Source organism: Hyperolius riggenbachi, chromosome 5 (genome assembly GCF_040937935.1).
Source record: "Hyperolius riggenbachi isolate aHypRig1 chromosome 5, aHypRig1.pri, whole genome shotgun sequence".
Classification (NCBI taxonomy): Eukaryota; Metazoa; Chordata; class Amphibia; order Anura; family Hyperoliidae; genus Hyperolius; species Hyperolius riggenbachi.
Genome location: NC_090650.1, coordinates 30,114,103 through 30,230,284, shown reverse-complemented (window position 1 = coordinate 30,230,284; position 116,182 = coordinate 30,114,103). Strand labels below are relative to the sequence as shown.

The 116,182-nt window shown below is 46.4% G+C and overlaps 1 protein-coding gene across 1 annotated transcript; it reads left to right on the top strand.

The window, feature by feature from the left end:
* Positions 1–22,586: 22,586 nt before the first annotated feature.
* On the top strand, positions 22,587–100,902 carry LOC137519298 (zinc finger protein 271-like). Its single transcript, XM_068238244.1, has 5 exons — positions 22,587–22,657; positions 27,466–27,592; positions 28,723–28,809; positions 30,002–31,166; positions 99,184–100,902. The coding sequence occupies exons 1-5, from the start codon at positions 22,601–22,603 to the stop codon at positions 100,301–100,303; spliced, it is 2,556 nt and encodes an 851-aa protein (XP_068094345.1). The 5' UTR covers positions 22,587–22,600; the 3' UTR covers positions 100,304–100,902.
* The last annotated feature ends 15,280 nt before the right edge of the window (positions 100,903–116,182 follow it).

Here is a 116,182-nt window from a genome sequence, read left to right as displayed (position 1 = left end):
ATTTTGAGCAGTGTTTAGGGTCGTTGTCTTGTTGAAAGATCCAGCCCCGGCGCAGCTTCAGCTTTGTCACTGATTCCTGGACATTGGTCTCCAGAATCTGCTGATACTGAGCGGAATCCATGCGTCCCTCAACTTTGGCAAGATTCCCAGTCCCTGCACTGGCCACACACCCCCACAGCATGATGGAATCACCACCATATTTTACTGTAGGTAGGTGTTTTTCTTGGAATGCTGTTTTTTTTCTCCATGCATGACGCCCCTTGTTATGCCCAAATAACTCAATTTAATCAGTCCACATCACCTTATTCCAAAATGAAGCTGGCTTGTCCAAATATGCTTTAGCGTACCTCAAGCGGCTCTGTTTGTGCTGTGGGCAGAGAAAAGGCTTCTTCAGCATCACTCTCAAATACAGCATCTCCTTGTGTAAAGTGCACCGAATGTTTGAAGGATGCACAGTGACTCCATCTGCTGCAAGATGATGATGTAGGTCTTTGGTGCTGGTCTGTGGGTTGACTGACTGTTCTCACTATTCGTCACTTCTGTCTAATCGAGATTTTTCTTGTTCTGCCACTTCAAGCCTTAACTTGAACTGAGCCTGTGGTCTTCCATTTCCTCAATATGTTTCTAAGTGTGGAAACAGACAGCTGAAATCTGAGACAGCTTTCTGTATCCTTCCCCTAAACCTTGATGGTGAACAATCTTTTTCTTCAGGTCATTTGAGAGTTATTTTGAGACCACCATGTTGCTACTCTTCTGAGTAATTTAAAAGAAGGGAAACTTACAATTGACCCCTTAAATACTCTTCTCATAATTTGATTCACCTGTGTATGTAGGTCAGGGGGTCACTGAGCTTACCAAGCCAATTTGAGTTCCAATAATTAGTTCTAAATATTTTGGAAACAATAAAATGTATGCACCTGTCTGATTTTATTTAAAGAGAGCCAGAGATGAAGCACCCTCATGTATTTTATTACATTTATCAGTGGGAACATGACAGTAAACACCTACCCTGCTTTTAGTTTCATTCTTATCTGCTTAATTAGTCTATTAGCAGCTGTGATAAGAATCCCCGACTGGCTCAATCTAGGTTTGACCTGGAATCATTATAGCTGAGTCACTCTTCTGTGGAGTCTTTTCAAGCCCAAGCCTCCCCCCCTCCTGGCTCAGATTTCCTGCTTTGCATACTGAGAGCTGTGATGACATGGGAGGGGCTGCTCCTGCTGAGAGAGAAGCTCTGAACAGACAAGTGTGGCTGCAATATGATCCCTGTGTGCACTAGATAATGATGATGACTGCAGTTTAATTCCTATGAGCTACACTTCCTACAGGCAGCTGCACATCATACCAAAATGAAAGCACACAGATGAAAGGCAGCAGCCTTTCTCATACAGCCTAGATAGCAGCCTAGTCTCATATAGCCTAGACAGCACATCCAGAACAACTCATAACCCGGAAGCAGAAGGGATATGAGCCGGCGGCCATATTTGATTTTTCCTGGAGCAATAATGGATAAAAAACACTGAAAAAGGCACACCAGAGCGGCGAAATTATCAGGTAGAGCATTTATTCTTTACAAGCGATCGACTGATATGTTTATTTTGTGTGAAACGTTCATCTCTGGTTCCCTTTAACCACTTCACCACTGAGGGGTTTTACCCCCTGACCACCAGAGCAATTTTCACCTTTCAGCGCTCCTTCCATTCATTTGTCTATAACTTTATCGTTACTTATCACAATGAAATGAACTATATCTTGTTTTTTCCGCCACCAATTAGGCTTTCTTTAGATGGGACATTATGCCAAGAATTATTTTATTCTAAATGTGTTTTAATGGGAAAATAGGAAAAATGTGGAAAAAAATTATTTTTCAGTTTTTGGCCATTATAGTTTTTAAATAATGCATGCTACTGTAATTAATACCCATGAAATGTATTTGCCCTTTTGTCCCGGTTATAAAACTGTTTAAATTATGTCCCTATCACAATGTTTGGTGCCAATATTTTATTTGGAAATAAAGGTGCATTTTTTTCAGTTTTGCGTCCATCCCTAATTACAAGCCCATAGTTTATAAAGTAACAGTGTTGTACCCTCCTGACATAAATATTTAAAAAGTTCAGTCCCTAAGGTAACAATTCATGTATTTTTTTAAATTGTACATTTTTTAATTTTTTTTTATTACAAAAAAAAAAAAAAAATGGGGAGTGTGGGAGGTAATGAGTTAATTTTTTGTGTATAACTAATTCATATGTATGTGAAAAATGTTTAGGGTGTAGTTTTACTATTTGGCCACAAGATGGCACCAGTAACTTTTTGTTTAATGCGACCTCCAAGCGTCCTTCCGGACGCTTGGAGGAAGTAGTAGGAGGCTGGGTAAGGTTTTTTTTTCACATTGATCGCGCTGCTTAGCGGAAAAGCAGCGGATCATTGCGGGGCTTAGATCAACGAACGGGAATGGATTTTCCCGTTCATTGATCTCTGGGCGAGCGGCCGGCGGCGTGTTTACTAGCGGGAATGCGCGCTAGAGCGAGCGGGAGCGCGGAAAGTACGGATTTCTCCGTCCCTGGGGGTTAAAGGATGGAAAAAGGGACGGAGAAATTCGTCCGGGCGGGGGTAAAGTGGTTAAACAATTACTTTCTGTAAATGCAATAAACTTCATTTCATGTCTCAAATATCACTGTGCGTCTCCTATATGATATATTTCACTGACTTTTTTTTTGTCGTAACAACCGACGATTTTTACAGGAAAATCATGACGATTAAGGTTGCCCAAACTTTCGCACCCCACTGTATTTTAGCTCTGACATACTTTAATGAACTATGTTATTGAGCAAAAGCAACGAAACAGTAACAACGTAAAATGTGGATTCAAATATAAATTAAAGGTGGGATAACTTAAAAAAAAAAAAGTAATTTACAGGAGAAGGAGTGATACAATTGTTTCTCATCGATCTATTTTCACCTTGTGTGTCCTTTTAATAACTAGGTTGCTGCTCATGTGAGCCCCATGAAAGAGATTTGCCAATATTCGGCAGGATGCTAGCAATTCAGCTATATCTTTTTCACATACTGTAGATAAAAAGTATAACGTCTCTTAAAGTGACAAAATATGAGAAGTACATTTATTTTTCATGTGTTCAGAGCTAACCTTTTGTGTCTTTCTCTCTGCTGCCCCCTGCTGTGGGCTTGCCAGGAAACCATACCAAATGGCTTGTTTGAAGATTATTCACGCTTAGTTGTAAGCTGGGGGATGCTTTCTTCTAGGCAACAGAAAAATACTGTAGTTTTAGGACAAGTCATTTCATGCCAGAAGAAAAAAAAAAATCTCCAATTCCTGAACCTACACATTACAATCTCAAATTGAGAATCACGATTGAGAATCGGTGTACTAGACCAGTGGTTCTTAAACTTTTTTGGGTAAAGGCGCCCTTGATAGCTTTGAAATTTTTTCAAGGCACCCCTCGGCTACCCAAATACCAAAATACCGTTACGACCCTTAATAAGTAGCACCCACTCCAAATAGCTAGTGATGCCTATTAGGCAGCATCCGCGTCTAAGTAGTCAGTGGCCCCCTCCCCCATTATGCAGCCCCCTGAAAGCACAAAAGGATAAAGAGCCAACCTTATAGACCACAAAGACATTTCCCCACATGGGGACTGCAGGGATTAAAGGTTAACTGGCAGGTAATGCAGCTGGTTGCATTACCTGATGGCATTGTACAAAGGATGGGGATGCATGCCGAGGCACCCCTGGGAGGTGCTCAAGGCGCACCAGGATGCCGCGGCACCCAGTTTGAGAACCCCTGTACTAGACTGTTTGTGATTTCCACAGTTCAGCTGTAACACTCTGTATCAAATGTTATAGTATAATAATTAAACATATACTAACCTTGGGGGAGCCATGGAATGCAGTCTTTAAGAGCTGAATGCATCTCATAAAGTTTCAATTACCTGTCTTCTTCCAGTCTATAGAAGTGTCTGTGTTCCTCACCGTAGTTCCACTATCTTCCAGTCTTCTGCTGTCCCTTTCTGCAGCGATCAGTTGCACTCCTGCAAGTGCTGTAATAACAGTGCAGGAGATTTGGGCGCAGCCGGCGCCACCATAGAACGTAATAGGAAATACAGCTATAGCGGCGCACAGGGAGTAACTTTGGCGCCGTCAGAAGACAGAGCTGGAAGTTACTTTTTAAACACTGTAATGTGGCTGCCAGCAATAGCTGGAAGACTAATTACATAATTCCCCACCATCCACATGGACCTGGAGGGGGAATATTAATTAATGCCGCCGGGACTTGTGCAGCAGAAGGATAAGCCGTATACCGGCTGTAACCAGAGCCCAAGTCTCCCGGCACTTTCATACATATGCACACTTCTGTGGCTGGGAGCGTTCTGCGCACACGTGCCGAAGCTACCGACTGGGCTGGATCGCCAGCCGCTATAGGGTGGACAGCAGAAGACTGGATGATAGGGGAACTGTGGCGAGGGACGTGGAGACTTCTAGGGGCTGGAAAAAGCCCCAGGTAAGTTAAACTTTGAGTTGCATTCAGCTCATGTATGCTTTAAAGTGGATCCGAGGTGAACTTTTACTCATTGCATAATTGTATTCCTTTCCTGTTGTTTATAGGGCATTCCTCAAGCCAAATACTTTTTTGTTTTTGTTTCAACCTCCTTAGCGGTAACCCCGTGCTGGACACTGGGTAAGCCGCCTCGGAAGATATCTCAGCCCCTGGTGGGGCGATTTAAATTCTGTAAAGTGCTGTATGCGCAGCTAGCAGTTTGCTAGCCACGCGTACAGCTTGATCGGCGCCGCCGCGCGGCGATCGGCCGCACACAGCGGCGGAAGAGGCCCCCCGTCTGAGCCCTGCACTGCCCGGACCAATCACTCCCGGGCAGCGCAAAGGGCTGGAACGGGTGTGCCTGACATCAGGACGTCGGCTGACGTCCATGACGTCATTCCGATCGTAGCCATGGCGGCAGAAGAAGCCAAACAGGAGATCGCGTTCTATACGCAATCTTCTGTTTGCTGTTGTTGCCGGTGGCGATCGGACTAGAGTAGCCTTTCTCAGCCTTTTTCACCTGGAGGAACCCTGCAAATAACATTTGGATCTCAAGGAACCCCTGCAAACAAATGTTTAATCTTGAGGAACCCCTGCATTTATTTTTCTGGAGGCATGGTCTTTAAAAGTAGGTGAGGCTGTTCATTTCACTACCTCCTATTACACTGCTACTCATTATACTGTGCTCATTATTATTCTGACCCCCAATTTAAGGCTTCTTTTTACAGTACCTCCTATTATAATGTGCTCTATTATACTTCCTCCACGATGGGGGGAATGCAAAGGAACCCTTGCAGAGTCCTCAGGGAACCCTGGCTAAGAAAGACTGGACTAGAGGGACACATGCGCCCTCTAGTGGGGTTTCATGTAGCTATCACTCGGGTAGCTACATGAAACAAAAAAAAAATATTACAAAAAAAGTGTAATGCAACCTCCTTGGCGGAAAAATTGAACCGCCAAGGAGGTTAATACTCTAATTCCCTATAAACTAAACAAGCCATGCCCACAGGTTTTCAGAGAGCCTTGGCAGTAGCAAGGGCTCATGGGAGCTCAGTCTGGGCAGGAGGAGGGGGAGGTGTGACTAGCCATTGATTTCAGAGGCAGGAGGGGGGGGATTACGGTAGGTTTTTTTCACAGGCTGAGTGCTCAAGATGCAGATAAGCCTGCCTCTGTGTAATGTTTACAAACAACATGGCTGCTGTCATTGTATCACAGGAAGAAATAATCGTATTCTATTAAAGCTGTTTGCAGCTAGGGCTCTCTACATGATAGCCGCTGACAAGCGGCATCCCCCCCACCCACTCTGATGGATCAGACTAAGCAGGAAATCCCGTTCAGAATGGGATTTTCTGCAGGGCTTCCCCCGTCGCCATGATGATGGGGCGGGATGACGTTACCGACGTCATGGACGTCGGGACGTCAGAGGGAATCCCGATCCACCCCTAAGCGCTGCCTGGCACTGATTGGCCAGGCTGCGCAAGGGGTCTGGAGGGGGGGGGCGGCGCGGTGGGTAGCGGCGCAGCGGCGATCGGGATATGCACGCAGCTAGCAAAGTGCTAGCTGCATGCAGTGAAAAAAAAATTCTGGAAATCGGCCCAGCGGGGCCAGAGCAATCCTTCTGCGCAGGTTACCCCGAGCTGAGCTCGGGATAACAGGCAAGAAGGTTAAGCTGCAAAAACAGAAAAAAAATCCAAGACATAGTTACAATATTGCGAGTGGCAAAATGTACAATTTGGTATATCCTGAGAAAGAAAACACTGGTGAACTTAACAACGCAAAAAGACCTGGACGTCCATGGCAGACAAAAGTGGTGGATGATCACTGAATCATTTCCATGGTGAAGAGAAACCCCTTCACAACAGCCAACTAAGTAAACAACGCTCTCCAGGGGGTAGGCGTATCGATATCAAAGTCTACCATAAAGAGAAGTCTGCATGAAAGTAATACAGAAGGTGCACTGCAAGCTACTCATAAGCCTCAAGAATAAGCAAGGCTATATTGGACTTTGCTAAAGAACATCTAAAAAAGTTCTCATAAAACATTCTTTGGACAAAGGAAACTGATCAGCCTCTACCATAATGATGGCAAGAAGAAAGTATAAGGGCTCACACTAGAGGCGTTTTTCGCTTTTAAACGCTGGCGTTTCTTTAAAATCTCCCTGAAAGCGCTTACACCATTATTCTCTATGACACAGTTCACATCTGAGTGGTTTGTTTCCGGTACGCTCAGAAAAACGGCGCATGGGCCATTTTTAAGCAGATTGTGCCTCAATGGAAGGTATAGGAAAAACGCAAAACACTCACAAAATTGCTTTGTGCAGCGATTGCGTTCGTGTTTTTAAGAATAAATACATTGTATTTATTCTTTTCCGGATCAAAGAGTTCACTTCCTGACTGACGTCCGGAAGTGTAAAAAATGCAATCGCTTGGCAAAACCACTTAGAAAAGCGGTTCACAAGAAAAAAACAGCGGGCATCGGAAATAAATAAATCGCTGGGAATCGGAAATAAAAATCGCCTCCAAAAAATGCCAAACGCAGACGGACACGCGAACGGAACGCAATGAGAACAAGGCCTGAAGAAGTTGTGGAACAGCTCATTATCCAAAGCATATCACATCACCTGTAAAACACGGTGGAGGCTGTGTCATGGCTTGGGCGTGCATAGCTGCCAGTGGCACTGGGACACTAGTGTATGATGTGACACAGGACAGGAGCAGACAAATGAATTCTGAGGTGTTCAGAGACGTATTGTCAACTCAAATCCTGCTAAATATGGTGAAACTAATTGGGAGGCATTTCATGATACAGACGGACAATGACCAAAAACATACAGCCAAAGCAAAGCGGGAGTTTATTAAAGCAAGTAGGTGGAAAAATCTTTAATGGCCAAGTCAGTCACCTGATTTTAAGGGGGAACTGAAGAGAGAGGTATATGGAGGCTGCCATGTTTATTTCCTTTTAAGCAATACCAGTTGCCTGGCAGCCCTGCTGATCCTCTGTCTCTAATACTATTAGCCATAGCCCCTGAACAAGCATGCAGCAGATCAGGTGTTTCAGACTTTAAAGTCAGATCTGACAAGACTAGCTGCATGCTTGTTTCTGGTGTGATTCAGATACTACTGCAGAGAAATAGACCAGCAGGGTTGCCAGGCAACTGGTATTGATTAAAAGGAAATAAATATGGGCCTCCGTATACCTCTTACTTCAGTTCCCCTTTAAAGGGAAGGTTCAGGGAAACCTGTAAAAAAATAAAAATCCCTATCCACTTACCTGGGGCTTCCTCCAGCCCGTGGCAGGCAGGAGGTGCCCTCGCCGCCGCTCCAGAGGCTTCCGGTCGTCTTCGGTGGCCGACCCGACCTGGCCAGGCCGGCTGCCAGGTCGGGCTCTTCTGCGCTCCAAGGCCCGGAACTTCTGCGTCCCACGCCGGCGCTCTGACGTCATTGGACGTCCTCCAGGCTCTACTGCGCAGGCGCAGAACTACTGCGCATGCGCAGTAGAGCCCGGAGGACGTCCGATGACGTCAGAGCGCCGGCGTGGGACGCAGAAGTTCCGGGCCTTGGAGCGCAGAAGAGCCCGACCTGGCAGCCGGCCTGGCCAGGTCGGGTCGGCCACCGGAGACCACCGGGAGCCTGCGGAGGGTCGGCGAGGGCACCTCTTGCCTGCCACGGGCTGGAGGAAGCCCCAGGTAAGTGGAAATTGATTTTTATTTTTTACCCACCCTCCCTGAACCTTCCCTTTAACCAAATTGAGCATGCATTTCACTTGCTGAAGACTAAACTTTGAACAGAAAGGCCTGCAAACAAACAGGAACTGAAAGCCTCTGCCATAAAGACCTGGCAGAGAATTAAAAGGGGGAAACCCAGCATCTGGCGATGTCTGAGTTCAAGACTTCCAGCTGTCACTGCCAGAAAAGGTTTTTCAAGCAAATATTAGAAATGAACATTTTATTTCCAGTTATTTAATCTGTCCGATTACTTTTGAGCCCCTGAAATAAAGGGATTGTGTTACAAAAATGCTTTAGTTTGTTCACCCCACTGAAAGTCTACACCTTCAACTGCATCTGAGTTGTTTTATTTACAGTTCAATGTGGAAATGTTCAGGACCAAAATTAGAAAAAAAGTTTTCTCTCTGCAGATATTTATGGACCTAACCGTATGAGCTCAGTGGCAGTGTGAAAAAAAAAGGCTTACACCTCCACTATTTTGTTATAGAGGCTAAAGTACTTGCACCCCTACTCTCCAGTTTTGGATGCAGATATACAAACACTATCATGCTCTAATAGTTACACCCCCACTGTCCTGCCCCAGAGGTGGGGGCAGTTATGCCAAAACTGCCCTGCTCTACTAGTTACATCTCCACTGTGCTTCTCTAAGGGGTTGGAGCAGTTATGCCAACACTGCCCTGCTCTAGCAGTTAGGCTTGTTTCACACACCTCGCATCTGTACATGTCCACATGAATGCGGCAGCCAAAATTATCCACTCCTCCCATTGCTCCACCACAGCGGCTCCACCCTGTGAATCCCTCCACTGGCTTCCTATCCACTCCAGAATCAGATTCAAGATACTGTCTGGCCTACAAATCTGTCCACAAAACCTGTCCAACCTACATTTCCAATCTTACCCAGAGGTACACACCTAGCCTCTCACTCCGCTCCCCCAATGAACTTCGCCTGACCGCACCCGCATCACCCAATCCCATGCACGCCTCTAGGACTTCTCAAGAGCTGCTCCAACACTATGGAACTCCCTACCACCCCTCACTAGTGCTCTAAACCCACAGCTGAACTCTGGTCCCCTACCTTTCGTGTCTCTACCTCTCCCTCTAGATTTTAAGCCTTCAGGCAGGGTCCTCCTCCTAATGTCTCCTACCTGTTCATGCACCTCCATTACCGTACACCCATCCTATGGATCTGCGTGAACTCGACTTGCCTAATCTCCATGCTCCCTTCCAGTGACTGACTAAGCATTACCTTGTACTCATACTGTCCTGCTGGTTTTCATGTATTCCTGTATTGTTTTAGTGCTGTATATCGCCCCTAAATATTGTCTGCAACCTTATCTAATGTCCACCGCTGCATAATATGTTGGTGCTTTATAAATACAATAAATAAATGCCCAGTCCTATTGTAATAGATTTCTTTGTGGACTACCAACTAACCAACTGGCACCGCTCCAGTCTGTACTGAACTTGGCTGCTCGTCTGATTCATCTCTCTTCTCGCTCTTCCTCTGCTACTCCTCTCTGCCAAACTCTTCATTGGCTGCCAATTGACATTCCCCCTTCAACCTCTCGCCAAGTTGTACTCCTTACTAGATAACCTAAACACACACTGCCTGTATGTATACTGCATACTTCACCACTCGCCTTCATACTTCTTGTCCCCCATTTCGAATCTCGGCTCTGCCAGTTCAGTAAGCCTGCACCTATTCAGCAGGAGACCTTAGGCAAGTCTCCCTAACACTGCTACTGCCTATAGAGCGCGTCCTAGTGGCTGCAGCTCTGGCGCTTTGAGTCCGCCAGGAGAAAAGCGCTATATAAGTGTTTGTCTTTGTCTTTTAGAGTGTAAGATCGCAAAGGGCTGGGCTCTCTCACCCTTTTTTGTCTTGGAATTTTTTTATTCATTTCGTAGCTTGCACTGTTACACATTTAATTTGTCATGTTACATTTGTCATTCTAGTTACCAACTCCGTGTTTTATACCAGTGTCAATATTTGATGTATATCATTGTCTTACACAGGAGAAGCAATTGCTCACTCCCAGCCAGCAATCTGCCATTTTATATGTAAACAGTCCATCAGCCAATCAAGTGTAATGGTATACACCTGTGTCTGCAGGAATTGTATAAATTCAGCAAAATTCAGGTGAGAGGGTTCAGTCGTACATAATTGTAGACTATGGGCTTAATTCACTAAGACAAATAGCATGCCTTATCGGAGTTAACACGCCTTATCGGAGTGAACATGCCTTATCAGAGTAGCGTAGCGAGTGCTATAAACTTGTGCCTGCTAATTGGCAATGATGAGAGCTCCACTCGTCTTGCCCTGAGCCCCTGCGGGTCCAATCACTTTAAAGGAAATTATCGGCGCACTTTGATTGGTCCAATAGGCTGCCTGTCACTTGACAAGCAGTCTATTGGGCCAATCAAAGTTTGGGATAATGTCCTTTAAAGTGATTGGACCCGCAGGGTCTCAGGGCAAGACGAGTGGAGCTCTCATCATTGACAATTAGCAGGCATAAGTTCATAGCACTCGCTGTGCTACTCTGATAAGGCGTGTTAACTTTAATCATGCGTGTTAACTCTGATAAGGCATGCTATTTGTCTTAGTGAATCAAGCCCTATGTCACTTACAGGGGCCCCCACGTGCAGATATACCCTCTAATTGCCCCCCTCCCTAACCACTTACCTTATTCTGCATACTGGAAACTGTAAGGCTTCTTGCACACTGCAAGCGATTCCGATTCCGATTCCGCTTTTTAATCAGTTTTTACATCAGATTCAGATTCCGATTTGCAGTGTGCAGGGAGAAAACTGCAAATCTGAATCTGAATCGGAAGTGAAAACAGATTAAAAAGCGGAATCTGAATCTGAATCGCTTGCAGTGTGCAAGAGGCCTAAAAAGGAAATTAAAAAAAAAAAACCATGGCAGACGGGGGCCCTGGACTCCCAAATTCCCATGGGACACCAAGAGGGGGGATGCAGGTGAGCCCCGGTACCACACCACCAGGGTATATTAATCATTGCCTGTATCGTGTGCTTCGTTTGTTTTTCCTACTTTGTACAGCACCAAGGAATATGTTGGTGCTTTATAAATCAACTAGTAACCTTAGCCCGTTTAAAAATGGGCTAGGTCTGTCTGCACTCCTCCAGGTGCGCATGCGCACACACGCCGCCCGCACATGCACGCGCGCTGCGCCCCTTCTGGCCCCGTCCTCCCTCCGCTCTACACAGTCTCTGTGTCCCTCTTTACACACACACACACATTTTTATAGAGGATAATAATAATTAGACTATGACGATGGTAGGATTAGGTAGTGAGATCCTCTGAGGACAATCGATGACATGACTTTATACTCTGTAAAGTGATGCAGAAGATAAATATATCATAATAATATGGTAGGACATTAGATTGACAATGGTAGGGATTAGATTGTGAGCTCCTCTGAGGAAAGTCAGTGACATGACTATGTGCTCTGTAAAGTGCTGCAGAAGATTTCAGTGCTATATAAATACATAATTCAGATGCTAGCCAGGGTCTATATGGTAGGAATTCGATAGTGAGCTCCTCTGAGGACAGTCAGTGACATGACTATGTGCTCTGTAAAGTGCTGTAGAAGATGCCAGTACTATATAAATACATAATAATGAGATGGGGCTCTATTCTCAAAGACTTCCCGCATGCGGTAAAGTACATGCGGAAAGTTTGCGACCAAAATACCGTCAAGTTGAAATTCTCAAAATGTTCCGCATGTTTTTTCTGCATGCGGAAAAAGTGTGGTAAAAGTCCGGGATTCATGCGGAAAAATTTCCGCAAAAGTCGGTATTTTCCGCAATAAATGATCAATTTTTAAAAATGTTCAGGCGCATCATTTCGTCGTTAATTAACGATTTTTTTATCACCTACAAGTAGTAGGTGATATATTCCGCATCCCATTGACTTTAATGAAGTCTGGAGGCTTAAGGGCTGTGCTTGCTGGACTTTAACTTTTTTTTTTTTAAACACTTTTTCATGCGACCCCGCTGGTTCCGCATCTTTTTTTCCGCATGCGGAAAATGTTAGAGAATGCTGAAAAAATGCGGAGTTTACCGCTGGCGGAAATATAGCAGTAACATTTTGCGGAAAAGTTTGGTCTTTGAGAATAGAGCCCATTGTAGGGTTTGTGGTAGGAATTAGATTGTGAGCTCCTCTGGGACAGTCACTGACATGTGGAAAATATCAAGTGCTATAGAAGTACCTAATGGCAATACCAGAGAGACTGAAAGGATTGGGGAATACTGAAAGTAAATGTGATTGGGGGTACAATAAAGTACTGGTAGTGGGTAGAGACAGGGTGTTCTTACCTTGTGTATATGTGTGGAGGAGAGGGGAGGACTGTGTGACTGTGTATTATTGAGGTACAGTAGAATTGCAGCAGCAGTAGAGTGGGAGGGGCGGGGCTCCGGCGGTCAGCCCTGCAGGGGACGCGCTGTGATTGGTTGCGACGCGCTGTCTCTGGCGAGTCGGGCTGGCGGAGAAGGAAAGTGGGTGTTGCAGTGATTTTTGGGGCAGACCTTGTTGACTGCGACCCTCAGGTATGTCCCACCTCCACCATGTGACGTCAGTTCCTCTCGCCCGCCATCTTCTGTGTCTGGACTCTCCGCCATGGCTGGAACGGCCGCGGCTCGGGTGAGTGTGCTGCAGCGCACGGTGTGTGTACTCCATGTATTCCCCCAACATGTGTCTCTCTGCCTCCCTAATTGCAGCCTCATATGTCCCCCCCCCGTGTACCCCGAGCGCGCGGTACAGCCCATGTGGCACGTCACCTACACCTCCTGCACTGCAGTATATACCCCCTCTGTACACCTAGCTACGCCCTCAGCACTCTGTATGTACAACCTCTGCAGCCCTCCTGCGCCTCGCAGTATTTCCCTACACCCGCTCTGCTCATCAGCCACATCTCTGTATAACACCCCCCCCCCCCCCATGTACCCTGTGCATCAGCCACATCTCTGTATACCCCCCCTCTATGTACCCTGTGCATCAGCCACATCTCTGTACACACTCTTCCCCTCCCACACCTGAGCTACCATAGAAAAAAATAGGCAACTGCCCCAGAGCCTGTAGGGGCCCCCAAGTTGTCCCTCTCCATGTTAACTGTTGCTCCCCAGGGTCTCTGCAGAGTCTGTTAAGTTGGGAGGTGATTGGGGGAGGGTCAGCAGCCAGCTCAGGGGCCCAGGAGGGAAGTTTGGCTGCAACAAAGGGCCTCTAATGTGCTTTTTGGTTGGGGGGGGGGGGCGTCGGGCAGGCCCCCAGGCTAATTTTGCCCTAGGGCCCAACTGTTAATTGAACCGGCCCTGCCCCCCCCCCCCCTATGTACCCTGTGCATCAGCCACATCTCTGTATAACCCCCCATGTACCCTGTGCATCAGCCACATTTCTGCATAACCCCCCATGTACCCTGTGCACCAGCCATACAATAGTAATAATACAATACAATAACATTTCTATAGCGCTTTTCTCCTATAGGACTCAAAGCGCTTAGGCTCTCTCAGATTCAGTAATTGGTAGTAGGATGAAGTATTCACACAACAAAAGTTATATTTCTGTAAATGCCAAACTGCACAGGTGGGTTTTCAGTCTGGATTTAAACACGCCCAGGAATGGAGCTGTCCTGATCTGTTGAGGTAAGGAGTTCCAAAATGTAGGGGCAGCATGACAGAAGGCTCTGGGACCAAAAGTTTCCAAGTGGACTCTGGGTATGACTAGATTATTAGAACCTGTAGAGTTGAGAATGCGGGGATTGCTACGCAGCTTCAAATTTTTTTTCATATATCCAGGGACCAGATTATTCAGTAATTTAAATGTCAGTAGGCCGATCTTGAATAGGACCCTCCATTCTATAGGTAGCCAGTGAAGGGAGTGCAGGACTGTCGTTATGTTGCAGTGACGAGGTTGGTTGGTTAGCAGTCTGGCAGCAGTATTCTGTATCAACTGTAGGCGGTACAAGTTCTTTTTGGAAGGCCAGTGTTGAGAGCATTGCAGTAATCCAGTTGGGAGGTAATGAAGGCATGAACTAAAGTTGGTAGATCTTCTGGGGGGGATGAGGTGCTTGATTTTTGCGATGTTCTTAAAGTAAACCTTAAGTGAAATAAAAAAATGAGTTTTACTCACCTGGGGCTTCCCTAAGCCCCGTGGAGCTGTCCGGTGCCCTCGCAGCCTCGCGTCGATCCTCCTAGGCCCGACGGCGACCACTTCCTGTTTCGCCGTCAGGACCCGACAGGCTGGGAACGCGAGTGATTCTTCGCGTTCCCAGCCACAATAGCTCCCTCTATGTTCCTATAGCAGCATAGAGGGCTGCATCCTCTATGCTATACGTTTTTAGGTTGAACTTGCTACCCAAGTATCCTCTACAAGATGGCGCCGGACTCGGACGCCACGGCCACAGGGCTCCGGACTTTTTCACTTTTTTTTACATGTAATTCTGGCTCTGCTCACCTCTGAACTCCTCTTCGCGCTGAGGGAGGACGTGGACATGCTGGCTCTGCACCAGCCATCGGGTCGCGGTCCGCAAGAACATCAGCTGTTCGGGACCCACGTGCAGGACCCAGAGAGCACCGCAGCAGACATCAGGAAGCAGGACGGAGCTTGCTGATTTACACTGCTGCGGCCAGACCACCGGCATTGCCACCCGCAACGGCACACCATGGCCCCGCAGCTCGGCACCCGGGATGGCTCCCTGCAGAGAGGCCCCCATCCACCACACATCCCAGCCACAAGGCCGGAGCAGGACTCCATTGGCCGCACTGCCGCCGCCCCTATCAGCTGTTTGAGCATGCCGGGTTCAGCCGATCAGCACGCTCCCCTAGTCCAGACGAGGACCCACTGCTGCCGCCGCCCACGGGATCATCTTGGGAGGCCAGGAGACTTTGGAGTCGGATCGCCGGACAGGTACAACCTCAGTCACCGCCCAGTGAGCTCCACCGCAGGGGTACCTTCCGCCCTCCACCACCGGGTCCCCCCGCTCACAGTGCCACTGAGGTGGCTGCCATCTACCAGCGGCTGCGCTCTGAGGCTCCGGCTCCAGCTCCTTTCACCTCACCGATCAGCCAGGAGACCTGGGTCTGGCCTGTCCACGTGGGCTGCAACTGTTTCTGATGCTGCCCCCCTCCAAGTGGAGCTGGCTGCTGCATCTGGGCATCAGTGTCCTGCCACCTTCCTGCCACCACCAAAGGAAAACCCCCCTGGCCTGTCCATCACTGCTGCCAAGCCGGGGTGGCCCCCGGCCCCACATCCACCACCCAAAGGTGCCCCCGGACGCCCCCTGGCCCCACAGGGCCCCCACTGTCTGCACCCTCATCACCCAGCCATGCGGACTTGAGATCAGGAGCGCCACTCCTCGGGCAACCTGGTCCGAGTGAACTCTGCTGTCCGCCTCCTTCATGATGCCTCTCAGCTTTCTCAGTTTCTTTCCCTCTACTTCCACGGACAATCGGTAGCACCTGTCTTGTTGGGAGCGTGTCGCTGTGTAGCGTCCAGTGCCGAAAATGGCAGCGCTCATATCAGCTCTCAGGCTGCTCCTCCAGTCCCACTCTTTTCTGTCCCTGCTACCAGTGTATGCTTTGCTATGCTTGTATTACGTTAACCTGCCTGGCGTTCTATTAAGATCGCCAGGCAGGCTGCGGGAGGGTTTTTTTTTAATAAAAAAAAAACTATTTCATGCAGCCAACTGAAAGTTGGCTGCATGAAAGCCCACTAGAGGGCGCTCCGGAGGCGTTCTTCCGATCGCCTCCGGCGCCCAGAATAAACAAGGAAGGCCGCAATGAGCGGCCTTCCTTGTTTTGCTTACATCGTCGCCATAGCGACGAGCGGAGTGACGTCATCGACGTCAGCCGACGTCCTGACGTCAGCCGCCTCCGATCCAGCCCTTAGCGCTGGCCGGAACTTTTTGTTCCGGCTACGCTGGGCTCAGGCGGCTAGGGGGGCCCTCTTTCGCCGCTGCTCGCGGCGGATCGCCGCAGAGCGGCGGCGATCAGGCAGCACACGCGGCTGGCAAAGTGCCGGCTGCGTGTGCTGCTTTTTATTTGAGCCAAATCGGCCCAGCAGGGCCTGAGCGGCAGGCTCCGGCGGTACTGGACGAGCTGAGCTCGTCCAGACCGCCCAGCAGGTTAACTGTACGTGTATGCTGTAATGCTCTCTGTTTGCTTTTTACTTTTGCTTTGATTGTTTATATGTATGACCCATGCTTAACTGTATGCGATGCTGCACTCTGCTAATTGTACGCACAAGCTGTAATGTTGTCCTATGTATGCTTGTCCCATGTCTATGTATGTGCCATGCTTAACTGTATGCTATTTCTTGTTTCTTCACCAACGACCCTGTATGCGCCAAAACCAATTCCGGGTACAATCCACTGTTGTACTTGGCGATAATAGATTCTGATTCTGATCCTAAGCAGCTTTTTCTTCATACACCAATGCATGGGTTAACCCCCTTGGCGGTATGAAAAATACCGCCAGGGGGCAGCACAGCATTTTTTTTTTAATTTTTTTTTTTTTTTTTTTTTTTTTTTTTTTTTTTAAATCATGTAGCGAGCCCAGGGCTCGCTACATGATAGCCGCTGCTCAGCGGCATCCCCCCAGCCCCGCCGATCGCCTCCGGCGATAGGCGATCAGGAAATCCCGTTCAAAGAACGGGATTTCCTGGAGGGCTTCCCCCGTCGCCATGGCGACGGGGCGGAATGACGTCTCCGACGTCGGGACGTCATTGGGAGACCCGATCCACCCCTTGGCGCTGCCTGGCACTGATTGGCCAGGTAGCGCAGGGGTCTGGGGGGGCGCGCGCCGCACCGGATAGCGGCGATCGGGCGCGCGGCGGCGATCGGGGTGCTGGCGCAGCTAGCAAAGTGCTAGCTGCGTCCAGCAAAAAAAAAATTATGTAAATCGGCCCAGCAGGGCATGAGCGGCACCCTCCGGCGGCTTACCCCGTGTCACACACGGGGTTACCGCCAAGGAGGTTAAAGGTAGGGTCCAAGGAAATAAAAACATTTTTTTTTTTTTTTTTTACTTACCTGGGGCTTCCTCCAGCCTTTGGCAGCCGTCCTGCGCCCTCGCCGCAGCTCCGCTCCCCGCCAGTGGCCCGGGGTCCCCTCCGGCACAGATGCCTACCTTGCCAGGTTGACATCTACTGCGGCTGCACGAGCACCACTCTTGATTGCGCTGAAGTAGTCTGGAGTGTTCTGTAGATGCTGGTTGGCATCCGTAATGGAGGGGAGCTGCGTCGAGGGCACAGGGTGGCTGCCAGGGGCTGGAGGAAGCCCCGGGTAAGTACATCTATTTTTATTTATTTTTTAAGGTAGAGGCAATAGGTGCCCATAGTCGCGGTATTGATATCCAGACCATTTGATCGTAATGAGGCGCCAATCTACTTTTGGGAACACGGCAGGAAACCTCATAGGCAACAGTTCTCCAATCACAACACGCTTTACAGCAGAGAGTGCCATGATTGGCCAAATAGGTTGTAAAACTACACCCGCACTATCTGAAGCTTAGTTTGAGAGGGTGCTGTCTACCCAATCACATTAGTGGAATTTCTCTAGAAGGTTTCCTGCTGGGTCCTCTAGACTAGAGTAGACTAGCGTCCATAATGATAAAGCTGAAATCTGTTTGTGCTGCACTGGCAGCAATAGAGCCATCCCTGATCAGATTCCAACTGAGAGGGATCTATCTTATGGTCAAATCTGCTGACTATCTGCCAGTGTATAGGCACCTTTAGCGATTTTGTTTCTTTACGACACAGAACTGCAGTTTTAATAATTTTTAAAGAAATCACCCTGCTCTGATTGTATTAAAGATAAGCTATTGACAAGACAAGAGACAAGACAAATAACATTTATATTGCGCTTTTCTCCTTGCAGACTCAAAGCGCCAGAGCAGAGCAGCAGCCACTAGGGCGCGCTCTATTGGCAGTAGCAGTGTAAGGGAGACTTGCCAAAGGTCTCCTACTGAATTAGTGCCATCTTACTGAACAGGCAGAGCCGAGATTCGAACCCTGGTCTCCTGTGTCAGAGGCAGAGCCCTTAACCATTACACCATCAGCCAATTGACTATTGCTGTAGATAGTCAGTAGATAGCAATCTGACAACTAATTCCACAAACCTTTCAGCATTCCTTCCTATGGGCTGATAATACCCAGGGGGTGGGCTGATAATACCCAGGGGGTGGGCTGCAACATTTTGTACACAGTAGCAGAGTTCAGTGGTTAGCACTGTTGCCTTGTAGCGCTGGGTCACCAGTTCGAATCCCAGCCAGAGCACTATCTGCATGGAGTTTGCATGTTCTCCTCATGTGTGTGTTTTTCCTCCGGGCACTCCTGCTTACTCTCACATCCCAAAAACATTGATGTTAGTTGGCTTCACCCTAAATTGGCCCTACACTACGATACATACACTATACGGTACATACAATACATAGACATATGTCTAAGGGCCTGTACACACTGCTGCGCTTGCGCTGCGTTTTTAAAAACGCATGCGTTTTTAAAATCGCAAGGTCGTTTGAACAAGAATGAAAATCGTGATGACTTGTACACACTGGTGCGATGCGGTTTTAGAAAAACGCAATCGCAGTGCCTGCTGCGCGTTTTTCAGAAGTCAGTATCCCAGAAGACTCTGCAATCTCCTGATTCCTGTTGAAATGTAAACTAGAAAAAAAACACAGGATTCTTTAGCCAATCAGCAATTACAAGAAAAACGCAAACGCACAAAAAACGCAGGCAAAAACGCATGCGTTTTTAAAACTACATGCACTTTAAGGGCCCGTTCACACTGCACGCGTTTCCATATGCGTTTTGGAAACGCGTGCGGGGGGGCCGACACGCAGGACATCAGACATTGCATAGAGTGCAATGTCTGATGTTCACACAGCATGCGTTCCGGACCTGTGTGGTCCGGGAACGCATGCTGCGCGCAGATTTTACAAAAACGCGCGGCTGTCCCATTCACTTTTCAGTGATGGGATCAGCCACGCAACGCATACGAACGCGGATGGCGTGCGTTCGTACGCGTTGCGGTCCGCACTTTGTAGTCTGAACGGGCCCTCAAAATGCATGCGCTTGCGATTTTGCTTGCGTTTTTCAGTGTGTACAGGCCCTTAGGCAGGGCTGTGGAGTCGGAGTCGAAACAATTTTGGTTACCTGGAGTTGGTGGTTTCAATGAACTGAAGAGTTGTAGTTGGATGATTTTTTGAACCAAATCCATAGCCTTTGTAAAAATAAGGCAAAGTGGGAGTCGGAGCAATTTTGGGTACGCAGAGTCGGTGGTTTCATATACGTCGGAGTTGGATGATTTTTATACCGACTCCACAGCCCTGGTGCAAGGTACGGATTACATTGTTAGTCCCTCTGAGGGACAGTTAGTGACAAGACAATATACTTTGTACAGCGCTGTGGAAGATGTCGGCGCTATATAAATACTAAATAATAACCCTTGAAGTATTTAAACGCTCCCTCAAAACTCTTTTTCTGACAAGCATGCACTCTACCCTAGGCCATTCCCCCTTCCTCTGACCAAGTTGTATTCCTAGATAACCTAAAAAAAGCACACTGCCTCTAGGTATGAATATTGTAGACTATACCATCTCTTGTCTTCTCCCCTCATTACATTGTAAGATCCCATGGCCAGGGCTCTCACTCTTTTGTCTTGGAGTCTGTTGCACATTTTAGTCCTCATGTTGCATTCTCATTGTAATTACCAATGTTGTATTTGGTAGCAGTGTCTATATTTAGTGTTCCCCATTGTCTGCATTATTATGTACCCCATGTTCGTTTCTTCCTTTGTAAAGTGCCACAGAATATTTTGGAGCTTTATAAATCAATACTAGTTGTGTTCCTGGGATTTTTCACACCTCCAGTTCACAGAAGTACAGGAAACAAAAGGCAGGAGACAGCAGAGGTACATGAAAGGAACCCTGGGCAGGTCTTTCCCAGGCCAGGCTCCTTGCATTCCTCTCAGCAGATTTTGTAGCTAGGCTCAGAATGGCACATGTTATAGGAATGATATAAATTCATATTCTAGTTGTAATTCAGCAGAAATAAACATTCGATCTTAGAGACAGTACAAAAAAAAGCCTCTGGATCCTATCGCGTGTTCCCCCGTCCTCCTGTGTCCCACGGCGGTCTCTCTGCAGCCCACGAAACGCACAGCAGACAATTTGTCAGGCTGTGGAGAATTTACCTTTCCTGGCTCCAGCGGGGGCGCTGTTGCAGCTCGGAAATAGGTGGAAATAGCCGATCTCTGTCAGTCTGCTCTATTGCGCAGGTACAGGAGACTTGCGCCTGCACAGTAGAGCGGACCCGACTGGGATCGGCTATTTTCGCCTATTTCCGAGCTGAGAGCCGATACTGCGCTGGAGCAAGGAAGGTAAATATTTACATCCCCGCCGTTCTGGGAGCTCTAGCGAGAACACCGTGAGACGGAGGACGACGGGGGAAGAAGACGGGGAAAACCTCGATGGGATCCAGAGGAAAATTGGCAGAGAATGTGGAAGGAAAACCACACGTTTCCATTTTTATTCATTATACAGTATAATCTCATTATAATAATTCCTATATTTGTATTGCGCTTTTCTCCTGTTGGACTCGAAGCACTTACGAGGCAGCCACTAGAGCGCGCTCAGTAGGCAGTAGCAGTGCTAGGAAGTCTTGCCCAAGAACGCCTTACTGAATAGGTGCTGGCTTACTAAATGGGAAGAGCCGAGGTTTGAACCCAGGTCTCCTGTGTCAAAACCCTTAACCGATACACTCTCCAGTCACTATGGTAAACGCCAAGAGACCAGGAAAACTGTTTTACTATATCAGAAATGACCCAGAACTCAGGTTTTCTATCTCCCCCCACAATGCTTGATGTAGCATGCTTCTCCAGATTTTGTAACTGGCGCTCATACTACTACTGTGAGCAACATTTCTGCACTATTTTTACTATCCTAACCTGTGATTATTCTATATCCTGTAATTTTACTTCAATAAAGCTGGCATGTTAAGTCAAAAAGAATTGGGGGCCCAGCATGCCCTGGTACATTCTGAATCTGCTGCAAAGGACCAATCCTGTCCTCCCATTGGAGGAATAGTACAAGCACTTGCACATTTGGTGTAACACAATGTTAAGGGCTGCATAGCCAGGCTGGACAAATTGCTTTTACAGTACCCAGGGCTCCTTAAAAAGGCAGCCACCCACTTCCTGTGAGTTGCTCTGATACCTCCGCGGGCAAGACTTTTTCTGTTCACATGAGCCAATCATGAAGCCTCTTCAAAATGCAGCCAATCAGGATAAGCCACTGGCAGCTGTAATGCCAGTGGCTCTCATACCTCTGTGGGCAGGACTTAGCACTCTCCTCTCAACTCTCCTTAGTTTTGCAGCGAGTAGGCCCACTCTGATCTCAACGTAGCCTGTACTGCGCTCCACACGCTATCAGGAGCGTCATAGCTAACAAGGGAAGAGATACCCGGGAGTGCGTACAATCCCGTGGCAGCACTGTCATGATACATTTGCCTGTGATTGTGGAAGTGGTAACACTGTATCCTCTTGTTTATGTTCACATTATTCCTCATTTTCCCCATACTCCTTTGTAGAGTACAGTATACAGCGCCAGGGCCATTCTTCTTGTCTTACTAATGTTATCAGGCATCAACTTGCTTGCATCCAGCCTGAAGAAAGCAGCTGACCATGGGTTTTACACTGACATACATATGACGCATGCACCGCCCACTGTTTATTATATCCAGAGTCAGGGTCATGTAGGGGCCAAAAATCATGTTTACTATAACAAAAGTTTTAATATATCCGAGATTACTATACCAGGCATTGCTCCCATAGACTTATAATGGAGATTTGCCGGGACTCGGACATCAGTTCACTGTACCCGTATTATACTGTACATAGCTCAGACACTCTCCTATTGACTTGAGGAAGCGGGCAGGTCCCATGAAGCGCGTTGACTTTTTATTGGTGTCAAACAATAAAAATCTTAAAGCGGAACTGTCGCGAAAATCTTAAAATTTTAAATACATACAAATAAGAAGTACATTTCTTCCAGAGTAAAACGAGCCATAAATTGCTTTTCTCCGATGTTGCTGTCACTTATGGTAGGTATTAGAAATCTGACATTACCGACAGGTTTTGGGCTAGTCCATCTCTTCATGGGGGATTCTCAGCATGGCCTTTATTCTTTGTAAAGGCATTCCCAGAAAAAGATTTATACAAAGATGCTGGCCAGCCTGCCTGCTCACTGCACACTTTTTTGGCAGTTGGACGGAGCAACTGCCATTCACTAAGTGCTTTAAAAAATGAGAACCCCCAATGAGAATATGGGCTAGTCCAAAACCTGTGGCTTCTGTCATATTTCTTCTATCTACTGTAATGAAAAGATGAAGGAAAGCACAACCCCGATAGTGTTGTAAGATAGGGTGTGCCCAGGCTACTCGATCACCACTCGAGTTTTGAATCCAAGAAGAAGAAAAGCCGGCACCATCCAATGCTCTTTACTATTTATTGAAGGCTGTCATAATAGTACAGATGTACAAGCAGCGACGTTTCGGAGCGATGTCCTAGCTCCTTTATCAAGCCATGACAGCCACACAAACTATGCATTTACATACAGGTTTATATAGTACATCATATCAACCTTTGTTTGTGTGAGGATAATCTGACCTTAAATTTCTGAGTGGTCTCCCCTACATAGAGGAGACCACACGGACACTTCAAAATATAAATGACATACTGTGAGTCACAGTTGTATATACCCCTAATGTCATATCTTTTACCAGATCTGGGATGAGTAAAATAATCAGCCGGCGTGAGACAAGTGACGTGCGCGTCCTGCCTCTATAGGCGGGCGGATTTTCCGCCCGTGTTCTGCCGTCTCCCTGGCAACGTCTATGACGTTGCAGTGTTGCCCTCCCACATACACAGTTCCCCACTAGGTCCGGCGTACCGGTGGGTGGAACCATCGCTGTGCATTGTGGGATTGAGGGCTGTCTTCGGCGCAGTGCGTGGCTAGGTGAACGGACACATTTCAAAGGTGAGCAGATCTTTCTCATTGGTTCTCTCACTATGAAAATAGTTCCCCATCAGGTCCGGCCTAAGTATGCCTGGCAGGGATTGGCTTATGGAATACTAGCCTGTGATTGGTTAAGGTTGATATGATGTACTATATAAACCTGTATGTAAATGCATAGTTTGTGTGGCTGTCATGGCTTGATAAAGGAGCTAGGACATCGCTCCGAAACGTCGCTGCTTGTACATCTGTACTATTATGACAGCCTTCAATAAATAGTAAAGAGCATTGGATGGTGCCGGCTTTTCTTCTTCTTCTATCTACTGTAAGTGACAGCAACATAGGAGAAAAGTAATTTATGGCTCATTTTACTCTGGAAGAAACTTACTTCTTATTTGTATATGTTTACATGTATTTAAAATTGTAAGATTTTCGGGACAGATGTCCTTTAACCTCTTAACATGAGGTGAGATTGTTCCTATTACTTACATTGTATTACAATTGGGTCACCTCCTCCCATCTTGCTATGTCTTCTCTTCCATCCCAGGGGTCAACTTTGACTATCCAGTGGTCCTTTGTTTTGTTTTTTCTGGAGCGCGACCTATGTTGACCTGAGTCACAATAGCGTGGAGACGGTCTTTCTCCACGTGCCTGAAAATGTGGTTGTCTATAGCATGGGTTTTCAATCTTTTCACTAATTGTACCACTTTTATCACCTGAGAATTTTCAAGTACCACCCATGCGCCTGTGCAGTAGGCACACTGACCAAGAGACCTTAGGGGGATCCTATCGCTGGATCCCCTCGAAAGGGGGAAGCCTCTTTAGCATTCAGGGCCTCCCCCCCCACCCCCAGGTCCCCGCTGTGTTGCCCTGCAGAATAGTTCAGAGTCAGGCCTTAGATCAGAAAGTGAACTTTGTGGAGGCAAGATAGAACCAGTGGCAGGCAAACCTCATGTGTACCACCTGGCCAACAGCAAAGTACCACTGGTGGTACGCGTACCACAGGTTGAAAAGCCCTGGTCTATAGCAACCCACGTTTGTGAGTAGTAGTCATTTCTTTACATTTCCTATTTCCCAGAAATACTACACTATCGGCACTGCTCTTTTTGTCTCCTTTTCTTACCGGTTTCTGGGTTTCCAAACCTGAAATTAATCTACCGGACCTCCTAGAATGTGTTTTACTCTTAGTTTGAGGGAATAAGTTGACATGGATACAGAACCAGCAGATAGTCAAAGACTCGAGATAATCGTGCAGTGAGGTAAGGAGCTTGGCGATAGATCTCAGTGTCACCTGAGTTTAGGTGATACTGGAAACCAAGAGCATGTTAATTATCAGGCCATGAGTGTAGATGGATTAGAGAAGAGGTCCAAGAATGGAACCTTGTGGTTTACCAACAAAAAGATGTGGAGAGGGGCCAGGGCATAGTATTGTTGCAGGAACATCCAGACAGGTAAGAAGACATCCAGCAATGAGCGAGGCCTTGATCGCTAGTGATAAGAGGCTCTTGAGAAGCAGAGAATGATCGCCTGTGTCAAAGGCACCAGGAGGACTGCACTCGACTGGGTCTGACAAAGGGGTTAATACAGAGCCATTCAGACAGTTCTGGATAGATGTGCTGTTCCAGCAGCTTGGATGTGAAGGGGAAATGTGAAATGAGTCGGTAGATAGAGGGCTGTAAGGTCCAAAAAAGGTTTTTTTGAGGTTTGTCGATGCGGAGGGTGCAGCTGACTATGTAGCAGTAGTGATTGGACATTGTAGGAGGACAGAGTGCTCAGAGGTTGCAAAGCATCAGCCATGGAGCAGAGATGGTTACAATTTGTGTGTGTGTGTGTGTTCCAGATGTTTAGAGGCAGTGGGGCAATTGGACACTTCCTGTACAAGTTATTGATCAAAACGAAGTTAATGGTGCAGCCGTGCTTTGCTTGTAGCTCGGAACCCAAACTGACTTGAATTTGTGTAAATTCAAATGCAGAAGAATGGCCGATTAAAGGGAAACTCCAGGAGTTTAATGTTTACCACACCTGTGGGTGCAAGATCACTAATCTCCTTGCCAAAGGGTTCTTCCTCTGGTCCTGGTTATCCTCTTCATTCATCGGGGCCCCAAGATGGATGAGGCATTCTGTCCTGCACATCGGCACTGAGATAAAGGGAACCAACTTCATAGGACAGCTATCTAGGGCTGTGGAGTCGAGAAGTCAGGGCAATTTTGCGCACCCGGAGTTGGAGTTGGAGTCGGAGTCGTTGATTTCATAAACTGAGGAGTCGGGTGATTTTAGTACAAAATCCACAACCCTGTTAAGTATTAGACTAAGGAGTCGGAGCCATTTTGGGTACCCGGAGTCGGAGTCGTGGTTTCATAAACGGAGGAGTCTGAGTCGGAAGATTTTTGTACCGACTCCACAGCCCTGCAGCTACCACATTACCAGTGTGAGTAATGGAATTTGTAATGTGGATGACTGTGAAGACTTCACCCTCCCGCTTCCATGAGTGAAAGCAGAATTATAGGTGAAGAGTCCCTGTGAAATAAGTGGGACATTGACCTCTTTCCTCCTTACTAGTTGGTTGACGGTTTTTTTCTTGGAGATGGGCTTCCATGTGTTAGCATTATAGATTGTTTAATGGTCCCCTTGTGGTGTTTTTTCCAGCATCCTGGAGAACTTGCCACAGTTTCCCTGTGGTTTTTGTAGACCTTATTTACTTCTCTTTGTAAGTAATGTCAGACTGGCTCTGTGGAGGCCATGCCTTGTACTGTGAGATCTGAAATCTATGAAGGCCATACCATTTACTATGAAATTGGATCCCAGAGAGGCTTGTACCATCTGTGAAATGAGCTTTACCATGTGTTATGACAGCAGGGCTCTGTGGGGACCATACCATCTTGTGAGATATAGGCTCTGTGGAGCTTGGATCCTTGTGGTATCTGGATTTGTTTGGGCCATACCACTTGTTGTGAATCAGAAGTGTGGGGGGGGGGGGGGGGTGGGGGAGCAGCGCTGTGCAGTGCATATTATGTCACTTAACTGTCCCTCGGTGGAGCTCACGATCTAATCCCTACCATAGTCCTATGTCTATGTATGTATTATGTAGTGTATATATCGTAGTCTAGAGCCAATTTTTAGGGGGAAGCCCTAAATTAGCTTATCTGTATGTTTTTGGGATTTGGAAGGAGGAAACCCACACAGACACAGGAAGAACATACAAACTCCGTACAGACAGTGCCCTGGCTGGGATTCGAACCCAGCGCTGCAAGGCGAGAGTACTCTAACCACTATGACATTGTGCTATATAACCTTCTTTCTTCTTCTATACTTTTATCCTGTGACATCATCTTCAATATACTTCTTTATTCTTACGGCAGTTTCATCTTTAAAGGGCCATTAATGTAAAATACAGGTGTACACATAGAGTACATTTCTCCCAGATTAAAATGTGCTTCAAAGTGTTAAAAAATGGATACTGTACTTTCCTAAGGGGACCTCTGGATCCTGTAGTGGTTTCACCATGTTGTCCGCCAGACCACCGTTGCCGATCGCTAATCACCCCTCCAGATTGAAGATGCGTGCCACGCTTCTCTTCATACGGGAGCTTGGCTGTACTGTCCAGCCGCTCCCGTGCAGTGCGGGCATGCTCACATGGGTGCAGCATGGCCATGAAGAGGAGCGTGGCCCAGATCTTCCTGGAGGTCCCGATGATCAGCGGCAGGAGTGAGGAGGATACGGGACACCTCTACACGATCCTGAGGCTTCCCTCTTCGTAGGCGAGTCTTTGCTTTTTGAACCAAGGTTCTTTTTGGGTGCACTTTAAATTACCTTTGTCCGATGTTCCTTACAGTAGGCGGTATATTTCTGACAGGTTTTAGACTAGTGGACCTCCTCATGGGGGATTTTCGGGGTTTTCTTTATTTTTAAAAGAACTTACTGAATGGCAGTTGTTCAGTCCATGAGCCACAATAGTGTGCCAATGAGTAGGCAGGTTGGCTGGCAGCTTTGCATAAATCCTTTCCAGTGTTTACTGGAATGAAGCACATACTGAGAATCCCCCATGAAAAGATGGACTAGTCTAAAACCTGTCATTTGTACTGGAAGTGACAGACATAGCAGGAAAGTATTGTGTTCTGTAAGAGATACGTGTGGCTCCCATATTAACTGCTGCTCTTTTTTTTGGCAGGACTCCATCTCCTTCAATGATGTTGCCATCTTCTTCTCAGCGGAGGAATGGGAGATGCTGAGTGATCAGCAGAAGCAGCTCTATGAGGATGTGATGGAGGAAAACTATGAACACTTCCTCTTTTTAGGTAATGTTCTGCCTTTGTTCTCTTCCCAGGAATATGCTGGGATATACAGTATATTACACACAGTAGAATCCCTTTTATAGTAAACTAAGAGTCCGGGCAAAGAATTCCCTTTATAGTAAACTCCAGGGGACCGGGCAAAGTAGTCTATGTCAGAAATTATTATAAGCCCATAAAGTACATTATAGTACTGAATCTTAATTCAGTCAATAATTGGGAGTCATTTCTTTCAGTGCTTCAGCAAGTGAGCACAGACAGCGTCTAAGCTACATCAAAATGTGTGCACAGTGCTCAATATGCAGGGATTTGCATGCAATAATCACACAACAGCTTGCACAGGAAGCATGTGTCTTACCAGGTAATGCAGGTGCAGTACTTATAGTTCACTTTTCTGTCCACATTTCTGTGCAGCCTGGATGCTTGTGCATGGCTGCAATGCTTCAGTATCAAGTCACAGGTGACAGGCAATTCCCTCAGTAATTGGGCAGCAGCTCACACAGGAAGCATATGTCTCACTGGCTGGTGGTTTGGAGGTAAACCACAAAGGCCCAGAGTTGTGTGCAGATAGCGAGCAGGCTAAAAGTGGCTGCCAGCCTGACCACAGCCCATGGGTCTCTGACTGACATATGATGCATGCTCCCGCCAACGTTCCACTATAGCCGGATATAGAATACAACGGGCCAAAAAACAGCTTTACTATAACAGAAGCTCTATTTATACCAGGGCTGTGGAGTCGGTACAAAAATCTTCCGACTTCTCAGTTTATGAAACCTCCGACTCCGGGTACCCAAAATGGCTTTGACTCCGACTCCTTAGTCTAATACTTAACAGGGCTGTGGATTTTGTACAAAAATCATCCGACTCCTCAGTTTATGAAATCAACGACTCCAACTCCGGGTACCCAAAATTGCTCCGACTCCCAACTCCACAGCCCTGATTTATACACAGGTTAGTTGTAGCAGGCGTTACTTCTATACACTAATAATGGGGCTTGGCTGGTACAAGGATGCTTTGTTTACTGAATGCTTACTATAGCAGAGTTTACTATAATGAAAAGGTGAAAAAATAAATTTATATATATATATTTGTTCCAATGTCACTTCTATCTAACCTGTGTCTTTCCTCCCACTCAGGAATTAAAGCGCCCATCATCCTGTCCTGGCTGCAGAAAAGGTCCTCTCCGGATCAGAAGACTTCATCTCCCACCAGGGAGTCTACAGGTACGACATTACTGCGGGTGCTGGTGGCTGAGGATTGCTCTGTTGTGTAAAGCGAATGGTGAAACCTGAAATCCATCCCCTCTCCAGGTTTTCAGTCATCTATTAAAGCGAACCTGAGATTGTTGACTAGCCCTTATTTATACTTACCTGGGGGTTCCTCCAGCCCCTGCCTCCTCGGCCCCTCCACTTTCTACTATGATGTTGTGTACTGTAGTAAATGTGACTGTAATGTATTTCCTCTATCTAAAATGGAACCCAAGGTAGGGATTTTAACTTAAAAAACAATAATGCTATCTGATCTGAGGGGTTGGTCAAATCAAGTAGAGGCAATCCCTGCCACTCTGCGCCACTCCTGTGGCCTGCATTGGCTCAGTTTCGTTTTCCTGACCGCTGGGGTCTCTACGCAGGAAACTCCGCTCTGTGTCTGTCTCACAGAGCGGAGTTCAGGGAGGCGGGGAATGGCTGTACAGTGGCAGAGCTACCCAATGACAGCTAGGGAAACATTTTAGGATCTCCACCAGTGGGCGTTTTAAAGTGAACCTAAACCATATTAAATAGTTTCACTTACCTGAGCTTCTACCAGCCCCCGCAGCCATCCTGTGCCCGCGCCAGTCCTCAATGATCCTCTGGTCCCCCGTGGCTTAGTTTCGATTCTGCCAGCAGCCAACTACGCCCTGGCTGTGCCCATCCTCATAAGCGTTTGTCAGCGAGAGCATCCTGCGCAGACGCAGTAAGAGAACACCTCATACAGCACAGGACACTCTCACCGAAGTGAACGTATAAGAGGATGCTCACAGGCGCAGTGGACTGCCGGCAGAATCAAAACGAAGCCACAGAGGCTCGTTGATGACTGGTGCAGGCACAGGACAGCTGTGAGGGGCTGGTAGAAGCCCCAGGTAAGTGAAACTTTTAATATGGTTTAGGTTCACTTTAGCAGAGACTACCTCTCCTTCCTTTCCCTCGAGATTGTCAACATGCTGCACGTCGGCAATTTTGGCATAGCCTGGGGGGCACACAGAGGCATGACATGCAGCAGGGAACATGGCTCTGTGCCTCATCTGATCCCCCCCCCCCCCCCCCCCCACCCCTCCCTGCGCTGCCTTGTGTACACTTTAAGACCTTTGCAAAATAAACTTTGCATATGTAAATATTGGTCACTTTTGCTAACCATTCTGTATTCATGTCGTGGCAGATCCTGTAGCCAATCATGTGACAGAGAAGACTGCGGATGTAGAACAAGCGGACACGCACACAGACGATGCAAGGAAAACTCGTAAAAAATCCTCTAAAGGGGTCCGGCTGAATGGAAATGTGGACGGCATGACATCGTTTCCTCACGGCCGGAACCTGAGACAACGCAAACAGTTCTACTGCTCCCAGTGCGAAAAGTGCTTCAAGCACAACTCCGCTTTAGAAGCTCATCTTCGGGTCCACAATGGAGTCAAACCTCACCAGTGCAGCCTGTGTGATAAATCCTTCAGCTACAAGTCTGCGCTTATCGTGCATCGCCGGAAACACGCCAAGTCCTCTGCCAGTCCAACCCCAGATGCAGAAAATAAAAATCCAGAGGCTTCATCAAGTCCAATGCCCAACACCAGCTCCAGGAGCACAAGTGCTAATGATGTGAGCAATCAGACTGATGCGAATACTGTCTCACACCCCAGCACTTCCAGTTCGGGCCCCAGCAGCCCTACTGTGTCCCCCAGACCCCCTGGCTACCTTCCACAAAAGGAAAGCGAAAAGCCTCTCAAGTGCAATTACTGTGAGAAAAGGTTCAATGACAAGACGATATTAGAAGCCCACCATCGCATTCACACCGGGAAGCAGGCCTACGCGTGCAAATTGTGCAAAGATACTTTCTCCAAACCGTCACTCCTCGCGGCTCACATCAACACCCACACGGAAGGCAAACCTCACCAGTGTGACCAGTGCGACAAGAATTTCAATGACCATTCGCTTCTGCTGGCTCACAAGAGGACCCACACGGGCGAAAAGCCTCACAGGTGCAGCCACTGTACGAAGTGGTTTCCCAACCGTAGCTCCCTGCTGGAGCACGAAGAAACCCACCTGAGGCCAAAGCCGTACAAATGCAAACACTGCGATAAGAGCTTCAACGACAAGACTCTCCTAATGACTCACGAGGGAGTCCACACCGACACCAAGCCCTTCAAGTGTTCTCAGTGCAGCGAGAGCTTCTTCCTGAAGACTCAGCTGGCAGCTCACCAGGCCATGCATGCTCCCGAGAAACCCTTCCCCTGCACCCAGTGCGATCGCAGCTTCAACAAGAAAGAGACGCTCTTGGCTCACATTCGAGTGCACAACATGCAGAGTGTGCAGGCACAGAGACATTTCAAGAAGTGAGAGATGCGATCTGGGATTGACTCATCTTGACTTAAAACTTTGGATAACCAATGCCGGTTCGTACAAACTAATTAGAGCCATGACTCTACGACCATAAATAATGCACTTCGTTATTCCTCTGGCGCTAATCTGCATACTTGCTCTACTTTGAGTCTCCCTTTTTGACAGCAAGCTGTGGCAGTGTTGGAAAACTGCTTTAGGAGAAGCATAGTCCTCTTATATTCAAAAACTGCTTTCCTCCGCAGCGGATGTCCCTATCATCAGTGGAAAGACGTTTCTGCAGCTTTTTTTTAATAGTTGACGAATCACAAGTAGAGGCTGGCTGTGTTTTTTTTTTTTTTTTTTTTTTTTTTTTTTTTTTTTTCCTTTGTGTAGGACCTCTGAGCTCCATCTCAGCCTGAGAACTGGCTATCCTATGTACTGGCAGCGCAGCATTCCACCATTACCTAACTGATTTCAGAGCATAAAGGAATGCCAGAGCTTATTTATCAAGACCGATGCAGAGAGAAGAAAAGGTGGAACAGCTGTCCACAGCCATGAATCAGGTTCCAGAAGATAAAAAAGGAACTACATTTGTTGACTCCGAGCATGTGCTTTACTTTTTGTGCAATTCTCTGCAGCTGTCTTGATAAATAAGTCTCTGTGTGTCTGTAAAACAGGAATGCTTTCATGAAAATGAGAATTCAGGCGCTAGTCTCTCCAACCGAGGAGCTAGAAGGACATTTTTAGGAGTCTAAACCTCCAGAGTTCTAGATCCAACTTTCATTTTTAAGGGCGTACAGGTTCCTGGGATTTGTCCAGCCCTGGTTTTAGGATTATCTGTCTGCTCGTCTTCAAGTAAGACAGATCATTTATTAGGTATTCTCTACATAAATGAGAATGTAGAATTTCACACAGAGCCTCTCTATCATTACACAGCACTTAGTGTGTTGTTTTTTTGTTTTTTTTGACTGTAAGTGAAAAAGTTGTCCTCCTGTAGGAAGATGGGGGGGGACATGTAGGCCGTTTTGGCAGCTGACTACATCTTGGATGGGTGCCTTCCAGAAGAGACTGTTCTTGGCCATTAAATTGTCACTATTTTAGCCTGAGATGCTGTATAGACCTGCAGTTTTGGTTTCCCAAAGTAATCATTAAAGAGAGCCTGAGGTGGGCACAAGAAAAAAAAAAAAAGTAGGCTACCTCATCTATGGGGCTTAGCGGATCAGGTAGCTGTAAAAACTGCTGCTCCATGCCACTCCTGTGGGCCGCATTTGCCCACTTTCACTCTCGTGACCTATATGACACTGAGATGAGATTTATTCTCTCATCCAGCATGCTGGGAGGAGGGGAATCTTTCATCCAAAAATATATTCGTTACCTGCCAGGTGTCATCTCGGACTTCTTCCTCCCATCAGGGTACGTTTCCACTTGTGTGTTGCGATTCCATCGTGGAAAACTCGGCAACGAATCCGCATGTAGGTGTAGATTCGTTCGCATTTCCATGCGGATTTTTACAAGGAATCGCTCGCGGTTTGCGCTATGCGATTTTAACCATGTCAATGCTGGCAAGCATTGACATGGGTTTTTCAGCGGAAACGCCGGGAAAACCGCAAGACTGATATGCTTGTGGTTTTCCTATTAAATTAGCAGCGATTCATGTGCGGCATGCGAATTCTGACGGCTCTGCCGTGCAGATTTTTTTCTGCACAGAATCCCACACAAGTGGAAACAGCCCCATCCACTTGTAGTGGTTATGCGAATCTGCATGCAGAAAACGCATGCAGAAAACGCATGCAGATTCGCTCTAGTGGAAACGGGCCCTCAGAAATTTTTGAGTAACTTGGTTCCAGCTTTTACACATAGACAGGTGATGAGACAGGAGAATGTGATTGATTCCCTGAGCGTCTCGCCCTCACATGATACTTTGCAAGCTCTATAGACCAATTGTAGCAGGGTGAGGCTCAGGAACTCTGGTTATATCTTAGGCCAGGGATGAGGAAAGCCTTCTACTGTAACACCTGTGTGCCTGAATACGTTTTTGAGTATTGCTGATAGAAGCAGTTATTGCAGAGGATAGTTTAGGCCTTGCCCGTCCCTGATGTTTATCCGCTACAGCAGATATATATCCTCGTGTGTTGCTGATAGATGCTCTGCACTGTGCAGATTCTCATTTTTTTTTTTTAATTTTTCTTTAACCATAGCAGCTTGTGTAAAAAAATCATCTAAGTACGCCAGGCAAGGCCGGTTATAGTCAGAAACACAGATTACCAGGTTGATGTTCTGTATTAGTTCTTTTCTTCCACAATGTTAATATAGTCACCTTCTCCTATTGGACATTAAGTGTATTGTTTTAAACAAGGGTATGACCCTGCTTACTGACATTCTATACCTTGAACAGGCCTCCTGACTGGTGGAAAGCAAACAAGCTTCATTTGGCCCAGTGACAGCATTATCATGTAATAAAAAGTTTTGATGCATCGAAGTGCACAAACAGGAGCAAGTCCTTCGATCACTCTGCTGTTCAAACCAATGTGAAAAGAGTAGCTGTTCATTTTAGATCTGGAAACGTCAAAAAAAAAATACAATGAGGTGGATTCACAAAACTAACCAAGCCTTACCCATAGGAAAGCAGAGATCATTTATGAGAAGCTTTGAGAATAAACTTCAAGTATCTATTATGCAGCTTCTATAAGGCATAATGTATACATGTTGAAATGCAAATAATGTATTCCAGAAATGTGTGTTTAACCTACACCCAAATCTTGAAGTGACCCATAAAGAGAAACTGACCAAGAATTGAACTTTATCCCAGTCAGTAGCTGATACTCCCTTTTAAATGAGAAATCTATTCCTTTTCACAAACGGACCATAAGGAGGCGCTGTATGACTGATATTGTGGTGAAACATCTACCACAAGAAACTCTGAGGACCGTGGTACTCCTGGCAGTTTCCTGTCTGTGAACCTTGTTGCATTGTGGGAAATGGCTGTTTACAGCTGTTTACAACTGCCAAAAAAGCATGCAGCAGCTACATCACCTGCCAAACAGTATAATGTCCGAATGTAAATCAGGGATTTAAAAGATTTTACAATGGGCAAATGCTGACTAAATCATTTATACATTATTGTAAAAATGAAGCACTTCTCTTTTATTACACTATTTTCACTGGAGTTCCTCTTTAAGTCAGACTAAAAGTCCCTTTATGTTTTGGAGGGTCATACTGCAGTAACATGCACCATTTCATAGGTTAAAGTGGGCCTGAACTCAGAACTGCCTCTCTGTTCTTAAAGGAAACCTTGAAAGGACTTAAAAAAAAAAAAAAAAAAAGTTTAACTTCCCTGGGGCTTCTGCCAGCTGCCCTGTGCCGTCACAGAATGATCCTCTGGTCCCTGCCTCGGGTAAGTTTCGGTATCTCCGACTTGCAAGAAAACCTCATACTGCGCCTACGTAGTACGCTCCCCACAACGGGAGGGCGGAGGACACGGCCGGCAGGCGCAGTGGCCACGGACTTGTAAATAGGCAACACCAAAACTGAGCCACGGCGAGGGACGGGAGGATCGTTACGAGACCGCGCGGGCACAGGGCAAGTGCAGGGGACTGACAGAAGCCCCAGTGAAACTTTTTTTTTTTAATTTAAAGTCCTGATATGTTTACTTTAAAAGATAAGTAACAGAGTAACAACCTTTAAAAGAAAAACTTTTTTGTTACAGCTGATACAAATCCTGCATTAAATCTGCAGTGTGCCTACTTCTTGCTTTCATGGAAGCAGACAGAGTTAACATCCTGTGTTTACAAATTAGCTGCTTTACTGAGGCAGCTGATTCAGAAGAACAAATTACAATTGTAATTAGTCACAGATGAGGGGGAGTTAGACAGGCTAAACTCTCAATTCATAACTGGTGCATTGCTCTGTTTTCCTTCTGCCCGTTCAAGAGTTCAGGTCCACTTTAGCTCGCAGACTTCTGGCAGGAAGTACCTGCTGCTGAATCTAGCCTAGGTTATGGAAATAGGAAGCTGGAAAGACTGTTCTCACCCTCTCCAATCTGCATGGTGGATTTCACAGACTGCGAATGTGCAGCATTTGTGTTCTCACGCATCTCCCCCCTCACAGTCTACTGGTCCCATAGCTTGTGTGCCTGTATCCAAAACTCCTCGGCTTTAGGTCACGCCAAGGTCTGTATTCAATGAAACTTTATCCCGAGAGATGTTTTCTCGTTTAACGTGCTGAAAGCATTTTCGGTATTTAGCAAGTGAAAAGGGGCTAAAAGGTAGGTAAAGTGGTATTAAAGGACTTAAAGCCAGTGGGTACCGGATTAAAAATTAAAAAGTCAGATACTCACCTAAGGAGAGGGAAGGCTCGGTCCTAATGAGCCTTCCCTCTCCCGGTGCCCTCGGTGCTGCGCTGGCTCCCCCGTTCGCGTCCGCCGCCGCAGGGACTTCGGAGGTCTTCGGGAGCACTCGGGCTTCCGAAGACAGGCCGCTCCATACTACGTACGCGCGAGTGTGTCATAGAGTGCGCGCGCATGCGTAGTATGGAGCGGCCGCGTCATCGGGAGCCCGAGTGCTCCCGAAGGCTTTCAAAAGCTCCCGAAGGCATGCGGAAGTGGCAGTATTTGACCGAACTGGTCGAATACTGCCACGGGGGATCCTGCGTGGGACCGGGCACCGGGAGAGGAAAGCGAAGGCTCATTAGGACCGAGCCTTCCCTCTCCTTAGGTGAGTATCTGACTTTTTCTTTTTTAATCCGGTAAACATTCACTTTAAGAGGAGAACACACACAAAAAAAGTGTGACTTGCCCCATGGCCATTGCAGTCCTCCGTGCAGACTATCAGCGCCTCCCTTGTTACTGTCTAGCGCTCTGGTATCATAATCCAGCCTGTAGCGCAGGCCCCGACACTGCCCAGGGTTGCCCTATCATTTTGCGATTAAAATCGCTGCTTTAAAAATCCTGCACCTGCGCAGTTCTCTTAGCCGCTAGTGCCGCGATTTTAATCGCAAACTGATAGGGTGGGCCTGTACTACAGCTTGGATTATGATAACAGAGCGCCAGACAGTGACAAGGGAGGTGCTGATGGTCTGCAAGGAGGACTTTTTGTGTGTGTGTGTTCGCCTCGTAAGTCCTTTAAATTTGCGCCATCTTCTTTCAAATACATTTTTTCCCTTGCTGAGTTCTGAGAAAGCTACTCATTCATATGGTGAGAAAATATCTGCCAGTAATTTTAGGGAAAAGGTTAATGGAATCCGAGCCAGAGTGTCCAGTGCCCCATGGTGGGTGTGAGGTGGTAAATCCAGTACAGGCTCCTCCCCCTGTCCAGTAGTGTATGTACACAAAACTCCATCCTATCCAGGTAAATTGAGAGGGCCAGAGATTTTTATGTCCTCTTTCGAGCTGTGGTTTTAGATCATTATTTATAGGGTATAAATAAAACAGCTACATGTAGTAAAAGGGTACTGGATTTAAGCCTGGCCACGCTAAGAACTGTCATATTTATAGGGATACATTTGAGGCCCCTTTTACACTTGCCTTGCAAGTGTGCGTTGCGTTGTTTACCTCAGGGTAAAGCAACGACAATGCAAGGTAATGGGGCCTAGCACACTTACCGCGTTGGGCCTGAAGTGCCCAAATGGCCATCGATCCCCGCAAAGTCAACAGCATTTTACCGTAGCACTCCTGGGGCTTCTCCTATCCTCCTCGGCCCCACTGCTGCTGGCCAGGGCCGGTTTTCGCGGCTGCACTCCCTTGTCCCCCAAGTATGGACTGTGCCTGTTTGGAGAGACCCTGCCTTAGGGACATTGGCCTCCTGGATAGATCAGGAAGCCTCTGAGGTAGGTAGGTATCTTTTCATTTTGTGTTTTTTACGGGTGCACTTTAAAGGGGAACTTCAGCCCAAACAAACTTACTGTCATAAAGTTACATTAGGTATGTTAATTAAAATTGGTAATATCTCTTACCTTGTTTTAAAAGAACAGGCAAATGTTTGTAATTTCATGGGGGCAGCCATCATTTTGGTTGAAAGGGGGTGACAGGGAGCAAGAGACACAGTTCCAACTGTCCTGTGTCCTGATCACCCCTCCCAGCTGTGAATGGTAGGCTTCAAATCTCAAATTGAGAAAAAAAATTGCGCCAAAATAGCAGGAGATCAACATCAGAAATCCCAACATGCTTTGCACAGCATCATGGGAAAAATGCCCGGGCAATTTCCTTCTGTGCAGCTAAAAATGAGGCTTGGGGAAAAAAAAAGTTCTGATGCTGTGAAACTGTTAAACACCAAGCCTTTTCAGTGCTGCTGAGTAGATTTTTAGTCCAGAGGTTCACTTTAAGGACTTTCAGATTTAACCAATTTTCCAGTATTCAAGTATTACAGCAACAAGTGAGAGTGGATTCTATAACAGGCACTCTGGAGAGACAGATCTGTGTTAGGGACTCTGCCTTACCTTTTGCTAGTCAGTCTCTGCTTGTGAGATCTGAGTGATGCTGGAATTCTTGAATTCTCTGCTGCTTCTGTGCGGTGGCGCCAGCTATAGGCTGATCCTCTTCATTACACTAAAGATCATAATGGCCAAACGGAGTGACAGTTTCGTTGCATTAGATAACCTTTTGTTTTGCAGAATAGTCAGCTTGTTAACATTTCAGTTTATGGGGATCTGTGAGCCTCTAAGTACAGAAAAATAGAAAACCTGTTCCTCTGTTTTAACAGATTTTTGTAGAAAAATAAAAGTTTAAAACTCTCTATTCAGTGTTGCATCACTAGTCCCAGCAATATATTTTGTTATGTAAAGTATAACTGCCCTCTGCTCCACCTATAATCCCTGAATGACTCCAGTCATACTTGGAAAATATGAGGGTTTGATTGTACAGAAAATATGAATTGATTTTTCAAAGCAGTTTTAGAGGCGCACTCTTTGGGGCATCACTTGCTTATTGGGGGGGGGGGGGACTCTGCGTGGCAGTTGATGAGGGACATTCTGTGCATTGTCAGGCTATTCACATGTGTGACAAACTGTAACCAAAGGTAATAAGAATTACTAATTATTAAGAATTTAAAGAGAAACTCACAAGACAAGACAAATAACATTTATATCGCGCTTTTCTCCTGGCGGACTCAAAGCGCCAGAGCAGCAGCCACTAGGACACGCTCTATAGGCAGTAGCAGTGTTAGGAAGACTTGCCTAAGGTCCCCTACTGAATAGGTGCTGGCTTACTGATCAGGCAGAGCCGAGATTCGAACCCTGGTCTCTTGTGTCAGGCAGAGCCCTTAACCATTACACCATCCAGCCACCTTACACCATCCAGCCACCAACTGTAACCAAGAATTGAACTTCATCCCAATCAGTAGCTGATACCCCCTTTCCCAGATCTCAAATGGATCATCAGGGGGCTCTGTATGGATGATATTGTGTTGAAACCCCTCCCACACTGTGATGTCAGCGCCTCACAGCACTGAGATGCTGACAGCACACTGGGAGCCTTGTTGCATTGTGGGAAATAACAGCTATTTCCAACTGCCAAAAAAAGCAAACAGCATCTCCTTCCACTGCCATCACTTGCCATATGATAAATTTAAGAATGTAAATCAGGACACGGACTAAATCATTTATACATAATTATTGCAAAAATTAAGCACTTTTGTTCATTACATTATTTTCACTGGAGTTCCTTTTTAAGGCTCCTTATGAGTAAACAGGGGGAGTCTTACATCTCCATATGCCCAACTCTGAATTCAAGATTTCTCAATCAATTGGTACAAGGAGTAATCAGGACAATTATTTTTAAAATAATTTATTTTATATATACATAAAGTTGTTAGAACAATAGCAAATTGGATCAAAATTATTGGATAATACAAAATCCCAAGATACATCTTAATATAAGCTTGCAACACAATTTCAGAGCAGAATTAACCACAAGATGTTAATGGCAATGACCAATAAATCGCAAGTAGGCCGCTGGTAGCATAAAAGACCGCTGTTGAGCCTGTGTATGGGGCTTAAGAAATGTAATCGCTCAATCTCTATTTCCCTATCAAGTCATAAGCTTGGACTTCACAATATATATAAAAAAAAGTAGAGAAAAATGAACCCAAAGTTAAGATATTCCCAGTTTGCAATGCCAGGAAGATCAATGTTTAGGGTGACTATACGATATAGAGAATCAACAAATATCCAAGCATAGAACTTAATTGGCTTTAATATAATTGAAATTTATATTTACCAACTATATGGGATCCTGCCGGGCCTATGGTGTCACCCCGATCTCCCTCTCTCTGGAGCCTTTTTAGGTGTGAGTTTGCAGCCGATGCTTGTAGGGTGAGACAGTCTGGCTGTCCTGTTGTTTGAGAGTGTCTTTCAGCGACTGTGTCCCCTAATTTATGCCTCATTTCTATCTAAAACTCAACCCCAGGAATTAACCACCCTGCCATTCTATTAAGATCGCCAGGGTGGATGCGCAGCAGTATTTTTTTTAATCCCCATCGTGTAGCTAGCCTAGCGCTAGCTACATGATGCCCCCCTTCCTGCGCTATCCCCTCCGATCGCTGCCAGCGCACTCGCCCATAAGGAAATCCCGTTCTGAACGGGATTTCCTTGAGGGCTTCCCCCGGCGCCATGGCGACGTCGTGCCATTACCCGGAGTTCCGATCCACCCTGCAGCGCTGCCTGGCACGGGGTCTGGTGGGGGGTGGACCTCTATAGCGGCGCGTAGCGGTGATGATCAGAGTAGACACGCAGCAAGCAAAGTGCTTGCTGCGTGTTTGAAAAAAAAATGAAGCAAATCGGCCCAGCGGGGCCTGAGTGGCGCCCTCCGGCGGTAATGGACGAGCTGAGCTCATCCATACCGCTAAGGAGGTTAACCTCTTTCCAATCAGGAATTGAAGGGTGTATTCTTCAGGTTAAGTGTTACTAGTTAATTTAAATATTCCCTTTTAAATATTAATTTTCTTTGGACCCGCAATGTCCTCCACTACCTGTAAATGGCACTAATGCCTTACATATCATGATTGTGATATCTTCCAGCAGATGGCACTATTCTCTTAAAGAGGAACTGTAACATCAAAATGTCCCCTGGGGGGTACTCACCTCGGGTGGGGGAAGCCTCAGGATCCTAATGAAGCTTCCCACGCCGTCCTCCGTCCCTCGGGGGTCTTGCTGCAGCCCTCCGTACAGCGGCGATGTAAATATTTACCTTCCCGGCTCCTGCGCAGGCGCTCTGGTGGCTGTCGGCTCTGAAGTAGGCGGAAATACCCGATCGTCGTCGGGTCTGCTCTACTGCGCAGGCGCAAGTCTCCGGCGCCTGCGCAGTAGAGCGGACCCGACTGAGATCGGGTATTTCTGTCTAGTTCCGAGCCGAAAGCAGCCACAGCGCCCCCGCTGGAGCCTGCAAAGGTAAATATTGAACTGGCAGTTGGGTCTGTCGCCGGCTGTTCGGAGGGCTGCAGCGAGACCCCCGTGGGACAGAGGATGGCGTGGGAAGCCTCATTAGGATCCGGAGGCTTCCCCCACCCGAGGTGAGTACCCCCAGGGGATCTTTTTGATGTTACAGAGTCTCTTTAAATAACGTGACCTTAAAGTATTACAAAAATAAGAAACTTTGAATGTCCCCCCCCTCCTTTCCCCCCAATCCAAAGTACATATTAATTGGTATCATTTCTGGAACAATACACAGAGTAGGCTTTGTGAATACACAACCAGTCGAAAGTAGCCCCTTCTACCAAATTCAGCTGGTATTTTCCTTGTGTCTGGTCAACAATAAAGTTACTCATTACAGTTTTCTATAAACATGCCGGCTTCTTGGTCTGCAGAAAATCTTAGAACCGTCTTTTATATATGATAAAATATATGGCATATACTGTATATGTATTTCAGCTTTTACCTATCTATATAAAAGAATGAAAATAATGTTTAGCCTATCACTATGGATAAGACATACTATTTATATATTTAGTATTCCCAAAGATGAAAGGATTCATACAAGAAATGTCTTACATCATCTCTATTCATATTCTAACTCCGAGCTGTCTTTAGCCTGCCCTAGACTTAAAGCAGATCCGAGATGAAAAGCTAACTATAACAAGTAACTTGTCTATATATCTTTTCTAAAGTTTAGATAGTTTACACAGCAAATCTAGCTGCAAACAGCTTTAAAAGTTTATGATTATTTATTCCTGTGATACAATGAGGGTAGCCATGTTCTGTTTGTCACAGGCTGAGGGCTGGAGATGCTATCCGCTTGCCTGTGTGTAAATTCAGTTCCCTCTCCTCTTCCCTCCTCCCCTCTGCCTCTGAAATCAATGGCTAGTAACCACCTCCTGCCCAGACGAAGCTCCCATAGGCCCTTGCTACAGTGCCACGGCACTGAAAAAAGCTGTGGGTAAGGCTTGTTTAGTTTATAGGGAATTAGAGCATTAAAACAAAAAAAGTATTTGGCTTGAGGAATGCCCTATAAACTATATGAAAGGAACACAATTATTCAATGAGTAAAAGTTTATCTCGGATCCACTTTAAACAAAGACATTGGGCTTTAAGATTTGTTTAGAGCTTAAAAACAACATTTAACGCAGAATGACTAACTGCAATGAAAAATCAATGCCCCATTCACAGTGCACACGTTGCGTTGGTGACTAGAGCTGCATGTTAAGTGAAAGTACTGCATTATACACGTTATTAGCTGCGTTGGACTGTTTGCACATGCTCAGTAATGACTTGGAAGCATACTTTTCATTGCCTGTATGCGCTACTGTATGCGATGATAATGGGGCATTAACTTACGTTGCGACTTTTTTGGGGCGTTGTAATTTGCGTTGCGACTTTAACGTCGCATCAACAACGCTCTACTGTGAAAGAGGCCTAAAGCTGTTCCAAGGCTGTGTATTAAGCTGTGTAAACATTCTGAATCAGCTGACTGTCAGGCAGATAGAGCTATTCTCTCAAAATTTCACTGATTTAGTCTAGTCCGCATTTCATTGGATAAAATAAAATATCTATGCCTTGTAACCATATAATACCCTCTTTCCCTGAAATTAAGACATCCCCCGAAAGTAAGCCCTAGCAGGAATTTCAAGCATGCTTGAAATGTAAGCCCTACCCCAAAAGTAAGCCCTAGCTGCAGTAAGGAAAATAGTATGGTAACTTGTGTTTCTACTGGAGCCGATGGTCTCACAGGAAGGACCATGACTCCGTCATTGGGGTCAATCAGCTGCTACTCAGCAAGTGCAGTGATTGGTCCAATAACAGAGCCATGGTCCCGTCTACAAAATCATCCGCTTCAATAGAAACACAAGTTGCCATACTTTTTCCTTATACGCTAAAGATCCGGAACCCAGTAAAAGGGGGGGGGGGGTAGGAGAGGACTAGGGGGACAGTGCAACTTGGAGCTAGAGGTAAGTGAAGGATGCAGAGGACACAGGACACCAGGAGAACATAGGGTTACATGGGACACAGGTGTTTAGTGGATAGAGGACACAGGTACAGAGTGGGACATCAGGAGGACACTAAAGGTACAAGGGGGACACGAGCACAAGAGGTGGAGCCAGCAGAGGAAGAGGCGGCACAGTGGGGAAGGCAGGAGGACACACAGCACAGGAACTTGTGTGTTCATAAAAATATAAGACATGCCCTGAAAATTAGCCCTAGCACAACATTTGGAGCAAAAATAATATAAGACTTTATTGTCTTATTTTGAGGGAAACATAGTAGATCATGCATGCATAATACATTATGTATACATTAAATCCAAGAAGGTTATATTATATAAAGAAAAAAATTATATATGCTTTATTATACCTATAATCTCTAATAATTAATTGTTCATCATTTGAAAATTTGCGCTCATTGCGCCTGCTTTGTGTGGCAGCATGTGCTCATGTGAGCCACTCTGTGCAGCAGAGAGAGGCACTCTGTTCTGGGCTCTAGATACAGTGGTTTGCAAAAGTATTCGGCCCCCTTGAAGTTTTCCACATTTTGTCACATTACTGCCACAAACATGAATCAATTTTATTGGAATTCCACGTGAAAGACCAACACAAAGTGGTGTACATGTGAGAAGTGGATCGAAAATACATGATTCCAAACATTTTTTACAAATAAATAACTGCAAAGTGGGGTGTGCGTAATTGTTCAGCCCCCTTTGGTCTGAGTGCAGTCAGTTGCCCATAGACATTGCCTGATGAGTGCTAATGACTAAATAGAGTGCACCTGTGTGTAATCTAATGTCAGTACAAATACAGCTGCTCTGTGAAGGCCTCAGAGGTTGTCTAAGAGAATATTGGGAGCAACAACACAATGAAGTCCAAAGAACACACCAGACTGGTCAGGGTTAAAGGTATTGAGAAATTTAAAGCAGGCTTAGGCTACAAAAAAGATTTCCAAAGCCTTGAACATCCCACGGAGCACTGTTCAAGCGATCATTCAGAAATGGAAGGAGTATGGCATAACTGTAAACCTACCAAGATAAGGCCGTCCACCTAAACACACAGGCCGAACAAGGAGAGCGCTAATCAGAAATGCAGTCAAGAGGCCCATGGTGACTCTGGACGAGCTGCAGAGATCTACAGCTCAGGTGGGGGAATCTGTCCATAGGACAACTATTAGTCGTGCACTGCACAAAGTTGGCCTTTATGGAAGAGTGGCAATAAGAAATCCATTGTTAACAAAAAGCATAAGAAGTCCCGTTTGCAGTTTGCCACAAGCCATGTGGGGGACACAGCAAACGTGGAAAAAGGTGCTCTGGTCAGATGAGACCAAAATTGAACTTTTTGGCCAAAATGCAAAACGCTATGTGTGGAGGAAAACTAACACTGCACATCACTCTGAACACACCATCCCCACTGTCAAATAGGTGGCAGCATCATGCTCTGGGGGTGCTTCTCTTCAGCAGGGACAGGGAAGCTGGTCAGAGTTGATGGGAAGATGGATGGAGCCAAACACAGGGAAATCTTGGAATAAAACCTCTTGGAGTCTGCAAAAGACTTGAGACTGGGGCGGAGGTTTACCTTCCAGCAGGACAACGACCCTAAACATAAAGCCAGGGCAACAATGGAATGGTTTAAAACAAAACATATCCATGTGTTAGAATGGCCCAGTCAAAATCCAGATCTAAATCCAATCGAGAATCTGTGGCAAGATCTGAAAACTGCTGTTCACAAACGCTGTCCATCTAATCTGACTGAGCTGGAGCTGTTTTGCAAAGAAGAATGGGCAAGGATTTCAGTCTCTAGATGTGCAAAGCTGGTAGAGACATACCCTAAAAACAGTGTTCCCCAACCCTGTCCTCAAGGCCCACCAACAGTGCATGTTTTGTAGAAATCTACAGCGATAGGTAATCAGCTCTGCTGAGACCCTAATTACCTCACCTGTGATTGTGTGTGGTTTCCTGCAAAACATGTACTGTTGGTGGGCCTTGAGGACAGGGTTGGGGAACCATGCCCTAAAAGACTGGCAGCTGTAAGAGGTAAAAGGTGGTTCTAAAGTATTGACCCAGGGGGCTGAATAATTACGCACACCCCACTTTGCAGGTTTTTTTTTAAATGTTTGGAATCGTGTATGATTTTCGTTCCACTTCTCATGTGTACACCACTTTGTATTGGTCTTTCACGTGGAATTCCAATAACATTGATTGTTTGTGGCAGTAATATGACAAAATTTGGAAAACATTGGGCTTTAAGATTTGTTTAGAGCTTAAAAACAACATTTAACGCAGAATGACTAACTGCAATGAAAAATCAATGCCCCATTCACAGTGCACACGTTGCGTTGGTGACTAGAGCTGCATGTTAAGTGAAAGTACTGCATTATACACATTATTAGCTGCGTTGGACTGTTTGCACATGCTCAGTAATGACTTGGAAGCATACTTTTCATTGCCTGTATGCGCTACTGTATGCGATGATAATGGGGCATTAACTTACGTTGCAACTTTTTTGGGGCGTTGTAATTTGCGTTGCGACTTTAACGTCGCATCAAAAACGCCCTACTGTGAAAGAGGCCTAAAGCTGTTCCAAGGCTGTGTATTAAGCTGTGTAAACATTCTGAATCAGCTGACTGTCAGGCAGATAGAGCTATTCTCTCAAAATTTCACTGATTTAGTCTAGTCCGCATTTCATTGGATAAAACAAAATAAAATATCTATGCCTTGTAACCATATAATACCCTCTTTCCCTGAAATTAAGACATCCCCCGAAAGTAAGCCCTAGCAGGAATTTCAAGCATGCTTGAAATGTAAGCCCTACCCCAAAAGTAAGCCCTAGCTGCAGTAAGGAAAAAAGTATGGTAACTTGTGTTTCTACTGGAGCCGATGGTCTCACAGGAAGGACCATGACTCCGTCATTGGGGTCAATCAGCTGCTACTCAGCAAGTGCAGTGATTGGTCCAATAACAGAGCCATGGTCCGGTCTACAAAATCATCCGCTTCAATAGAAACACAAGTTGCCGTACTTCTTCCTTATAGGCTAAAGATCAGGAACCCAGTAAAAGGGGGGGGGGGGGTAGGAGAGGACTAGGGGGACATTGGGGACAGCGCAACATGGAGCTAGGGGTAAGTGAAGGATGCAGAGGACACGGGACACCAGGAGAACATATGGTTACATGGGACACAGGAGTTTAGTGGATAGAGGACACAGGTACAGAGTGGGACATCAGGAGGACACTAAAGGTACATGGGGATCACATGGGCACACAAGAATCAGCACAGCGGGGAAGGCAGGAGGACACACAGCACAGGAACTTGTGTGTTCATAAAAATATAAGACATGCCCTGAAAATCAGCCCTAGCACAACATTTGGAGCAAAAATAATATAATACTTTATTGTCTTATTTTGAGGGAAACATAGTAGATCATGCATGCATAATACATTATGTATACATTAAATCCAAGAAGGTTATATTATATAAAGAAAAAAATTATATATGCTTTATTATACCTATAATCTCTAATAATTAATTGTTCATCATTTGAAAATCTGCGCTCATTGCGCCTGCTTTGTGTGGCAGCATGTGCTCATGTGAGCCACTCTGTGCAGCAGAGAGAGGCACTCTGTTCTGGGCTCTAGATACAGTGGTTTGCAAAAGTATTCGGCCCCCTTGAAGTTTTCCACATTTTGTCACATTACTGCCACAAACATGAATCAATTTTATTGGAATTCCACGTGAAAGACCAACACAAAGTGGTGTACATGTGAGAAGTGGATCGAAAATACATGATTCCAAACATTTTTTTTACAAATAAATAACTGCAAAGTGGGGTGTGCGTAATTGTTCAGCCCCCTTTGGTCTGAGTGCAGTCAGTTGCCCATAGACATTGCCTGATGAGTGCTAATGACTAAATAGAGTGCACCTGTGTGTAATCTGTCAGTACAAATACAGCTGCTCTGTGAAGGCCTCAGAGGTTGTTTAAGAGAATATTGGGAGCAACAACACAATGAAGTCCAAAGAACACACCAGACTGGTCAGGGTTAAAGGTATTGAGACATTTAAAGCAGGCTTAGGCTACAAAAAAGATTTCCAAAGCCTTGAACATCCCACGGAGCACTGTTCAAGCGATCATTCAGAAATGGAAGGAGTATGGCACAACTGTAAACCAAGACAAGGCCATCCACCTAAACTCTCAGGCCGAACAAGGAGAGCGCTAATCAGAAATGCAGTCAAGAGGCCCATGGTGACTCTGGACGAGCTGCAGAGATCTACAGCTCAGGTGGGGGAATCTGTCCATAGGACAACTATTAGTCATGCACTGTACAAAGTTGGCCTTTATGGAAGAGTGGCAAGAAGAAAGGCATTGTTAACAGAAAGCATAAGAAGTCCCGTTTGCAGTTTGCCACAAGCCATGTGGGGGACACAGCAAACGTGGAAAAAGGTGCTCTGGTCAGATGAGACCAAAATTGAACTTTTGGGCAAAAATGCAAAACGCTATGTGTGGCGGAAAACTAACGCCGCACATCACTGAACACACCATCCCCACTGTCAAATAATGGTCAGGGGTGCCTTTAGGCATAGGCAGAACAGGCAATTTGCCTGGAGTGCCATTGGTCCTGGGGGCGCCATGTTGTTGGATAAAACCCTGCCCCTGAATGAAGCCTCACCCCTTGACTAAACCTTACCCCTCTATTACTTGCTTCTGCTCCATCTGCTTCGCGTAAGTTGCAGGCAGCTTCCACTGTGTCCCTTTTGTGCCTCCTTCAGTCCCTTGTGCCATGTCTGACCCTCTGTTTGTCCTTCTGTCTCCCTTAATTCCTCCTTCTGTCTCCATGTGCCTCCTGCAGTCTCCCTTTGCCACCTCTCCCTCCTTCTGTGCCTCCTTATGACCCCTTGTGCCTTTCTTTGTCCCCTTGTGCTACCTTGGCCCCCCTTCAGTCCCACTCTGCCTCCTTCTGTCTTCCTTTGTGCCTCATTCTGTCTCCATGTGCCTCTCCAGTCCCCATGAGCCACCTCTGTCCCCTGCACTTTCCTCTGCCTCCTTCTGTGCCTCTTTATGCCTTCTTCTGTCTCCCTGTGGCTCTGTCTGTACCCCTCTGCCTCCTATCTCCTTGTGCCTCCTTACATCCCCCTCTGCCTTCTTCTGCCCCCTTTGTGCCTCCTACTGGCTCCCTGTCCTTCCTTCTGCCCCCTTTTTGCTTTTTTTCTGTCCTCCATTGTGCCTTCTGTCCCCTTTGTGCCTCCTTCTGTCCCCCTGTGCCGCCTCCTTTCCTCTTGTGCCTCCTTTTGTCCCCCTTTGTGCCTCAATCTGTCCCCCATTGTGCCTCCTATTGCCCATCTTTGTGCCTCCTTCTGTCCCCCCTGTGAGCCTCCTTCAGTCCCCCTGTGCCTCCTTCTGTCCTCTTGTGCCTTCTTCTTTCCCCCTGTACCTCCCGCTGCCCCTCTGTGTACCTCCTTCTGTCCTCCTCCTTTCTTCCTTTGTGTCTCATTCTGTCCCCTATTGTGCCTCCTTTTGTCCCCATTGTGCTTCCTTCTTCTTCTTGTGCCTCTTTCTGACCTCCTTTGTGACTTATTCTGACCCTTGTGCCTTTTCTGTCCCACTGTGCCTTCTTATTTCCCCGGGTGCCTTCTTCAGTCCCCCTGTGCATCCTTCTGTTCCCCTTTGTGCCTCATGAAAGTGGAGCCCTGCCTATGTGTATTTCCTGGTGAAATGCTGCTGCATTTACGTGTATTTTTCTGGTGAAATGCTGCTGCAATAAGTGTAATTGCTGGTGAAACGCTGCAGCATTACAATTATTTTCTGGTGAAACACTGCTGCAATATGATTATTTCCTGGTGAACCGCTTCCGCAATACGTGTATTTTTTGGTGAAACGCTGCCGCATTACGATAATTTTCATGTGGGGGTGTGCCATGGGGTGGGGGGTTGATTTGGGGGCACCACAGGTTTTCTCACCTGGGGTGACAAAATGGCTAGAGGCACCCCTGAATGTGGTGGCAGCATCATGCTCTGGGGGTGCTTCTCTTCAGCAGGGACAGGGAAGCTGGTCAGAGTTGATGGGAAGATGGATGGAGCCAAATACAGGGAAATCTTGGAATAAAACCTCTTGGAGTCTGCAAAAGACTTGAGACTGGGGCGGAGGTTCACCTTCCAGCAGGACAACGCCCCTAAACATAAAGCCAGGGCAACAATGGAATGGTTTAAAACAAAACATATCCATGTGTTAGAATGGCCCAGTCAAAATCCAGATCTAAATCCAATCGAGAATCTGTGGCAAGATCTGAAAACTGCTGTTCACAAACGCTGTCCATCTAATCTGACTGAGCTGGAGCTGTTTTGCAAAGAAGAATGGGCAAGGATTTCAGTCTGTAGATGTGAAAGCTGGTAGAGACATACCCTATAAACAGTGTTCCCCAACCCTGTCCTCAAGGCCCACCAACAGCGCATGTTTTGTAGAAATCTACAGAGGTAGGTAATCAGCTCTGCTGAGACCCTAATTACCTCACCTGTGATTGTGTGTGGTTTCCTGCAAAACATGTACTGTTGGTGGGCCTTGAGGACAGGGTTGGGGAACCATGCCCTAAAAGACTGGCAGCTGTAAGAGGTGGTTCTAAAGTATTGACCCAGGGGGCTGAATAATTACGCACACCCCACTTTGCAGGTTTTTTTTTTTTTTTTAAATGTTTGGAATCGTGTATGATTTTCGTTCCACTTCTCATGTGTACACCACTTTGTATTGGTCTTTCACGTGGAATTCCAATAACATTGATTAATGTTTGTGGCAGTAATATGACAAAATTTGGAAAACTTCAAGGGGGCCGAATACTTTTTGCAAACCACTATGCACACTATTTTGCCAGTTGGACTGAGCAACTCCTGTTCAGTAAGTGCTTTTGACCATAAAGAAAATCCTGAGGACACTATTTCTCCAATTTCATACCCTATAGTTTTAATAAAAACACTGCTACTGTACATAAAACCCACACATTTTATTTGCCTATTTGTCCTGGTTATCACAAGATTTTAATTATGTCCCTAGTACAAAGTATGGTGACAATATATTATTTGGAAATGAAGGTGTAATTTTTCTATGGTTTTTTTCCTCCCTAATCTCACGTGCACAGGAGCTCACGTGCACGCGCACATTGGCAGCAGCACTGTTTGACTTATAAAAACGTCCTGGAGCCGTTTAGCGGCTCTAGTCTAGCAGGACATTTTTATAAGTCTGCTTGCCATTAAGTGGTTCAATGTTATTGGGAATGAGCCCCAGACAAAGATAAAAAGGGGAGCTCTTGTTAATGTAGCGATCCACACTTAGCACACCACTATGCTCAGAGCAGTAACAGGTTTCTGTATAGGAGGATCGATTTGGATAAAGTGAAGCCACAAACCAGTAATCTGCTTCCAGAGTTTTAGTTTCACACTTTATTCAAAAAAATATTTTTTTCTTCAAAAAGGTAAAAAAGTTTTTTGTAAACAGCAATAAAAAATATTTCCTGGTACAGACATAGAAAATCAATGTATTGAGCAGATCATAGACATTGGCCTCAATTCACTAAGCTTATCTCCTGTCTTTAATAACTCTTCTAGAGTTGTTACCATGGTGATAAGGCATGTAGTATTCAGGAAACATTTTACCTCAGGCAAGCCTAAAGTTAACTCTTCTGTCTTTAAATTAACTCTCCAATCCTTAAAATAACTCCAGAGTTAAAGACAGGCTGTTAATTAACTGCATGTGAAAATAACTACAGAGGAGGTAAATTAACTACAGAGGAACTACAGAGGAGGTAAATTAACTACAGGAGAGGTAACTTACAGAATGAAGAGGTAAGATAACTCTCTCACGTGTGGAGGTAAGTTTTCTCTTGCTTTATTATCTCTAGCATGATGGCCTCAATTCACTAAGATCATGCTGGAGATAATAAAGCAAGAGAAAACTTACCTCCACACGTGAGAGAGTTATCTTACCTCTTCATTCTTTAAGTTACCTCTCCTGTAGTTAATTTACCTCCTCTGTAGTTAATTTACCTCCTCTGTAGTTAATTTACCTCCTCTGTAGTTATTTTCACACGCAGTTAATTAACAGCCTGTCTTTAACTCTGGAATTATTTTAAGGATTGGAGAGTTAATTTAAAGACAGAAGAGTTAACTTTAGGCTTGCCTGAGGTAAAATGTTTCCTGAATACTACATGCCTTATCACCATGGTAACAACTCTAGAAGAGTTATTAAAGACAGGCGATAAGCTTAGTGAATTGAGGCCATTGAGAGTTATCTTATCTCTTCATTCCTTACGTTACCTCTTCTGTAGTTAATTTACCTCCTCTGTAGTTATTTTCACATGCAGTTAATGAACAGCCTGTCTAACTCTGGAGTTATTTTAAGGATTAAAGAGTTAACTTAAAGACAGAAGAGTTAACTTTAGGTTTGCTGAGGTAAAATGTTTCCTGAATACTACATGCCTTATCACCATGGTAACAACTCTAGAAGAGTTATTAAAGACAGGAGATAAGCTTAGTGAATTGAGGCCACTGTGTGCTTTGTTTGATATGAAAAGTATTTCAGAAATTTTAGTTCAGGCGACGACACTAGTCCGTTTCGGGTTGTTAACCCTTCGTCGGGTCTCTACAAAGCATAAAGAACATCTTTACCTAAGAATATGTACAGTCTAAGGGACCATAAATGAATTTTTTAGCTTAGGGATATCTGTTCCAACCAGACACAGCCCGGCACCTGATTCTCCCTATGCCAGCCATCAGTCAGGTGCTGGGTTGTGTCTGCTTGGAACAGATGTCTATGTCTGTACCACGAAATATTTTTGTTGTTTACAAAAAACTTTTTTACCTTTTTGAAGAAAAAGGATTTTTTTGAATATAATAAAGTGTGAAACTAAAACTCTGGAAGCAGATCCATACAGAAACCTGTCATTAAGTGGTTAACAGATAAAAATAGAGAATTGATTTTTGATTTTATGCCTAACCGTTACTATTTAAACTGGAAGTAGTGTGAATAGAAAATCACAACAGGATTAAAAAAAAAATCAAACTTTCTCAGTTTTCAGCCATTATGGTTTTAAAATAAAATGTGCTAGGATATATAAAACCCACACGTTTTATTTGCCCATTTGTCCCGGTTATTAAAATGTTTAAATTGTGTCCCTACTAGTACAATGTATGGAGACAATATTTTCTTTGGAAATAAAGGTGTATTTTTTTCCGTTTTGTGTTTCTTTATACTATATCAATAATTACAAGCCCTGATTTGCAAAAATAATAGTGATATACCCCTATGACATGCATATTAAAACAAATGCTAAGTCCCTAATGTAACTATATATATTTTTAATAACAAGTGTTTTATTTTGGTAACTATAATTGAGGAAGAAATAAGTGGTTAAAATCAATGGAGGAATGTTGTATTTATTTATTTTAACATATGTTTGTGTACGTGTGTGTAATTTTATTGTTTTTGGCCACTAGATCTTCCCACACTATTCTGTGTACTGAACAGTACATAGGAAGTAGTGTAAAGCTGTGTATTATTATTATTATTGATTTATAAAGCGCCAACATATTCCGTGGCGCTGTACAGAGTAAGAAACAAACATGGGGTACATAATAATACAGACAATGGTGTACACCAATATACAAGATACATAATTAGTGACAAAATACAAAGGATGATACAAAATACAAATTATAGAATTGGTAATGACAGTGATAAAATGAACATGAAGAATAAAATGTATAATGGTTACCAAGACACTTTACCTTCATTTTGTGAATGACCATCGGCATCTCATTGATGTCAGATGATCGTTCACTACAGGCACTCTGATCAGTGGGAACACATTTTCCCATTCCCCAATTAGCACTCTGCTGCAGGGGTAGGGGGGTCGCGAGCATGGGTGTGTGCACAGGCGTGCGCCACTGTAGACACCGAGGTACATGCAAGGCTAGTTCTAGACTTTTTAATGCTTGAGGACAACTTGTGAGGTTGTGCCTCCCCCTCCTTTCCCAATTTGGAATGATCACACAGCACCCGACTATTTACTCTGCTTCATTTAATGTTCTCACATGACATGCTGCAGCTCAACACAATCACACAGGGTGGCTGTGAGTCTGTGACAAACACACTGCGGAAATGGGGGACGACAACTGGGGGACCTGGCGACCCGGCAGGCGTTGTTCACAGATTTTTAATAGATTTTATGCTGAAACCTACTAAAAATCTGTGTGTGGTGGGTTTTGATCACATAGATCTGATAATGATCTGAGTGGGATCTGTCTGATGTCCACATCGACCAGTGTATGGCCGGATTAACACGGTACAAGACGCCACTCCTGTTACTGGTAGACTTTGTGTTTAATACAGCCTGAGATTCCGGCCTCCCTCCTCTTGTCTCACACAAGTTCTTTCCTTTGTTACGTTTCACGTCTGAGTTATGTTTTGTCCAGACAACTTTCTTTGCCTCTTATCAGTGGTGCCTGCTCACAACCTGCTCCAACTCACAGGAATAAAAAAAACCCACTCATTTGACAGAGGAAGAAAGATAAGCATACCATATACCCCCACACAGACATTTCTGAACTGTGCTGAGATTATGAAGCTGTCCCTTTTTCGTGTGAGTGTGTGTATGACTTTAAAGGAAAACTGGACTTATGCACTTAGGCCCAGTGCACACCAAAAACCTCTAGCAGATATGTAAAACACTAGAGGTTTTTGAAGCATATTTTAAAGCGATTCTAGGCATGTTTAGGCTCCATTCACATTTAGAAGCGGGAGTGATTTTTCCGTGATTTCATGCAGAAAAATCACTGGACAGTGCAGCGATTTCTCCGCGATCGCGTTTAGCGCTTCTATAGCACTGAAATGCGATCGCCAGGAAATCGCCTGAAAATGGTGCAGGCTACGCATTTGTGTTTCGCGATTTGCAGCGATTAGAGCAAATCGCCCAAGTAAGAACGGGCCCATAGGGAAATTGCCGGCAAAACGCTCAAATGTGAATGGGGCCTTCGAGATGTTTTCTAAACATGCCTAGCGTTTTTTGGAGCGTTTTTCTGTAGCAGATTACAAATATTGTTACAGTAAAGCTGTTACTGAACAGCTTCTGTAACAAGAACACCTGGAATACAGCTCTGAACTAGCGTTTTTCAGAGCGGTTTTCCACTTTCCTATACTTTAACATTGAGGCAGAAACGCCTCAGAAATCTAAAAAATGCTGCAGCCCCCGAGTTTGCTTTTGTGGAAGAAACGACCCGCTCTGGTGTGCACCAGCCCATTCACTTTCATTAGCCAAGCGGTTTTCCCCCTGCAAGCGTTTTAAAAAACGCTCCAGAACCGCTCTGGTGTGCACCAGCCCATAGTTGTTTTTGATTTTTGCCTTACTAAAACACATCCAATAAGTAGATGGAAGCTCTTATGATACAACAACTACGAAAAATTTGTAAAGTGCTTTTCTCCTGTAGAACCCAGAGAGTAGAAGCTTTTCACAGATCAGTACATAGGTACATAGTGATGTATACAGGGGAAAAAGCTATGTAATCATAAATGCCAGACTGAACAGGTGGCTTTTCCGTTTTGATTTAAACGTGTCCAGGGTTGGAGCTGTCTTGATTATGTTTGGCAATGCCTTCCAAAGAGTAGGGGCAGCATGACAGAAAGCTCTGGCTCTAAAGGTTTCAGTTGAACTCTGGTGGTGGTCCAAGTTATTGGATGCTTTTGATCTGAGGTTGTGGGAGGTGTGATGTAGTTGGAACAAAGCCTTCAGGTACCTGGGACCTGGATCATGCAGGGATTTGAATGTTAGCATGCCAATTTTGAAAAGGATTCTCCATTTTATGGGTAGCCAGTGCAGTGAGCAAAGGATTGGTGTTATGTAGAAATGGTGAGGTTGGCTTGTTAACAGTCTGACGGCAGCCTTCTATACTAGCTGCAGGCACTGTTGGTCGTTATTTGGAAGGCCTTCATAGAGGCCAGGCATGATGTGATGAAGGCGTAAACTAGGGTTGGAAGATCCTTTAATGTATGGTACTCATACATCTCTTAATCTGCCACCAGATTGACTATCACATACAACCATCTCTGATCAAATCTGATCAGAGATGGATCTACTGCCTGCCCACACCCTGCAGACAGATTTTCAATAGAGTACAGCATGAAATCTATGAAAATTGTCCTAATGCTGCAGCTGCGTGCCGGGCCCCCCACCTAACATGTCCACCCCCCCCCCCAGCCTCCACCTGTGATTGCCAAATTGGTGCTACACTGGGGCACTGCCCCCAAGGAATCACTGTGCCCCCTCTGAGTGTCCCCCTTGCTCAGTAACAATTAACTTGTTTCCAGGCTCCAGCAGCATACAGTGAACAGGATACGGTCTGTGAAAAAAAACTATATCAGTCTGAGTCTATGTAGGTGTTAAAGGGAAGATCCGCGGTCCTGTATAAAAAATAAAAATACAAATCCACTTACCTGGGGCTCCCTCCAGCCCGTGGCAGGCAGGACGTGCCCTTGGTGCTGCTCAGGAGGCTCCCGGTCTCATCCGGTGGCGCACCCGACCTGGCCAGGCTGGCTTCCAGGTTGGGCTCTTCTGCGCTCCAAAGTGCGCCTCGCGCGTGCGTGCTGACGTCATCGGATGTCCTCCGGGCTGTACTGCGCAGGCGCAGTAGTTCTGGAAGACCTGGAAGCCGGCCTGGCCAGGTCGGGTGCGCCACCGGATGAGACCGGGAGCCTGCGGAGCGGCGCAAAGGGCACGTCCTGCCTGCCACGGGCTGAAGGAAGCCCCAGGTAAGTGGATTTGTATTTTTATTTTTTTATACAGGACCGTGAACCTTCACTTTAAGTCAACCAATGGTCTTATCTATTTGTCATAAATACCTCACAATCCTTGCAAGATCCCCTGTAATACTTATAGATGACACTGATGCTTGCAAAAAATCTCTCTACTCTCTTCTGATTGTATGTTCCAAAATTGTCAGACAACAGGAATAGAGTCTGAATAAGGCTTACAAGCTGAAAGCTGTTTTTCTTTTAAATTAGCCAATAGACTAGAAGTTCTAGTCTCCAGTAATGCTTAGCTACTAGCAAATTACACACACAGTGGTTCTCTCCCTCCTGCCTCTTTCCCCTCCTCTTGCTTGTAGAGTCGTGAGACACAGTCTGGGTGCTGAAATTATTTGTCTGTGATCTGTCCACACAGGAGCAGTTCGCTAGCAAGTAAGGATTAAATCATGCCAGCAAACTAGCCAAGTCCATCTGCAGGTAACTTTCCTTTGAAAATAGCACCATCAAGTGACAGGCAGCCTATTGTGCCAATCAGAGTGTGGGGATCAGGTCCTTTAATGTGACTGGGCCCAAATGGGCTCAGGACGAGAGGAGTAGAGCCAACGTTAAGTTACTAGCGTTCGCTATGCTGCAATACAGCAGCATAGCGTGCATTGAGTGCCCGCTGCCCTGATTACGCAAGCTACGCTGCCACTAGCATGCGTAACGTGCAGGGAGAAAGAATTAAGACACGTTGATTCACTAGCGTGCGTAACAGTAGCTAACTTGTGCTGTTCATCTACTTCAAGAGTTTTCATTATAAACCTTGGACCCTCAACACCCCCTACAATCAATTTAAAGAGGAACTGTAATGAAGGATTGAACTTCATCCCAGTCAGTAGCTGATACTCCCCTTCCTATATGAAATCATTACCTTTTTTCGAACAGAACATCGGGGAGGGCGGTGTCTGTATGGCTGATATTTTAGTGAGACCACTCCCACAGTGTGATGTCAGAAACTAGGTCCTGACCATTTCCTGTCTGTGAGTGCCTTACTGCATTGTGGGAAATAACAGCTGCTTCCAACTGCCAAGCAACAAGTATCTCCCTCTGCATAAACTGTATATGTTACGGCCAGAACCCTAAGTCTGGCCACTTCTGGTTCTGGCTGGTCAAAACTAGCAGTGGTCGTCTCACTGTGGCCAATGTGCGAAATGGATTGAATCCTGGCGGCTCCGTTCTCCTCCCCCGGCTCTGGCTCCTCCCCCCGCGCCCCCTCCTGTTGAGTTCTGGCAGTCGGGGACACACGCGTGCACCCAGGTTCGTTCGTCGCAGCAGGAAAGCAGGGATTCATGACGTTCGTTCCTGCAGAGCGGATGCTGGCAGAAGCAATGTCTGCAGCGTTCCAGCTCTGCTTCCCTGCCGCCAGAACCGGGGGAGAAAAACGGAGCCGCCAGGATTCAATCCATTTCGCACATTAGCCGCAGCGAGACGGCCACTTCGCGTTTTGACCGGCCTGAACCCCAAGTGGCCAGACTTCGAACATATAATGTATATCTAAAAAAAGAAAAGAAAAAAACTTTTAACCTATCCCATTGTTAGGGGGACTGGTTATAGATAATGATAAGTAGTGCTGTCTAGTTTTTTTGTGTCCTGCCAGCAGTAACAAAGATTAAGTGCAGGCTGATTGTGGATCAAACAATATGAACAAATTACATGGCGAACATCAATCATTTCTTGATCTCGCTTCTATTTTTTTAACGTCTCACTTTGCAATGTATTGATTTCGGTTTTTTTCCCCTTTTATCTAAAGTTCCTCGTTAAGTGTAAAGATATCCAAGGTTTTGATGAGCAGTCAACAACTCTGATACGTAAATTCATTGAAAGAAAGTGCACGAAAAAACTCATACGAGATTCACAGCCAGAAACTCCTCCAAGGCTCCCAATACACGTAAAACTACACAATCAGACCCCAATACAGCCCTCAGATTCATTACTAGATACAGCTTTCAGCATAAGACCATTAAAGATATCCTATCTAATAGATGGGCAAACCTTCAACAGGATGCCGACTTTCGCACTTCCATACCCACCAAGCCCACGCTAACATATCGAAGAGCCCCCAAGTTATGTAGTTTACTTTCACCTAGTAAAGGGCTGGACTTACAACTTAGAAGCCTGTACACACAGGAGTTCTGGCACCCTAAACGCCGACCCACAGGCCACACCCCCAAATAAAAATATTCTGAACTCTAATCCCTTCCTATGTCACTAACTGTCCTTAGAATGTTACACTCTCATATCATCCTTAGTGACCTGGAACAAGGATTAGGGTGTAAGTGCCTGAGGTCAGTGATATGAGACAGGGATTGGGGGTCATCTGAGGAGGAGGGGCCACCTCTCCCACATAAGGTGCCTGTAGGCATGTGCCTACAGTGCTTTATGGAAAATCCAGCCCTGCTCAGTAAACTTAGAAAACCCAGTGCTCCCATTTCACACACATCACCTCCAGGTTCTTTTCTCTGCCACAAGAAGCATTGTTTAGCATGCCCCTTCATTACCCATACACAATTTTTTTCAGTCCTGTACCACCAAAACAAAGTATCCTATACACAAACAATAAAATAAAGTCTTTAAAGAGACTCTGAAGCGAGAATAAATCTCGCTTCAGAGCTCATAGTTAGCAGGGGCATGTGTGTCCCTGCTAAAACGCCGCTATCCCGCGGCTAAACGGGGGTCCCTTCACCCCCAAACCCACCCCCGCAAACCTTGGTCGTAGATTTAGTCGTAAATCTTCTTTTCCTGGAGGCAGGGCTAACGGCTGCAGCCCTGCCTCTAGTCGCGTCTATCAGACGCGCATCACCGCCTCTCCACCGCCCCTCTCAGTGAAGGAAGAATGAGAGGGGCGGGGGAGAGGCGGAGGTACGTGTTGTGATATTATTACATCAGGCAGTCTATTCATATGCTAGCAGCTTCCTTTTATACACACTGTCTCTATGTTTGCATTTGACAATACCCACGTCACGATTTTCCCGATGATTCCGTGATATCGCGACATCGCGGCAGATTGGATAACTAAGATCCCCGATGACTCATATAGGAGACACACACAGTGATATTTGAGACGTGAAATTAAGTTTATTGGATTTACATAAATTGTGCTATAATCGTTTAAATAAAATTAAGCAGTTGCATAAATTTGGCATCATTTTATTGATTCCAAAACCTTTAGAACTAATTATTGGAACTCAAAATGGCTTGGTAAACTCAGTGACCCCTGACCTACATAAACAGGTGAATCCAAATAGGAGAAAGAATATTTAAGGGGGTCAATTGCAAGTTTCCCTCCTATTTTAATTTTCTCTGAAGAGTAACAACATGGGGGTCTCAAAACAACTCTCAAATGACCCGTAGACAAAGATTGTTCACCATCATGGTTTAGGGGAAGGATACAGAAAGCTGTCTCAGAGATTTCAGCTGTCTGTTTCCACAGTTAGGAACATAGTGAGGAAATGGAAGACCACAGGCTCAGTTCAAGTTAAGGCTCAAAGAGGCAGACCAAGAAAAATCTTGGATACACAGAAGCGACAAATGGTGAGAACAGTCAGAGTCAACCCACAGACCAGCACCAAAAACCTACAACATCTTGCTGCAGATGAAGTCACCGTGCATTGTTCAACCATTTGGCACACTTTACACAAGGAGATGCTGTATGCGAGAGTGATGCAGAGGAAGCCTTTAATCTTGCACAGCACAAACAGAGCCGCTTGAGGATGCTAAAGCACATTTGGACAAGCCAGCTTCATGTTGGAATAAGGTACGGTGCACTGCTGAAAATAAAATTGAGTTCTTTGGGCATAACAAGGGTCGTTATGCACAGGGCCAGGCCGAGGCAGGAGAGGCTCCAGCCTCAGGGCGCTGTGTAGGAGGGGGCACACAACTCACTCAGCTATCATTCCCCTATTGTGTTTGTAGCAGAGAGACATAAGAAAAGGGGATACATGGCAGTGACTGCAAGCCAGATAACTAGAGATTAGGGTGTTGGGGGCCTTGTTGGGACGCCTCTTACTCTAATAGTAATCAGTGTGTGATGGGGGGCACTTTGGTGTCTCAGCCTTGGGTGCTGGAGGACCTTGTCCCGGCTCTGGTTATGCATCGAGGAAAAAGAACACAGCATTCCAAGAAAAACACCTGCTACCTACAGTAAAATATGGTGGAGGTTCCATCATGCTGTGGGGCTGTGTGGACAGTGCAGGGACTGGGAATCTTGTCAAAGTTGAGGGATGCATGGATTCCATTCAGTATCGGCAGATTCTGGAGACCAATGTCCAGGAATCAGTGACAAAGATGAAGCTGCGCTGGGGCTGGATCTTTCAACAAGAAAACGACGCTAAACACTGCTCAAAATCCACTAAGGCATTCATGCAGAGGAACAAGTACAACGTTCTGGAATGGCCATCTCAATCCCCAGACCTGAATATAATTGAAAAATCTGTGGTGTGTGAGTTAAAGAGAGCTGTCCATGCTCGGAAGCCATCAAACCTGAATGAACTAGAGATGTTTTGTAAAAATGAATGGTCCAAAATACCTTCAACCAGAATCCAGACTATCATTGGAACCTACAGGAAGCGTTTAGAGGCTGTAATTTCTGCAAAAGGAGGATCTAAATTTGTTTGAACAATTATTGCACACCTTCTGTAAATCCAGTAAACTTAATTTCACTTCTAAAATATCACTGTGTGTGTCTCCTACATGATATATTTAACTGACATTTTTTATCGTAACAACTAACAATTTCTACAGGAAAATCATGACGATGAACAAGGTTGCCCAAACGTTTGCATCCCACTGTATACACTTTACATATGAGGGTATCACAAGCTGATTACTGACATTTTCACAAACAGTAGACATCTTAGATCTCAACAGGATGGATTCTACATAAGATCTACAAGTTAAGATGGTTACTTTTTTTTTTTTTTTTTTTAACAAAAAAGAGGAAGTTACAGACATAGAAGAGAAAATCCATTATAAACAATCTCTCACATTAGTCATCTTACAGTTTTTGCAACAAGAGACATCAACTAAATTCACAGGATTAACAGAATATCAGTGTGCTCTCATTAAACAGTTAAAAAGAAACTCCAACCTAGAATTGAACATTATCCCAATCAGTAGCTGATACCCCCTTTTACATGAGAAATAGAATGCTTTTCACAAACAGACCATCAGGGGGCACTGTATGACTGATTTTGTGCTGAAACCCCTCCCACAAGAAGCTCTGAGTACCGTGGTACTCTGGGCAAACTGCCACAATGTAACAAGGCTCACAGACAGGAAATAGCTGTTTACAGCTGTCTCTAACAGCCAAAACAGCTAGGAGCAGCTACATAACCTGCCCACAGTAAAAATGTCACCATGTGATAAATGTCAGAATGTAAATCGGGGAGAGGAAAGATTTTACAATGAGCAAACACTGACTAAATCATTTATGCATAATTATGGTAAAAAAATGAAGCACCTTTTTTACTACATTATTTTCACTGGAGTTCCTCTTTAAGGATTTTTTTCTTGTTCCACTGAAGGTTTTCCATATGTTTCTCAAATAGTACCCATTAATATAAAGTAACTGTGAATACAAGAGATCTAAATTGTTGAACTGTTGAACAAACCCAGCAGATCTTGACATGAAGTTGAAAGGGGCTGTAAAAGATTATGAGGATCTTGCAATAGAATATAAAGAGATGAGGAAAGTAGAGCAAGCATGGCTGGATTTGAGGCAAGCCCACAAAGGCCATGGCCTAGGGCACTACGAAAGGAGGGGCGGGCAGCGGACTGGCACATGGCCTTGTGAGTGGACTCCAGGTGCCTTCTCAGCGTTGTTCCTACATGTGTGCTGCTCTTTCCTTGACTAAGTTTTTCTAGGCTTAGGATGCAAATGGCATTGGTTTTGTCAGGACACACACTAAAATATTGCCACACTAAAGACACTTGTTGAGCTGGTCTAGAACCTCTTCAAGTGACTGGGCGTTGTGTGTTAAACTGCCAAACATGTAAACCACAGCAGCCACAAACCCAGTCTGCGGCCACTTTGCTGACACAGGGGCGAGCAATGGGGCGTTGGTCCTGTGCTCCCCCCATCCTGTGCTATGCAACCCCCAAGCACAGGACATTATGGGGGGAGAACGGGACCAGGGAAGTAGACAGGATGGGGGAGCGCAAGCTAAGAGCACAGGTGCAGGGGGACAGGGGGAGCACACAGGATGGGGGTGCACAGAACAGGGCAGTTTTAGGGGGGCTGGGTTAACGACAGTGGACTTTGGGCTGTAAAATGTCCAAATCCGGCCCTGGCAAGAATAAAAGAAAATAATGTATACCCAGAGTGGTCTAACGCCCACCCATCCACCACAACGACCCACAGTATCCATGCCTCTAGCCAGTTATTGTGATTGTGGATGTATCCCTAGGTTCTTCATCCAATCAGATTTTCTCAGGCAGTTATGAGCTTTGTAGATAAGCTTATAAAGAGGCAATGCCATGTTAATGGACGTAATCCACTTGTTAAAGAGGAACTCCAGTGAAAATAATGTAATAAAAAAGTGCTTAATTTTTACAATAATTTTGTATAAATGATTTAGTCAGTGATTGCCCATTATAAAATCTTTTAAATCCCTGATTTACATTCTGACATTTATTACATGATGACATTTTTACTGTTGGCAAGTGATGCAGCTGCTGCTTGCTGTTTTGGCAGTTGGAAACAGCTGTAAACCGCTATTTCCCACAATGCAGCATGGTACACAGACAGGAAACTGCCAGGAGTACCACGGTCCTCAGAGTTTCTTGTGGGAGAGGTTTCACCACAATATCAGTCATACAGCGCCCCCTGATGGTCTGTTTGTGAAGCCATCCAGCACGTCTCCTAGACCAACTTCAATTGGCTTTACTCCCCTCCAAAAAAGGTTTTATTATTATGATTATTACCCTGGTGCATGGCAGTTACTCCAGGCCTAATGTCTGCTCTGGCCACAGGCAACGCTTTCCTGCTCCTTCAAGTACCCACCATGTCCCCTGGTCCTACTTCAATTGGCTTTACTCCCCCCAGGCTCATGCATTCTCCAGCTGTCAGCCCTGGTAGCACTGAAAGGGTTTACTGTATGGAATACTGCCTCAGCAAAGCTCCTGCAGTCTATTCACAGTTGCTGATAAGTTTAACCACAAGAAAATGTATGCGTGCTCAACACCAAGCTTAACCCTTTCAAGTCAGGCTGTGCAAATCTGGCTAAAATGACTTACTATGAGGCATTGCTCATGCAAAAATGCATTTGCTTTCGCATGCCAAACTTTACAGGGTCAAAACCTAATACCGCGAAGCGGTTGCCCTGCAGGAATTAGTTCATGCTATATAGCACTATCCAGGAGCACCACGGGGAGGCTTCCCAATGCCCCCATACAACCGGGGGGGCTGCGGGGCCCCAGGCTCTCTCACTGCCTAGGGACCACAGCGACACCCCGGAGGGGGAGGCTGGGTAGCGCAGACGACCCCCCCAAGCGTGGCCAGCGCCGGGGAGGCGTCGCTCCTTTCCTATGCAGTGCCCCGAGTCGATGCGCAGTAGCAGAACGCAATGGACGTTAAAGTAAGTGCCTGTTTTTAATCTTGGGAGGTGTGTGCCGGCGGCTCTTCCCGGCGCTGGCCACGCTGGGGAGATCGCCTGCACCCCCGGCCTCCACCTCCGGGGTGCCGCTGTGTGGGTTCCAGGCGGTGAGAGAGCCTGGGACCCCCGCGGCCCCCCGGTTGTATGGGGGCAATGGGAAGCCTCCTCGTGGCGCCCCTGGATAGTGCTATGTAGCATGAACTAATTCCTGCAGGGCGATTGTTTTGCAGTTTTTGGTTTTTGACCCTGCATATTTAGGCATGCGAAAGCAAATGCATATTTGCATGAGCTATGTCTCGTGATTAGCCAATAGGCCAAATTTGCAAAGCCAGATTTGTCAGGTTCACTTGGTAGATGCACACAATTTCTCTCTGTTGTAATTTACAGTTGCTGATAAGACCTAATTTGATTTGCCTTAACAAACATAGAAAAGTGAATTTCTTTAGCACCTATATGATGAATAAAGATTTATCATTGTGTTCTATGCAAGAGTTTGGGTCCACTTGAAGAGAATGAAGATGAATGGGATAGTAGAGGGGCTGTGGTGATATTAGTGAGATGATGTATGACGATTAAAGAGAACCCGAGGTGGGAATTACTTTTACTATTGGGGCACAGAGGCTGGTTGTGCGCACTAAGACCAGCCTCTGTTGCCCCATCGTGTGTCTCCATGTCCCCCCTGCTCGCCGCTATACCCCCCGCATTGCTGGCGACACGCAGCGTGTCGCCAGCTCAATGTTTACCTTGCGCTGTCAGTCAGCGCTGCTCCCCTGCCTCCTCCGCATCGGCGCACCCGCCCGTGTCCCTTCCCTCCCGCTGATAGGAGGGAAGTGACGCGGCGGGTGGCGCCGATGCGGAGGAGGCGGGGGAGCGGCACTGACTGACAGCGCAAGGTAAACATTGAGCTGGCGACACAGCCAGCAATGCGGGGGGTATAGCGGCGAGCAGGGGGGACATGGAGGCACACGATGGGGCAACAGAGGCTGGTCTTAGTGCGCACAACCAGCCTCTGTGCCCCAATAGTAAAAGTAATTCCCACCTCGGGTTCTCTTTAATCACTATTCGTCCAAATTAAGCACAAAACCTGTGCTAGGAACACAAGAGTTCCCCTTAAAGAAAACCTGTAATTAGAAGAACCTTTCCTGTGGGGTACTCACCTGGGGTGGGGGAAGCCTCCGGATCCTATTGAGGCTTCCCCAGTCCTCCTCGGTCCCACGGCGGCGGCGATAAAGCTCCCCGAACAGCGGGGATGTAAATATTTACCTTTCCGGCTCCAGCGCAGGCGCAGTATCGGCTCTCCTCTTGCAGATAGGCGGAAATAGCCGATCACTGTCGGGCCGTTCTACTGCGCAGGTGCAAGTCTCCCGACCCGACAGAGATCAGCTATTTTCGCCAATCTCCTATAGCTGCAACAGCGCCCCCACTGGAGCCAGGAAAGGTAAATAAATCAGCGCTTGTCGAGGGAGGACTCCGGGACACTTCGGGGGAGCCAGCGCTGGACTGCCTGCAGCTACAGGGGAGGGGGAAGCCTCATTGCGACCCTGAGGCTTCCCCCTCCCGAGGTGAGTACCCCCCAGGGGAACTTTTTTTTGTTACAGAGTCTCTTTAAAGCTGGTGTGTTTAACCACTTCACCTCAAAGGGGTTTTTTCCCTTCAGAAACCAGAGCAAATTTCACCTGTCAGCGCTCCTTCCGTTCATTCGCCTATAACTTTATTACTACTTATCACAACAATATCTTGTTTTTTTCGCCACCAATTAGGCTTTCTTTGGTGGGTACTTTTTGCTAAGAATTATTTCTAAAAGTGTTTTATCAGGAAAAAGAAGAAAAAAATGAAAAAAATCATTATTTCATAGTTTTCAGCCATTATAGTTTTAAAATAATACATACTACCTATGACGCTGGGGCGTGACAAGATAACAGGTATGGAATAATACAATTCAGAGTAAGGTCTAGACCAGTCAGTACTTGTGCACAAGTAATAATGTCGAGGTACAAAATCGTAAGGCGTATTTGTGGCCAGTAATAGCAGGGTCAGTAACAGGAATCAGATGTCAGTTGTCTTGCAAGGATAATACAGTAGCGAAGTCAGAGTCGGGCCGAGTCAGTAACATAAATCAGATGGCTATCATACAGAAGGATGAGACTAGAGCAAGGTCAGGAAACAGGCAGGAAATCGGTACACAGTAAAACATACAATGATGATACTTTAATAATATTACGAATGGATTTACAATTACAGCTATCAATGATCAAAACCAACAACGACTGACTAACTGGAGTACATATATATGATGTGTACCACAATATATGATGTAGCTCAAGAAAGCTAGCTAGGGCCAAGAACCAGCGAACTGATTAGTATCAAAGCCAGTGAGCAACTGAAGCTTCTGGCCTTATATACTGTGAAGGTAATTCCAGCGTGCAGCCTCCAGAGAGGTGTGGCTGATGACGTCACGGCTGACACCTGTTCACCTGCCTCCTAAGCCTGTAAAGACCGCCCTGCCTCGCGTGCGACTGTTCAGTCGCATTGCGCATGCGTGGTCGACGGAGCTCTGCCGCAGGGATGCTGGGGATGCCAGAGGGCGGTGAACCAGTAGGCTGCGCGCACGAACGAGTACCAGCAGACACGCCATGATGGACGCTGCGGGACTCAGGGCTAACAGGTGAGTTTGTTACACTACCTTAATTAAAACCCATTTTATTAGCCCATCTGTCCCGGTTATTGCAACGTTTAAAATGTTTCCCTAGTACAATGTATGGTGCCAATATTTCATTTGAAAATAAAGTTGAATTTTTTTAGTTTTGCGTCCATCCCTGATTACAAGCCCATCATTTATAAAGTAATAGTAATATACCGTCTTGACATACATATTAAAAAAGGTCAGTCCCTAAGGTAACTATTTATGTATTATTTTTTTTGGGTGTATTTTTTTTATTTTATTTTTTTCTGGAAAAAAAAATGCTAACTATTTGGGAGTGTGGGAGGTCAGGGGTTAATGTAAAAAGTAAAAATAGGTCCTTTATTGAAAAAAAAAATGCAGATGTAATTTTACTATTTGGCCACAAGATGTCCTCGCAGGTGTCTTCCGTATGGGTAGTATTACTGCGTGGAAGGGCTTTGTGAATGGCGGCGCCGTGTCATAGACGGTTGCGGTCATTCACACGGGGACTTAGATCAATGAATGGGAACTATGTTTCCATTCATTGGTCTAGCCTAGCGGTTAACGATCAGCATCGGTAACGAGCGGGGGGGGGGGGGGAGTTAAGCGGGAGTGCGCGGCATGGACATACTTACTTGTCCCGGGGCAGGGGGAGTGGTTAAAGTGTACCTGAGACGGAGCACAGTAAAGAATCTATATTTACTTAAGGGCTCCTCCAGTTGGGCTGCTCTGCGCATGCACTGGCCATGCACACACGGCCAGGAGCATTTGGCGCCTGGGCATGTGCAGAGCGGCCCAACTGCTGCGACTGAAGCACTATTACTGGGAGCTATTACAGAGTAATGAAGCCACCAGGGAGGACAGCGAGGGAGGAAACAGAGTTCATGGAGCTGGAGGAAGCCCCAGGTAAGTATCGATTCTTTACTTTACTTCGTGCTTCTTTCTGAAGTGGCATTGTACATCCCCTTCCAGAGGAAGTGGGGGAAGCATTAATTTCCCAAAGCCTGACCTTAGTCGGCTCCCATTAGGCCGGAGGTTTCGGGCCATCTCCACCAGGACCCCTAGGCATAGGAACTCTGTTTTGCCTCTGCTGTCAACCTCTTGAACTGTTTTCATGCCCTCCCCATTCCAGTTAAAGAGACTCTGAAGTCTCATTAAAATCAAGTTGTTATGTTAAACATGTCTTTAACATGATTGTCCTAACTAAAAACGCTGCATCCCCGTGGCTGAAATCTAACTAAATCCCCCCAAACTCCCCAGGGGGCACACTGTGGGCAGCGCTTCCGTGAGAGGCAGAGCTTTCAGCTGCAGCTCTGCCTCTACACGTGTCCATCAGCACGGATCACCGCCTCCGCCAGCCCCTCTCATTCTTCCTTAACTGAGAGGGGTGGGGGAAAGGCGGAGATATGCGCTGATAGATGCGTGTAGAGGCAGAGCTGCAGCTGAAACCTCTGCCTCTCACGGAAGCGCACAGGTCAGCAAAATCCACTAACAAGAAAGTCGTGGATTTTGCGAGGGAGGGTTAGGGGGGATTTAGTTAGATTTCAGCCGCGGGGATGTGGCATTTTAGTTAGGGCAATCATGTTAAAGACATTTTTAATATAAAAACTTGATTTTAATGAGACTTCAGTCTCTTTAAAGAAAGCCAGAGGTGGGCTCAAAAAATGACAAGAAAGTAGGCTATCTGATCCGTGGGGCTGAGCAGATCAGGTAGCTGCAAAAACCACCGCTCCCGTGGGCCGCAATGGCCCACTTTCAATTTTGTGACCTATAGGTCACTATGCTGCGCTGAGAGACTGTGTGTCTCTCATAGCATGCAGGGAGCTAGGAGAGCGGCAGGAGGCATGGCCAGGGAGAGAGAGTTGCCCAATGGCAGCTCAGGAGACCCTGCAGGAACTCCCCTGGTGGGCGTTTTAAACAGGGAATTCCTCTCCCCTGAGTTTACCTCTGAGTTAGCGACAAATCTTAATGCTAAATTCTGGGGGCTATAGCGCGGCGTTGGGGGGGGGGGGGGGGGGCAGAGAGCAGCAGTTGGGAGACACAGAGCCATGTCATTAGGCGAGAACATGGCTCTGTGTCCCATCTGCCCCGCAAAGATCCACCTCGGGTTCTCTTCAAGGTTGCAGCCGCTGGCTGTTGCCACCAGTAGATATGTATCTTGTTTGTGTTTAATATATTATATCTCTATATATATTTAATAGAGAAAGTACCTCAACCTTTAAAGAGAATCTGTATTGTTAAAATCGCACAAAAGTAAACATACCAGTGCGTTAGGGGACATCTCCTATTACCCTCTGACACAATTTCGCCGCTCCTCGCCGCATTAAAAGTGGTTAAAACAGTTTTAAAAAGTTTGTTTATAAACAAACAAAATGGCCACCAAAACAGGAAGTAGGTTGATGTACAGTATGTCCACACATAGAAAATACATCCATACACAAGCATATACAGCCTTCCTTTTGAATCTCAAGAGATCATTTGTGTGTTTCTTTCCCCCTGTTCTCATGCACTGAAGTTTCAGGCTGCTTGTTTCTTCCTGCAAACAGCTTTGCCCTTGTCTGTAATTCTTCAGTATGTGAAAGCCCAGCCAGCTCAGAGGACGATTTATCCAGCTTGTAAAAGATGAGAGAAGAGAGAAGCTGCCCTAATCCTAAATAACACACAGGCAGTGTGCATAGAGGGGCCTGGAAGGGGGAGTTCATAGCAGAACCACAACACTGAAGAACTTGGCAGCCTTCCAGACACAGGCCGACAAGTCTGACAGGGAAAAGATACATTGATTTATTACAGAGACAGTGATAGTATAAAGTGCTGCAGTAAGCCAGAACACATTAGAATAGCTTTTTGAACTTGTAGGATGATAAAAAACAGGATGCAATTTTTGTTACGGAGTCTCTTTAAAGGGAACCAGAGACAAAGCCCCCTCATGTATTTTACCATATATATCAGTAAGAACATTAGAGAAAACACTTACCATGCTCTCTGTTTCACCCTCACTGCTAAAAGTGTCTGTTAACAGCAGTTACAAGAATCCCAGACTGAGCAATTAAATCTGGCTTTGCTGGGAATGATTATTGCTGAGTCATTATAGCAAAGCCACAAGGGGGCAGGCTTGGGCTTGAAATAACACCACAGAAGACAGACTTAGCTATAATCTTTCTGTAGCAAAGCTAGACGGAGCAGCCTGACTTCTCAGTCGGGGATTCTTATCAGACGTGATAACAGTCAGATTACACAGAGAACAATGAAACAAAGGGCAGATTAGGTGTTTACTGTCATGTTCCCACTGATTTATAAGGTAAAATACAAGAGGGTGCTTCATCTCTGGTTCTCTTTAAGCAAGAAGAAGTAGCGCCTTGCCCCCAGGGCGTGCCTCAACCTTCAAGCCAGAAGAAGTACTTTCCATGAGAAAAATTATACGTGCTCAAACACCAAGTTTAACCCTAGCAAGTCTGGCTTTGCAAATCTGGCCTAATTGGCTATGCATGAGGCAATGCTCATGCAAATATGCATTTGCTTTCGCATGCCAAACTATGCAGGGTCAAAAAACCAATACCACAAAGCGATCGCCCTGTGGGAATTAGTTCATGCTACATTAGCACTATCCAGGAGCACTACGGGGAGGCTTCCCAATGCCTCTATACAACTGGGGGGACCGCGGGGTCCCAGGCTCTCTCACTGCCTGGAAACCACAACGGCAACCCGGAGTTGGAGGCTGTGTGGCGCAGCTGACCCCCCCCAAGCGTGGCCAGCGCCGGATAGGGCCATCCACACCTACCTCCCAATATTAAAAACAGGCACTTACCTTAACGTATATTGCGTTCTGCTACATGCGCATTATTTTTCTCATGGAAAGCATTTTTTGCAGTTTGTATCCTTTGGAGGCAGGTGGTGGATGTCTTGCTCCGGTGGTGTGAGCCGTGGAGTGAGTTGTCTGAGCCTGTCCTCCCCTCCCCCCCCCCCCCCCCCTCTGGAGTGTTGTATGTGAGCCAGCTCTGAGCTCTAAAGCTCGGGGTGACCCATGCTTCACTCCTCTCTCATGTGGTGCCCCTAAGTTAATGCACATGTAGCAGAACGCAATGGATGTTAAGGTAAGTGCCTGTGTTTAATATTGGGAGGTGGGTGCGGACAGCTCTCCCCTACGCTGGCCACGCTTGGGGGGGTCGTCTGCACCACCCAGCCTCCCCCTCCGGGGTGCTGCTGTTGTTCCCAAGCAGTGAGAGAGCCTGGGACCCCACGGCTCCCCGGTTGTATGAGGGCATTGGGAAGCCTCCCCGTGGCGCTCCTGGATAGTGCTAATGTAGCATGAACTAACTCCCACAGGGCGACCGCTTTGCGGTATGGGTTTTTGGACCCTGCATAATTTGGCATGCGAAAGCAAATGCATATTTGCATGAGCATTGCCTCATGAATAGCCAATTAGGCCAGATTTGCAAAGCCAGACTTGCTAGGGTTAAACTTTGTGTTTGAGCACACATACATTTTCTCATGGAAAGCCTACTTCTTCTTGCTTCAATGTTTAGGCACGTACTCTATTAGATAGATAGATAGATAGATAGATAGATAGATAGATAGATAGATAGATAGAAGATGGCAGCCGCTTTACATGTCTTTCATGAAAACAACGTTTCCTTCAATGTTATACAAATTCCTGCGTCAGGTAACTGTTCGTTTCTATCGGTCGCATACTTCTGGAAAAATGTCATTGAGGAAACTGTTGCTCTCGAACTTCGCAACATGGCTGTGAACTATGTTTACCAACATTGGGATTACTTCGGTGATGTGCTGTCCGTTCTTAGCCACGGAAACATAGTCATACAGTCTGCGCAACACTATGCTGACTACATTATTATTATTATTTATTTATAAAGCGCCAACATATTCCGTGGCGCTGTACAATATAAGAAAACAAACAAGGGATACATAATGATACAGACAATGATATACATCAAATATGACCACTGATACAAAATACAGCACTGCTGATTACAATAGCAAATTTAACATGATGACTAAAATGTATAAATGTCTAACAGAGTGCCAGCAATTAAATTAATACCATTCCATGACACAAAAGGTTGAGAGCCCTGCTCTTGCGAGCTTACAATCTAAGGGAATGGGGTGGAAACAAGAGGTATACAGTATATGTACAGGCTATGCGTAATTAGATTATTTAGTGGTTGCATGGCCTAAGCTAGAGAATATGCTTGTCAGAAAAGGTTGGGTTTTAGGGAGCGTTTAAAGATTTCAAAGGTGGGAGAGTGGCGGATGTGCTGTGGAAAGGCATTCCATAGGAGGGGTGAGGCACGTGAGAAGTCTTGTACACGTGAATGTGAGGAGATAATTCTAGAAGAGGATAAAAGAAGCTGATCTGAGATTGCGCTTGGGTTGATATCTGGAGACTAGTGAGGAGATGTACAGGGGAGAGTGATTGTGGAGAGCTTTGTAGGTTAGGGTTAAGAGTTTGAACTGAATCCTCTGATTGATTGGTAGCCAGTGAAGAGCTTGACAGAGAAGAGCAGCAGAGGAAGAGCAAGAGGAGAGATGAATGAGTCGAGCAGCTGAGTTCAGTATATTTGAAGAGGAGCAATCTCCAACTGACAGTGTGCTTTCCCTGGTATCAACTGATTGAATCGCATAAAAATCATCCAAAATCATTTCCCACACATCGATCAATGGAGCCACAAAGTCATATCCACACACACCAGTTTTTATTAAATTATAAGCAGACTCAATGCATGCATTTAATTCTGCTTCACTCTTAGCACTGAAAAAATGACAAAATGAACTTGAATCACTCTCCAATTCACAGACCAGAGCTTCAATCTCCCATTTCTCAAATGGAGGATTCCATGCTTAACAGCTGAACATTCAGGCTGAACACAGTTTACAGGTGTAGTTGTGGCAGGAACATGTATTGGGTTATTTAGCAGGCGATTGGCAGATTTCTTATTCCTAAGAATCTCCAAGACCTGTAACAAGTGTTGAACTGTAGTATATGCAAATTTCCCTTGCTGCACCAATAGGTTGATCTGCTCAATACTCTGTAATATGTCTTCATAATCATATTCAGACAATTCATTTAAACAAGAATCTTTATTCTCCCTGGCTAGCAACGAGAGTTCATTAGTAGTTTCATAAGTCCATTTGACTCCCATAGAAGACAATTGGATTTCATTTTCTGTTAATGGCAGAGTCTGATCATAGGTCTGATGCGCAGTCGCTATGGACAACGAAACTATGGACTGTGAAGTTTTGGTTTTTTTTTAGATCTTTTCCATTTAGCTCTATTCAAAATCATAAAGTTAACGGCTTTTGGTGACTTTTTCATAGATGACGGAAAACTGTCAGTGCAACCACCTGCTTGCTGATTGTTTTTGCAAGCAGCTGATAAAACAGCTGATTGACTAGTTGACAGGAGCTCATTAAAAGGGTAAGGCAAACGATTAAAAAGAGTGCAAATGATTTGATCAGCCCAGGTAGGAAGTGCAGAATTCCGAAAATCTGGATTTGCCAAAAATCTAACCAGTTCTGGTATAAATTTGTCTGCAATTTCAGGGCAAAGCTTTTCAAATCTTTTAAAAGACAGGGAGACATAATTAATAGTGTCATCTTTGCTGGAAATCCACAATGGGGATTTGTACTGGGGCTATCGTAATGTTACGCTCGGTGGTATATTCTCCACGGCTTTCAGAAGAGCGTCTTATGGCCCATACTCACGGGCGGTAAAAGTGGCCTGTCGCCAGCACACGTGAGCGTGTGGGCGACAGGCCGGCGACAGCTCCTCGCCAGGTCCCTCCGCGTACACACGCGGAAGAGGGACCAGCGGCGCGACGGAAGCTGTCGCCGACGTTCCTCCTTCCCCCGCCGTAAGCTCTGCATACCTCAATGGAGGTTGCTGTCGCTAGTCCGCGTACTCACGCGGACTAGCGACAGTTGCGGCGGAGTTGCGGCGGCGACTGTCGCCAGGCGATTGAACATTTTAATCACCTGGCGACATCAGCGACAGGCGACAGTTCGGGGTGCGCGCCCGTTCAACGGCCCATACTCACGGGCGACCTGTCGCCGCAACACGCGCGCGCCGCGTGTTGCGGCAACAATTGTAGCCCGTGAGTATGGGCCATTAAACTGCCATTAACTTCAGAGCGACTGCAGATAGAATCAACACTCAGTGTGAGCACAAGCAAAACTATGCGAGCAAATGCACGCAAAGAAATAAAAAACTGCTTGTCTACAGTAAAACTGCAGCCAGCAGTACATGCTGCAGAAGTGATCATAATAGCTATGTTTTTGAGTTGGAGATGACAGGAGCTGGTTAGGGAGTTGATGTGAGGAATAAATGAGAGAGAAGAATCAAATATTACCCCCAAGCACCGTGCTTTGGGAACTGATGTTATAGACGTGTTGTTAACATTTATTGTAATATCAGGCAAAGAGGTGGACAGGGATGGTGGAAAGACTATTAGTTCAGTTTTATTCATATTAAGTTTTAAGAAGCGAGAGGACATGAAAGAGGATATAGCGGACAGGCAGTCAGGAACCCGTGTGAGGAGGGAGTTAAGGTCTGGGGCCGAGAGGTACAGTTGTGTATCATCAGCATATAGGTGGTATTGAAAACCAAATGAGTTGATTAAGACCATGCATGTAGATGGAAAAGAGGAAGGGAACGAGGACAGATCCTTGAGGTACCCCTACAGGCAGAGGATGTGAAAAGGAGGCCTGATCTGAATAAGAGACAGTTAAAGACCTTCCAGAGAGGTAGGAAGATATCCAGGAGAGAGCAATGACTTTATTTCTATAGAAGAAAGGATTTGTAGGAGTAGAGTGTGGTCGACAGTGTCGAATGCTGATGACAGATCTAGAAGGATGAGTATGGAATAATAGCCTTTGGATTTAGCTGTGAGGAGATCATTGGCTACTTTGGTGAGGGCTGTTTCTGTGGAGTGGTTTGCTCGGAAGCCAGACTGGAACTGATCTAGTAAGGAATTTGTAGATAAATACTGACTTAGTTCAGCATGAATGTGGCGTTCAAGTAATTTAGATGCAAATGGGAGAAGTGACACTGGGCAGTAGTTAGCAAGTTCGATGGGGTCTAGAGATGTTTTTTTAGGTAGTGGTGTTACAACCGCCTTCTTGAGTGAGGATGGGAAAATTCCAGTGGAGAGGGATAGGTTAAACAGCGATGTTAGGGCAGGGATGAGGGATGTGGATAGCTGTGTAATGAGATGTGATGGGATAGGATCCAGAGAACATGAGCACTTCTGGTGTTTATGGTGGGGAGGCAGAAATTGTCGCTATGTCCCAAATACTTCCTGCAACTATCACCATTCACTTCAGAGAATGTCCTCATGCCTCTCCTCGAGTTTACAAACACGGCCAACGTCTCTCCATCTCTCTGCTCTTTAGCGGCCCGTTGGATCATAACCATTACGAAGTTCTCTTGCCTCTTACAATCACACGTGATGACGTTGTGCTGCCTTGTATTGACAACATCGATACTGAACAACCACATTCCACACAGGACTTTCAATGCACTATTTGTTCGAAAACCTTCCGATTGCAGAGATATCTCAACGCACATTTAGAAAATCACTCCACTGAACAAACACATGAATGCACCATTTGTTCCAAAACGTTCAGACAGCAGAGATATCTCAACGCACATTTCAAAACCCACTCCACTGAACAAATGCATAAATCACGTGATCACGTTCTGCTGCCATCTATTGACAACGTCAGCACTGAACAACCACATTCCACACAGAACTTTCAATGCACCATTTGTTCGAAAATCTTCCGACTGCAGAGATATCTCAACGCACATTTAGAAACTCACTCCACTGAACAAACGTATAAATGCACCATTTGTTCCAAAACGATGAGACAGCAGAGATATCTCAACGCACATTTCAAAACCCACTCCACTGAACGAATTATACAATGTGAACATTGCCACCAATGCTTCAAAACTACTCGCGCTCTCAAGAACCACTTACAAACTCATTCCAGTCACACCTTCTACTGCACATTCTGTAACAAACACTTCACAGCTCACGTGGATCTCCTCAACCATGTCAAAATACATACAACAAATATATTTGTATGCAACATTTGCGACAAACACTTTAACGCACTCACATCTCTTACCATGCATGTCCTTTCAGTGTGAACAGGGCTGTGGAGTCAGTACAAAAATCTTCCAACTCCGACTCCTCAGCTTATGAAACCACGACTCCGACTCCAACTCCGACTCCGGGTACCCAAAATGGCTCAGACACCGACTTCTCGACTCCGACTCCTTAGTCTAATACTTAAAGGGGAACTTCAGCCTAAACAAACATACTGTCATTAAGTTACATTAGTTATGTTAATTAGAATAGATTGGTGATATAATCTCTTACTCACCCTGTTTTAAAAGAACAGGCAAATGTTTGTGATTCATGGGGGCTGCCATCTTTTTGGTGGAAATGAGGTGACAGGGAGCAGGAAACATAGTTCCAACTGTCCTGTGTCCTGATCACCCCTCCCAGCTGCGCACGCTAGGCTTCAAATGTCAAATTCAAAATGTAATTAAAAAAAAATTTGCACCAAAACAGCAGAACGAGAGCAACAACATCAGAAATCCCATCATGCTTTGCACAGCATCAGGGGAAAAATGCCCGGGCAGTTTTCTTCTGTGCATCTAAAAATGAGGCTTGTATAAGAGAAACAAAGTTCTGATGCTGTGAAACTGTTAAAGAAACACCAAACCTTTTCAGTGCTGCTGAGTCGATTTTTAGTCTGGAGGTTCACTTTAACAGGGCTGTGGAATTTGTACAAAAATCATCCGACTCCCGACTCCTCAGTTTATGAAATCAACGACTCCGACTCCAACACCGACTCGGGTGCCCAAAATTGCCCCGAATCTGTCTCCTCGACTCCGACTCCACAGCCCTGAGTGTGAACACTGCAGTCAATGCTTCCAAACATAATTTCTTCTTAACAAACATACGAAAACACATCCCCAAAACACAGTCTTTCAATGTGTACATTGCAAACCTCTTACAAAAGCTCACATCTTCTCGCAAACCACATGCGCAGTCACCACATTCAACTTTCTGCTGCTTTCCAAGAAGATACCGCCATTCCCGTCCAGGAACATAACATTGGCCTACCTACCGCACTATGTACTTCTTGCAATGCTCTTCATTGGCCATCAGAGGTCAACAAATCGGGACATTACACTAAGTGTTGTCATAACGGCAAGGTGTGTTTGCCATCCCTATCGCAACCTCCTGTTTTATTACAAGAGCTCTTGACTGGCAAGAACCCGCTGTCCCGAAATTACTGTGATCATATCAGGGTTGACTGGCAAGAATACCACTCTGCTTTAGCTTTTGCTTTAATGGGCGCCCACATCGCTCAACCACCTGGCCACGGACCGTATGTTTTCAGAATCCACGGTCAAATTTATCACCAAGTCTTTCCTTTATATACCAATCCTAATACGTCACACCAATACGGTCAGTTATATATCTTCGATTCTGCTGAGGCTACCATTCAACATTTGCAAAACGAATGCAACAGCGCTTGTAAGGACATTTTGTTGATGAAACTAGACAAAATGATACGACGGGTTAATCCCTTCGCTAAGTCTTACATGCAAATGTAAATAAATACAAAAAAATGTAAACATTATCAGTCACAGTAACTCTGTTGCTGCTGTAAGAATGGTATTCATTGGAAAAACCAAGTCTGGATATCAGAAGGTATAACGCCCCATCCTGTCAAACTGATGTTGCTGCTATCTTTGTAGGGGAAGACGGGGAACCTCCTGCCCAACGCGACATTTGCAAATACCTAACGGGAGACGCCTGCAAGCGTATCTCTGTACTCAATATGAACTGCGATGCCATGGTTTATCCGCTTCTATTCCCTTACGGAGATCCAGGCTGGCACATACAATTGACCCATGTTGAGCACAATAAAACCGCTAAACGAGCACGAGTCACACAACTACAATATTATGCTTACAGGCTTGCCATGCGAGCTGCATTTTCCACCTTGCATTCCAGTGGCAAACTCTTCCAGCAATACGTCATTGACGCGTATGTCCGAACAGAAGGAGCGCGTTTACATTACCTACGCTCCCATCAACAAGATTTGAGTGTAGAGCAATACAGGTGCGCGCGTCTGACGTCGTGCGCGCACCCGGAAGTGAACAGCGCACACGATCCGAGTACCCTGCGGCTGCGGGAGGAAGCAGAACGGATTACCACGGATCTCCTACCCCGCATTAAGGCGGATGGGCATTGGATCAAGATGCTATGTGATATGCTGTTTTACACCCTGGCCGCGTAAGTGTGATTTTACTAAGCGCCCAGAGATTGATCTAATTGTGTTATGCTATATGGAATTCTTTTATGCTTTTTACCGAGAGATTTTTACTGGAATAAAAGGAGACCTCAAGAGAGGCAGTTCAAGTTTACAAGTGCCGTGGTTTTCTGATTGGAGACACCTTAAAGGGGCATTATGGCGAGAAATTGTAAAATTTTAACCACTTCACCACTGAGGGGTTTTACCCCCTGACCACCAGAGCCAATTTTCACCTTTCAGCGCTCCTTCCATTCATTCGTCTATAACTTTATTATTACTTATCCCAATGAAATGAACTATATCTTGTTTTTTTCGCCACCAATTAGGCTTTCTTTAGGTGGGACATTATGCCAAGAATTATTTTATTCTAAATGTGTTTTAATCAGGGCCGGATTTCTACTTTTTACCGCCCTAGGCCAAATGTCAACCTCCGCCCCCCCCCCCCCCCCCCCCCCCTCTATACTAGGGGAGAGGAAATGAAAGAGCATAAGATCGGAGAGTGGGGAGTCGAAAGATCGGAACACAGGATGGGGGAGGAAAACGCAGGGAACACAGGATGGAGAGGAAACGCAGGGAACACAGGATGGGGGAGGAAAACGCAGGGAACACAGGATGGGGAGGAAAACGCAAGTAACACAGGATGGGGGAGGAAAACGCAGGGAACATAGGATGGGGGAGGAAAACGCAGGGAACATAGGATGGGGGAGGAAAACGCAGGGAACATAGGATGGAGAGGAAACGCAGGGAACACAGGATGGGGGAGGAAAATGCAGGGAACACAGGATGGGGGAGGAAAACGCAGGGAACACAAGATGGAGAGGAAACGCAGGGAACACAGGATGGGAAGGAAAACGCAGGGAACACAGGATGGGGGAGGAAAACGCAGGGAATACAGGATGGGGGAGGAAAACGCAGGGAACACAGGATGGGGGAGGAAAACGCAGGGAACACAGGATGGGGGAACAAAACGCAGGGAACACAGGACGGAGGAGGAAAACGCAGGGAACACAGGATGGGGGAGGAAAACGCAGGGAACACAGGATGGAGAGGAAACGCAGGAAATACAGGATGGGGGAGGAAAACGCAGGGAACACAGGATGGAGAGGAAACGCAGGGAACACAAGATGGGGGAGGAAAACGCAGGGAACACAGGATGGGGAGGAAAACGCAGGGAACACAGGATGGGGGGTAAGCAGGGAACACAGGATGGGGGAGGAAAACGCAGGGAACACAGGATGGGGGGTAAGCAGGGAACACAGGATGGGGGAGGAAAACGCAGGGAACACAGGATTTGGGGAGGAAAACGCAGGGAACACAGGATGGGGGGTAAGCAGGGAACACAGGATGGGGGAGGAAAACGCAGGGAACACAGGATGGGGGGTAAGCAGGGAACACAGGATGGGGGAGGAAAACGCAGGGAACACAGGATTTGGGGAGGAAAACGCAGGGAACACAGGATGGGGGGTAAGCAGGGAACACAGGATGGGGGAGGAAAACGCAGGGAACACAGGATTTGGGGAGGGGACAAGAGGCATAAAGAGAGATGGGAAGAGAAAACAAGATAGGGAACAGGAAAAAAAGAAAGAAAAAGTACATAAAGTGGGACCAATAGGAGAGGAAAACAGAGTCATTAGGAATTAGCAGAAACGCTGAGACAGAACATTCCTGAGAAGGGGACAAGTCAGCTTATCTAAATTGCAGCTATCTGTCTGCAATTATCATTACTGCTTCCTTACTTGTACATTCACTTGTCCTCCGACTAGTCCCAGGCAAATGTTCTGTCCCCAGCAATAGCCCTTGAATCTCCCCGCAGTGAGGAACGTCACACAAGCAGCTCAGCAGGGAAGTAGAGGAGGCGGGCGGAGCACGTCGGGAGACTGTGAGATGAGCTGCAGCCAGGCAACACATGTGTAAGTTGCCGGCTGGCTCCTGGCTCTGCCCGGCCGACTTTTTATTACATCATCACCGCTGCCTGACTCAGAAGCCAGACCCAGCCATCCATCCAGCCTGCTCGCTGCTATGAGCACACTTGCAGGGCGGCCGTGGATGAGTACTGCATACTGCACTGGTGGAGGAGGAGGATTGCTTCTGAGGAGGCAAGAGAGTGTGCAGCTCAGCGGCTGGCAGACGGGCGGCAATGAATGGAAGCGCGGTCAGAGCTTACTGCCCCTCACCCGCCCTAAGAAAGTAGCATTTATCTGGCGCCCTAGGCCCCGGCCTCGTTTGCCTTGCCAGAAATCCGGCCCTGGTTTTAATGGGGAAATAGGAAAAAATGTGGGAAAAAATTATTATTTTTCAGTTTTCGGCCATTATAGTTTTTAAATAAAGCATGCTACTGTAATTAAAACCCATGAAATGTATTAACCCATTTGTCCCGGTTATAAAAACCATTTAAATTATGTCCCTATCACAATGTTTGGCGACAATATTTTATTTGGAAATAAAGGTGCATTTTTTCAGTTTTGCATCCATCCCTAATTACAAGCCCGCAGTTTATAAAGTAACAGTGTTATACCCTCTTGACATAAATATTTAAAAAGTTCAGTCCCTAAGGTAACTATTTATGTTTGTTTGTTTTTTATTGTATTTTTTTTTTTTTTAATTACAAAAAAAAATAAAAATTGGGGAGTGTGGGAGGTAATGAGTTAATTTATTGTGTAAATGTAATGTTTGTATATGTAAAATGCTTTTAGGGTGTAGTTTACTATTTGGCCACAAGATGGCCACAGAGTGTTTGTTTACATGCGACCTGTAAGCGTCCGGAAGGACGCTTACAGGAAGCAGTAGGAGGCTGGGAGACTCACAATGATCTCCCTGTTTCTGAAAGAAGCAGCAGATCATTGCAGGGGCTTAGATCAACGAACGGGAATGGATTTTCCCGTTCATTGATCTCCGGGCGAGCGGGCGGCGGCGTGCACGAGCGGTGGGTGCGTGCGCGACAGCGGCGGGAGCGCGACAGCGGCGGTAGCGCGGAAGGTACGGATTTCTCCGTCCCTGGTTTTTTAGGGAAGAAAAAGGGACGGAAAAATCCGTACGCGTGGGGGTAAAGTGGTTAAATATGTGCAAACCTAAACAAATAAGACATATGTTTTTTCCAGAGTAAAATGAGCCATAAATTAGTTTTCTCCTACATTGCTTTCACTTACAGTAGGTAGTAGAAATCTGGCAGAAGTGGCAGGTTTTGGACTAGACCATCTCTTCATAGGGGATTCTCAGCAAGGCTTTTATTCTTTATAAAGATATTATCTAAAAAGGATTTAAGCAATGATGCTGGCCAGCTTCCCTGCTCGCTACACAGTTTTTTGGCAGTTGGACGGAGCAACTGCTATTCACTAAGTGCTTTTGAAAATAAATAAATCCCTGAGAATCCCCTATGAAGAGATGAACTAGTCCAAAACCTGTCGCTTCTGTCAGATTTCTACTACCTACTGTAAGTGACAGCTACATAGGAAAAAAGTAATTTATGGCTCATTTTACACTGGAAGAAACATACTTCTTATTTGTAAATGTTTGCACATATTTTAAATTTTAAAATTTTTCGCCAAAGCGCCCCTTTCAAGCGCATTATCCACCTGTAGAGAAAGGTGGGCAGCATCTGGTGAGCAGTCTGGCATGTTAATGTGTGGATTGGCACAAACACTGACTGATATCAGGGAGACACGGTGGTTTTAATGTATATTGTGTGGCTATTGGAACAATACTACTCTATGTGGAGGTGTCTTTTTTGCAGAGACAAGACTCAGAGAGAACTTGTGAATCAGGAACATAAGTAAGCTGCTCATAAGCTATGCGAAAGATCCACCTGGGAGCTGAGGTGGCTCATATCTGGTGAGCGGCTAGTGAGAGGGGACGAGGGTGCACATGGTGAGAGTGGCTTTCTGCGGGCAGTCACGAGATACACAGGCACTGAAGAGGTGTATTCACGGAAAAGGACAGTACTGAACATTATTACCCTATGTGGAGTTTTTATGTGCATTTCAGATTCTGGAGAGCGCAGCAGTAACATTGAACTAGTATTCAGTCATGGACAACTGTATACTGCTCTGTCCAGAGTTCCATCTTCTCATTCCCCAACAGTGATAACCTCAAACCCACCCTATCTGCACAACTGTGTCTTTCAGGAAGTCTTCACTCATTAATAATTATGCGGCGTATGCTACGACGCGAGTCGGCTAGTTATTTATATTCCTTTTTTACTGCCGAGTTCTGTACATGCCAAATCCAATTCCGGGCACAACCCAGTCGTGCTTGGCGAATAAAATTATTGATTGTAAATGTAGATCTTCTGTCATCTTTTCATAAATGCCAGCCTCTTGTAAAGAAGGGGGATTGTTACTTCATGAAATCTGAATGTTTACTGATGTAAATCAGAATTGTATCATATTCCTAGCCCAAGTTGTTAATTTCTCTGGCATGAAATATTATACACCAGCGTTTAATGTTTATGAATTTAAGAATGCATATGGAAAACTAAATCCTTCTCAGATTCATTGTCTTATGTGTTTCTAGGGAGATATGGCATTTTCATGCATTTTTATATACATTGCTTATTATAAAGGGGGGGGGGGGGACAAATCTATATCACAATCACATTGCAGAATCCCCTCAGATCACATTCCGAACACCTACACAGCTACTTAAAGGATACCCGAAGTGACATGTGACATGATGAGTTAGACATGTGTATGTACAGTGCCTAGCACACAAATAACTATGCTGTGTTCCTTATTTTTTTTCTCTGCCTAAAAGAGTTAAAAATCAGGTATGTAAGTGGCTGACTCGGACAGGAAGTGAGTACAGTGTGACCCTCACTGATAAGAAACTCCAACTATAAAACTCTTTCCTAGCAGAAAATGACTTCTGAGAGCAGGAAAGAGATAAAAAGGGGAATTTCTTATCAGTGAGGGTCACACTGTAGTCACTTCCTGTCTGAGTCAGGACTGCGTCAGCCACTTACATACCTGATATTTAACTTATTCAGACAGAGAAAGAAAAAAAGGAACACAGCATAGTTATTTGTGTGCTAGGCACTGTACATACACATGTCTATCTCATCATGTCACATGTCACTTCGGGTATCCTTTAAGACATTATTTGTACATTGTCATTTTAGCACACTTGGTTTAATAGTGTTCCTTTAAAGAGAATCTGTATTGTTAAAATCGCACAAAAGTAAACATACCAGTGCGTTAGGGGACATCTCCTATTACCCTCTGTCACAATTTCGCCGCTCCCCGCCGCATTAAAAGTGGTTAAAAACAGTTTTAAAAAGTTTGTTTATAAACAAACAAAATGGCCACCAAAACAGGAAGTAGGTTGATGTACAGTATGTCCACACATAGAAAATACATCCATACACAAGCAGGCTGTATACACCCTTCCTTTTGAATCTCAAGAGATCATTTGTGTGTTTCTTTCCCCCCTGAGGGGGGAGTGCATAGCAGAACCACAACACTGAAGAACTTGGCAGCCTTCCAGACACAGGCTGACAAGTCTGACAAGGGAAAGATACATTGATTTATTACAGAGACTGTCATAGTAGAAAGTGCTGCAGTAAGCCAGAACACATTAGAATAGCTTTTGGAACTTGTAGGATGATAAAAAACAGGATGCAATTTTTGTTACGGAGTCTCTTTAAAGAGACTCTGTAACAACAAAAAGATCCCCTGGGGGGTACTCACCTCGGGTGGGGGAAGCCTCCGGATCCTAATGAGGCTTCCCACGCCGTCCTCTGTCCCACGGGGATCTCGCCGCAGCCCTCCGAACAGCCGGCGACTGTGCCGACTGTCAGTTCAATATTTACCTTTGCTGGCTCCAGCGGGGGCGCTGTGGCGACTTTCGCCACGGAAATACCCGATCTCCGTCGGGTCCGCTCTACTGCGCAGGCGCCGGAAACTTGCGCCTGCGCAGTAGAGCAGACCCGACGGCGATCGGGTATTTCCGCCTACTTCGGCGCAGACAGCCATCAGAGCGCCTGCGCAGGAAGGTAAATATTGCGTCACGGCTGTACGGAGGGCTACAGCGAGACCCCCGAGGGACGCAGGACGGCGTGGGAAGCCTCATTAGGATCCTGAGGCTTCCCCCACCCGAGGTGAGTACCCCCCAGGGGCCGTTTTGTCGTTACAGTTCCTCTTTAAGGTTAGGCACCCAGGTGGGGTGGTTAAGGTTAGGATTGGGGTTCAGGTGGCTAAGGTTAGGCATCCCGGGTGATTAAAGGAAACCCGAAGTGAAAATAAACTAATGAAATAAACAATTTTATCTATCCTCCTTCTCCTAAAAATTACTTTTTTCCAGTTTTATTTTATATTTAAATCTACTTTTCAAGTTTTTACTGTTTATTGTTTTTGCTCAATGACACATTCAATGAAGTATGCCAGTGCTAAAATCTATGAACCATTGACCCTTTTTATCTCTTTGCTGCTCTCAGAAGCCATTTTCTGCTAGGAAAGTGTTTTATAGTTGTATAATTTCTTATCAGTGAGGGTCACACTGTAGTCTGACCCAGTCCTCCTGACTCAGACAGGAACTGTCACTTACATCCCTGATTAACTCTTTCAGAGAAAGAAAAAAAGGAACACAGCAGTTATTTGTGTGCTAGGCACTATGCATCCACATGTCTATCTCATCATGTCACATCGGGTATCCATTAGGCCAGAAACCCACTGGGAGCGCTTTGTAATCGTGATTGATTTGAAAATGCTCTTGGTAATGCAATGCTAAGGGGAATTTTTATAAAATCACATCATTTAAGTGGGATCACACCCATAGCATTACATTAGCATTACATTAGCTAGAGCTTTTCAAATCACAAAGCGCTCAGAAAAGCTCTCCTAGTGGGTTTCTAGCCTTAAGGTTAGGCATCCAAGTGGGGTGGTTAAGGTTAGGCATCAATGTAGAGTGGTTAGGGTTCAGCATTGGTAGAGGGAGGGTTCAATGTGAGAATAGGGTTAAGCTTACCTGTACTAAAATATTGGTATTATTTACCAATATTTATTGTAATTGCACTGCAAAAGAGAAGAATATCGGTGAATCTGCGATATTCTGCTATTGGCTATTTCTTAGCGCCCAAATTTCCAGGCACACTGTTTTCATGTATGCAAGGACATATAGGTTAGTAGAGGGAATTGTACTGTTATTTGGAAAGGGGAAGAGGATTATAGGGTTTGTGGTAATGTCGGTAAGGATGGCAGAAGAGTTATAATGGTAAGGATACTGGTTGTATAACGGTTAACACTCTCGCCTTGCAGCACTGGGTCCCCGATTCAAATCCCAGCCAGTGCACTATCTGCATGGAGTTTGTATGGGCTCCCCGGGTCTGTGTGGGTTTCCTCTGGGCACTCTGGTTTCCTCCCTCATCCCAAGATCATACAGATAGCTTAATTGACTTCCCCTTAAATTGGCCCTAGACTATGATACATACACTAAACAATACAAGCATAGACATATAACTATGGTGAGGATCAAAGCCGGAACAAGGCCCTCCAGCACCCAAAGCTGAGAGACCAAAGTGCGCCCCTCATCCCTCCCACCCCAGCTGTCACACACTGATTGCTAAGAGGTGGCCCAGGGCCCCCAATATCTAGTTATCTGGCTTGCAGTCACTGCCATCTATTACCTTTATTTTTTTCTCTCTGCTTCAAACACATTAGGGGAATGATGGCTAAATGAGTTGTGTGCCCCCTCCTACACTGAGCCCTGAGGCTGGAGCCTCTCTTGCCTCGGCCCCGCAACCCCTCCTACAATGCGCCCTGAGGCTGGAGCCTCTCTCGCCTCTGCCCCGCACCCCCTCCTACACTGCGCCCTGAGGCTGGAGCCTCTCTCGCCTCTGCCCTGCACCCCCTCCTACACTGCGCCCTGAGGCTGGAGCCTCTCTCGCCTCTGCCCTGCACCCCCTCCTACACTGCGCCCTGAGGCTGGAGCCTCTCTCGCCTCTGCCCTGCACCCCCTCCTACACTACGCCCTAAGGCTGGAGCCTCTCTTGCCTCGGCCCTGCACCCCCTCCTACACTACGCCCTAAGGCTGGAGCCTCTCTCGCCTCTGCCCTGCACCCCCTCCTACACTACGCCCTGAGGCTGGAGCCTCTGTAGGCACAGCCCTGGTAGGGATTAGATTGTGAGCCCCTTTGAGGGACAGTTGAGTGACAATATCCTCTGTGCAGCGCTGTAAAAGCTGTTGCGCTATATAAATACTAAATAATAATAACAATGGGCCATTTTGGTCCCAATACAGGAGAAGAAGACGCTGGAGGTTGTGATGAGGAATCAGAAATTGTGCTGATAATGGAGGGAGTGTGGAGAGAGAAACTGACAGCAGGAGGGGTTGTGGCGATAGTGAATAGAATGCTGAGATTTCTGGCAGGAGGCTGCTAATATAGATTATAATATGCTTATGGGGATGCTGCTAACAGCGAGCATGATGCTATGAAAACCCATCCGCTGCTTTGCTTTCCCTGCAGTGAAGGGTTTATTGTTCTCCCCTCGCCCTCCCGCGCCGGCGCCGCTCAGCCCCCCCCCATCCTTTCCTCAGCAGCTTTTGGCGGGAGAATGTCTAGAACGTTCTCTCAGCTTGAGGGGGTGGGGCCAGGCGCTGCAGCAGGCGCCGCGCAAGGAACAGGGGAGGGGGCGGAGCTGGAGGTGATGAGCGGGAAAGGAGGGAGGAGCCGAGGATTGGCGGCTATGGAAGGAGAACAGAAAGAGGGAGGTGCGTGTCTGGCGCGAGAAGACAGTGAGCGGAGAATAGAGAGTGGGCGGTGCGGAGACGAGGTCACGTGAGGAGCGCCGCATCCGGTGCGGAGACTTCCGGTGTGTTAGGCGGTGTTGGCGTGTGCGGAGAGGCGGCAGAGGAGGCTCGGTGGTGGGTGATGAGGGATTGGAGGACGGGGATGGGTGGTGTTGGGGTGGATGGATGCATGGCGGGAGGAGAGGGAGGGGGGCGCGCTGTGTGTGAGGAGCCGCTTGCTGCAGGCCGCGGCCTCTCCCCTCCCCCTCCGGCCGGCATGAGGGCAGCCGCGCTGCGTGTCTGTGCTCCGATCGGCACACACGTGTGGAGGGAGGGGGACTGTGTGACGCTGTATAGTGTGTGATGCGGTGTGTGGCGGCCGGGGGGCTCCTGCGGCCGCGGCTCTTTGTACGCAGCTCTGCAGCTGGAGAGCGGATTTCCATTCAATGCTTTTATATGAACATCAGGGAGGCCTCCAGGCGCGCAGATCTCCCTGGATCTATCTATGGGGGATGATGGGCACCACATGTCAGCAGAGGAGCCTCTGGGGCTATAACGGTGCCTTGTGTGGAATAGCGGGTGTTCTGTGTATTCTGAACATGCGCTTAAAACCTTTAGATGATGTGGATTTTTGGCTTGTTAGAATGCATTGGAATCATTGAGGGAGGGATGTGGAACTTTGCACTGCTGGTTCTTTTGATTAAAGCTCGTCAGTAAAATCATTGCTAGTTTCCTAACATTTGGCCTTTTGCTGAGTTTTTTTTTTTATGTTATTTAAAGGGAACCTTAACTCTAAGGGCCTGTATCCACTTGTGCTTTGCGGAAAACGCGTCAACGAATCCACATAAGGGGGCAGATTCGTTCGCGTTTCCATGCGGATTTTTACGTGGAATCGCGGTTTGCGCTATGCGATATTAACCATGTCAATGCTGACAAGCATGGCGTGGAAACTTCGGGAAAACTGCAAGACTAACATGCTTGCGGTTTTCCCATCGCATTACATTAGTGGTGATTCGCGTGCGAATTCTGACGGCTCTGCCGTGCAGATTTTTTCCTGCACAGCAGACTGCACAGAATTCCTGACAAGTGGAAACAGCCCGATCCACTTGTATTGGATATGCAAATACGCATGCAGATTCGCTCTAGTGGAAACAGGCCCTAAGCCACAAAGTTTCACTTACCCGGTGCATCTACCAGCCTCCTGCAGCCATCCTGTGCCCTCAGTCACTCATGGCTCCTCCGGTCCCCCGCTGTCAGCTAGTTTCATTTCAGCCACAAGTACATTTGCAAGCCTCCCTGCTGGTGTTGGAAGCTGTCGTGGACATTAACATGTACATTTTTGCGCATAAACAATTACGCATTGTACCTGCTACGTGTAAAAATGTACGTGTTAAGGTCCGCGATAGCTTCCTGTACCAGCGGGAATGCGTGCAGCCCGCCTCCTCCGTGTTGGCAAAAACGAAACTAGCTGACGGCGGGGGACCGGAGGAGCTGTGAGGGCACAGGATGGCTGTAGGGGGTTGGTAGGCTCCAGGTAAGTGAAACTTTTTTTTTTTTTTTTTTAAGGTTCCCTTTAAGTCTAGTTCACGAACAGCCAAAAAACCCCATTCATTTCAGCTTTAAAGTGTACTTGTGATCATTAAAATATATATTACTCATACCTGGAGCTCCCTCCAGACCCCTTCCGGGTCATTGGTCCCTTGCCAGCATCCCAGGCTGCCTGGATCCTCTGCTTGGTGGCCTGGTAGTTTGTCCAGTAGGCGCTAAATGCTCCCAGGCGAGCGATATGTATGCGTGTGGCCATGCTGTGTGCGTAGTTCCCCCTGGCTGGACGAATTAACAGGCTGCCTAGCGGAGGCTTCAGGTGGCCTGGGATGCTGGCAAGGGACTGATATAGAGATAGATATATATACAGATATATTTTATTATGATCTCAGGTTTTCATTTAAGGTGCCCATATACTGGCTTGAAGTATCACAGCAGATTTGATAATTATGCCCTAATCTGCCAGAGACCATGGTCGCACAATTATAATGAGAATTTTCTGTCCAAAAATGAAAATATTGATATGCAGGCTGGAAAGATCTCACTCAAAAGTGGGCGGTTGGATTTGCAGTGGTAGCACATTTGATTTTTGTGGTTAAATCTGGTGCCCATTATGTGTATGGCCACCTTTAATATCACGTTGGATAAAATGTTTCTGTATTAGTATATCACTGAAATAGAATGAAGTGGTTATGTTTGTCACCAGCATGTTTCATAGAGGGCACTGCTGGTGGTTCTGGTTCAGCTTCCGCTAACTCCAGCTCATGCAAAGGAAAAACTCCATAGCTGGCAAGCTGAAGTTTAGGTCATGTTTCCAGCCTGCAGGAGAGCTGAGCTAAACAGCACCTGGGGTGACACTTTTCTCACTTGCAGAATAGACAGGGAAAGGAGTACTTGATTTTCAGGTTGAGCGATTGCTGATAGAATTTTCTGAGATTTATTTCAGTAAATGAGTCTGACAGGTAAGTGGTGCCGACTCTTTAACATTCACTCACATAAATGTGTTTTCATAAAGTTTTAGTAGAATATGTGGAAACATCTATCCATCAAGTTCAAATGTCGATGCTAGGTACACAGTATGAGATTTTCTGGCAGATTTACGGTCAGGTTGATTATTTCCAACATGTCTGATCTGATTTCCCATAGAAGTGAATGGAAATCGATCAGAAAATGATAGAACATGTTGGAAATTATCGATATCACAGTAAATCTGCCAGAAAATCTCATTGTGTGTACCGGGCAATATGCCTGGTACACACAATCTAATTTCCCGTCAGATCAGTGGATTGAATCGATGACTTCCAACAGATCCAATCGTTTTCTAATCTATTTTTTTTCCCTCGATCACTTCTTTAGAAAATCGATCATAAATATGATAAATTCAGATTGGACCTGTCAGTAATAATCATTCTGACTGGTCTCTCTGGGAAATTGCATGGTGTGTAGCAGTGGATGCTGTGAGCAGAAGACTTCCTTAGCAGTGCAGAGACAAGAGGAGAGAGTATTCTCCCCTCTACTGCTTATATCCAGGCCCTGGTTTTCTCTACCAAGCTCTTTTGTTCTGGTATCTTTACTGATCTACAGCAAATAGAGGCCTGTCTCCTACTTGCTAAGCTTTCCAGACGTGCCAGCAGGTGGAGCTCTAGACACATGAATCTTCATTTCTAATACCTAACGTTCCTCCGACTTTTTTTTTTTTTTCCTGGGCTCAATTCATAAAACATCTTAAGTCATTTTAATTAAATGATCACACAGACCATTAATAAAGACCAAATCCAAACAGATCTCTCCTTTACACAATGAATGCTGTTAATGAAGATGCAGCGATGCATGTTTACTTTAATATAGCATCGCCTCCCTCAGATGAAATTGGGGTATAAGAATGCTCAGCTGTTGGTCTGAAGGTACCCATAAGCCAGTTGAACTTTACATCCGATATACAGCAGATTTAATCACTGTGATCAAATCCCCAGTGAAATTGTTAGCACAAACTTTGACCGGTTGACCGATTTCCATCTGACATAGGGCGATTCAGTCAATCGGTCCAGATGGAAAATTCTGCTTGATTGCTGGTGGGTTGGGAGCGCATTCGATTTAGCGGTGACCGGCGTAGCATAGCAGCAATAATGTCACCTATCCGCCTGCGCGAGTCCCAGAGGTCCGTGCTGTCAATTCTTCTGGCACACTCCTCCTTGTTCTCTTCACTCCCTGTCCTGTGACAAGCTGAAGTTCAAACAGTAGAGCTCCCTATATTGTTTGAACTTTGGCTGGCCACACGACAGGACAGAAAGTGATGAGGATGCCAGAAGAAGGACTCGGAGACTTGGTGCCAGCGGATAGGTCACATTATTGCTGCTGGCTGGGGGAGCCTAAATAGGGGGAGGCCTGGGCTCAACAGGTTTTGAATCTGTTTCATGCTCACATTGATTCAAAATCTGTGCAGTGTATAGGAAGCCAATAGATCCCTCTCTAATCCACTGGTTCACCTGTGAGCCATGAGACCTAAAACCGCAGTCCAAAAAGGTGAAAGATGGGCATCAGCTGCATAAAAACCCTTTACTGTGGTTGGGTAGACACAGTGGTTACAGCAGTGGGGGGGGGGGGGAGGGGGGGAATCAAAGATGTCTGACAGCTGTTTGGCAGAGATTAAAGAGAGTCTGAAGCGAGAATAAATCTCGCTTCAGACCTCATAGATAGCAGGGGCATGTGTGCCCCTGCTAAAACGCCGCTATCCCGTGGCTTAACGGGGGTCCCTGATCCCCCTAATCCCCTCCGTGTAGCAGGGGAGCGCTTCCGCATTGGGGCAGGGCTAACCGCTGCAGCCCCGCCTCCCGAGTGCCTATCAGACGCGTACCTCCGTCTCTCCCCCGCCCCTCTCAGTCTTCCTTCACTGAGAGGGGCGGGGGAGAGGTGGCGATGCGCGTCTGCTAGACGCGCTGAGAGGCAGGGCTGCAGCCGTTAGCCCTGCCTCCAGGAAGAGCAAAATTTACGATCAAGTTGGTCGTTGATTTTGCAGGGGGTGTTTGGGGGTGAAGGGACCCCCGTTTAGCTGCGGGATAGCGGCGTTTTAGCAAGGGCACACATGCCCCTGCTAACTATGAGCTCTGAAGCGAGATTATTCTCGCTTCAGAGTCTCTTTAATTCTGCTTCTTCATAGAGTCTCTGAAGAAGCTGTCAGACATCTGTTTTTTCCCCCCACTGCTGTAACCACTGTGTCTACCTGACCATAATAAAGGGTTTTCATGCAGCTGATGCCCATCTTTTCACCTTTTTTGGACTGCAACTTGAACGTTTTGTGGAGCACGCTGCAGGTAAGACCATCTGTGGTTTTTGTTGTCCTTACTGCATTTTGGTGCCAGTGCTTTCTCTATTTTTGAATGTAACCGAACACCAGCAACTTTTGGACCAGCAGGGAGAATGTCTTCATTGATGCTGTACTTAATGCAAGTAATATTTGGCTTCCTACAATATAGATCTAATCCTTCAAGGACAACAGAAGTGAGAAATATATGGAGCAGCCATATTTATTTCCTTTTAAACAATACCAGTTGCCTGGCAACCCTGTTGGTGTATTTGGCTGCAGTAGTGTCTGAACACCAGCCTGCAGCTAATCTTGTCAGAGTTGACAATGTCAAACACCTGATCTGCTCCATGCTTGTTCAGGGGCTATGGCTAAAAGTATTAGATGCAGAGGATCAGAAGGATAGCGTGGCAACTGGTATTGTTTAAAAGGAAACGGGGCAGTCTCCATTTACCTCTTGTTACAGTTGTCCTTTAACCTCTTTATAGTCAAGAGCCATTTTGAGAGCAACCAAATAACTTTACCATGTGTTTTGGGTTGCAGGGTGTAAGGGATCAGACTTTTTCATACTGTTCATGATTATGAGTTTTTATTCTTCCATGTCGGATTGATCCTGAGTTATTGCTTTGGTGAAAGGGCCCCTTGTAATTTCAAAACCTGTTGCGACATGAGTTACAATTCTGCTTAAAATAAAACTTGTGGTGAGCTCACCTAAACATAGAATTATGATTGGCTAATTTTACCATTTCCATGTAGTTTTGAGCTGGATACACACACGGTACAATTTTCCATTGGATCAATGGATCGATCAGATAATTTCCGATCAATAACGCAGTCAATTTTGGGTAGTTAATACTGGGAATACACGGCTCGATTCCACGCCCGATCGTTTTTCGTACTCGATTCTGCAGGCGATTCTCATCTTTTGCTCGTTTTCGTATCTTTTTCCATTGTCTCCCGTTCAGAATCAAGTGCGGAAACGATCGGACGTGTCGGAAATTATCATAAACCTTTGCAGACTTTGTGTAGTGAACGTGGCAGTTTTGATACTTCGCCGCATTGGGTGAACTGTGCAAGTCGGTGGGGAAGGAGTACTGCAGTGATTTTCAGTGTGCAGGTGGCCTAAGGGCCGGTTCACACGGACGGCAGGCGGCGTTGGGGTGGCCAGGAAGTCGCGTCGTCCTGTGACGTTCCGTTCGGCGGCGGTACAGAGATCTTCGCGATCGGCGTTTCTCGTCCCCGCAGGGGGACATATAGCCGCGCCGGCTAGCCGTCCCTGGACGTTGCATGCGGCTTCTAGGGACGGCCGAAACGATGCGTTAAATCGGGATCAGAACGCCGCGTTTATGCAATCGACGGTAATCGACGGTAACCGCGCAATGCTAAACGCTCCTATTCACTTGAATGGGAGAGTTTAGCCGATGGGTCCCGAACGCTTGACTGTAGACGCCGCCAAGCGTCCGTGTGAACCGGCCCTAAGTGTTGTCTGTGAACACTGGGAGGTCCCTGATGCTTAATGACCCCTGTTCTTACTGGAGCTTGAAGTTTACTTTAGCAAAGTAGCATTGTAGCTCTGCTTTTTTTTTTTTTTTATTTTTTTTTTTTTGGGGTGGCCAAGAGCCAGTTTTATATAGCTTAGGCACAGTCCCCTATGACAAAGAAGCCAAGAAGTACAAGATGAGACTGAAGAACTTGCTTAATTTGGTGATCATTGGAGCCATTACCGCATGGTTATCCTATGCATGCCTTCAGCAGAGATGTCAATATTTTATGGTCCCCATGAATTGTGCTGTATGGAATTGCTACTAGTTGTTGGTGATTGGAATTCATTTGGGTAATGTTGTTTTTTTCCCCTTACTTTCTACAGATAATAAAGGCCTGGTTAAGCCTGTGCCAGAGTCTGTGCCCACTTGAACATCTTTCAGTCCATCTGGTAAGAACTTCAATCTGGTGGTTCTTTATTTTCTCAAGTAAACATTTATCTATCTTCTATCGTCCGTGTGTTAGCATGGCTGATGGTGAGGGGGGGGGGGGGGGGGGGGGCGGGTCACCGCCGAGAGCTAGCACCCGTTTTTTAAGCTGGCAGGCTTATATAGTAATTTTATATGGGGTTGATGGTGAATGTTGCCCAATTGGTGGCTGATTAACACGGTTTCCTTCAAGCACGTGGGTTCCAGTCAGGACACAGTTTACATGGACCGTGCATGTTCTTCTAGTGTTAGGTTTGGGTTTCTTCTGGCCACTCGTTTCCTCACTTGTAGCAAACATTTCCTAGCAACGTTGTTGGTTTCCCGCCAAGGTTGGCCTTCAGTGGTGATGGTATTAGACTGTGACTCTGCTGAGGAAAAGTTAGGGAAGAACCACACTTGTGCTGTTCACCAGCATTTTGCGAAAATCAAAGTTGCATGTACAGTAGTAAGTTTGCATAGTGTTGGAAAAAAATTATGCAGCCTGCACTACTTTTCCAATTCTCATAATGTGTGGCAAACCGCTTTGAAGGGAACCATCTGCGTTTCCCACAGCCACAAGTATAATCTCTACCTTAGTTTCCTCACTTGAACTTCCTAACACTTCCTCAGCAGAGTCACGGTCGAATACCCATCACCACTGCCAATTTTGGCGGGAAACCAATAACGGTACTAGGTAATGTTTGGTTCAAGTGAGGAAACACGCTCCCACACATGAATTGTACTGCTGTGCAGGGATTTGCTTTCAAGTAGCTACAAGTTCGTATCTACTCTTATTCGAAATGGTAAGTCCATAAGCCTGCGATCCTATGCGTTTCATTCGCCTCACGCGACGTGACTACCTCCTTCCATCCAAGACCAATTTTATGGAGGAAGCTAATTAACCACCTTAGCGGTATGGACGAGCTCAGCTCGTCCATTACCGCCAGAGGGTGCCGCTCAGGCCCTGCTGGGCCGATTTACATGAAATAAAGAGCAGCACACGCAGCCGGCACTTTGCCAGCCGCGTGTGCTGCCCGATCGCCGCCGCTCTGCGGCGATCCGCCGCGAGCAGCGGCGAAAGAGGGTCCCCCCAGCCGCCTGAGCCCTGCGCAGCCGGAACAAATAGTTCCGGCCAGCGCTAAGGGCTGGATCGGAGGCGGCAGACGTCAGGACGTCGGCTGACGTCCATGACGTCACTCCGCTCGTCGCTATGGCGACGATCTAAGCAAAACAAGGAAGGCCGCTCATTGCGGCCTTCCTTGTTTATTCTGGGCGCCGGAGGCGATCAGAAGAACGCCTCCGGAGCGCCATCTAGTGGGCTTTCATGCAGCCAACTTTCAGTTGGCTGCATGAAATATTTTTTTTTTTATTTAAAAAAAACCCTCATGCAGCTGCCCTGGCGATCTTAATAGAACGCCAGGGTGGTTAAAGGGCAACTGAAGCGAGAGGGATATGGAGACTGCCATATTTCCTTTTAATCAATGCACATTGCCTGGCTATCCCGCTTATCCTCTCTAATACATTTAGCCATAGACTGTGAACAAGCATGCAGCAGATCATGTGTTTCTGACATTATCAGATCTGACAAGATTGGCTGCATGCTTGTTTCTGGTGGGATTCAGACACTACTGCAGCCACATAGATCAGCAGGGCTGCCAGGCAACCGGTATTGTTTAACAGGAAATAAATATGGCAGCTTACATGTATCTCTCACTTCAGTTGTCCTTTAACCTATCTGTATGATTTTGGTATGTGGGAGAAGATTAATTGCAGTTGGATTGGGCATTGAATAGGCAATGTGTTCTCCTTCACAAATGATCAGCTTCCCAGATTTAAAGAGAACAAAGGTGGGTTCTAAAAACGCTACTAGCACACAGAGGCTGGGTCTGCATATACTGCCCAGCCTCTGTTGCTATACAGTGCCCCCCTGCGCTGTTTGCCCCCCATAAATCAATCGCCGTCCTAGCGACACGCAGCGTGTCGCAGCCGGCTGTTTACCTTTGGTAGTGTCACTCTGGCCGCTCCCCTCCAGGGAGGGAAAGGGCGGGGAACTGCGACCTAGAGGAGGCGGGAGCGGCGAGAGTGACACTACCAAAGGTAAACGGCCGGCTGCGACACACTGCGTGTCGCTAGCACAGTGATTGATCTATGGGGGGTAAGCAGAGCGCTGGGGGTGGCACTGTATAGCAACAGAGGCTGGGTATTATATGCAGACCCAGCCTCTGTGTGCTATTAGGATTCTTAGAACCCACCTCAGGTTCTCTTTAAGGTTTTAAATCTTAACCTCCCTGGTAGGCCTGAACGATTTTAGGAAAAGATTGAATCGCACGATTTCTGTCAAATTTCGATTCACGATTTTTGTGAGCTTGTACGATTTTCGACAGCTTGTAATTTCCCAACGTGTGTGTGTGCCTTTCTTTTGCTTTGGACAGTTTATCAAGCCTAGCCTTTCCTGCAAACACAATTATGCCTTTGCACAAATTTACTGTGCCCCACTGCAGCAAACAGCTATGCAGAATCGATTGCCTCAATTTCAACTTCACAGTACCCCACTGCAAACAGCTGTGCAGAATACTAGGTTACCACAGTCAGTCACAGCACAGTCATCAGCATTATCACGCTGACACGTTGTGCAAAGGAAGTGAAGGCAGTGCAAAAAGTTGATTGACAGGCTGCCCGGCCAGCTAGTGATGTGGACTCGGGAGGCTGAGCTACGCGTGATTGAGAGCCTGTGGGCGGAGTCTTCAGTCCGCCCAGCCAATGACATGGAGGCGCTGGGAGGAGTGAGCCGCAGGCACGGAAGTTGGGGAGAGAGTGAGCCGCCTCCATAGCCGAAAGGGACGCGCGAGTAACACCCGCTGAGCTGCCGCCGCATGGAGCGGCAAGCTGTGCACAGCACGAGAGGGGGCTGCCTGCAGAGGCGGACGAAATTGCTGCTATGACGATCACGGAATCGCCGTTTCCGTGATCGTGATTTTGATCCCCAAACGATTTATCGTTCAGGCCTACTCCCTGGCGTTGAATTTCCCCCGAATTCCAGTGCAAAAAGTGATCCAATTTTCATAACCTTTTTTTTATTCATGTAACTTGCCAAATTGTGTCAAGCAAGGGTCTAGTATACAGTGCAGAAGAGTGTATGCACATCAATACTGTACACAGCATGTTTTGTATTGACTTGTATAACCATCAATACCGCTAGGGAGGGTAAGGACCAGAGACCGCCGGTATGAAAAACGGGGCCTACTGATGTCACGCTGCACGGATTTGCCAATCGCACCGCTCAAGCTTACTTACTCTGCCGTTGCTATGACAGCAAAGCTCCGTGAACTGGTAGCAGATTTCATTGGCTCCTTACCCGGTGATCAATGTGAGCCAATGAGGTTGGCTCCGGCTCACAGAGCTCCGCTACCAAGAGCAGGAGTGTGTCAGAGTGGCGCGATTGGTGGTAGTGGTGAATCTGTGCGGTGTGCCAATTTAAAATCTGCGTTTTGGCAGTGATAAGATCCCGAACAGGGCGTAGTTTACTACTAAGGCCCGGTTCACACTTGCGGTGCCCTCCGGAATCGCCATGCCGGAGCCGCACCGCTTGCAGAACGGACGGAACGGACGCACGGCATAGCAATGAAAGCCTATGCGTCCGTTCACATGCGTCCGTTCTGCCGAACCGGAGCCGGACCGTTCCAACATGCGCTATTTTTTCATCCGGCTCCTCCGGCAGCCGTATCCGGGGCGGAGCCGGACTGCACCATCCGGCCAATACAAACCAATGGGAACCGGAGAGCGCACAACATACTGGCTGAGAAATCCGGATGTTCTACCCCACTTCCTATGGGGATTGTTGCGGCGATATTGGATGGGGACACATGGGCAAGCATTTTGGAGTGGAGCAGCACAGCTGGATCCGGATCCGGAGATGTTGGCAGCATGTCGCAGGTGGAGGTGAGTGCTAAACTGCAGAGGGCCTGATTCCACAGGTCCCCCTTCTGCTGACCTCCCAGACCCCAACATTTTTTTTGTTTTTAACGTAACTTTTGCCAAACGGATCCGGATCGCATCCTGATGGACACCTGATGCAACCGGATCGGATCCGGATCAGAACCGTACGGTTCCGATCCGGATCCGGTCAGGTCATCCGGTCCGTTTGGCAAACAACCGCAAGTGTGAACGGGGCCTTACTTTTTTACTTTCCACAGAACCTAAAGTAATAGCGAAAATACACACAGTGCTTCACTGCTGTCAGGGTTTTTTTTTTTTTTTTGGTTTTGTGCGCCAGGCAGAAGGTGTTAGTTATCCATAATTCTGCATCCTCCCTGCGCTCCGATAACTTGCTTGTACACGTCCCATTGGACACGTTGCAAGCTTCCCTGTGGGCACTTCCTCCTTCATGCCGGAAGGAGGAAGTGCATGGTGATGAGACTTGCAACGCGAATGCGTGCAAGCTATTTGGAGCGCAGGAAGGATGCGGAATTATGGGTAACCCCTTATGTCCCCGCCGCACACATGAGCTAATGAATACTCATTTAAATTACGAATTTGAGTCTTCACACTTGCTATTACTCGTGGGAGCATCCCTGGCGTGCGCTAGCCCATTGGTTCTCAGTTGACCTGTGCAAAAAATACACACACAATAGTGTACACTCAGCCTAATAATTAGTACAGTAGAATCAGTTTATAGTAAACTCCAAGGGACCAGGAAAAGTAGTTTACTGAATCAGAATTGATCATACATTGTATATTTATAGAGGCATTTTCTGGAACCTGAGGACTGAGTGAAAAGCAATTTCGTTGTTACACAATGACAATTAAGTGAATTGAATTTGAATACTATATCCAGTGGTTTACTATGTCATTTTACAATAATGAGATTCTACTGTATGTGTTCAGTTATGCCGCAGAGTTTGCCTTTAACCTCACTGGCGTTCAATTTCTCCATGATTTTCTGTGCAACAAGTGATCCAATTTTCATAACCTTTTTTACCTGTCTCTTGCCAAAATGTCAAGCAAGGGTCTAGTATGCAGTGCAGGAGAGTACTGACATGTATGCAAGCCAATACTGTTCACTGCATGTTTTGTATTGACGTGTATAACTGTCAATACCGCTAGGGAGATTAATTGCGCTACCTCCTTAGTCAATGTAATGTCAGAGTTCAAAGCTGCATTACTGCAAATGGCCTTAAGAGGGCACTACCATCCTAGTTTTCCCATGGACCAAATACAATTTGACAGCTTGGGTTACAATTAAGGGTTGGGAAAATATACACAATGCAGTTTTAGCATCAGCACATTGCAGCCTTCAGCAGACAGCAGTGCTGCTTCAGTTTCTGTAGAAGTGTGTATTTAGCAGGGGCAAAAATCGGCGTTTTAAACCTAAAAACCTTTTCTTTTCTTTGTTTTTCTCTTTTAACAGCTGTATTACTGTTATAAGGGGGGCCATGAAATTTTACATTTAGAGGATTGTTCAGTTTTCCAAGCCTCTGGTCAAGGATGGAGATACCAGTGATGTAAACTATTTAGCAGTCATAGTGTGCCACGAGCCAGGACTATTGACTTTTGTGGCCGGTATATCTTTTCCTGATGCTTAGAGAATCTGTAACGTCAAAACGTCCCCTGGGGGGTACTCGCCTCTGGTGGGGGTAGCCTCAGGATCCTAATGAGGCTTCCTCCGTCCCTCCGGGGTCTCGCTGCAGCCCTCTGTACAGCGGTGATGTCAATATTTACCTTCCCGACTCCTGCACAGGCGCTCTGTAGGCTCCAAAGTAGGCAGAAATACCCGATCGCCGTCGGGTCTGCTCTACTGCGCAGACGCAAGTCTCCGGCGCCTGCGCAGTAGAGCGGACCCGTCTGAGATCGGGTATTTCCATCTACTTCGGAGCCGAAAGCAGCCACAGCGCCCCTGCTGAAGCCAGCAAAGGTAAATATTGAATTGACAGTCGGGTCTGTCGCCGGCTGTTCGGAGGGCTGCAGCGAGACCCCTGTGGGACAGAGGACGGCGTGGGAAGCCTCATTAGGATCCCGAGGCTTCCCCCCACCTGAGGTGAGTACCCCCCAGGGGATATTTTTGATGTTAGTGTCTCTTTAAACATGGTGCATAAACATGTACAATAACTGATGCTTCCAATGAGATTTGAAAACTTTGCTCATTACTTGCTTTTATTTGATGTAGCGTGTCGGAACTTACCTCGGTAGGTGGAAGCCTCTTGGCTATCCTGGATGCTTCTAGAGCATTGAGTTTCAACACAGTACTTCCATCTTCTGGCTGCGTTCACCAGCTGTGAGCAAACTCCTCAGGCCTAGGCATGCATGAGTAAGGCCTTTGCATGTCCAGCAGAATGAAGCTGCTCATGCACAAGCGCTTCATTCTTCTGGGCATGCAGGGACCGTACTCGCGCATGCCCAATCCAGATGCTCATCCACAGCTGAGAAAACAGCCAAAATAAACCCATTGGACAGGGTTTTGTCAAATAAGGTATTGAGGGACTTTGTGCTGGAACTGGGATGTAGGAGGATCCACTGGACCATCCAGAAGTTCCCCACTACTGATGTATGTAACTTATTTTTTTATAGTGTGGGTTCATGTTTTCAGTAGTACAGACCATGTTGGTGCACTACGTTGTCCATTGATCAAGTGAAGTCTTTATTTATCCGCTATCTCCCCTGTTTTTCTTTCTCTTTTTTTATTTACCAGACTTCCAAATATGGAAGAAGATAGTCCTGTGGAGACTATTGATGTTTACCTTGAGCCTGATCCAGATGATGATGATGACCGGAAAAGACCAATCAAGAAGATCCGCATAGATGAAAGCCCTGATGAGGATGATGAAGATGAATATAATCCCCAGGATGATGAGACAGATGATAGTGATTACTCCCCTCCAACACATGGGAGGAACCTGCGAAGACGCCGACAGTATTATTGCTCTGAGTGTGAGAAGTGCTTCAAGCATAGCTCTGCCTTGGAAGCCCACCGTCGCATCCACAAGGGTGAGAAGAGCCACGCGTGTGACATCTGCAATGCCCGTTACTCTTTAAAGTCTGACCTGGCAGCTCACCGCAAATCGCATCTGCTAAATAACAACAGTTTTGAAACACCTATTCCTCCTCCACCACCACCTCCTCCTACTTTGATTTCCAGACCCCAGTCTGAAACCTTCAACTCAAGCGCCAGTAACAGCCCGCTGTCAGAGGACAAGCCCCACCAATGCAACTTCTGTGAGAAGAGGTTCCGTGACAAATCCATCCTGGAAGCCCACCAGAGAATCCACACTGGAAAGCTTGCCTATCCCTGCCCTGTGTGCGAAGAGAGCTTCTCCAAACCGGCTTTGCTTGCAGCTCATAGCAACATCCACCGTGAGGGCAAACCGTTCCATTGCGACCAGTGTGAGAAAAAATTCAACGACCAGTCGCTTCTCGTGGCCCACAAGAGGACCCACACTGGAGAGAAACCGCAGAAGTGCAACCACTGCAACAAGTGGTTCCCCAACCGCAGCAGCCTGGATGCCCACGGAGAATGCCACCTGAAGCCCAAGCCGTACAAGTGTCGCCACTGTGACAAGAGCTTCAATGACAAGTCCCTGCTGATCACCCATGAGGGAGTGCACACAGACACTAAGCCCTTCAAGTGTACTCAGTGCAGCGAGAGCTTCTTCCTGAAGACCCAGCTGGTAGCTCACCAGGCCACCCATGCTCCTGACAAACCCTTCCCCTGCAACCAGTGCGAGCGCAGCTTCAACAAAGAGGAGACGTTACTGGCTCATATTCGTGTGCACAACATGCAGAATGCGGAAAGGCCAAAGCCAGTCAACTAGTTTTTAAGGGTAGAATTTACAGTTGCAACTTTTTACATTTTCAAGGTTTGCCTTTTCCAACCTTCATCCAGACAAAAAAATCATTGGCTTTATCTCTTTCTTTGATTTTTGTACGAGAGGCTTCAACGTTGCCATGCTCATTTATGGAAAGGGATGCTGTACACACGTATATTGTGCGTATTCTTATGTATATACCACGTTACCTATATTGGATGTCCTAAGTTGTCACGCGGTCATCTGTCGCACGTAGTCTTGGAAACGTCTGCATGCAAGCAATCGCCAGAATGTGGGACATCTTCGATCTAGATAGACTGAACACGATGTTGGGGGTTACACTGGGTTTCCCAAAATTTGAGGCCTTTTAAGAAAACGACACTAGATAGTAAAGACTGGCGGGTGTATGAAATCCCTGAGACTCTTCTATTCCTCTTCCTTAGTTCCGCGGAGGAATCTCGCACTTGCGCATATGTGTAACGGAGACCTATGATGTTAGCTGTTAGTGTACTCCTGAGTTCCTGATACTTTAGCGGTTGGAAAGGGTCCATTTTTTTTTTAATGTTTTAAAATGTCATTACAATCAAATAAACCGTAAAATGTTATGTTGCGCGTTCTGTGCTTCTTTCACTAAATGCTGCTTTCTAGATTTATGGTGCCATGACCTACTGTGCCGCAGACAAGGTATGTTGTCCACCGGGATGGAGGACCTAAGAGGTCCTCCATCCCGGCACACCAGTGTTCTCACCAGAATTTTTTTTCCACCCGGGTGGCATAAAAAATAGTAGCCGGGTGAGGCACAACCGGGGGAATTCAGAGCCAGCACAACAATGCTGTACAGCAGGGGTCCCCAAACGTTTTTGGTCAAGGGCCGGGTCAACATACTTCAGACTGCTGTTGGGCCGGAGTATACATAAAATGTAGAAAACCTTACATTGAGCCTAGGCAGTGTAAACTATTATCTAACATGTGCAGCAGTTATGTCTCCCATTTAACCAAATCGATAGTATGCCCCCCAACACAGCATGTGCAGATAGTATGTCCTGCAACACAGAACTCCTCCGGAGGAGAAGCCATTCATGTGGCGCCCGAAGAACAGCTTTGCTACATAGTGACGCATACCCAGGTGACAACCTGCAGTTTAATTGGACCCATGTGGATGGGTGGTGCCAGCACTGCTATTCTATATGTGGGTCGCAGATATTTAAAGATGCAGTGGACCACATCTATAAGTAATACATTTTGAGTGGAGGGCCGGTGAGAAAGTGCCAGGGGCTGCATTTGGCCCGCGGGCCTTAGTTTGAGGACCACTGCTCTACAGCGGATGAGGTGAGCAGATGACAGCTGGGTGCTCCCCAAAATAAGCTGGGTGGAGCATCAGGGTAAAAGAGCCTGAGGAGAACACTGAGCCGCATGTAGCCTCCTCCACCAGACACACTGTAAGTTTCTCCCTGAGGGCTGGTTCAGACGGACATTTGCGGAGCATTTACCGCAAGCGTTTGGAACGTCGCGGTAAACGCTCCCATTCAAGTGAATGGGAGTGTTTACACCGAGCTTTTGCGCGCGTTTACATGATCGTGGCGTTCGGGTCCTGATTTTCGCTAGCGTTTGAGCTGCCCCTGGAAGCAACATGTAGCTTCCAGGGGGCGGCCAACCGCGACGGCTAATGTCCCCCTAGGGGGAAGAAAAAACCGCGACCACATCGGAACACGATGCAAAGGCTACTGAAAGCCTGACCGCGCAGCCGCCGCAACGCCCCTAAACGTGATGCCACGCAGACGTCCGTCTGAACCAGCCCTTACAATAAACTCAAGTAACAGCAGTGCTAGTATTTGCCTCTTCTTCTGCAGTCTCCGGTTAACGAACAAGACTGGGACTTGAAGTCCTTAAAGAGGAGCTGTTAGGTATAAGGTCTCAGAGAAAATAAACACATATATCAGTAGCTAAAGATTGGCTGTACTTACATTACATATGCATTTCACTGTCCACGTTTGGATTTCACAGAATTTGTATATAGTATATGCAGAGATAGATGCTCATGGCAGGCTCCATGTTTTTCTGTCAAATGTGTTGTCATGTCCTGCCTGCTTCCTGATCACAGATAAGCTTGTACTAAATAACACAGTGTGCAGTGAATATTAATGAGCCATGTGGCTAGGAACAATAGCTGACTCCTGCAGTGTACTCTGCCCGAGATTTATCAGTGCTACGCGATTACAAGCTGCTGTAACGTCTCATTAGCAGCCGAGGGGAGAGCCCCAGAATGCTTTGCAGTATGGTATGCGGCTAGCGTCTTCTTAAGAATAACAGACTTGCTGATAAGCACACATCAAAGGTAACTGAGATTTTTATCTTCACTAATTGCTTTTGGGCTTCCTTCTAAACTGTTTAACACAGGAGAATAGAGGTTTAAATTAGCTTCTGCAGCCTGACAGTTACTCTTTAAAGGGAACCTAAGCTGAGAAGGATATGGATTTTTCTGTTTTAAAATACCAGTTGCCTGACTCTCCTGCTGATCCTGTCTCTCTAATACTTTTAGCCACACCCCCTCAACAAGCATGTAGATCAGGTGCTCTGACTGAAGTCAGACTGGATTAGCTGCATGCTTGTTTCAGGTGTGTGATTCAGTCACTACTGCCCCAAAGAGAGCAGCAGGACTGCCAGGCAACTGGTATTGTTTATAAGGAAACATCCATATCCCTCTTCGTTTAGGTTCCCTTTAACCTGAATCCTTTCAAGTTGACACACTGCTGTCTCCGTCCCCTGTACATCCTCTGTGCTTCAAGTGTCTCCCTCTGTCACACCCCTTTTCCTGTGCCTTCAATGTATTTCTGTCACCTCTGTGCCCTCAGTGTACTGAATCAGAATGTAATTAAAAAAAAATTTTTTTTTATTCATTTTCTCAAACTACAATCAGGTTTTTTTTTCTTCAGGCCGTTGAAATCGGCTAGTAGTTTTTATGTTGGGTGTATGTAAGTTGGGGACTACCTGTAAATCTTAATTGCTGGCTTTTATTTATTTTCCTCCCCTCCCTCTTTATCATATACATTTGGTTCTAAGAAACTAGTTTTTAGATTTCTAATAAGTCTTTATGTAGGACACTAATACATAGCTAACAGTATTCATACCGCCCAAATCCTGGCTTTCAAGCTGATCTCCTGGCTTCAGTGGTGACTTGAGTTACACTAGGAACAAGCAGGTAGACCCTGGAGGCAGAACACTTCTGGGTCAGGTTCAGTTAGAATTGAAGGTTGACAATAAATGCAGCAGCCATGCAAGGAGTATTTTCAGAAAAGCATCAGCAATGACTGACTTCTCACAGGTTTTCTTTAGGAAACAAATGCCAGACAGCAGAATTCTGTGCAGTCACTTAGTATGCCGATCAGTGTGAATAGCAGGCCATGCTGAGTAGATGTTCATTGAGCTACTAATTCTGTCTTTCATGCAAATTGTATGCTGTTTGGAATTAAGGGGCCCCATACACTGGCCGATTTTAGCCATCAATTGGAAATTGATAACTGATCAAGCAGCCGATCAGACTAATGGATTTGTGACCAATTTTGATTGATTTGACAAGATGGAAAATCTAGGTCAGTCTGCTGCTGGCAGCAGATGGTCAGTAGAGTTGCATTGGATCTAATGGTGCAATCATGCATTTAGACTGATTTTCAATAATTTCATTCTAAAATTTTAAATCTGTTCTTAGCATGTGACACATCAGATTCCTGACTGGCATCTGGCGGAAATGTCATGGGTTGAATCTGCTGCAAATCTGTGTGTGGCCACCTTTTTAGGTTGGATAAAATCAGATAAAAGAACATTTGGCCCATTTCCAAGCTGTTTAATATGCACATAAGCCAGAATGTTTTGAGCATTGGGTTGAATAGGGATTGAGAGTAAAGCAAGGCACACATGCTACATGGCATTTGCCAAGGTGGTTGTACATGAGTCTTTAGCTGAGAATTTAGTGTGCACAGGTGTTCTCTCCAATCCTGCACTCGCGTCTATGTGGACTGAACAGCCGTGGCAACCTCTGGCGGCCATTTTTGAGGAGGCATGACAGCCCGACATGGAACTGCACGGAGGGTGCGGATGGCGTTCTCTGTGCATTCTAAATTCATGCGGGTATGAGGGCTTTAAGGGCTGATTCACACGACAAGAGCTTTTTTAAACGCTAAAGATTTTAAAATCTGCTAATGCAATGCTATGGGGGATTTTTCAAAATCACATCGCTTCAGTGTACACACAAGAACACAAGCAAGAGTTTTTAACCTTCCTGGCGGTAACCCCGAACATAGTTCGGGTTTAAGCCGCGCAGGAGGATTTCTCAGGCCCTGCTGGGCCGATTTGCATAATTTTTTTTTTTTTTTTGCACCACACAGCTAACGCTTTGCTAGCTGCGTGTGCTCTCCGATTGCTGGGCAGGCTACATGATTTAGAAAAAAAAAGCTGCTGCGCTGCCCCCTGGCGGCTTTTTTAATAGACCGCCAGGAGGGTTAAAATCTGATTGCCCCAGCCTGCCACCATGTATCCTATTTCCCTGTTCTGTTTGCCTTATCAGCTGCCTGGGAGCTGTGCTGTCTGCTGATGGCGGTCTCTTGGTTCTGATTACATGGCCTGAATGGGACCCAGAGGATGATGTTGGCATCCAACACTGCTTCTGGGAGGCATAGATCTGATGCAGCAAACAGAACTGGTTAATATCAAAGTGCCTCATGCCCTCCTTTGCATTTTGGAGCTTATTGGCTGGGAGAAGCAAAACGAATAAAGCTAGTTGCGGCGATAAGTTAACCTATAATAATTTTCAAGTCTCTGCACCACCAGCTAGTTCTCTAATAAAGAATGACAGATGCCTGACTTTTTTGTGCTGATGCTCTGCCTCTAATGCTTTAAAGGGATACTGTAGGGGGGTCGGGGGAAAATGAGCTGAACTTACGCGGGTCTTCTAATGGTCCCCCGCAGACATCCTGTGCCTGCGCAGCCGCTCACCGATGCTTCGGCCCCGCCTCCGGTTCACTTCTGGAATTTCTGACTTTAAAGTCAGAAAACCACTGCGCCTGCTTTGCCGTGTCCTTGATCCTGCTGATGTCATCAAGAGCGCACAGTGCAGGCCCCGTATGGTCTGTGTCTGCGCAGTACACACCTGGTGACATCACTGGGAGCGAGGACATGGCAACGCAGGCGCAGTGGTTTTCTGACTTTAAAGTCAGAAATTCCAGAAGTGAACCGGAGGCGGGGCCGGAGCATTGGGGAGTGGCTGTGCCAACACAGGATGTCTGCGGGGGACCATTAGAAGCCCTGGGCAAGTTCAGCTTATTTCCCCCTGACCCTCCTACAGTATCCCTTTAAGGAGAACCTGTAACAAAGTCCCCTGGGGGGTACTCACCTCGGTAGTGTGAAGTCTCGGTTCCAATGAGGCTTTCTTTCTGCTGTAGCTGCAGGCAATCCAGCGCTGGCTCCCCCAAAGTGTCTGGCAATCCTCCCTCGACAAGCGCTGATTTACCTTTCCTGGCTCTGGCGAGGGCGCTATAGCGGCTCTCCGCATGGAGATTGGCAAAAATAGCTGATCTCTGTTGGGTCCGCTCTACTGCGCAGACAACTTGCCCCTGCGCAGTAGAGCGGCCCAGAAGTGATCGGCTATTTCCGCCTATCTCTGAGCAGAGAGCTGATATTGCGCCTGTGCTGGAGCCTGGGAGGTAAATATTTACATCCCCCGCCGTTCCGGGAGGATTTTCACCGCCGTGGGACACAGGAGGGCGAGGGAAGCCTTAATAGGATCCGGAAGCTTCCCCCACCTGAGGAGAGTACCACCCTGGGGAACTTTTTCTCATTACAGGTTTTCTTTAACTAAAAGCGATTTGGAATGATCGCAAGCACCTGAAAATGTACTCTGCTTTTTTTTAAAGGAAACATCTGAGGACTCCCTAAATAAAAAAAAAAATCCACTTCCTCCAGCCCCTCAGCTGTCTTGTGCCCTCGCCGCCGCTCCACTTCACGCTGGTGGTCTGGGGTCCCCTCTGGCGCAAAATGCTGATTGCACCTGCGCGAGCGGCTCTTGAGCCATGCTGATGTCATCTGGACTGGACTGCGCAGGCGCTGTAGTTCTGTGCCTGTGCAGAATAGCCCGGATGATGTCGGTGTGACTGAGCTGCACACTGGAATGCAGTATGATGATGACCTGGCGAGGTCGGCCTCTGCACTGGAGGGGACTGGGAGCCAACAGCACTGCGGCGAGGGCACAGGCTGGAGGAAGCCCAAGGTAATTGGATTTTTTTTTTATATATATATTTCCTCGGACATTCCCTTTAAAGAGAATCTGTATTGTTAAAATCGCACAAAAGTAAACATACCAGTGCGTTAGGGGACATCTCCTATTACCCTCTGACACAATTTCGCCGCTCCTCGCCGCATTAAAAGTGGTTAAAAACAGTTTTAAAAAGTTTGTTTATAAACAAGCAAAATGGCCACCAAAACAGGAAGTGGGTTGATGTACAGTATGTCCACACATATAAAATACATCCATACACAAGCAGGCTGTATACAGCCTTCCTTTTGAATCTCAAGAGATCATTTGTGTGTTTCTTTCACTCTGTTCTCATGTACTGAAGTTTCAGGCTGCCGTTTCTTCCTGCAAACAGCTTTGCCCTTGTCTGTAATTCCTCAGTATGTGAAAGCCCAGCCAGCTCAGAGGACGATTTATCCAGCTTGTAAAAGAGAAGAGAGAAGAGAGAAGCTGCTCTAATCCTAAATAACACACAGGCAGTGTGCAGAGAGGGGCCTCGAGGGGGGAGATGCATCACAGAACCACAACACTGAAGAACTTGGCAGCCTTCCAGACACAGGCTGACAAGTCTGACAAGAGAGAGATACATTGATTTATTACAGAGACTGTGACAGTAGAAAGTGCTGCAGTAAGCCAGAACACATTAGAATAGCTTTTTGAACTTGTAGGATGATAAAAAACAGGATGCAATTTTTGTTACGGAGTCTCTTTAATGTTCTTAGTCAGCAAGGCAGCATATGCAGCCAGTCGGCTGTCCTCCATTCCTCTTTAGCCAGGACAGCAGTGCCACCTCCTCTCTTCTGCTGTGCAAGTCACATGAAATGCTGCTGCCTCCTCACTCACTGTCAGATTCCTCACACAGCACAACAAGCTACTTTCCCCCAATGATAACCTCTTCCTCTCGCTTCTGCTCTGACTGCATGCTGTGTGTGTAACACAGCACAAACATGCCACCCCTGTAATCTCTGCGCTTGATGCTTCTGTTTCACCTTGCTTTATGAGAACCGGCTTTGGACTCAAACAAAAGACAAACGTTCAGCATGACAGCCAGACAACTGGTATTATTTATAAGGGAATGAAGGTGGCAGCCTATGTATTACTCTTATTTAATGTCCTAAAGAGCAGGCAGCCATTGAGGCAATAAGCATAGAGCTGATGATAGAATATATTGCTTACAGCTAGTTCACTCTAGTCTTGGGGCCTGTTTCCACTACAAAAATGGAAACAAACCCTTCTTAGCGGTAACCCCAAGTCTGGCTCAGGCCAGAAATCAACAGCTCAGAGCCGTAACCACAAGTCTGACTCGTGGTAGCCACCAGGAGGCATGTGCAGAGCCTGTGCACAGTGGATGTTTGCAAATCTCCTTCCCTGGAATCCAGACATTTCCTTGGAGGTTCTTGATCCCTCTGGTGCGATTGCTGTCAGCAATCTCACTACAGGGGTAGAGTGCCACCTGATGGACGGAGGGAGTATTGCAGTGCTGGATCCAGGGGAGGCGAGTAATGTGCTGGGCTGCTGGTGCTGTCCAGTGGCATGTTTTATCCCCTTGCTTTTAGGGTAGTGTGTGAAAAAATTGAACCGCTTTTAGACCCTAAAATCCAGCAGTACTCATACTTGAAAGGAGGTTAATATGTTGGAAATGTGCTTTTTCTGCGACATGTTTCCTGAAACCTGGCATCAATTTATATGTGAAATTGCTGTGAGGTGGGTAAGCTAGTGTAGATGGTGCCCACTGAAGGTGTGGCAGGTTGACCTACTGTGCAGGCACAGAATACTTCTAGTGACGGGAGTGCGGCTGAACTGTACTGATTTACCAGTCTGCCTAGTGGAGGATCCAGGTGCTGTGGGAAGACTGCGAGAGACCGATCAGCCTGAAGGGGGCTGGAGGAAATGTTTCGGGTACACTTTAACCTCTTTTGCCCTGCACCGCTTGTCATTCTAGCAGAATGCCAGTAACTTAGTACAGCAGCATTAACATAACACACACATACCCCTACCTTCTTTCAATTCTTCCAATCCATAGGTGAGGAAGGTGAGGCTACTAGAACACAGGTATCTAAAACATGAATAGGGACTGTCTACAAAACTTTGTATGATTCGTTTTCAGTGGCTGAGCAGATGCAGTTGTTAGAACAAATGTGCAGAGAGCAGAAAGCTGTTTCTCTCCGTGCTCAGACTCCATGCATCACTACAGGACGCAGTGCTTGAGGAGGGGTAGAGTGGTTCGTATAGAACAGTGCTGTACACAAGACCCCGCTGAACAGTAAATAGTGACTGTCTACAAATCTTTGTCTGCAAAACTTTGTATGATTTATTAGTGGCTGAGCAGATGTAGTCACTAGAACTGTGCAGAGAGCAGAAAGTTGTTTTTTTTTCCTTTCCGTGCCCTTAGTTGTCAGTCTCTCCGGACGGGGCCCCCTGTGGCTTCTGAGCCCTACTGCGCTGCATCCCTTGCAGGGTCTATTGTTACACCCCTGTGCACAGCCACGTGTGCTCCAAGCCTCATGTACGTCTCTCTTGAAGAGCCCTGCTCTTGTTGTGTAGTTCTACTTCATTGTAGCCATAAGGAAATGTAATTTCATAGATGTTGGCCCGATTTATTGCCATCTGCATTAGACCCTTGTCAGATATCTCCCTTTGTCCACCCTCCTTTACTATTTCTATCTTGCTTTTGTGTGATCTTTTGTTAGTGGCTCTCTGGCTTGGGGTCCATGCCACAATAAATAGGCTGCAGATAAGACAGTGAAATACAGCTGTGTGTCTGCATCTCATTCCCTTTCTTATCAGCAACATTCGCTCCTCTTGCCGGTACGCCATAAGCCTTATCTGTTCAGGTCAGGCATCGTCTCTTCTTAAAGGATACCTGAGCTGAAGAAGTCTTATGAAATGAAGGCTACTGCAATATGTTGGTATGAGTTCTGAGGCTTACTGCTCCTCCTGATCACTCCCATGCTGCTCCGTTCTGCAGCAAAAGGCCCGTTATCGGCCGCTACTTGTCTTTAGCCTGGACATACTGTCAAAAACCTGCCCAGTTCTTACCTTTTTGCATGATCACTAAAGGGGCCCATACACCTAACGATTTTCCCGCCGATATACAGCCGATTCGATCACAGTGAACGAATCGGCTGTGAAATCGTCGTGCACATCTGTCCGAAATCGATCGTTCCCGTCGATCCGTCCGTGCGGAAGATTTATTCTCGATCGCCGGCGGGTTGGGAGTGCGTCGATAGCGGCGTTCGAATGCCCGATGACCGACGCAATACAGCGGGTATACATTACCTGTTCCGGCCGGCGCGAGTCCCCTGGTCCCCGCTGTCTTCTTTCCGTGCTGGGTTCCGGACCGGCTGCAGCTACACAGAACTTCCTGTCCCGGCAGGAAGTTTAAGCAGTAGAGCGCCCTCTACTGTTTAAACTTCCCCTGGACAGGAAGTTCAGTAGCTGCAGGAACGGTCTGGAGCCCGGAGCGGAGAAGAAGACAGGGGACTAAGGGACTCTCGCTGGTCGGTTTCAGGCTGAAATCGATTCACAATCTGTTTGCAGTAAAGGCAGCCATACGATCCCTCTCTGATCAGATTCGATCAGAGAGGGATCTATCTGTTGGTGGAATCTGATGGCAAATCGACCAGTGTATGGCCACCTTAACTCCGTAAAGGAACAGATTGCCTAGCAAGCTTATGGTCAACTGGAACGCCTAGGAGTGTGTAAGGGGCTAAAATGGACCAAAAACCCACCTTACTAAAAGCCGTCTTTAAAGCGTTGCTATTATAATCTGCACTCTTCTATAACAGCGGATCTAGATTGACAGTATACCTTGAAATGAATCAGAGCACTCAGTATTTGATTTTATATAGTAAAAAATTGTATTCGCTTATTAAACAGCACATATACAAAAATATGAACAGTTCCAAGCAGCGTTTCCCGATAACAGTATTCTCTCTGATCAGGTCTTTATAGTCAATCAGCAAAAATCAAGTAACCCTTTGCACACTTGTATGCAAATGTTCAAACAAATGCATTCACTGATTCACTCATCCAGGCACCACTGTTATCCATAGTTACATACCGTATATCCTCGGCTATAAGTCGAGAAATTTAGGACTGACTCGCTGTATAAAAGTGGGGGGGTCGCCTTATTATCGAGTAGTCCTAAAGTTCTCCACTTATAGCTGATATGGGTTGGGGGGTCTCGCTCTTCCTCCTGGTTGTGCTGCAATTTCCTGGGTGTGCTAAGATTTCCGCCTCCCTCCCACCCACCATCATCCAAAGGGAGCCTCTGCATCTATTTCCCCCTTCGCGCTGTGTAATCCTATGCAGCGTGATTTAGCGCAGCAGAAGCTGTCACTCACCATCAGCGGGCGCACCGTCCTCCCTTCACTCGCGCTGATGTGTAGCCCCGCCTCCCGATGTCAGAAGACGGAGCTACGCTTAGCATGGAGATCAGCGGCAGCGCGAGTGAAGGGAGAAGAGAGGACGGTGCGCCCGCTGATGGTGAGTGACGGCTTCTGCTGGGCTTATCACTATGCATAGGATTACACAGCGCGAGGGGGGGAATACAAGAAGAGGCTCCCTTTGGATGATGGTGGGTGGGAGGGAGGCGGAAATCTTAGCACACCCAGGAAATTGCAGCACAGCCAGGAGGAAGAGCGAGACCCCCCACCCTTAGAGGCTCCCTTTGGATGATGGTGGGAGGGAGGGGGGCAGGAAATACAAGCAGAGGCTCCCATGGGTGATGGTGGGTGGGGGGGAAATACAAGCAGAGGCTCCCATGGGTGATGGTGGGTGGGGGAAAATGCAGACAGACGGCTCCCATGGGTGGGGGGAAATGCAGATAGACGGCTCCCATGGGTGATGGTGGGTGGGTGGGAGGGAGTTACAAGCAGAGGGCTAATAGCTGCATGCGTCTCCTGGAGGAGTTATTTGCTGTACTTGGGGGCCAGGAGGGGTTATTGCCCCAAGTACAGCTATTAACTTTGCTGGGTAGACTTATACATGAATAATTGGAAAATTCCAGCTTTTGAGGGTCAAATATTGGGGTCGACCTATACACGGGGTCGACTTGTATCTGAGTATATACGGTAGTTATTTGGATTGAAAAAAGACATACGTCCATCGAGTTCAACCAGAGAACAAAGTACAACACCAGCCTGCTCCCTCACATATCCCTGTTGATCCAGAAGAAGGCGAAAAACCCTTACAAGGCATGGTCCAATTAGCCCTAAAAGGGAAAAAAATTCCTTCCCGACTCCAGATGGCAATCAGATAAAATCCCTGGATCAACATCATTAGGCATTACCTAGTAATTGTAGCCATGGATGTCTTTCAACGCAAGGAAAGCATCTAAGCCCCCTTTAAATGCAGGTATAGAGTTTGCCATAACTACTTCCTGTGGTAATGCATTCCACATCTTAATCACTTTTACTGTAAAGAACCCTTTCCTAAATAAATGGCTAAAACGTTTTTCCTCCATGCGCAGATCATGTCCTCTAGTCCTTTGAGAAGGCCTAGGGACAAAAAGCTCATCCGCCAAGCTTTTATATTGCCCTCGGATGTATTTATACATGTTAATTAGATCCCCTCTTAGGCATCTTTTCTCTAGACTAAATACAGGAAAATTGATATACTTACCTACAGGAAATTTTCCTTTCCTGGTGCAATTCCATGGCAGCCTACTATGGGTTATGGTCCGCCCCCCCTTTAACCCTATTGGACATCGTATCTATAAATTTTTGCATACACTGCCGACCACCATTCTTGTTACTATCGTCCTCCCGAAATGGGTGGGTTCGTATGCTGCCATGGAATTGCACCAGGAAAGGAAAGTATTTCAATTTTCCTGTTTCCCTGTTTCCCTGGTGCTTCCATGGCAGCCTACTATGGGATTTAACTATCCACAATGAAAAACGCCAAAGGGAGGGAAAAATACTATTTATTGTATAGCAGAAGCAACATCAATAATTGATCTTCCAACAGTGACCGAGGTGAGTAATGAAGGATCAATCCTATAGTGGTTGATAAAGGTGTTACTTGAAGACCATCCTGCCGCTTTGCAGATGGCCGGCAATGACACTCCAGCTAAAGTTGCCCACGAAGCCGCCATCCCTCTGGTCAAATGGGCCGCAGCATTAACAGGAGGAGGAAGCCCTCTAGACCTGTAGGCATCTCAGATGGTTATTCGTATCCAGGCTGCAATAGTTCTAATTGAAGCCTCCTTTCCTTTCCGGCTACCATTCGGTAGCAGTAGCAAACGCTGGGAGCTTCTGAAATGCTGTGAAAATTCCAGGTATTTCTTCAACAAGGAGACTATATCCAGAGCATGAGGAGTAGAAGGATTGTCCTTGTCCATAAAGGCAGGTAAGGTCCACTCATTATCCAAGTGAAACACTGTCACAACTTTTGGTAAGAACTCCAAGATAGGCCTTAGAACCACTCTATCATGATGAAAGACAATGTAAGGCTCAGAACACCCCAAGGCATGGATCTCAGAGACCCTCCTTGCTGAGGTGACCGCAAGCAAGAAAGCCAATTTGTGTGTTAAGTTCACAAGTGAGAAATTTTCCAGCGGAAAGAACGGAGCCGAGCTCAAGTAGTCAAGAACGACTGGTAAGTCCCATTTTGGATAAAAGTTCCTTCTGGGTGGTCTTAACTTTAGGGCTGCCTTCAGGAACTGTTGGATGAAGGGATTTAATGACCATCTTTTCCCTAAGGTAGTAGATAACGCGGTAACCTGAAGCTTTAAGGTATTATAACTTAGTTGCATATCCAGCCCAGCTTGTAAGAAATCTATCACGTTGGCTATAGAAGCTTCAAGAGGCTCAAACTTATTCTTGGAAGCAAACTGTACAAATTTCTCCCAGACTTTTTTGTATACCATATTTGTTGAAGTCTTTCTGGTCTTCAGCAAAGTGTTTACTGCTGCATTTGAGCAACCTAGGGCCGACAGCCTTTCCCGCTCAACATCCAGGCTGCCAAGTGGAGCTTGTGTGGTGCCGGATGGAATATCCCTGCCTGAGACAGCAGTTTGGAGGAGTTCTGATTCTGAAGAAACAGAGGCCGGGACTGTGATAGCTGCATCAGTAGTGGAAACCAGACTCTGCATGGCCAGTGAGGTAGTATCGCTAGAACTGTTGAATTCTCCATCACCACCTTGCAAAGGAATTGGAAGATCAGCGGAACCGGTGGGAAAGCATATAACAGTAGCGGCGGCCAAGGCTGGGACAGAGCGTCTACTGCAAGGGCTTTTGAACAAGGAATTCTGGAGAAAAACTGGGGCAATTTGTTGTTGTGTGCTGAGGCGAAGAGGTCTATTACTGGAACTCCAAACCTCCGTGTGAGTTGGTGAAAGGTTTGTTGATCCAGAGCCCACTCGTTGTCTATCACCGTTCTCGACAGAACGTCTGCTCTCTTGTTGAGGGAACCAGGGATATGAACTGCCTTGAGGTACGACAGGTTGTCCTCCGCCCAGGAAAACAGGAGAGCTGCTTCCTGAGATAGTATGTGGCTGTGAGTCCCCCCCTGATTCTGCACATATGCTACTGTAGTCGTGTTGTCTGTCCTCAAGCAAACTGGGTGGCCTTGAAGTAGAGGTGAAAAAGCCTTCAGAGCTAGACGTGCTGCTTTCAATTCTAAGAAGTTCGAGCTGCTTGCGACAAGGCGAGACGGCCACCGGGACTGGACTATCCTGCCTTGGCACCAGGCCCCCCAGCCAAGATTGCTGGCATCCGTAGTTACAACTATCCAAGGAATTGGGAGTAGAGAAAAGCCCCGTAGAAGGTGTTCCTCCTTGGTCCACCACACCAGAGAGTCCTTCATAGATGTTGAGGTAACTATTAGTTGATTCATGTTCTGTTTGTCCCATTGTAACAGGAAAGGCAGTTGGAAGCAACGCATGTGCCAGTGTGCCCATCTTATCATTGGGATAGTTGCTGCTAGAGTTCCCAACAGTTGTAGACACTGTCTTGCTGTCAGCCGAGATGATGACAGAACTTTGAAAATCCACTGAAGAATGACCGGAACTTTCGAAACAGGCAGAGATACTGTGTTGTTGATTGTATTGAAGTATGCTCCGAGATATGTCATCGTTCTGGAGGGAGACAACTGACTTTTGTGCAGATTGATTATCCAGCCTATCTCTTGTAGCAACGAGAGTGACTTTTCTGTGTGTTGAACTAGACATTCCTGGGAGACGGACAAAATTAGTATGTCGTCTAGATAGTGGAATATTCGAACGCCCTCCTGTCTCAGGATTGCTATTGGAGCTTGCAGAACCTTCGAAAACGTCCTGGGCGAGGTGGAAAGACCAAACGGAAGAGCTGTAAATTGAAGATGAAGGTCTTGAATCACGAATCTTAAGTATTTTTGAAACCGGGCATAAATTGGAATGTGAAAATATGCGTCCTTTAGGTCTATGGAGACCATGAAGTCGTTCGGTTGAACTGAAAGGATGATTGACTGAAGGGACTCCATCTTGAATCTCGGAAGTAATATGTGTATGTTTAGTCTCTTTAGATCTATGACCGGTCTCCAGTGCCCCGTCTTTTTTGCGACCAAAAAGAGAGGCGAGTAAATGCCTTTGCCCCTTTGTAAGATGGGAACACTCTTGACGGCGTTTTGTTGGATTCACTGGTTCACGTACTGGACTAAACACAATCTCTTTTCTTTTAGGTAAGGTAGCCTGGTTGTAAGATATATGTCCACCGGAGAAGTTTTGAACTCCCATCTGTGACCGTTTTTTATGGTCGACAAGACCCAAGGATCTGAAACCTTGTACGCCCACACTCGAGCAAAGAAACTGAGCCTCGCCCCAACAGGCAGAGTGTGGACGGACAAGGCCTCAAAAGGACTTACCCTGAGCCTGCCGACCAGTGGAGGTGGATTTTGAGGACTTTGATAAAGAAGATTGGGCCCCTTGCCATTTTCTTTGATACTCTTTTCCTGGCTTGTAAGATCTTATATTTCTGTATCTCTGGAACTGCTGCGTTTGGTTGAAATGTTGTTTTCTAACCTTCCTGTCTTGTGGAATATCGCCCGACCTCCCACCAGACTTTCTGGAGATCGCTGCGTCTAGTTTTTCTCCAAACAACATTCTGCCATTAAAAGGAATCTTGATCCAAGCCTGTTTTGAAGTTGAGTCGGCACTCCAAGGCCTCAACCAGAATCCCCTTTTAGCTGTAACGGAAGAAATCATTGCTCTTGAGCAGGCCCGAACTCCATCTATGGCCGCTTCTCCGACAAAGTCGGCTGCAATCTTTAAATCTTCCAGGGCAGAAACAATCTGTTCTGTGTCGGCACCAGACTTCACAGCATCCTGGATATTATTAGTCCACACCTCATTGCTCGTGATACAGAAGTTAAGGAAATAGATGTCTTACAGGCAGCTCCAGCCGAAAGATACGTTCTTCTTAAGTCACTTTCGATTTTCCGGTCTAAAGTATCTTTGAAAGCCACGGAATCCTCCAGGGGTAACGTCACGTGTTTCGCCAGATTAGCAATAGAGGCATCTACAGCTGGCGCGGATTGTAACGGAAGTGCATCACCAACTTTAAAAGGATATAACTTTGCCCAGCGATTCGTGAAAGATGCTTTTCCTTCTATTTTGGTCCATT

Bases quoted from the DNA above. Each gene is read 5' to 3' on its own strand.
- LOC137519298 (XM_068238244.1), top strand. From the start codon at position 22,601: ATGAGAATATGGGCTAGTCCAAAACCTGTGGCTTCTGTCATATTTCTT. The intron at 22,658-27,465 runs GTAATGAAAAGA...TTTTTTTGGCAG, and splicing joins TCATATTTCTTCTATCTACT to GACTCCATCTCCTTCAATGA. The intron at 28,810-30,001 runs GTACGACATTAC...ATGTCGTGGCAG, and splicing joins TCCCACCAGGGAGTCTACAG to ATCCTGTAGCCAATCATGTG.